General features: G+C 46.3%; 1 protein-coding gene across 5 annotated transcripts; it reads left to right on the top strand.

Annotated features, from left to right (window-relative positions):
- Positions 1–35,641: 35,641 nt before the first annotated feature.
- On the top strand, positions 35,642–131,892 carry tspan12 (tetraspanin 12). 5 transcript variants are annotated; one of them, XM_086009205.1, is made up of 9 exons: positions 35,643–35,795; positions 36,398–36,528; positions 42,585–42,667; positions 46,694–46,829; positions 51,066–51,140; positions 72,605–72,712; positions 77,112–77,255; positions 117,521–117,782; positions 131,437–131,556. In XM_086009205.1, exons 2-9 carry the CDS (start codon positions 36,463–36,465, stop codon positions 131,463–131,465), a joined length of 903 nt encoding a protein of 300 aa, XP_085865331.1. In that variant the 5' UTR covers positions 35,643–35,795; positions 36,398–36,462; the 3' UTR covers positions 131,466–131,556. The 5 variants fall into 5 exon arrangements, with proteins under 5 accessions (XP_085865329.1, XP_085865331.1, XP_085865327.1 ...); XM_086009201.1 differs by having other exon boundaries at positions 35,648–35,795; positions 117,521–117,778; positions 131,437–131,892; XM_086009203.1 differs by lacking the exon at positions 131,437–131,556 and having other exon boundaries at positions 35,642–35,795; positions 117,521–118,710.
- The last annotated feature ends 12,287 nt before the right edge of the window (positions 131,893–144,179 follow it).

Below are 144,179 nucleotides of genomic sequence, written 5' to 3'. Positions count from 1 at the left end.
TGCACTTCCTGCATAAGGACGGTACTCAGACTGGCATCTGTAGCTGCCACTTCCAAATAAAAGCTTTTCCCAGGGTCGACAGCTCCCAAAGCCGGAGCTATCTGTAGGTCTCATTTTAACTGAACAAAGGCTTCCTCACATTCCCTGTTCCCACTCCCATTCTACACCCTTCTTCAATAATCTCAGTAAGGGGCCCACTGTAGCTGCATAGTTCTCAATGAATTCCCTACAGTAACCTGTCAGACCCAAAAACGATCGGAGAGCAGTTACCGAGCCTGGTCGGGGTAACTCCTGCACCGCCTTACACTTAGCCTCATCTATCACACGTTCGCCTGGTCGAATAGTGAGTCCCAGGAACTGTACCTCCTCTTCCCCTATCTGTGCCTTCTTGGGATTAACCTTAAATCTGGCAGTTTTAAGCAATCCCAATAACTCCTCCAACAGTTTCTCATGTTCTCCTTCAGTTTCGGAAAACAACAATAAATCATTTACATACTGTATCAGTCGATCTGGGCAACTGAACTCCTTTATGCATGCTTGCATACACCGATGAAAAATAGAGGGGCTGTTATGGAATCCTTGTGGAAGACAAGTCCATGTATACTGTTGTCCTTTAAAGGTGAAGGCAAATTTGTACTGGTCCTCGGGGTGCAACGGGATGGACCAAAACCCATTGGATATGTCTAGGACCGTAAATACCATGGCGTGCCTAGGGATGTTACCAATCAGACCGACTACAGCTGCTACTGTAGGGGCACAAGCAGGGATGTTCTTGTTCAACACCCTATAAATCGATGGTCATTCGCCAGGAGCCATCCGGCTTCTTTACTGGCCATACAGGAGAGTTCACATGTGTAGCCAAGGGTCTCACGACTCCTTGTTCCACAAGGGATGTTACAGCCTTTTCCAAGTCCCCCTCTGCTTCTTTGGGGAAGGTATATTGTTTCTGTGGGCGGAGCATGGGCTCTCCTCCTACCCTGACTTCTACCCCTGTCACCCTCCCACAATCGAGCTTATGTGTAGCAAAAACCCCTGTTAGCTTTAACTACAGTTGTGTACCTTTCTGGCACTCTTGCTATTAAAGTTTGTAAATCGTAGGGGCCTGTCGGAGTCACTACCCAAGCCTTTCCATGTCTTGGAGGTATTACTACCACTTCGTCGATACTCTCCATTCCTCCCCACAGGCAGTCGTTGTGCATGTCTACTATCACATTGTGCTCTAACATCCAATCCGAGCCTAGGACCCCCAATCCCGGTTGGTCCCACTTCATTAATATGCATGTCCACTTAGTTTGGAGGGATCCTACTTTAAAATGTAGGTGTTTAGGCACCGTCCCAGCCATTGAACTGCCCGTGAAACCACCTAACACATATGGTTCCCTACTCGACCAAAGTGATGTCATCAGGGAGGGGGAATGTATCACCGTGCTAGATGCTCCAGTATCAACCAAATAATCTCCCTTCTTCCCCTCATCAATGATATCTACACAAGGTCTACCATATTCATCGTACCTGAGTGGACACAGGTACTCGATCTGGGCGCGGCCTCTTCATGCCAGTGTCTCTCCACAGTCTTTACCCTGGGCAGCATGAATTTTCTCCGGAGATTGCCTTTTCTCCCATCCTTCCAAGCATTCCTGCACACATTTAGAAATTAGTCTAGCTGTTTTCTTGTCATCCTCCTCAAGGTGGGGGTGGGGGGGTGGGGGGGAGGTGCGCTAGGACCGTTTCTTGATTCAATTTTGTTCTTACGGGGCTTCCAGCACTCAGATAAAATGACCCTTCCCTCCACAGTTATAACACATCTTATCCTTCTTTTCAGTGAAACCCTCGTGTTGCCATTTTTTAAGGGTTGTTTCCTTCATCTCACACACCTTGCCCTTTGGTTTGTTAATTGTCCCAGAGTTTCTTTTATCGAGCTGTCTTTTTTCAAACACCAAAGTTAGCTTCTCAGTGTTATTTTTGTCTGTGGGATCAAAGTCCAACATGACAGACTGTATATACGGCAGACTATGAGATATCAGAACCTGTAGCCAGTGATTTCTGGGTTGTCCCAGTAAATTGGCTCGCACTCCTACTCCCCCACCAGTTGCTTCCATATATGTGGGCCATAGTCTGTTGGCAAACACTGTGGGTGGTTCATTGGGCCCCTGTTCTATCTCTGCCATAGCATTGAAGGGATCCCCTGTTCCTATCCCCATCGCCTGAGCAACCCTTAATTTTAAATTCTCATACATCCCATTACCAATCTTCATGTCAGGTGGGAGGCTGCTAAATACTTCAGGACTATAAGTAAATAATAATGGCCCAGAAATTGGCGTTGGGGGCTTCCCGCGGTTGCAAGCCCCCGACCTACACTTACCTAGCGCGCCGACATTTGAAGCCTGGGCCTGCGTGGATTTCTCTCTGTGGCCCGGTTCAGCTCCCGGCACGCTGTACTTGCGTGACCCAGCGGCGTAGTTAGTTCAATGAGCCGGCTGGGATCACGTGAGCACTGGGCAACCAATCAGAGGTTGCAAAAGTTCATTCATGAGTTTGATAGTAAGAACTGTCAAACTCATGAAAACTCCGGGCACCCAAAACAGTACTTAAACTTCAAATAAAAGTTTTTAAAAATCCCACTAATTAAATGAACTATTAATAACTGTAAAAAACTATTTTAAACAATTATTCAAATTTCTGAAATTTTTTTTTTTTTTTTTTAAGAAATCGGGTCTAAAAATACACTTACCTTACTGTAAAGTCTTTAAAAATAATAAACCTGTGGAAATTTTTTCGAACTTTAATTATTAGACCACTTACCTTTGAAAACTAAGTCCTTACGTCTGCTTTTTTCATTCGTAAAAAGTTGAGGCCTTCACGCACGGGCAAACCTTTAAAAATAAAGGAATTTCAGCGCACACGCGCAGACTCCTGCACACACGCGTTCGACCTCTGAACCCCTTGGTTCAGAGGAAAGGAAATGCCGGTTTTCCGCGCATGCGCTGCACATGCTGAAAACCGGCAATTCCATCGGGCCCACGCATGAGTACCCCATCTGTACTCACGTGTTGGGACCTGAATTACTGGGCCAATAACTTCTTTTCATCCTTGTCCATTTCACATACAGCTGCTCTTTGTTCAACTGCAATGACATGTCCTTGGGGTTCACCTCCCATTTCTAACTTTTTAATTTCAGACGCCATGTCTTTCAAACTCCTATAATCATAATTAACAAAGAATTCCCTGTCCAAGTCACCCCTCTCTCCCGGTCGGGCGTCCACTCCCGGGGCGAGATATCTCCGTTGACGTATGGGGTTTGTTATAAATCTCATCAAGAAACTACTCATGAAATGACGCTGGACGGCCAGCGTGTGGCGCCGCCCAAGGAGTATAAATACTCAGGCGTGGGCCCAGCTTGCCCAGGGACATTTTGTAAGGCAGGAACTAGTGAAGTACAACTAGACCTCCATGTTCTGAAACAAGTTGATTAAAGCCTTGCTTTATGCGCAAACCAAGTGCGTAGGGAGTTTTATTACATCAGGGTTCATTGGGGAAGGCGCAGTAGGAGGTGGTTTAATCTTTTTCCAAGGTATAGGTCCTAACTCCCTTTCTTCTTCAACCTCCTCCCACTCACTGTCTGATGATAACCACCCAAATACAGGCTGTTCTCCCAGGGTTATAGCACACACAATTCCCCTTTGCACTCATAGTTTTTCTTCTAACACTTTAACCTTCCTTTTGCATTCTGCATGGTCCTGCTGCCCACCTTCTTTCACAACCTGTTTCTGTGCCACCCTAATGGCAGCTTTCAAATCCTTATTATCCTTCTCTGCTTTTTCTGCCCATTGTTGTTGGCTACTAGCTTCCTCTTTCCAAGCTTTACTCTCGTTCCCTTGATTCACACACTCACTTTCCAAATATTGTTCTTTATTCCATCATCTCACTTTCTCCTTCTCAAACACCTCTTTATCTTTGACGACCTTCTCCTTCTCGTTCTTCCTTAAGAAGCCGGTTTACCACCGCTTCTCTGTCACTGGCTTTCCCTGCCATATCCTCTATTTCCCTTTGTGACTTCATCTTTTCACGCTCATCGTTTGCAACCTTCCTTCGATAGGCTAACAACCAGACGGCTTTCATTATCTATTGCTGATGTGTGGACCCTTGTGTCCATTGTTCAGCCTCATAAACCGGATCATCACTGTCGTTAATAACCCGTACCTACCTCTCCTGGAGATGTAACTTCCCCACAACATACTTTACAACTAACTCATCCATTATCTTGGCGGTTTTTCCACCCATATTAATGGTCTGTAAATTTCTCGCTCAATGTCCCTCTGTTCGCCAAAATCTGTAAGACGTGTGGAATTACTCCTCACCCCGTCCAACAGGTTATAGAGTTCGGACCTGAGACTTATGAGAAATTACACCAGACACACGGGTTCTGTCTTTAACCTTTTATTGCTCCTAAGACAGATTAAAAACCCCAACCACTATTTGAGCAGTTCACCAATAATATTACAGGAAATCATACATACTACCACCCGTCGATGATCAGTCCAGCGTTGATTGTAGGTCCTCATAAGCGAAAAGACTGGCCAGGCCCCGCCTTCCTCTGACTGCAGCTTGATCCTTGTAGGCGAGATAACTGACCAAGCCACCTTCTTCTGACTGCCGTGCTGATTCTCTTTAGCCACCGTGTTTTACACAGCTTTCCTTGTCTTTTGTATTAAATCATTCATTCAGAGATAGTGAAATGTTCCTTTAATGTTGGTCTGAGCTGTCAAACATTTACACTCACACATCCTGTGTGGCTATTACGCAGTTTGTCCTTATCACAGCCCAAAATTGTTCATTCACTCCTAAAGTTTACAAAAGGTGGCAGAAAACCACTTGGTTTGGTTTATGAGTTACGTCATATTCTGCATTTCAAGATTTCAAAGGTTTGACTTCTCACCTCAGAAAGGTCACCGGAGACACCATTTAATTCGGGGTGGGCTGGAGTCGTGTAATCCGCATTTCGTGTTATCCACCCAAATCTAAATCGATATGGGAGATTGATGCGATTTTAACTTAATTGGCCAATTGAGTTCCAATGTGTGGGAACCCATGGCAAATTAGTTTTTCCAGTCTGAAAGTCGCCTCCGATGACGTCATCATTGCTGCTGCATTTAAGGTCTGCAACAAGCCTTGCTTCTTCTGCAGACTGCCAACCTTATGCCCTTTCATGCTACAGGGACCTGGAGGCAGAATGACCAGCGAGAGACCTAGGTCTGCTCCCAGGTTTGATGACGTTGCCTTGCAGGCTTTAGTTGAGGGAGCAAGAGCCAATAAAGAGGTGCTCTTCCCTTCTTCAGGGAGGAAGAAGCCTCCCCAGCGGACCAAGGCTGTGTGGATCCAGGTGGCAGAGGAGGTCAACTCATTATCAGTAACCTGCAGAACCTGGATTCAGTGCAGGAAGAGATTTCATGACCTTCTGCACACTGGAAAAGTGAGTATGAATTTCCCATCACCCTCAATCTGATCCCCATTGCCTCTCCTCACCAGCACTCAGCTTTAGCAATCTCTTCCTCCACATCCCACTTGACACTGACATCCATGCACCCTTACCCATTCCCTCTCTATGGTCACATTCACCTAACTATTTGACTATGCAGCCCTCACACTCCCTATCACTGTGATGCTATGAAAACAACTGACAACACACAGGGAGGGCCCTTGGTCTTGCCACCTCACTCCATCTTTATCTCCTTCTAAGTATCTATGCTATGGAATCTCTACACTCACTCCTTCATTCTCACTCAACCTCCACTTGTCTCCCTCATTGCAGGAAAAGAGAGCTCACAATAAGCGAGAAAGAGCGAGGACAGGAGGAGGGCCACCCTCAGTAGCCCACTTCACCCCCTGGGAGGAGGCGGTCCTGGAGATCGTAGGAGTGGAGGAAGATGCGCAAGTGGGGGGGGGGGGAAGGACAGACAGGTGCATCACAGCAAGCTGATGACAGAATAGTTTTCCATCTCTCTCATTGACATTGCAAGAGTCGCTGATAATGATTCTGAAGCTCTAACAGATGGACTTATGATCATCTGCAATGTGCAATGTGCATGTAACCTTGGCATCACATCTGACTCTTTCCTTTACTCCCCCACAGGACCATCGCAAGCACCCGTCCCCACTAGCCAGGAGGCAGAGCATGAGCCTCAAGACTGCTCAGAGGAAGCTGCAACCTCTGAGGGCGCAGCGTCAGCAGAATTCAGCGCACCCAGCACCAGTGCAGACACTCACACCTCGGTGAGACCTTCGGGACATAGAGTAGTGTTGTCACCTGGTGTATCACAGCTCACAAGTGAGCATCAGCAGATTGTGGAGACAGGGACAGCAGTGGAGAGTCCTAGTCGGAAGGCGCAGGACTCTGCCAGCTCGGCTCAGCTACATGTCGACCCTCTGCCTCTGGGTCCATCCATAAGATCAGCAGTGCTGGAACTCCAGGAACAGATGCAGGAGTCTCTGGCAGGCTTTGTCTCCAGGGTCGCTGCGAGTGTGGAGCGAATGGAGGAGTCCATAGTGAACATGAGCAGAGCCTTTGTGGAGTCATTGGCGCATGAACGCATCACCATGGAAAGGATGGCAACCTCCATGGAGGTGATAAGTTGCCAGAGTGCAGAAAACATGAAGCAGAATAGAATGACATCTCTGGAGGAGCGATGGTCATCTACTGAACAGAGAAACCAGACCTTCATGGAAGTCCTTCTGAGTAGGGCTGCCAGTGCAGACACAGGTCCCCATGGACCCCCTGATGTGCAGCAAGGTGCTCTCAAGCCACTTCCACTTGCAAGCGCTGAGGGGGACCTGACCCATGAGAGGGAAGTTGGTGGCAGACATCAAGGAAGTTGAGGCTCCTCTCCAAGCGCTCACACTTCCATGCCACTGCAGAGCCCTCGGTCAGAGCCCCACCAGAGTCCCCACCCAACTGAGATCAGCGTCTCAACCCCTGCACAGCCGCAGGAGCAGCAGACTGTTGCCGTGCCCTCACAGGTTCGCAACCCCAGAGGATGCCCGCCAAAGGTGTTGAGACAGGAGCAGCAGGAAAGTGAGCAAGGGGCCTCCACATCTGCTGAAGCCACAGGGGAAGCACCATGTAGGAGCATGCGTAAGAGAAAGATACTGCACAAATAGTCACAAGGGTAGTCACTCGGGTGAAATTTGATGTTTTCTGTGAAAAAGCCATCAGATGAATAATGTAAATGAAAAATCTGATGGCTACTGCTGTAGTTGTGGCAAGTGTCATTTCGCGAATGGAACTTTCACATTGAGGGCCTAGGATTACTTGCAATTGTCAGTATGGTGGTCAAATTGCTAGGAATCCGCTGGTCCTTGGCCATTGTCGATGCTCAGGTAAGAAGCTGCGAGGCAAAAGTGTTTGATTGGCTAGGCTAAGCAAATCTGGCCAAGATGAGTGTGTTCCTTGCATCCCGAGCAGCAATGTTCTCGAGTACTGCTGCCGCTGGTTGATGGGCCTCTGCAAGATGTTCATTTTCGCTCTCCTCCTCTGAGGAGGAGGAGGAGGAGGAGGAGGATGATGATATGTGACGAGCCACTTGGTCCTCAGGAATCTGCAAGCCACGACGCTGTGCCATGTTGTGAAGTGCACAGCAAACCATGATGATTCTGGAGACCCTGGCTGCTGAGTACTGCAAGGCTCCACCTGATCTATCCAGGCATCTGATGGTTTGCTCAATTATGGCTCTGGTGAATGTATGGCTGGAGTTGTAGCTCTCTTCAGCTTCATTGGATGGGCTCCTCAACGTCACTAGCCATGTCTTCAGGGGATAGCCCCTGTCTCCAAATAGCCATCCGTTAAGTTGGTCTGGTGGACTGAATAGCAGAGGCGCGCTAGACTGGCGCAGTATGATGGAGTCATGGCAACTGCCAGGGTACTTGGCACAAACATGCAAAATTTCCTTCTTGTGGTCACACACCAGCTGAATGTTAAGGAAGTGGAAGCATTTGCGGTTGACAAAAATACCTGGATTGTGATGGGGTGCCTTAAAGGCCATATGTGTGCAGTCAACAACGCCCTGCACCCTTGGAAAGCCTGCCAGATTAGCTAATCCAACCGCTCGCGCCATGACACTTGCTTGATCCTTGGTGAAATGGATGTGATTGTGTGCGATGGCAAAGAGGGCATCGGTTATCTGCGTGATGCAAGTGTGTGCGGCTGCCTGGGAGATGCCGCTGATGTCTGCTGCTGATCCCTGGAATGAGCCGGAGGCAAAAAAGTGGAGTACGGTGGTGACTTTGACAGTCACTGGTAAGGGTTCTCCACCTGGTCCTCTGGCCTGCAGGTCTTGTTGCAGCATTGCGCAGATGTCACCCACTACCTCTCGCGAAAGTCAGAGCCGCCTTTGGCACTGCTGCTCAGACATGTTGAGGTAGCTGACCCTGTGTCTGTAGACCCTGTTTGGGGGGTATCTCCTGTGCCGACAGGCTTCCAAGCTCTGGCCCCTTCTGGTCTGTGCAGCTTTAGGTGGGTGAGCAGCAGCTTGGTGCTCCTGTTGTTGCTGCTGCTGTTGGTGCTGCTGTTGTTCCTGGTTCTGCTGGTGCCGTGGCTGGTCTTTGTCCTCATCTAATGCCCAGAAGGGAAGGAAATAAATGGCTCCCATGCTTCTGGTATATGCCTCAGTTGAGGAAGCGCTCAGTGAAGGTGGCGAGATGGGTTTCCCAGGAGGTCACACTGGAGATGGGTGTCAGTCTCCAAACTGCCACAGCTGTGGTTACGCCTTCTAAACGTTCCCCCAGACCTGAGACTACAAAGTCCTGCCACCTGCAAATGATGGCTGATCAAATCTCCTCTTTAATGGTTGAGCTGCAGCTGATAGTCAGCAATCCAATTGTGCTACCACCAGGTTTCACCTTCATGTTTCAGAACAGGCGTGTTTCACGTGGGAAAAGGGTTAAAATCGCAAAGGCCTTTCAAAATGGCATTATAGAGGCAATTTAGTGCTTGTTAAGGGCCTTAATGGCCTATCCCGCCTCTTGGAGACGGGACCATTAGACACGAATTAATGAAAATTGCTTGGAGGTGGGATGGAGGTTGGGTTGGGCCCGCCCGTTTTTGCAATTTTAACCCCCCACACACCTCCAAACCCGCCTCCACGGCCCAAAGAAAATCCTACCCCATGTCTACAATACTCAGGGGGTTTGTTTATCTCTGTTGACTCTCACTACCCCCTGCAGTCACAACCATGCTTCCTGCCTTATCAGTGAAAGACAGCTTGTTACATTTACCAACTTTATTTCACTTTGTAAAACCTTTTTGCCTGGCAAAGCATTTCAAGAAATATTAAAATTAAGGGTCTGTATATACTTTCTACAAGGGCGACTGCAGCTGGAGCCACCAGGATTGCGAGCAAGTGGTGTACTCAGAGGCCTTCCTTGAAGAACCAAAGCTTGCAAGCGTCCAGCAGCACTCCCTGCACACTTTAACTTTTTAAATGTCTTACACCAAGCCACTACTCAAATAAAATGTAAAGAAACCAGTACAAAAGCAAAAATCTAAACTTCTCAAAGTTGCGCATGTTCCTTTAAGAAGTGCAGGTGTGGGGCTCGTCATACAGCTGAACGTGTGTGCTTTGGAGAGGGCGTTAAAAGGAGCGGCGACGTCCAAAATACCAGGTCATGCATCAATTCAGCGTTGTACACCATTTTTCCACTAAAAGTGGCCTTATCAGCCAGCGCTAAGGGGTCAAATTTCACGGCCAGCCTTTTTTATATTACTTTTAAATTTAGATACTGTTTTCTATGTACACATACAAATAAGAACAAGCTCAAATGATTATGGGTTACAATTTTATTGTTACCATTAGTTTTGTTTGTGCATTTGTACTAGGGTGTAGGTAACAAATTTAGAATGGTACAATCTGTCCAAATTCTCCTGCTTCCTCCAACCCCCTCCCTGCCCAATTCACAGAGGCATTCCTTTGCGGAACACCTCCGTTCAGTCCGTAAGGGTGACCCCGAGCTTCCGGTCGCCTGTCATTTTAATTCTCCGCCCCATTCCCACTCGGACCTCACCGTCCTTGGCCTCTTGCATTGTTCCATGGAAGCTCAACGTAAACTCGAGGAACAGCACCTCATCTTCCGATTAGGCACTTTACAGCCTTCTGGACTCAATATCGAGTTCAACAATTTCAGATCATAACCTCGGCCCCTATTACATTTTCACTTATTTTTTTTTATCCACACCTTTGTTTTGGTTTTTCCGCCCCCCCTTTCCTTTTTTCCTCTCTCCCACAACAGCTGTCTCCCATTCTGCCAGCACATTTCACACCTAATCTGAGCTGTCTTTTGTCTCCACTAGTCCGATCACCATCCCGTCTCGTTTTGAATACCTCTTAATGTCTCTTCACTTCTCTTTTGTTCTCTCCCAGCCTGGCCTCTTAATCTATTTCATTCCCTGTGCCTTTTTAGTCTTGATAAAGGGTTTTGACCCGAAACATTGACTCTAATTTCTCTCCACGGATGTTGCCTGGCCTGCTGAGTTTTTCCAGCATTTTCTGTTGTTACTCCTTTAACTCCTCCTGTTCAGAGAGGCACTCCACCTCTAAACACCCACCCCCTCCAATTCACAGAGCATTGTTCCTCTCCAATGCCTCCTACCAGTTCACTAGTACTGTTCCCTTCTAACCTTCAATTGTCTCCTCTTCCAATCATCACCCTTTTGTTTGCAGAAGCATTCTCCCTCCTTGATGACATTCTCACTGGTTATGGTTGCAGCTCCCAGACGCTGCTTCTTTTTTTCAGAAGCAGTCTGTGTGTTGTAGTAGGAATGGGCAATAAATGCTGGCCTTCAGGAGGCGCCCACAACCCGTGAATGAATAAATAAAAGTAGGAATTCCTAACTGACTGCAGGACCAAGTTTTGCCACCTGCAACCTGCAGCACAGGATCCATCCAGCAATGAAAAAGCAGCAGCTGGGACCAGCAATGAGGAGCACACCAAGGAGCAGAGCTAAAGCGAACTTCTGGCCAGATCCCTTGGGGCAGCTGCCCTGGCAACATAAAGGGCTCGATTTTAATGCAGCCGACAGGCGGGCTTTTAGGCGTGCGGGGGGTTTAAAAAAAAAAAAAAATTAAAAAAAAAAACGCTAAACCTGGGGGTCGGGACTACCCCCGCCTGGTTCCCACCTCCACACCATTTTAACCTAAGTGTGTCTGATTGACCCGAAATCAGTCCTGCCTGCAACAGGTGGGACTGGTCTTTATGGCCCTTAAACAGCACTGATTGGCCTGTATAGAAACATAGAAGATAGGAGCAGGAGTAGGCCATTCGGCCACTCGAGCCTGCTCCGCCATTCAATGAGATCATGGCTGATCATCCAAATTCAGTATCCTGTTCCTGCCTTCTCTCCATATCCCTTGATCCCTTTAGCCTTAAGAAATATATCCAACTCCTTCTTGAATATATTTAATGAATTGGCCTCTACTGCCTTCTTTGGCAGAGAATTCCACAGGTTCACCACTCTGGGTGAAGAAATTCCTCCTCATCTCTGTCCAAAATGGCTTACCCCTTATCCTTAGACTGTGACCCCTGGTTCTGGACTCCCCGACCATCGGGAACATCCTTCCAGCATCTAGTCTGTCTAGTCCTGTTAGAATTTTATAAGTTTCGATGAGATCCCCTCTCATTCTTCTAAACTACAGCGAGTACAAGCCCAATCGACCTAATCTCTCCTCATACGTCATTCCTGCCATCCCAGGTATCAGCCTGGTGAAGCTTCGCTGCACTCCTTCCATGGCAAGAACATCCCTCCTCAGATAAGGCGACCAAAACTGCACACAATACTCAAGATGTGTCCTCACCAAGGCCCTTTACAACTGCAGCAAGACATCCTTGTTCCTGTACTCAAACCCTCTCACTACGAAGGTCAACATACCATTTGCCTTCTTAACCGCCTGCTGCACCTGCAGGCTTACTTTCAGCAACTGGTGCACAAGGACGCCTAGGTCTCGTTGCACTTCCCCTTCTCCCAATCTATTGCCATTTAGATAATAATCTGCCTTCCTGTTTGACACCAAAGTGGATAACCTCGCATTTATCCACGTTATATTGCATCTGCCATGCTTCTGCCCAATCACCCAACCTGTCCGAATCATACTGGAGCTTCTTGCCATCCTCCTCACAGCACACACGCCCACCCAGCTTTGTGTCGTCTGCAAACTTGGAGATATTACATCTAGTTCCCTCGTCCAGATCATTAATATATATTGTGAATAGCTGGGGTCCAAGGACTGATCCCTGCGGTACCCCACTAGTCACTGCCTGCCACTCGGAAAAAGAGCCATTTATTCCAACTCTTTGCTTTCTGTCTGCCAACCAGTTTTCTATCCAAGTCAATACCTTGCCCCCAATCCCATGTGCCTTAATTTTACATGCTAATCTCTTATGCGGGACCTTATTGAAAGCCTTTTAAAATCCAAATACACCACATCCACTGGTTCGGTTCTCCCTTATCTATTTTACCAGTTACATCCTCAAAAAATTCCAGTAGATTAGTCAAGCACGATTTACCTTTTGTAAAGCCATGTTGACTTTGTCCAATCCGGTCACTTTTTTCCAAGTGCTCTGCTATTACATCCTTTATAATGGACTCTAGCATTTTTCCCACTACCGATGTAAGGCTTACCGGTCTGTAATTCCCCGTTTTCTCTCTACCACCCTTTTTGAACAGTGGGGTAACATTAGCTACCTGCCAATCCATGGGTACTGTTCCAGAGTCTATCGAATTTTGGAAGATGACCAGCAATGCATCTACTATTTCTAGGGCCACTTCCTTAAGTACCCTAGGATGTAGATTATCAGGCCCTGGGGATTTATCGGCCCTCAATCCCATCAATTTCCCGAACACCATTTCCCTACAAATGCTGATTTCTATCAGTTCCTCCCTTTCATTAGACCCTATGTTCCCCGACATCTTTGGGAGGTTATTTGTGTCCTCCTTTTTGAAGACAGAACCAAAGTATGTTTTTAATTGGTCCGCCATTTCTTTGTTCCCCATTATAAATTCCCCTGATTCTGACTGCAAGGGACCTACGCTTGACTTCACCAATCTTTTTCTCCATATATAATCCCATTTTAACAGGCCCTTGCCTGTAACACTTTTCCCACGTAAAACACACCTGGTGGGGATCACCCCTGTGAAACCTGGCGTGAACACTATTGACTTGCTGAGTATCAGCTGCAGGTCCAACATTAAAGAGGACATTTGATCAGTCATCATTTGCAGGTGGCAGGACTTTGTTGTCTCAGGTCTGAGGCAACTTCTACCAGGCCTAACCACACCTGTGGAAGGTTGGAGCCTCACACACTTCTCCAGTGTGACCTTCTGCAAGACCCCTCTTGCCACCCTCACTCAGCGTTTCCTCAACCTACCAGAAGCATGGGAGGCCTTTTTTTCCTTCCCTTCTTGGCATTAGAGGACCTCCAGCCGCATTCACAAAATGACACACGCCACAACTGCAGAAGTTGCCATCAGAATTTTTATGAAAAACAAACAACTGATGGTATTTTTACAAAATACACAGCATTTCACCCAAGTGACTACCCTTGTGACTATTTGTGCTTAATTTTCCTCTTACGTGTGCTCCTACGTAGTGGTTCCCCTGTGGCTTCAGCAGATGTGGGGGCCCCTTGCTCACTTTCCTGCTGCTCCTGTCTCGACACCTTTGGCGGGTGTCCTCTGGGGTGGCGAGCCTGTGAGGGCTCGCCAGCAGTTTGCTGCTCCTGCGGCTGTGCAGGGGTTGAGACCTCTAACTTCGTTGGGTGTGGACTCCGGCGGGGCTCTGACCGAGGGCTCTGCAGTGGCATGGATGTGTGAGTGCTTGGAGAGGAGCCCCCACTTCCTTGAGGTCTGCCACCAACCTCCCTCTCATGGATCAGGTCCCCTTCAGTGCCTGCAAGTGGCTTGAGAGCAGCTTGCTGCACATCAGGGGGGCCATGGGGACCCGTATCTACAATGGCAGTCCTACTCAGAAGGACTTCCATGAAGGTCTGGTTTCTCTGTTCAATAGATGCCCATCGCTCCTCAAGAGATGTCATTCTATTCGGAACACTCACCATGTTTTCCATACCCTGGCGACTAACCTCCTCCATGGCCGTAGCCCTCCTCTCCTCTACTGTTGCCCTCCTCTCCTCTACTGTAGCCATCCTCTCCTCTATGGTAGCCAGCCTTACCACAGAGGCAGCAATCATTTCCATGTAGGTAGCCATCCTTTCCGTGTTGATGCGTTCATGCGCCAATGACTCCACAAAGGCTCTGCTCATGTTCGCTATGGACTCCTCCATTCGCTCCACACTCGCAGCGACCCTAGAGACAAAACCTGCCAGAGGCTCCTGCATCTGTGCATGGAGTTCCATCACCTCTGATCTTACGGATGGACCCAGAGGCAGAGGGTCGACATGCAGCTGAGCCAAGCTGGCAGAGTGCTGCGTCCTCCGACGAGGACTCTCCACTGCTGTCCCTGTCTCCACAATCTGCTGATGCTCACTTGTGAGCTGTGATACACCAGGTGACAACTCTACTCTATGTCCCGAAGGTCCCACCGAGGTGTGAGTATCTGCGCTGGTGCTGGGTGCGCATATTTCTGCTGACGCTGCGCCCTCAGAGGTTGCACATTCCTCTGAGGAGTCTGGCTGCTCAGGCTCTTCCTCCTGCACACTGGGGACGGGGGCTCTCGATGGTCCTGTGGGGGAGTAAAGGAAAAAGTTAGAGATGTGATGCCAAGGTTACATGCACATTGCATTTTGCAGATGATCATAAGTCCATATGATGTAGCTTCAGAATCATTATCAGTGACTCATGCAATGCCAATGAGAGATGGAAAACTATTCTGTCACCAGCTTGTGGGGATGCTCCTGCCTGTCCTTCCCCAACGTCCACATCTCGGTCAGCCCCGGCAATCTCCAGGACGCCTTCCTCCCAGGGGTGAGCTGGGCTACTGAGGGCAAGCCTCCTCCTGTCCTGGCTCGCTCTCTTTTGTTGTGAGCTCTCTTTTCCTGCAATGAGGGAGGCAAGTGGAGGTTGAGTGAGAATGAAGGAGTGAGTGCAGAGATTGTATAGCATAGATACTTAGAAGGAGACAAAGATGGAGTGAGGTTGCAATACCAAGGGCCCTCCCTGTGTGTTGTCAGTTGTGTTCAAAGCATCAGAGTGAGAGGGAGTGTGAGGGCTGCATGGTGGCATAGTTCTGTGAATGTGAGCATAGAGAGCGAGGGAATGGGTAATGGTGCATGGATGTGAGTGTCTAGTGGGATGTGCAGGAAGAGTTGCTAAAGCTGAGTGCTGGTGAGGAAAGGCAATGGGGATCAGATTGAGGGTGATGGAAACATCATACAGTACTTACTTTTCCAGTGCGAAGGTGGTCATGGAATCTTTTCCTGCACTGCAACCACGTTCTTCGTGTGAGCCCCAAGCAGTTGACTTGACCTGCCACCTGTAGCCACACAGCCTTGGTCTGACTGGGAGGCCTCTTCCTCCCTGAAGAAGGGAACAGGACCTCCCTGTGGGCCCTAGCACCATCCAGTAATGCCTGCAGTGAAGCCTCATCAAATTTGGGGGCATCTCTTGCCCTCCCACTGGCCATTGCTCCTGTGCCATCTTAATGGTGAAGTTTGGGAGCCTGCAGAGGAAGCAAGGCTTGCTGTGGACCTTAAAAGCAGCAGCAATGATGATGTCATATTCTGCGACTTTCTGACTGGAAATACTCAATTGCCAAGGCTTCTCACAGGCTGGAAATCAATTGGCCAATTGAGTTAAAATTGCATCAGTCTCATAGACCCATTTAGAATTGTGTGGGAATCACTAAATTCGGGGAACCCGCCAATTCCCTGCACCTGAGATAAAATCGACCCCCAAAGTCTGCATGTTGGTATACATTGGGTAGGCCCCTGATTTTCACTTGCATTTATACAAGAGACAACCAGCAAATTATGAGCACATGATAAAAAAAATTACAGTGCACAGGAAAAGTGTGATCTACTGTAACATGCCCTGCAAAACTTGTAAAAGTAAAAAAAAGTCACATTTCACCAGTACTGATGGGGCGATGAAAATGCAAACCAAGAGGTCAAGGCTGAATAATAGAGTTTTAGGTTGATAGATATTCTGGCAATTTTCTGGACAACTGTTGGGAATCAAGGTGCATTCACTCAGACGCTGAGATGACTTGGTTGGAGTCCAGTGTGTGGCAGAACCGCCCAATCCCTGAGTGCAGGTAAAGCACCGCAATCAGCGGATGGCGGCAGTCGCTCTTCAGACCCAGCGACAGCCCTCGGGGGAGTGGAGTGAAGGACAAGGCGCCTGCGCACAGAGTCAGGGCAATCCTGCTGTCAAACTGCTCGGCAACTGAGGGGAGATTGTGTGCGAGACCTGGCCACCGCTCTGGCACGGGTATTTATTCAGAAAACAAAAAAGTGCAACCATCGAAAGATACAGTAGAGAAGAAAAGACCTGCTGGGAGTTTCCAGAGTAAATGTAACCCCGCACTGCAATCTTGCTGCTCAGAGACGCCGCTCGGTGCACTCACATCCCACATCCAGTAAGTTGGAATATTGAGCTTTTCGCAAAGTTTTTATTTTGTTTTACAACTTTGAAGCTGGGAAAATTTATCTTTAGTGCAAAATTATTTTTTTATTTTTGGTGTCTGTGGTATTGTGAGAGTGTATGGTATTGCGAGAGTGTGTCTGTGGTATTGTAAGTCTGTGGTATTGTAAGTCTGTGTCTGTGATATTGTGAGTCTGTGTCTGTGGTATTGTGAGAGTGAGTCTGTGGTATTGTGAGAGTGAGTCTGTGGGCAAAAGCATAGCAGATGCAATATAACGTGGATAAATGCAAGGTTATCCACTTTAGTGGCAAAAACAGGAAGGCAGATTATTATCCGAATGGCAATAGATTGGGAGAAGGGGAAGTGCAACGAGACCTGGGTGTCCTTGTGCACCAGTCGCTGAAGGTAAGCATGCAGGTGCAGCAGGCAGTTAAGAAGGCAAATGGCATGTTGGCCTTTGTAGCGAGAGGGTTTGAGTACAGGAACAAGGATGTCTTGCTGCAGTTGTACAGGGCCTTGGTGAGACCACATCTGGAGCATTGTGTGCAGTTTTGGTCGCCTTATCTGAGGAAGGATGTTCTTGCCATGGAAGGAGTTCAGCGAAGATTCACCAGGCTGATACCTGGGATGGCAGGAATGACGTATGAGGAGAGATTGGGTCGATTGGGCTTGTACTCGCTGGAGTTTAGAAGAATGAGAGGAGATCTCATTGAAACTAATAAAATTCTGATAGGACTGGACAGACTAGATGCAGGAAGGATGTTCCCGATCGTCGGGGAGTCCAGAACCAGGGGTCACAGTCTAAGGATAAGGGGATTTCACCCACTAAGAGGCACAATGGACATGATCTTCACCGCACGTCAATTACAAGAGAAATGCAGGGAACAGCACCAACCGCTGTACATGGCCTTCTTTGATCTCACAAAGACCTTCGACACTATCAACCGTGAGGGATTATGGAGTGTCCTCCTCAAATTCGGCTGCCCTCAAAAGTTTGTCACCATCCTCCGCCTGCTTCACAATGACATGCAAGCCGTGATCCTGACCAACGGTTCCACCACAGACCCAATTCACGTACGAACCAGGGTCAAGCAAGGCTGTGTCATCGCAGCAACGCTCTTCTCGATCTTCCTTGCTGTAATGCTCCATCTCACCCTCAGTAAGCTCCCTACTGGAGTGGAGCTAATTTACAGAACAAACGGGAAACTGTTCAACCTCCGTCGCCTCCAGTCCAGATCCAAGGTCATCCCATCCTCTGTCGTCGAATTACAGTATGCAGACGATGCTTGCGTCTGCACTCACTCGGATGTCGAACTCCAAACCATTGTCAACACCTTCACCGAAGCATACGACAGCATGGGCCTTACACTAAACATTCGTAAGACAAAGGTCCTCTACCAACCTGCCCCCGCCACACAGCACTGCCCCCCGATTATCAAAATCCACGACAAGGCCTTGAACAACATGGACCACTTTCCATACTTCGGGAGCCTACTGTCAACAAGGGCAGACGTCGACGACGAAGTCCAACACCACCTTCAGTGTGCCAGTGCAGCCTTCGGTCGCCTGAGGAAGAGAGTGTTTGAAGAACAGGACCTCAAACCCGGCACTAAGCTCATGGTCTACAGGGCAGCAGTGATACCCGCCCTGCTGTATGCCTCAGAGACATGTATCATGTACAGCAGGCACCTCAAAGCACTGGAGAGGTACCACCAACGCTGCCTCCACAAGATCCTGCAAATCCATTGGCAGGGTAGGCGCACCAACGTCCGTGTTCTTGCTCAGGCCAACATCCCCAGCATCGAAGCTTTGACCACGCTCGATCAGCTCCGATGGACGGGTCACATTGTCCGCATGCCCGATACGAGACTCCCAAAACAAGCGCTCTACTTGGAGCTCCGGCACGGCAAGAGAGCCCCAGGTGGGCAGAGGAAACGCTTCAAGGACACCCTCAAAGCCTCCTTGAAAAAGTGTAACATCCCCACCGACACCTGGGAATCCCTGGCACAAGACCGCACAAAGTGGTGGAGAAGCATCCGGGAAGGCGCTGAACTCCTCGAGTCTCTTCGCCGGGAGCAAGCGGAAGCCAAGCACAGGCAGCGCAAGGAGTGCACGTCAACCCAAGCACCCCACCCACCCACCCCTTCAACCACCGTCTGCCCCACCTGTGACAGAGACTGTAGGTCCCGCATTGGACTCATCAGTCACCTGCGAACTCATTTTTAATGTGGAAGCAAGTCATCCTCGGTTCCGAGGGACTGCCTAAGAGAGGTATTGTGAGTGTGTGTCTGTGGTATTGTGAGTGTGAGTCTGTGGTATTGTGTGTGTGTCTGTGGTATTTTGAGAGTGTGTCTGGTATTGTGAGTGTTATAAATCTCATCATTCATCAAGAAACTACTCATGAAATAACGCTGGGTGGCCAGCTGGTGGCGCTGTCCAAGGAGTATAAATACTCGGGCGTGGGCCCAGCTATCCAGGGACATTTTGTTAGACAAGGAACTAGTGAAGTACAACTAGATCTCCATGTTCTGAAACAAGTTGATTAAAGCCTTGCTTTATGCTCAAACCAAGTGCGTAGTGAATTTTATTACGTCAATTTAATCAACTTGATATTGACTCCACGCTTTGAGTGATTTCGGGAACAGCCAGCTATGACTTCAACTGCAGAAGGGAGCTCCAGTGTAGAAATCAATCCATCATGGACAAACTACTCAGACCCGCCTGTAGTGTATGTACCTTTAAGAGGAACTATGTTTTTGAAGCCCCTGTATACTGTAGTACCAGTAGTGACCACTTGGGTATATAAGCCTGTGTAGCGTCTTGTGTTGTTAGTTCACCTCCAGACTTTGTTCAGTAAACACTTGTTAAATCAACTCCTGCATTCCGTGTCTCCATTAACACACGGATCTAACAGTGGCGACGAGTTAGAAACGAACTTACCTGCAATTCAGCAGCACCTCAAGGGAATTGATTCCTCAGGTGAAGGTCGAGGCCAGAAGCAAGAAAAAAAAAAGAAATAACTCGAAGAAACTCGAGAACGAGGGCCAGGCTTGGTCTCCAGTCTGTGGTTTCCCCAGCTAAACGGGCTGGTGGCAGGTAGTGCACTGATCCTTCCTGGGCTGCGGCGGGCTGGAGCTCGATCGGGTGGCTCTGCAACGGGGCCGGGCAGCGAGTCGGGAAGCAGAAGCAAAGAGAGAGAGAGGGTGGTGCACTCAGGGCGCGGCCGGTGCTGCAAAGCAGGTCAGCGTTCGGACCGAGCAGAGGGAGGGGAAAGTCCCAGAGGGTCCGCTCCACGACGGGAACGGTTCTCCAAGTAACAGAGAAACTATTGAAGCGATATATAAAAAAAATAGAAATACCGCGAAAAGCTGCAGGTCGCAACGGGAACCGCGGAGAACAGCAGCGGCAGGAAAGCGCAGGAGGCGCCATCTTAACTCGGTGGGGAAGAAAGAAAAGCGCGGGAAGCGCCATTTTAGATTTTCAAGATGCTGAAGACTGGCAATATTACTGCTTTCGATAGTGATATAGAAGATTGGACCGCATATGTGGAAAGAGTGGAGGTATATTGCAAGGCTAATGAAGTAGCGGATGATAAAAAGGCATCAGTACTTCTAAATCTGATGGGCGCAAGGACATATGGGCTGTTACGAAACTTGATCACTCCAGCCAAACCGATGGACAAGAATTTTAAGGAGATTGTTGATACCTTACAGGAGCACTTAAAGCCAACACCGCTGCTGATAGCGGAATGATTCAAATTCTTCAGGAGGAATCAGCACAAGAATGAAAGTAACGCTGATTACCTCACCGAATTATGAAAGCTGTCAAAGCACTGCCAATTCGGGGCAGGACTAGCAGATTCTCTACGAGACAAATTCGTCTGCGGTCTCCTAAGCGAAGGAACACAGAAAAGACTACTTTCTGAGAAAGATTTGACACTGGACAAGGCTTTCAGTGTGGCTGTATCATACGAAGCAGCAGCAAGAGGAGCTGCAGAGATACAGCAAAAGCCACAGGACTTCGGCACCCATGAAATGACATGGGGTTTCGAGAGATGTTATCGCTGCGGCAGATCCACCCATGACCAGAAGGGCTGCTGGTTCAAGGACAAAGCATGCAGGCAATGCAGAAAGATGGGACACATTGCACGTGTATGCAGATCTGGAAAGAAATCTGCTGACAGTAAAAAGGTCAATAAGGAAAAGTACAGAAAGGTACAAATGATGACGGACATTTTGTTAGACAAGGAACTAGTGAAGTACAACTAGATCTCCATGTTCTGAAACAAGTTGATTAAAGCCTTGCTTTATGCTCAAACCAAGTGCGTAGTGAATTTTATTACGTCAATTTAATCAACTTGATATTGACTCCACGCTTTGAGTGATTTCGGGAACAGCCAGCTATGACTTCAACTGCAGAAGGGAGCTCCAGTGTAGAAATCAATCCATCATGGACAAACTACTCAGACCCGCCTGTAGTGTATGTACCTTTAAGAGGAACTATGTTTTTGAAGCCCCTGTATACTGTAGTACCAGTAGTGACCACTTGGGTATATAAGCCTGTGTAGCGTCTTGTGTTGTTAGTTCACCTCCAGACTTTGTTCAGTAAACACTTGTTAAATCAACTCCTGCATTCCGTGTCTCCATTAACACACGGATCTAACAGTGGCGACGAGTTAGAAACGAACTTACCTGCAATTCAGCAGCACCTCAAGGGAATTGATTCCTCAGGTGAAGGTCGAGGCCAGAAGCAAGAAAAAAAAAAGAAATAACTCGAAGAAACTCGAGAACGAGGGCCAGGCTTGGTCTCCAGTCTGTGGTTTCCCCAGCTAAACGGGCTGGTGGCAGGTAGTGCACTGATCCTTCCTGGGCTGCGGCGGGCTGGAGCTCGATCGGGTGGCTCTGCAACGGGGCCGGGCAGCGAGTCGGGAAGCAGAAGCAAAGAGAGAGAGAGGGTGGTGCACTCAGGGCGCGGCCGGTGCTGCAAAGCAGGTCAGCGTTCGGACCGAGCAGAGGGAGGGGAAAGTCCCAGAGGGTCCGCTCCACGACGGGAACGGTTCTCCAAGTAACAGAGAAACTATTGAAGCGATATATAAAAAAAATAGAAATACCGCGAAAAGCTGCAGGTCGCAACGGGAACCGCGGAGAACAGCAGCGGCAGGAAAGCGCAGGAGGCGCCATCTTAACTCGGCGGGGAAGAAAGAAAAGCGCGGGAAGCGCCATTTTAGATTTTCAAGATGCTGAAGACTGGCAATATTACTGCTTTCGATAGTGATATAGAAGATTGGACCGCATATGTGGAAAGAGTGGAGGTATATTGCAAGGCTAATGAAGTAGCGGATGATAAAAAGGCATCAGTACTTCTAAATCTGATGGGCGCAAGGACATATGGGCTGTTACGAAACTTGATCACTCCAGCCAAACCGATGGACAAGAATTTTAAGGAGATTGTTGATACCTTACAGGAGCACTTAAAGCCAACACCGCTGCTGATAGCGGAATGATTCAAATTCTTCAGGAGGAATCAGCACAAGAATGAAAGTAACGCTGATTACCTCACCGAATTATGAAAGCTGTCAAAGCACTGCCAATTCGGGGCAGGACTAGCAGATTCTCTACGAGACAAATTCGTCTGCGGTCTCCTAAGCGAAGGAACACAGAAAAGACTACTTTCTGAGAAAGATTTGACACTGGACAAGGCTTTCAGTGTGGCTGTATCATACGAAGCAGCAGCAAGAGGAGCTGCAGAGATACAGCAAAAGCCACAGGACTTCGGCACCCATGAAATGACATGGGGTTTCGAGAGATGTTATCGCTGCGGCAGATCCACCCATGACCAGAAGGGCTGCTGGTTCAAGGACAAAGCATGCAGGCAATGCAGAAAGATGGGACACATTGCACGTGTATGCAGATCTGGAAAGAAATCTGCTGACAGTAAAAAGGTCAATAAGGAAAAGTACAGAAAGGTACAAATGATGACGGACAGTAGCTCCGAAGATCAGAAGAGCGATAGCGACTCCGGAAACAAGAGACTAAGCTGTCTCAAATTACATAATGTAATTGCCAAAGAAGATTACCAGACCATTTGGGTTACCCTCACGATAGCGGGGTCCCCAGTCAAAATGGAGCTAGATACAGGATCAGCTCTGACCGTCATGAGTCGATGGGATTACGAGCGGCTATTTCCGCATATACCTTTGAAAGACACATCCATTGTCTTGAAGACATATACGGGGCAGAAAGTATACCCCAGAGGGAAAATAAGGGTGCCTGTTGTATACAACGGCAAGGAAATACAGAAGTTGTATTTATACGTTCTGCAAGATGGTGGTCCACCGTTGTTGGGATGTGAATGGATCAGAAAGATACGTTTAGACTGGCACTCCATTCAGGCACTGACGGTGACCAGTAAGAAAAAAAACGATGATGACGTCATACCTGGACGATTAAAAGAAATCTTGGCTAACGCCAAAGAAGTGTTTCAACAGGAACTAGGAACCCTGAAAGGCGCCACCGCCTCAATAAAAGTGGAAGATGCGGCAATTCTCAAGTTTTTTAAGGCAAGGCCGGTGCCATACACAATTCGTCCAGCCATCGAGGCAGAGCTGGAGAATTTGGAAAAAGCAGGCGTGTTATCCAAGGTAGATTGGAGCGAGTGGGCAACACCCATCGTCCCGGTCATGAAGAAAACGTTGAATAATGATAAATCTGAAGAACAGAGAAAAGTTCGCATCTGTGGGGACTTCAAGGTGACTGCAAACCCGGTTCTTCACACGGTACAGTATCCTCTTCCGAGGATAGAAGATATTTTCGCCTCACTATCCGGAGGGAAACATTTCACCAAAATTGACTCGGCACAGGCATATCTACAGATGGAGGTTGAGGAGGCCTCTAAAAAGTATCTCACGATAAACACACACAAAGGCCTGTACCAGTACAATCGGCTGGCTTTCGGAGTGGCATCAGCTCTGGCTATCTGGCAAAGAGCTATGGAGCAAGTCCTGCAAGGGGGACTCAGTGCTACCTAGACGACATCCTTGTAACAGGAGAAAACGACAACGAGCACCTTGCCAACTTGGAGCAGGTGCTCACGAGACTGAGAGAACGGGGCCTACGAGCAAACCGCCCCAAATGCGAATTTTTCCAGAAACAAATATCATATTGTGGCCATGTCATTAACGAAGAAGGGTTGCATAAGTCACCTGAAAAAATTGAAGCGGTCGTAAAGGCTCCAGCGCCTGAAAATGTCTCACAATTAAGGTCGTTCCTGGGATTAGTAAATTACTAAATTACTATCATAAATTTTTACCAAACTTGTCGACGGTTCTGCACCCGCTTAACGCACTACTACAAACGGGAGTAGTTTGGAAATGGAGCGAAGACTGTAAACGTGCCTTTCATAAATGCAAAGGCTTGATCACGTCCAGGGAAGTGTTGGCTCATTACAACCCATCACTGCCAATCAGACTGGCGTGCGATGCATCCCCTTACGGCGTGGGAGCGGTATTATCGCATAGATTCCCTGATGGCTCGGAGCGGCCGATAGCTTTTGCGTCACGCTCATTGAACTCAGCTGAGCGTAACTATGCCCAGATCGAAAGGGAGGCACTCAGCCTGGTGTGGGGGGTGAAGAAATTCAACCATTACCTACACGGACAAAAGTTTACCTTGTTGACTGACCATCAACCTCTCGTCTCCATATTCAATCCTAAAAAGGGCGTTCCCATTATGACAGCGCAAAGGCTACAGAGGTGGTCCCTTTTCCTAGGGGCACACCAATATGACATAGAGTACAAAGGAACAAAACAGCATGGGAATGTTGACGGGTTATCACGCCTACCGTTGCCAACGGTGGAAGAGGTGCCTACAGTGGACCCAGTGGAGATATTCCACTCGACCATAGTGGAATGTCTACCGGTGACAAATTCTACCATTGAAAAGGAAACGCAAAATGACCCGACTCTCTCACGAGCCTACGATTTAACGGTGAAGGGATGGCCAGCACATGGCGAATCACTGTTGCCAGCATTCTCGCAAAGAAGAGAACAGCTGTCAGTGTGCCGAGGAACCTTGATGTGTGGATCCAGAGTGGTGATTCCACCCAAACTCCAGGATAGAGTGCTAAAGGAGCTTCACGAGGGGCATCTGGGTGGAGTGAAAATGAAGAACTTAGCCAGAGCGTTTGTGTGGTGGCCAGGTATCGATGGAGACATCGAAGAAATGACCAAGAGCAGTCTAGGATGCCAGAAGGTCCAAAACGCCCCACCACAAGCCCCTCTACATCCATGGGAGTGGCCCTCATCTCCATGGCAAAGGGTACATATCGACTTTGCTGGTCCATTTATGGACTCAATGTTCTTAATCGCGGTGGATGCACACTCCAAGTGGCCGGAGGTAATAAAGATGTCCTCCACCACCACGGAAAAAACCATCACAGTATTAAGGACCATATTCGCCAGGAATGGGCTGCCTGAACAGATCTGTTCTGATAATGGACCGCAATTTGTATCCGAAGAATTCAGGAAGTTCTTAAAAAACAATGGGGTTAAGCACTACACGTCCGCCCCATACCATCCCGCCACCAATGGATTGGGTAAAAGGTTTGTCCAGACCTTCAAGAAGGCCATAAAGGCCATGGGTAATGAAGACACAAATCTACAACATAAGGTAGATAACTTCTTGTTTGCGTACAGGAATGCAACACATGTGGTTACAAACCAAACCCCCGCCATGATGTTTTTCAATAGAAGACTAAGATGCCGGCTGGATTTGGTCAAGCCAAATGTCAGAAGGGACGTAGAGAACCGGCAATTTCAAAGCATGAATGAAAGGCCAACTAGAACCTTCCAGACAGGTCAACCAGTTTTGGCCCGGGACTACCGTACCGAGAAATGGCAGCCTGGAACTATTTGCACACGACTAGGACCGCTGATGTATACCGTGGACATTAGAGAAAGCATAATAAGGCGCCATGCTGACCAGATCATAGAGTAATCCGAAAAAGGACAACCTACACCACAACTCTATACGCCTAGTGATGAAGCAGAGATACCCATAGTATCTACCTCCGATCCGGTGATACTGGAACCAGATGAACCCGACACTAGCATTGAAGCCGAATCGACCTTGCCAAAAGAACCTACTACACCACCGAGGCGTTATCCGGACCGAGTCAGGAAGCCTCCAGAGAGACTGAATTTGTAATTGATTAACTTCAGCAAATGTGTATATTATTGTTCTTGTAAAAATGTTATTTAATGATTACTTAAAATGTTATGTACTATTTATCTAAAAGGGGAGGAATTGTAGTGTATGTACCTTTTAAGAGGAACTATGTTTTTGAAGCCCCTGTATACTGTAGTACCAGTAGTGACCACTCAGGTATATAAGCCTGTGTAGCGTCTTGTGTTGTTAGTTCACCTCCAGACTTTGTTCAGTAAACACTTGTTAAATCAACTCCTGCATTCCATGTCTCCATTAACACATGGATCTAACACCGCCCGTCTTGACCTGGACCCAAATTCACCTACAACTTCTAAGGTATGGGAACACTGGTATCGTACCTTCAGCAACTTCCTCAGGGTTTGTGGTGAGAATGTTCCTGATAAATTAGAGATACTTGCCAATTATGTATCTCCTCATGTGTTTGACTATATCGAAGACTGTGTAGACTATGACTCCGCTATCCTAATATTACAGCGACTGTATGTTAAGGCCCAAACAAAATTTTTGCTTGTCATCTATTGGCCACAAACCGACAACAACCTGGGGAATCACTTGACGAATTCCTTCAAAAGCTTCACAGGCTCAGCAAGGATTGTAATCTTAAAGCTGTCACAGTTGAGCAGTACCAGAAGGAGCTAATTCGCGATTCTTTTATTAATGGAATTACGCCTCCCTTCATACGCCAGCATCTGTTGGAGAATAAAACCCTCAAGTTACAGGCTGCCTATGACCAGGCGTGTTCCCTGGACTTAGCAAAGAGGAATGCAGATACCTATCTTTTACCTCGTGCATGGGCTGCTGCTATCACGTTTAATGACTCCTTCGATAGGACTCGGGCGGAAGCCCTCACCGATGATGACTCTAACTTAGTGGATGACAACCCTACCCTAGAAGCCTTCACTGATGACGACCCCGCCCTAGCGGCATGTTGGCAATCTGGAAGGAAGTGTTTCTTCTGTGGAGGTGCGTTCCATTATAGGAAATTTTGTCCTGCTCATAACGCAACCTGCAATCATTGCAGCAAGAAAGGTCACTTTTCTAAGGTATGCCAGTCAAGAGCCGCTGTTAGTAAGAAAGGGCACTTTTCTAAGGTATACTGGTCGAAAGCTCCTGTTAGTTTTGCAGCTGCTATCTATAAAACTGCTCCTCCCCCAAGAGCCACTATTAAGGTTACAGCTGCAATCTATAAAACTGCTCCTCCCCCAAGAACCACTACTAAGGTTACAGCTGTCAAGGGTAAAACTGCCCCTCCTCCCATCACAGCTGTTTTTCCCCAAAGTCTGTCCCATGCAGCCACGAAGGTTTCGGTAAATGGACACATTTTGAGTGCACTAATCGACTCATGCAGCTCTGACAGCTTCATTAGTGAGCGGGCTGTCAGTAAGTTAAAACTGCGTATTTACCCCTCAGACAGGGAAATTGCAATGGCTCTGTTGACACTGACCACCAATTCTTCCGGCTTTTGTCTTGTCGACCTTATTCTCAATGGCCGCACTTATTTCTCCACCCGGCTCGGGGTGCTCAAGAACCTATGCAGTGATGTGCTCCTGGGACAGGATTTCCATAAACAACACAAAAGACTCACTTTCGAGTTTGGAAGGTCAAAGCCGGAGCTTACTATTTCCAAAGTACCGTTTTGTGCGCTTTCACTGGCTTCGCTCGACGAGCCCTCCTTGTTTGCCAATCTTTCCCCCCGATGTAAGCCCATAGTCACTAAATCATGACGTTTCAGCCAAGATGATCAATCCTTTATCGAGGCAGAAATCTCTCGCCTTCTAGCTGATGGTATCATTGAGCCATGTTCATCTTCCTGGCGGGCTCAAGCCGTCGTTATTAAACATCCTCTGAAGCAACACAAGAAACGTCTTTGCATTGATTACTCACAAACTATTAACCAGTATACTGACCTGGATGCCTACCCACTACCATGCATTGATGACATGGTCAATAGCCATGCCAACTACAAGGTATTTTCAACTTTTGATTTGAAGAGCGCATATCATCAAGTACTGGTAAAGGGCACTGACAAAAAGTATACGGCCTTTGAGGCCAATGGTCGGCTTTACCAGTTTTGTCGCCTTCCATTTGGGGTCACCAATGGGGTGGCCGTCTTTCAACGGGCAATGGATAGCCTAGCCAAACAGGAGAACTTAACGGACACTTTTCCATATCTGGATAATATCACCATTGCTGGTCATGAACAGAAGGAGCATGATGCCAACCTCCAGAAATATTTTACGTTCTCCGTCATCACAACTTAACCTTAAATGAGTCCTAATCTGTTAAATCAGTACCATCAGTCAACATCCTTGGCTACTGGGTGGGCAACGGTGTCATCAAACCGGATCCAGAGCGACTTTGTCCGCTTCAGGAGCTCCCTCCCCCTACGAATCTCGGCTCTCTTCGTCAGGAACTCGGCATGTTCGCCTATTATGCGAAATGGATACCCCACTTCTCCGACAAGATCCAGCCCCTGCTTCACGCAAAGTCATTTCCATTGGCGGCAACGGCTATTTCAGCTTTCAACCTCCTCAAGCGACAACTGGAAAAAGCCACGCTTCGTTCCATTGATGAAAATCTTCCTTTTGTGGTCAAGTGCAATGCATCGGATGTGGCGATCTCTGCTATCTTGAATCAAGGTGGTCGACCGTTGCATTTCTGTCCAGAATTTTGCAGGGTAGCGAGCTCCATTATCCTCCTGTCGAGAAGGAGGCTACGGCCATCATCGAAGCGGTACGTAAATGGAATCATTTTCTCGCTCATCGCCATTTCACACTTGTAACCGATCAGCGCTCCGTGGCCTTTATGCTGGATAACTGGAAATGCACTAAGATCAAGAATAACAAAATAGAACTCTGGAGGATGGAATTGGCCACCTTTGGATACACCATACATTATCGACCCGGCAAAGAGAATGTGGCGCCGGATACCCTCACGCGTGCATTCTGCTCTTCTATGTCAACTTCGACTCTGGCGTATCTTCATACTGATTTATGCCATCCTGGCGTTACCCGTATGTTGCACTTTGTGCGATCTAAAAATCTCCCATTTTCTACGGAAGATGTGAAAAGAACGTGCTCCTCCTGTAGAATTTGTGTGGAATTAAAACCACAATTCTTCCATCCATCGGATGGCTCGCTCATACACGCTATGCAGCCTATGCAGCGACTCAGCATTGACTTTAAAGGGCCATTGCCTTCCTCAACGCGAAACACCTACTTACGGACTATGGTGGACGAATATTCACGCTTTCCCTTTGCTTTCCCCTGTCCCAATATACTTACTTCCACAGTGATCAAATGCATTGATCAAGTCTTTTCCCTTTGCAATACGGCCAATTTCATCCACTCTGATCGGGGTCCCTCCTTCATGTCAAGCGAACTCAAAAGTTCTCTCTCCCAACGGGGAATCGCCACAAGTAAAACGACACTGTACCATCCCATCGGTAACGGACAGGTTGAGAGATACAACGCTATCATTTGGAACACTGTTCGTCTTGCGCTGAGGTCACGCAACCTACCAGACCAGCAGTGGGAAACTATGCTCCCTGACGTGTTGCATTCCATCAGGTCTCTCCTTTCTACGTCTACCAATGTCACACCTCACGAGCGATTCTGCAGCTTCCAGCGTCGCTCCACCCATGGGACGTCCCTACCATCATGGTTGGCAGCTCCCGGCCCCGTGCTGCTCTGAAGATTCGTCCGATCATCTAAAAACGATCCCCTCATCGACGAGGTAGAACTCACGGATGTTAACCCCACGTATGCGCACATGCGGTACCCTGATGGCCGGGAGTCCACCGTTTCGCTGCGGGACCTGGCTCCCTGTCCGGCCGGTTCCACGGACCCAACTGATAGAGAGTCCCACGGGGATGATGCCGACACTCTGTGCTCCCGCGAAAATGACGCCCTGCCTGGGACATCGAAAGATCTGCCAGCTGCCCCACCGGATCCACTCGGGGAGCTGAGCGCTCCCCGTGGGATGGCCACCCGAGGCCAGGACGCCGGTCAATCCCCGGCTATCCAACAGGATGAAGCCAGTTCTGCGCCTGTGGGGACCCGCACCTGGAGTCATGATCTCCCCAGCCTCCCTCGGGTCGATGAGAGCAACATGGGCCCTGTCGATCCACCGGTACGGATCAAGCAGCCCAGGGACCAAGACACGGTCCGGGGAGACGTGCCTTCTAGCCATAAACAAAAATCTAATAGACTGCGGCTGTTCGTGGTCCGCCTAATCCATTAAGAAGAAGTCGTCGGACTTCCAAATCTTGTAGGCAGGAAAAATGTTATAAATCTCATCATTCATCAAGAAACTACACCTGAAATAACACTGGACAGCCAGCTGCTGGCACCATCCAAGGAGTATAAATACTCGGGCGTGGGCCCAGCTATCCAGGAACATTTTGTAAGACAAGGAACTAGTGAAGTACAACTAGACCTCCATGTTCTGAAACAAGTTGTAGTGAATTTTATTACGTCAGTGAGTGTGTGCCTGGTATTGAGAGTGTGTCTGTGGTATTGTGTGAGTCTGTCTGTGGTATTGTGAGTGTGTGTCTGTGGTATTGTGTGAGTCTGTCTGTGGTATTGTGAGTGTGTGTCTGTGGTATTGTGAGAGTCCGTCTGTGGTATTGTGAGTATGTGTCTGGTATTGTGAGTGTGTGTCCGTGGTATTGTGAGAGTGTGTCTGTGGTATTGTGAGAGTGTGTCTGTGGTATAGTGAGAGTGTGTCTGTGGTATAGAAACATAGAAACATAGAAGATAGGAGCAGGAGTAGGCCATTTGGCCCCTCAAGCCTGCTCCGCCATTCAATGAGATCATGGCTGATCGTCCAAATTCAGTACCCTGTTCCTGCCTTCTCTCAAAATCCCTTGATCCCTTTAGCCTTAAGAAATACATCCAACTCCTTCTTGAATATATTTAATGAATTGGCCTCTACTGCCTTCTTTGGTAGAGAATTCCACAGATTCACCACTCTCTGGGTGAAGAAATTCCTCCTCATCTCTGTCCTAAATGGCTTACCCCTTATCCTTAGACTGTGACTTCTGGTTCTGGACTCCCCGACCATCGGGAACATCCTTCCAGCATCTAGTCTGTCTAGTCCTGTTAAGTTTCGATGAGATCCCCTCTCATTCTTCTAAACTCCAGCGAGTACAAGCCCAATTGACCCAATCTCTCCCCATACGTCATTCCTGTCATCCCAGGTATCAGTCTGGTGAATCTTCGCTGCACTCCTTCCATGGCAAGTACATCCTTCCTCAGATAAGGCAACCACAACTGCACACAATACTCCAGATGTGGTCTCACTAAGGCTCTGTACAACTGCAGCAAGACATCCTTGTTCCTGTACTCAAACCCTCTTGCTACGAAGGCCAACATACCATTTGCCTTCTTAACCATCTGCTGCACCTGCATGTTTACTTTCAGCGACTGGTGCACAAGGACGCCCAGGTCTCGTTGCACTTCCCCTTCTCCCAATCTATTGCCATTCAGATAATAATCTACCTTCCTGCTTTTGACACCAAAGTGGATAACCTTGCATTTATCCACGTTATATTGCATCTGCCATGCTTCTGCCCAATCATCCAACCTGTCCAAATCATACTGGAGTTTCTCGGTATCCTCCTCACTGCACACACGCCCACCCAGCTTTGTGTCATCTGCAAACTTAGAGATATTACATCTAGTTCCCTCATCCAGATCATGAATATATATTGTGAATAGTTGGGGTCCAAGGACTGACCCTGCGGTACCCCACTAGTCACTGCCTGCCACTCGGAAAAAGAGCCGTTTATTCCAACTCTTTGCTTTCTGTCTGCCAACCAGTTCTCTATCCAAGTCAATACCTTGCCCCCAATCCCATGTGCCTTAACTTTACACGCTAATCTCTTATGCGGGACCTTATCAAAAGCCTTTTGAAAATCCAAATACACCACATCCACTGGTTCTCCCTTATCTATTTTACCAGTTACATCCTCAAAAAATTCCAGTAGATTAGTCAAGCACAATTTACCTTTTGTAAATCCATGTTGACTTTGTCCGATCCGGTCACTTTTTTCCAAGTGCTCTGCTATTACATCCTTTATAATGGACTCTAGCATTTTCCCCACTACTGATGTCAGGCTTACCGATGTAAAGCCCCGTTTTCTCTCTACCACCCTTTTTCAACAGTGGGGTTATATTAGCTACCCTCCAATCCATGAGAACTGTTCCAGAGTCTGTAGAATTTTGGAAGATGACAAGCAATGCATCTACTATTTCTAGGGCCACTTCCTTAAGTACCCTAGAATGTAGATTATCAGGCTCTGGGGATTTATCGGCCTTCAATCCCGTCAATTTCCCTAACACCATTTCCCTACAAATACTGATTTCTATCAGTTCCTCCCTGTCATTAGATCCTATGTTCCCCGACATCTTTGGCAGGTTATTTGTATCCTCCTTTGTGAAGACAGAATCAAAGTATGTATTTAATTGGTCTGCCATTTCTTTGTTCCCCATTATAAATTCCGCTGATTCTGACTGCAAGGGACCTACGCTTGACTTCACCAATCTTTTTCTCTTCACATATCTATAAAAGCTTTTACATTCAGTTTTTATGTTCCCTGAAAGCTTACTCTCATACTCTATTTTCCCCCTCTTAATTACAGGAAACTTTGTGCTATCCGGCACCAACGGGACCGAGCTGCTGCCGTCCCATCAAAACTGCCGGACAAACCAGCGCTAATGTTGAAACATACGGAGATTTTGAGCTCCGTATCTGGCAACAAACCCTGTTGCAACAGCTTCTAAACAGTCGGCCGTACCTTGCAAGCGTCTCTGTCGCATCTCTGTAGCTTAGCAACAGCTTCAGCGAGACCTTGCAGAGCTTGACTGTTGAGAAAAAAGCAACAAAAAGAAAAAAAATCCTAACGAAACGGCTCCTGATTTTTGCCGGTGGCTCGAGCTTGCTGGACATTTAGCCTCCAGATAACACAGTTTCCTGTAATCCCTTTGTCCTCCTTTGTTGAATCCTAAACTGCTCCCAATCCTCAGGTTTACTGCTTTTTCTGGCTTCTTTATATGTCCTCTCCTTGGATCTTATGCTATCCCTAATTTCCCCTGTTAGCCACGGTTGAGTCACCTTTTTTGATTTATTTTTATACCAAATTGGGATGAACAAATTCTGTAGTTCATCCATGCGATCTTTGAATGTTTGCCATTGCCCATCCACCGTCAACCCTTTGAGTGTCATTCCCCAATCAATCCTACCCAACTCACACCTCATACCATCGTAGTCCCCTTTATTTAAATTCAGAACCCTAGTCTCTGAGTCAACTATTTCGCTCTCCAACTTAATGAAGAATTCTATCATATTATGATCGCTCTGACCCAAGGGGCCTCGCACAAGATTGCTAATTAATCCTTTCTCATTACATATTACCCAGTCTAAGATGGCCTGATCTCTAGTTGGTTCCTCGACATATTGGTCCAGGAAACCATCCCGTATACACTCCAGGAATTCCTCCTCCACAGTATTGTTACTAATTTGGTTAGCCCAATCTATATGTAGATTAAAGTCACCCATGATAACTGCTGTGCCCTTATTGCACGCTTCTCTAATTTCCCGTTTATTGTGAGTATGTGTCTGTGGTATTGTGAGTGTGTGTCTGTGGTATTGTGAGAGTGTGTCTGTGGTATTGTGCGTGTGTGTCTGGTATTGTGAGTGTGTGTCTGTGGTATTGTGAGTGTGTGTCTGTGGTATTGTGAATGTGTCTGTCGTATTGTGAGTGTGTGTCTGTGGTATTGTGAGTGTGTGTCTATGGTATTGTGAGTGTGTGTCTGTGGTGTTGTGAGTGTGTCTGTCGTATTGAGAGTGTGTCTGTGGAGGACACTAAAAATATCCCAACACTGGATAAACAATGGGGGGGGAGGAGCTAAAGACGATTAAAATCACTAAGGAGATCGTACTCAGTAAAATAATGGGACTTAAGGCGGATAAATCCACCCGGATCTGATGGCCTACATCTAGGGCCTTGAGAGAAGCGGCGGTAGGGATTGTGGATGCATTCGTGATTATTTTCCAGAACTCCCTGGACTCAGGAAAGGTCCCGGCAGATTGGAAAACTGCTAATGTAACACCCTTATTTAAGAAGGGAAGTAGACAAAAAGCTGGAAACTATAGACCAGTTAGCCTAACATCTGTGGTTGGCAAAATGTTGGAGTCCATTATTAAGGAAACAGTAACAGAGCATTTGGATAAACATAATTTAATAGGACAGAGTCAGCATGGTTTTATGAAGGGGAAGTCATGTTTGACAAATTTGCTTGAATTCTTTGAGGATGTAACATACAGGGTGGATAAAGGGGAACCAGTGGATGTAGTGTATTTGGACTTCCAAAAGGCATTTGACAAGGTTCCACACAAAAGATTACTGATCAAGATAAGAAATCACGGGATTGGGGGTAATATACTGGCATGGGTGGAAGATTGGCTATCTAACAGAAAACAAAGTGTTGGGATAAATGGTTCATTCTCGGCTGGCAATCAGTAACTAGTGGTGTTCCACAGGGGTCAGGGCTGGGAACCCAACTCTTTACAATCTATATTAACGATTTGGAGGAAGGGACCGAGTGCAACATATCCAAGTTTGCCAACGATACAAAGATGGGAGGGAAAGCAATGAGTGAGGATGACATAAAAAACCTGCAAAAGGACATAGACAGGCTAAGTGAGTGGGCAGAGATTTGGCAGATGCAATATAATGTTGGAAAGTGTGAGGTTATGCACTTTGGCAGAAAAAATCAAAGAGCAAGTTATTATCTAAATGGAGAGAAACTGCAAAGTGCTACAGTACAAAGGGATCTGGGGATCCTGGTGCATGAAACACAAAAAGTTAGTATGCAGGTGCAGCAGGTGATCAGGAAGGCCAATGGAATCTTGGCTTTTATTGCAAAGGGGATGGAGTATAAAAACAGGGAAGTCTTGCTGCAGTTATACAGGGTATTGGTGAGGCTACACCTGGAATACTGCGTGCAGTTTTGGTTTCCATATTTAAGAAAAGATATATTTGCTCTCGAGGCGGTTCAGAGAAGGTTCACTCGGTTGATTCCGGAGATGAGGGGGTTGACTTATGAGGAAAGGTTGAGTAGGTTGGGACTCTACTCATTGGAGTTCAGAAGAATGAGAGGCGATCTTATCGAAACATATAAGATTGTGAGGGGGCTTGATCGGGCGGATGTGGGGAGGATGTTTCCACTGATGGGTGAGACTAGAACTAGGGGGGATAATCTAAGAATAAGGGGCTGCCCTTTCAAAACTGAGATGAGGAGAAACTTCTTCACTCAGAGGGTAGTAAATCTATGGAATTTGCTACCCCAGAGAGCTGTGGAAGCTGCAACATTAAATAAATTTAAAATGGAGATAGACAGTTTCCTAGCAGATAAGGGAATTAGGGGTTACGGGGAGAGGGCAGGGAAGTGGACGTGAGTCTAGATTCGGATCAGCCATGATCCTATTGAATGGCGGAGCAGGCCCGAGGGGCCGTATGGCCTACTCCTGCTCCTACTTCTTATGTTCTTATTGTGAGAGTGTGTCTGTGATATTGTGAGAGTATGTCTGTGGTATTGTGAGAGTGTGTCTGTGGTATTGTGAGAGTGTGTCTGGTATTGTGAGTGTGTGTCTGTTGTGCATAACGGGTATTGATTAAATGCAATAGAGCAATCAGTTTGGTATTTTCTGATTTCTGCATCCCGATAGTAAGTTGGGAGCTGAGGCCTGGAGCTGGTGAATGAGTAACGGGCTGTTCGGGAGGGCGGTTGCTGAGATTATTCATTACCAGACATTCTGGGTTACGGGTTAATCAACCTGCCGAGATTTACAGAGCAACTGAACGACTCGACCAGCGACAACGTTTTTTTTATCCGGAAAGCTAGCAGAGGAGCTTAATGAAACATCTCGACAGAAATGCGGTGGATGTGTGAAACGGAAGAATACAGAACAATACTTGCGCAAAGTGGTCAGCTTCCAACTTTATTTTTCAATTTATCGATGTCCCGATTGACTGGGAAAAGCTCTTAGTGACTTTACATTGTATTGACAGTTGATTAATTTACATATAAAATAAAACTTTAAAGGCTGTTTAAAACTCCGATCGTTTGTTACTTGTTAACCCAGTGACACTATGTTAGAATCTTTGTGCCGTGGAAAGTTGTGTTGAGCAAATCTGACGAATTTGTTGCTGTCTCTATCTCAGCCCGTTGCTGCCAGACAGGCGAACGCTCGTTTTAACTCTAACCCTAACTTTGAAACAGGCCAGAGTTTCTTTTAACTGCAACTAAGCCTAAAATAAGAATTTTCCATCACTATAAAGCGGGATAACGTTTCTCAATCGTCAGGTAAAATTATTATGGAAGCAACCACAAATAGTAAATTCATTTATTTTTATAGTATACCCACTTGTATATTTAGAAAATCCGTGAATTGTATTAACTGAGCTTTCGGATCAAGAATAGAGTTTGACTTTTAATCTAAAATAGTCTGAAATCAACTGTCAGCGAATGTAATGTTGTGTAGTATCGTTTGATCATCTTGTGACATTTCACTTTGACTCTTTTTAAGGTGACTGTGGGGGGAATGGTCTGGTCGTGAAACAGAATGATGGGGTCAACCCTTGAGCTTTCAGAATGGCCAGAGAAGATTCCGTGAAATGTCTGCGCTGCTCACTTTATGCTTTGAATTTTCTTTTCTGGGTGAGTACGATTAAGAGAAAGCAGGTTCCTCTTCTTCTGCACACAGCACGCAGACAGCAGTGACCAAAGGGCTCTGCAAGCTGTGGGTCGCTAATAAATTAGATTGTCTCTCGAAAATTGAGTACATTTTGGTCAGGTTTACAACACCGCTACGACAATCTTTTCCGCCACTGTTGAACTAATCGATTTCCACCTGAACTTTGGATGCTGCTGAGGGAAAGGTTTGTTTCTGATAGATTTAGTTAGCTGTCCCACCAATGTGCTTAGATAGAATGCTCTTGTTATTTACTTTATGGTTAATTTTTTAGTATCCTGATACCATTGGTCAATAATTCGTAGAAACATAGGCCTAGAAATTCAGTAAGGTGCTGCCAGCTTTGCGGCCAGTTACCGCCCAAAGAGGGCTTCTGTGCCAATAGAGGAGTTTGCGCTGATATTCAGCGCAGCGGTAATGGCGGCGGTAGCCGTTAGCATTGCGCCGGCACCGATGATGTCATCGGTGTGCGCAGTGCCCCGGTTCCGCCCCGATACCGGCCCGACCCCCATATTTAGTTGCGGCCGCCTCTTCCGCAGCGGCCGCAAACAGCGATCAGAAAATGGGGCCGTACTGTAGCCTTAGTGGGGCGCTTTAAGGTGGAGGTGCTGCCGGCCGCTTTTTCGGCGGTCGCCTGCCCGCACCTCCTTCCCCGGCCTCCTCCACCACCCCCCGCAGCATTGCCGGCTGCTTTCCGCGAACCCGGCACTTCTCCGTGGTGCCGGGCTCATTTGCCGGCACTATCCAGCGGCGATCTCCCCGTTGCAGGCACCTCCCCCTTAAGAGAAGGAGGAGGCCTGCAGTACCGCAGCCTGCCGCTCCGCAGCGGGTGGTGCAGCGGCGCCTAGAGTGCTGAAATTCAGTTTCAGCGCCCCAAGCGGGGGCGGGCACACCCTGGAATAGCGCCCGGTTCCGACTTGGGGCGCAAAAACTGAATATCTGACGCGCGCAACTGGCTCCGTGCTCAGCGCTAACTTTTGGGCGCACGCCAGCTGGCAGGCCCAAAGTGAATTTCTAGGCCATAGAAACCTAGAAGATAGGAGCAGGAGTAGGCCATTCTGCCCCTCCAGCCTGTTCTGCCATTTAATGAGATCATGGCTGATCATCCAAATTCAGTACCCTGTCCCTGCTTTCTCCCCATACCCCTTGATCACTTTAGCCTTAAGAAATATATCTAACTCCTTCTTGAATATATTTAATGAATTGGCCTCAACTGCCTTCTGTGGTAGAGAATTCCACAGGTTCACCACTCTCTGGGTGAAGAAATTCCTCCTCATTTCAGTCCTAAATGGCTTACCCCTTATCCTTAGACTGTGACCCCTGGTTCTGGACTCCCCCGCCATCGGGAACATCCTTCCTGCATCTAGTGTGTCTAGTCCTGTTAGAATTTTATAAGTTTCAATGAGATCCCCTCTCATTCTTCTAAACTCTAGCGAATATAAGCCTAATCGACCCAATCTCTCTTCATACACCATTCCTGCCATCCCAGGTATCAGTCTGGTGAATCTTTGCTGCACTCCCTCCATGGCAAGAATATCCTTCCTCAGATAAGGTGACCAAAACTGCACACAATACCCAAGGTGTGGTCTCACCAAGGCCCTGTACAACTGCAGCAAGACATCCTTGCTCCTGTACTCGAATCCTCTCGCTATGAAGGCCAACATACCATTTGCCTTCTTAACCGCCTGCTGCACCTGCATGCTTACCTTCAGTGACTGGTGCACAAGGACACCCAGGTCTCGTTGCACTTCCCCTTTTCCCAATCTATTGCCATTCAGATAATAATCTGTCTTCCTGTTTTTGCCACCAAATTGGATAACCTCACATTTATCCGCATTATTCTGCATCTGCCATGCATCTGCCCAATCACCCAACCTGTCCAAATCATACTGGAGTTTCTCTGCATCCTCCTCACAGTACACACGCCCACCCAGCTTTGTGTCGTCTGCAAACTTGGAGATATTACATTTAGTTCCCTCATCTAGATCATTAATATATATTGTGAATAGCTGGGGTCCTAGCACCGATCCCTGCGGTACCCCACTAGTCACTGCCTGCCACTCAGAAAAAGACCCGTTTATTCCAATTCTTTGCTTCCTGTCTACCAACCAGCTCTCTATCCAAGTCAGTACCTTACCCCCAATCCCATGTGCTTTAACTTTGCACGCCAATCTCTTATGCAGGACCTTATCGAAAGCCTTCTGAAAGTCCAAATACACCACATCCACTGGTTCTCCCTTATCTATTCTACTAGTTACATCCTCAAAATATTCCAGTAGATTAGTCAAGCATGATTTACCTTTTGTAAATCCATGTTGACTTTGTCCGATCCTGTCACTGTTTTCCAAGTGCTCTGCTATTACATCTTTTATAATGGACTCTAGCAATTTCCCCACTACTAATGTCAGGCCTACCAGTCTATAATTCCCTGTTTTCTCTCTACCACCTTTTTTAAATAGTGGGGTTACATTAGCTACCCTCCAATCCATGGGAACTGTTACAGAGTCTATAGAATTTTGGAAGATGACCAGCAGTGCATCTACTATTTCGAGGGCCACTTCCTTAAATACCCTAGGATGTAGATTATCAGGCCCTGGGATTTATCGGCCTTCAATCCCGTCAATTTCCCTAACACCATTTCCCTACAAATACTGATTTCATTCAATTCCTCCCAATCTTTTTCTCTTCACATATCTATAGAAGCTTTTACAGTCAGTTTTTATGTTCCCTGCAAGCTTACTGGCATACTCCATTTTCCCCCTCTTAATTAATCCCTTTGTCCTCCTTTGCTGAATCCTAAACTGCTCCCAATCCTCAGGTTTGCTGCTTTTTCTGGCCAATTTATATGTCCTCTCCTTGGATCTGATGCTATCCATAATTTCCCTTGTTAGCCACGGTTGAGTCCCCTTTTTTGTTTTATTTTTTATGCCAAACAGGGATGAACAAATTCTGTAGTTCATGCGATCTTTAAATGTTTGCCATTGCCTATCCACCGTCAAACCTTTAAGTAATGCTCCCCAATCCATCCTAGCCAACTCGCGCCTCATACCATCGTAGTTTCCTTTATTTAAATTCAGGACCCTAGTCTCTGAATCAACTACAGGAAACTTTGTGATATCTGGCACCGACAGGACCGAGCTGTTGCCGTTAGATCAAAACTGCTGGACATATTGAAACATATGGAGATTTTCAGCTCCGTGTGAATCAACAAACCCTGTTGCTTAACAACAGCTTCAAAACAGTCGGCTGCAGCTTAAAAGCATCTCCAGCTGAAGCTGTTGCTTAGCTACAGACCTTGCAGAGCCTGACTGGGAAAAAAAAGCAACGAGAAGTAAAAATACTTATAGGAAACAGCTCCTGAATTTTGCCGGTAGATAGAGCTTTCTGGACTTTTAACCTCCGGATAAACCAAAGTTTCCTGTACTTCACTCTCCATCTTAATGAAGAACACTCTCCATCTTAATGAAGAATTCTCCATCTTAATGAAGAATTCTATCATATTATGATCGTTCCTCCCCAAGGGGCCTCGCACAACAAGATTGCTAATTAATTATTTCTCATTACATAATACCCAGTCTAAGATGGCCTGATCTCTAGTTGGTTCCTCGACATATTGGTCCAGGAAACCATCCCGTATACACTCTAGGAATTCCTCCTCCACAGTATTGTTACTAACTTGGTTAGCCCAATCTACATATAGATTGATAACTGCTGTGCCCTTATTGCACGCGTCTTTATTTTCCCGTTTAATGCTATCCCGAACCTCAGCATTACTGTTTGGGGGTCTGTATACAACTCCCACTAATGTTTTCTGCCCCTTGGTATTTCTCAGCTCTACCCATACAGATTCCACCTCATCAGAGCTAATATCTTTCCTTACTATTGTGTTAATCTCCTCTTTAACCAGCAATGCTACCCCGCCTCCGTTTCCTTTTTGCCTGTCCTTCCTGAATATTGAATACCCCTGGATGTTGAATTCTCAGCCTTGGTCACTCTGGAGCCATTTCTCTGTAATCCCAATTATATCATATCCATTTACATCCATTTGTGCAGCTAATTCATCCACCTTATTATGAATTCTCCTCGCATTAAGACACAAAGCATTCAGGCTTGTTTTTTTAACACTCTTAGTCCTTTTAGAATTCTTATTTACTGTGGCCCTTTTTGATTACTACCTTTGAGGTCCTATTTTTTAATTTACCTCCTAACTCCTTATATTCAGCTTTTAGGACCTCATCCTGTTTTTTACCTATATTGTTGGTACCTATATGCACCATGACAACTGGCTGTTCACCCTCCCTCCAGAATCCTAATAGGATTTCACATCATTTGGAACAAATAAGAAAAATGGTATGTGCAATTTGAAGTTAGATAGTTCTTATTAGAGCAACTTGTATCAGAGACACCAAAAAGTCGTATTTCAAAAATAAGGTTTTAATTCACTAAATTTGAGATGATTGGACCAGCTATGTTTCCTAAGGATATTGGGGCATCTTTATCAGGAAGATATTTTCATAATTTGATAGAGAATCGCAAGATTCTGAATCAAAAAGTACAGGAAACTTTTGTTTAACCGGAGGTTAAATATCCGGAATGCTCTATCCACCGGCAAAATTCAGGAGTCGGTTCAGATAAGTTTTTTAACTTTTCCTTGCTTTTTTTCTCCAGTCCTGGCTCTGCAAGCGTCTAGCTGAAGCTGTTGCTTAGCTACAGAGATGCTTGCAAGCTGCGCTGACTGTTTTGAAGCTGTTGCTAAGCAACAGGGTTTGTTGCTTCAGACGGAGCTCAGAAGCTCCGTATGTTTTAACATTAGCGCTCGTTTTTCCGGCAATGTTGATCGACCGGCACCAGCTCGGTCCCGTCAGTGCCGGATACCAGAAAGTTTCCTGTAATATAATTTTGGGGGATGGAATTTTACAATATATATCAACAATTACACAATCTGGATCACACTGTGGAAATGTTCTCATATGATTTATACTTTTTTATTGGGCATGAGTATATTTGTTCATCATCTGCAATCTGAGAATAGATGCCTTTAAGGGGAAGCTAGATAAACACACGAGGGAGAAAGGAATAGAAGTGTGTGCTGAAAGGGTTAGATGAAGAGGTGTGGGAGGAGGCTCGTGTGGAGCATAAACACCGGCACAGACCAGTTGGGTCGAATGGCCTGTTTCTGTGCTGTACATTCTATGTAATCCTATGTAGTTGAATACGGTTTTTTCTTGTGCCTTTTTATACATAGAAATCCATAAAATGAATTGAGAATGCAATTACATATTTTTTTAATATAATAGGAAAACTACTTTTAGAGACTTTCTTAAGTTTAGTTTCTTCACAGACAAACTTTTTTCTTAACACCTCATAATGTGGAATTCTGAGGTATTGTTGGTATTAGATTGATTGTGCATCTACAATGTCTATAATAATCTTTGTTACAAAACTTAACACATTTTCACGAGCGTTTCATTTCCTGCTTTTTTTCCCTCAGTTCTGAAGAAGGGTTTCGACCTGAAACGTTAACTCTGTTTCTCTCTCCACGGATGTTGCCTGGCCTGCTGAGTTTTTCCAGCTTTTTCTGTTGTTATTCTATTGCCTTTCTGATTTTGCTGACTGAGATCCTAAACAAAGCCGCATGATTGTGAGAAGAGGGAAGTTGAAATAGGTGTTCGTCATTCAGTCTCCTCATTTTCCCTTCCCCCAAAATCAACAGACATAACTTTCTCCACATCTGATCCTAACTGCAAAATAATATAACACAATTTTCTGCAGCTCAATTTGTTTAAGAAGATGAAAAAAATCTAGCTCTAGATGTTACAATGAAATACACTCATTTTTTAAAAAAAAGCACTAAACTGCAGTACTAGTACCTACATCTGCATTTTAGTAAAACGGAGACGTTTGTGGCTGAAAGCTGATAAGCAATAATAATGTGAAACCAGTTGAGCAAAAGGAAATTACTGCACAGTTTTAAATATTTGCCTACATAATATAGTAAATAAAAGACATGCATATTTTACAGCTGATGTCAGTCTGTGTTCTGGGTGTGTCTGCATGGATGAGAGATTACCTGAATAATGTACTTGTATTAACAACAGAAACCAGGTATGTATAAACTAAGTACTGGATAAATTCCATAAGTGCAGTTATTTATTTAGTCTGTCAAACATGAATTGTAAGTGCATATTTAGAATGTTGTAGATGCCATACAGAATCAACTCCTGATAAGAGCAGATTCTGCATCATATCTAATTCTTGTCAGTGCATGATTTCCTTTCACTATAGTGTTTTTATTATAAATATCATCTAATATTTAAAATCAAAACTCCCAAACTGTGATTTTATGGTAATTTGAGTAGATTTCCTGCCCTCATTAAAAGTTGACCATCAAATTGAATCCTTCCGTGCAACTAAATATCTTTCATACATCAGATTGTTTTTTGCTATTTAGGTTCTGAGACAACTTTCATTGCCAGTCTTCTTATATTTTTGAGGTGCTGTTTGAAAATGTAAAATGCTCATAATTATGATTGATGCCTTGACTCACAGCACTGATGATAATCCATTATAACTTGACTCTAACATGTTCTTTTTAAACTTAGTTCCAAACATGGTATTATTTGGTGCTAACAGAAAAAAAATGGTCTAAGTTGTTGCAGGCTTGGAGCCTATTTTGTTTAAAAAAAGAACCTACACAGTTTTGTGAACAAATTTTCAGAAAGTTTTGGGGGTTTTTGCAATGCAAATTATTTTTTGAAGTTAAAAAGCAAATTTTTCTGGTTTGTGCTGTAAGTTCAGCACCAAACTTTCATAAATGGTCTCCAATCGCACCAGAAGCAATACTATATATCCAGAAATTTGGGTCGGGGGCTTCCCGCGGGTGTAAGCCCCTGACCTGCACTTACCTTGCGCGCCGGCCGTTGAACTGTGGGCCCCCGTGGAATTCCGATCCGGGGCCTGGTCCAGCTGCTGGCGCGCAGTGCTTGCGTATCCCAGGGGCGCAGTTAGTTCGATGCGTCCCCTGGGATCACGTGGACAATAATTTAAATTTTTGATTAAAATAATTTTATTTTCTAACGGGGCTAAAAATAAACTTACCTTGCTTTAAAGTATTTAAAAATAATAAACCTGTGGAAAAAATGTTTTAATTTTAATTAATTCACCACTTACCTTGTAAAAAGCAGGCCTTACGCCTGCTTTTTAAATGTGTAACTTCTGCAGACTTACCCTCCCAGAAAAACCTGGATAAAAAACCGAAGTTCGATGCGCACGCGCAGCCTCTCCTGCGCACGCATTCGAACTCTGAACCCCTTCGTTCAGGGGAACGGAAGTGCCGGTTTCCCGCGCATGCGCAGTACATGCAGGAAACCGGCACTTCCATTGGGCTTACGGGTGAGTATCCCATGCGTACTCACCCGTGGAGACCCGAATTTCTGGGCCAATTTACATATTGCATCCAATATGTCGGGTGTGGTTAGATAACTTTAAGAAAATTCTTTGCAAATGGCTCTTTATGGAATTCACATTATAATTTATAGATGCTTACTCAGTACCTGGTCCTGCAGAGGCATAGCTTTTGGCAGCTAACAAAGTAGCTTTGGTGATAGTTTTGAAGAAGGGTCAAACCCGAAACGTCAACTCAAATTTCTCTCCACGGATGTTGCCTGACTTGCTGAGTTTTTCCAGCATTTTCTGTTGTTATTTTGGTGATAGCTGTTGGCTATTCTCCACTGGCTGGAACTAGCATCATAGTTGAAGCAGACATGAGTTTCAGACCTGAAGTGGAGAACCAAATTTGTTTTTTCTTCTTTTTTAAAATGTATTTTCTATCTCTCTTTAGATCTCCCTATTTCATTCACCAGCCTAGTGTAGCAGTTGTCCAGCTCCCTGGCCACTGTCATTACTATTCTTGAGCTGACACTGACGTGGCAGTCTGGAGTGACAAAGCTCCAGATTTCTGCCTCTTGCTGAGGGTTAGGTACTTAGCCTGTGCACAGTGATTTCAGACTGCACAGGTGAGATTGGAAACTTGGGGCATAGGGGAAATATATAGAACTTTTTTAAGGTATACAGCTGAGTCATTGGCACAATTACCCCCTTTATAATGAGATTAGTTTTTAAAGACGTTTGAAAAAAGACAGCCAGATATTTTTGTTCACTGTTGACATTGGCCACCAATGGTTATTATGACCGATATTTTTGTTGGCATACATTGAAAATAAAAATATTCATCTAATTAAATCAAGGAGTGAAGCCTCATTATCACAATACAGAATTGCGAAGTAAAGAACTATGATTAATATTAACATATTTCTGTTCTCCATTGAATCTCAATTAACATTTTTTTTGTTTAAAGAATGATTGCTGGTTGCATCATTGGGAGTACTAGACTAATTTCTCTCCTCTAACCCCTCTTCAATCAGGCAGGATAGCAACTGAAACGGGGAGGGGGGTAAATGGGACAGTGAGGCCTACTGCCATATCACCACCCCAACCTTAATTTCCTTCCTGTTGGGACCATTGCTAGTTTCCCTTTCCCACCCACCCCATGTAAATGCTGTAGGGGAGAAGGGCAGGTCCCACATTCCCAATGGATTTCCTTCCTGTCCGCCACTCCCCAGAAGAAAGGTGGATTTTGGCCCAGGGTAGTGGTGGGAAGGCCCCGGTTTCTGTTAATAGAGGGAGAGGGCCTAGTACAGGCCTCCTCTCCCTCCAGTTTAGCCCCAGCATTTATCTTTCTTGGTCTCTGCTTCGGCCTACAAAGCTGGGAGTTTCCTTGATTTTTGGGTCTTCTGCCCTTTTAAGGTCCTCATCTAGGATTTTCCAGTCTCTCAGCAGTAGGAATCCCACTGAGTGCGCATTTGTATTCTTAATGACCCTGACCCAGGAAAATAGGTTGGGATCAGGGCAGAGTTGGAAGGGTGTGCAGAAGCTCTAACCCATGCTGCTCCACTTCCAAAAGGAAAATCCAACCCATTGAGTCCAATAGTGAGGGAACTAAATGAACATTACTTAGATACAGACATAAGCTTAGGGATGATTTAGTGTCAAATGTGCATAAAATGAACTGATGGCGATAGTCCCTCTTTTAATGTGTTGTAGTTCAATTCTCAGGGGGGAAAATTCAGTGGCGCTAACTTCACCAGGGCGCTACTTTTAGCGTCCCGAAAAAGTTAGTGCCCCTGCACCATAAATTCAGTGGTAGCACCCCAAGCAGGAGGCGGGGCGCTACTTGAAAAGCTCACAAAGCAACCCAATTTTTCCACCTCCGTTTGTGCTGATCTCAACTAGAGCAGCCTGCAGTTGCTACAATTGGCTGCAAAATCTCTGAATCAGGGAGGGGAAAATTGTCCATGGTTCCCTCTCTTGGTTGCTTGCTGGAGGTGTGCCTGTGAACCATAGATGAGGACGGCTTTTGGCCCAACTGTGGTGCCCTTCATGGTGAATTGCCAGCTGACACTCACTATTTAGACTCGGAGATTAAAAATAGCCACTTACACAAGGTACTAAGGTGCACCAAGAGCCATCGGAACTGTAAACCAGCAAGAAGTCAATGCCCTCAGCAGAGGAGAAAGGGAGGGGAGAAAATTGGCAGAAAAACAAGGAAGAAAATAAATATATTATTGGAATGATAGAGGTAGTTGAGAGTAAACCTGAAAATAAAAGATTAATATAATGCTTTGATATTGACCATATCAGTGAAAGCCAGAGTCAGAACTATTGGGCCTAATACCAGTTCCACCCCCACTGCTAGTGCACTTCCACAATGCTAGATATCTATATTAAATTACATTAGTTTGCTAGCCCTTCTGAAGAGAGTCTTCAGTCCTCTCATCTGTAAAATCTTGCCTTCATTTCTCTAAACTTTATACCATTAGGTAGAATGCTATAGACTAGAGAATGTGTCAAAAATGGCATCACTTGTATAAATAAGATTGTCGTTACAGAATATTATATTGTGTAATAATCAGCCATTTCTCATGATTATTTTTGTCAGGCTTATTCCATGCAAAGCTCCAAAGCAGCCATGTGCAGATAATAGTACAACAACTTCTGTCTTCATTATTATTGATTTTTAATGAACATAATGTCTTTTGGATACCATTACACAGATTTAATGTTCTTTTGCAGGCTGGAAGAAGCATTCATTCTGACATATTTTCCAGTGATCCACCCCATAATGATTGCTGTGTGCTGTTTTTTAATAATAGTTGGAATGTTAGGCTGCTGCGGAGCAGTAAAGGGAAATCCACTGCTCCTTGCTTGGGTATGTATGCCTTCAGTAAAGAATAGTCTGCAATTTAGTTAAGTGAATGCTCAAATGCCACATGCCTGATACATTATCTTCACTTTTAATATTTGTTACCCAGTTTGTGTAGAATAAGTAATGGTCCAGATTTTGCTGGAGCAAGGTATCTCGCGGCATGCCTTGTTGCTTAGACATGTTGCTGCACGCTTAGGGTTTAAAATTATTTGCCCACAAATTTGCTGGAAGTGCGAGCTAATAACAGCGCAGCATGGGCAAGTGGGCAACAGGACATCTGGGACCTTGGTGAACAATGGGACAAACATTGTACCTCCTTTAAATTGAAATTAAAGGATTGAGAAATAAACAGAGGAAGGTCTGAGAAGGAGGATGAATTAGAGCCAAATCAGGTACAGAAAGAGAAATAAAGAGAGGGAAAGAAAGATTGGATTAAGAGAGAGAGAGAGAGAAAAGAGACAGAAATGAAAAGTAAGAAAACATTACAAAAAATTAAAATTTAACATTTATAAAATTTCTAACAACAATTCACAACCTGAAGGAATGAAACTCCACACTTATAAATGTTCAATTTCTGGGCAAGAAAGGTTGATTGGCAGTCATTAACAATTATCATATCGTTAAAAGGGTACACATGTTATTAATTACTAGACTTAACTTTCTGTGGCGAGTTTAATGGCAACGAATGTGCAAATGCAGCAACTTCATGAAACTCCCGGGGAGGTTAAGAGCACAATGCTGTTTTCGCTAAGCTAACGGCCGAGTGGCACAAATCATCCAGCAACTTGTGACAATTCACAATTCACGGGGTATCTCTTCTTCGCCATAAGTTGCTGGATGATTTGCACCTTAATAACGGCCTGCGTCGTTCAGATTTTAGGAAAATCTGGGCCAATGGCTTTTTAGTTTAATGGATCTAAATATATTTTGCTTTGTGAATGAACATTGGTTGGGATTTAAGAGTAACAAATGCTGATTTACATAGGAAGATAATACTGAGTCATAAGTGATACTGCAAGAGGTGAAAGACTCGCTGACTAATTGCTATGCAAATAGTTTGCAAAATCCTTTGGCACTAGGATCAGCTTCATGGCTCTTCTCTGCACCATCTCCATGGCTTGAATGTTTCCCTTATGTCTTGGTGACCAAAACTGAACACAATACTTTTTAAGTACTTGAGGTGGGGTCTGACCAGGGCACTACACAGATTTAGCACGATTTATATTCAGCTGGCCGAGCAATATAACTATGCATTCTGTTTGCTTTATTTATTACAGTAATTTGACATGTTAATACCAAATCCACCTTAGACCTTTTCCCACTTCCCACTTAGCTATTTCTGTATTATTCATGTTATACTTGTGGCATCCACTTCTCCACAAAACTGCTAGCTTCCTGAGTGTGGGGTTTGAAGAGTGCAGGCAATAGGATGTAGGCCCACTGGTCTCCCTGTTGGTTACACTTCTGTAATATAAAAGCACCTTCAGACTATTACTTGTTCAGTATCATAATATTAGAGAAAGAGGAATGATTGGATCTATCAGTTTAAAAAAAAATCATACTTAAGGGACAAAACTGACCTGATTGAAACTTTATCTGTAAGTTAAAATCATTTGCTTTACATGATATGAATATGAGAGGTAATGCTAATCAGTGACATGATTTTATGGATAATTGAACAGTACAAAAATGGTAAGATTAAGCAAAATAAACTACCCTTGTGCAAGAAAAGCTGCTGACACTTTATCTCAGTTGTCTCCACCAACCATTTCAGTACCCTTGTTTATACGGAGAAATGAAAGCTAATTTAAGCATTTTAGTTTTAAGTACTATTGCAAGCTCAGTATTTGTGTCAAGTCTACAGGTTGTTAGTTACAATATGTAACCAATGTGTAAGAAATACTTGTAAGTTGGGCCCTTCCATATAGTGAAATAACTTTAAGGTTTTGAGTTTAGATCCTGTTTATGTAAGGGGTGAGTTGAGATGTATAACAATATGGCTGCGATTTTGCCGGCGCTCAGAGGGCGGGTTCGGAGGCAGGTCCGCTGTTTAAATCGAAATGATTGATGACAGGTTGGGAACCCGCTGCGAACCTGCCTCCATGTAAGTTTCCAAAGTGTCGGGTCTGCGATTTCAGAACAGACCCGACACCAAGCGGCAGGGGAGGTATTTAAGATCGTTAACTGCTTGTTAAGTGCTTGTTAATTACTATTTTGCCAGCCTTTTTCTATTTCCCCACATTTTTAACGGGGCTCCCGTCATTTGGAGATCACTTCAGGTAAGTAGGTCGGGTTCTCTATGTCTCCCCATTGCTGTGAATAGGTGACAGCTGCAGAAGTGGTCTGAAAGCTACCATTTCACAGCTGGTCACTTTCCAATGTCAGAAGCTTGAGCCTTCAGGACTTGGATGACACTTTTGAGCTGTATGCAGTTTGGAAGTGTTTGGAGGAAACTCTCTATCCTCTGTCACCTCCTTAGAGCAAGTTCTCTCACCACAGATCGCTTCTGTCATCTCAACTTCAGCTGCCATCTATTCCAGCAACATCGGTGCCCTTGAAAAAATCTCACCTTGGTCCTCTGAATCCCACCATGATCAGCCCCAACACCAACATCACCAGGCATATCAACATCACCAACAACAACAGCAACCTTCTCTGCAACCACCTGATGCTGCACGGGACACAGGGCATCAGCACCCGACCACATTGTTGCCTGGGAGGCCAGCGATGGCATCACCATAGCCAGATTTACTTCACTTGACACTATACACCCTGGCTGCCACATGATGCGCCAGGTTAACACCTCCCCACACCAGCACCATAAGGCATTCTTACAAGGACCAAGCCATTCCTTTCACACTCATCACCATTGCGGGGATACCGTTATGTCTCACCATTCACTGCCACACACTAAGACACTTCCAAAGGTGAGCACAGATCTGTACAATAAGGCAAAGTGTTGAAAATAAAGATTTCACATAAATAAAGATTTGACAACACATTAACAGAAAATTTACATAAACATTGCATAAGAGACCCAAGTGCTTGTGTGTTGTTAGTTGGTATGCTTGCAGTAGGATAAGGGTGAGTGTGAGGGGTGGCTAGTGAGATGGGGACATGATAATATAGATAGAGAGGGGTGGGTGGAGGTGCAAGATAAGTTGGTGCGAGTAAGGATTTCCAGGAGTAGGGTAGGGAAGGCAGAGTGATGGGGATGTGATGAGTGGCACAGCAGGATGAGGTTGTGTGTGGCTTGGCAGTAACGCTTAGTGATCTACTGAGATCATTGAAAGGTTTGCGCCACTGCAGCCTGGTCCTCCTGACGACATCCCTGCTTTTGCCCTCCTGTGCAATGTACAGGAATCTTTCGATTTACCGGCACCTAAATAACCGGAAATCTCGGTTAACCGGCAAAATTCAGGAGTAGGTTCAGGTAAGTTTTACTTCATATTGTACTTGCCTTCCTCCATCTGTTGCTGTGCAAGGGTGTGGCTGCAGCTGTTGCTAAGCTACAGAGATGCTTGGAACTTGTGGCCATTGTTCTGCACTTGTTGCTAAGCAACAGGGTTTGTTGCTTTATACGGAGCTGTCAGCTCTCCGTATCTTTTACTATAGCTTTCGGTTTTCTGGAATTTTTGATGAACCGGCACCACGTCGGTCCTGTCAGTGCCGGATAAAAAAAAGTTTCCTGTACAACCAGGCTGCATTGGTCTCCTGGGGAGGTCTCTTCCGCCCATGGGAAGAGAAGAGAATCTCCCTGCATGCTGTGACTCCCTCCATAAGCATATGGAGGGAGTCATGCGAGAGCCTGGGTGCAGACGTGCACCTTTGTGCAGTGCTTGTCAGTGTTTGCAGCACCTCATTGGAGTGGACGGAAGTCCCGTCCTGCTGGAAATGGCCCCCAATTGGAAAGCTTACACCAGTATGTCTGTATTTAATCCTTATTGGTTTGTACTGTATGATTTTGATAGTTGTCTGCCCCTTTCTGGTACTTTGTTTTGTGTCATGTTTCAATTAATAACACCTGATTGGCAAATTGAGTGAAGAAACCTTGTAATAAACTGCAGGGATTGAAATATAAAATAGCTCTCAGGAAATTCTACTGATTAGTTCATACAATGTTTTAAGCTCATTCCATTTAATAGTTTGCAATAACAGATAGGTGACACAAAATATTTAGCAAATTCATTCAGCTACTGCATTTGCCACACAAAAAAGATCCATATTGTCCTTTTGCAGTATTTTGGTATCCTGCTGGTAATCTTCTGTGTGGAACTAGCCTGTGGAGTATGGAGCTACGATCAGGATTATTTGGTGAGTTCCAATTAGATGTTTTAAAATAAAATTTACATTAAATACTTACATTTTAATAGAGCAGTTATAATTTTCACCTAAAAAAAGATATAAAATAACTTTTCTTCATGCACCCCTGTGGTTTATACAATTTATAGTCTTATTAGTTTCATTATATGTTGCATTATCTGACTACTTTTGCATCTGTTGTCAATACTAAGGAGTATGTATAATTTTCCAATGAAACATTTCAGGAATGTGGTAGGAGATCTGCAACAAAATATAATGTACTTTTATTTGGCTGATACTGTAACTTTGACGATATTTTATCTTTTCCTTTACCTTGCTCTAATTCTATGACATTTTAGATTCAGCACTACAGCAGAATATTTTCAGGTATTTTCAATGCTAACAAGCTACAAGAACCAACAGCTAAGGAGCAGTTTCAGTCATTAAAATACACATTGAAATTATTAGCAGATGGAGTGAGCTGTAAAAGCTATTGTTGTTTCTGTCTTTTTACAAAAAAGTTGTTTCTCAAGAATTGAATTTAGTCTCTCTATTAACTTCTATTTTCTTTTTGTCTCTGTCCCTCATTTACAGCTTCTGATTATTTTTGTTTCTGTCTTTCCTCTTCTGGGGTTCTCTTGGTCTTTTTCTTTCTTTTCAGGTGGGAGGTGATGTTAGTGTGGTGGGTCAAGAAACGGGCTGCATTTTCTGGTGGTGGTCGGGATGAAAATGAGACGGCTCACTTCCCATCCTCTCCCTCCATCACTCATGCTTCTTCCCACCCTCTCAACTCCTATCGTTATCCATACCTGTTCTCCTTTACACTACCCACTCAACCCATAATCCTCCCATCCCCTTCATTCCACTGTCACTCATGACATGAATCTTGTCATTCATGTGGAAATGACTTATGAAATAATACTGGGAGGCCTGCTGGTGGCGCTGTCCAGGGAGAGTATAAATACTCGGGCATGGGCCCAGCTTGCTCAGGACATTCTTTAACAGGAACTAGTGAAGGACACAACTAGATCTCCATGTTGTAAAACAGTTGATTAAAGCTTTGTTTAACGCTTAGACCAAGTGCCTGGTAGTTTTCTTACATCAACTCACTTAACCCTTAACTCTCCATCCACTACTAACCCACTCCCACTTGCTTCACCCAAGGGTGAGAAGCCTGAGGCCCCCCTCATTCTCAGTCTCAATCTGCTTCCCTCCGGCTCTCCCCCTCCTCCCCTTCTCTCCAATCTAATTCCCTCAAGCAGGCTTTGTTTGCTTTCAAAATTTAACAATGTCAAAAGGAACTCAAATTAGGATGAAGAAACACACTGGGGATAATTTTCAACTTTGCTGTTTGGATGGTATCCTGGCAGAGCAAATCACCTGCCCATTGTAGAACCCACTCAATTTTCATTTCATTGAAATCACTGATACTAAAATTGGGTAGAATCTATAAAGGGCAGTAATGCTCTCCAGTGGATTATCGCCCAGGCAGTCAAGTTAAAAATTATTCCCACTATCTATTTGCCTTTCTCTATTTGAATCTTTCTCTATGTGTCTTTCTCAGTTTTTTTTGTCTCTTTCTGTGTCTCTATCTGTCTCCCAGTCTCACAGGTGTCAGGAATCAGAATGTTTACATTCAATAGCTTTAACAAAGCACGGGTGATAATAAGAGGCTTTCTGCTTTTTGCTTCAGAATTCAACTGGCATTTGAGAAAGAGAGAGAGAATGAAAGTTGCTCAAATTTCTGCACGGGCTCTTTCAATTTCCCACATTATCTGTGGTGGATGATCATCAATGGAATTTCCAGAGAAATGGCATAAACGACCATTTACACCGTTTCTCTGGAGTTCCATGATCCATTATTGTTGTGTCCGGGTATAATAAGACACAGACTGCGGAGAACGGTACAACAGGTGTTTACTCAACGTGGCTCACACTGCAACTAACTGTACAGATTACTACTCAGTGCTATATACAGGTGTGGTCACTGCCGGTACTACAGTATACATGAGCAGTAAAAAGTAGTTCCCCCCCTTAAAGGTATATACATTACAATTCCTCCCCTTTTAGATTAACAGTACCATAACACTCATTTAACAATTAAATATCAAACTAATTACAATTAACACTTTTAACATGCAACATTAGCTGAAAATAGTCTATTTATATATTCAGTCTTTGGGGAGGCTTCCTGATCCTTTCTGGATAGCGCCTTTCCTGAGTGTCTTGCTCTTGGTGCGGAGGCGATTCTGGCCCCCTGTCGTCGGTTGGTTCATCAGCTTCCAATGCTACTGTTTCTGGGGTAGATGCAACCTGTATGTCGGGTTCATCACCAGGTACGTATGGGCGAGGCATGGGGTTGACTTGTTCCTGTGACTCTAGGATCTGGTCAGCATGGCGTCTCACGATGCTCTCCCCAACATCCACTGTGTACATTAGTGGGCCCTGCCGTGTACATATCGTTCCTGGCTGCCATTTTTCTGTTCGGTAGTCGCGGGCGAAGACTGGTTGCCCTATATTGAAGCTCCTTGTTGGCTTCTCATGGGTGTGCTGGAATTGCTTACTCTCAACATCTCTTCGTACGTTTGGTCTGAGCAAATCCAGGCGAGATCTTAACCTTCGGTTAAAGAACATCATGGCTGGGGCCTGGTTGGTGACTGCATGTGTCGCATCCCGGTAGGCGAACAGGAAATTGTCCACCTTGTGCTGCAGTGGAATGTTGTCATTGTACATAGCCTTTATTGCCGCCTTAAAGGTTTGTACGAACCTCTCAACCAATCCATTTGTGGCTGGATGATACGGGCCGGATGTGTAATGCCTTACCCCATTCTTTTTCAAGAACCTCCGGAACTCTTCGGACACAAACTGTGGTCCGTTGTCGGAGCAAATCTTTTCTGGCAAGCCATTCCTGGCAAAAATGGTCCGTAGGACTGCAATAGTTTTCTCCGTGGTGGTGGAGGACATTTTGATGACTTCAGGCCATTTCGAGTGCGCATCCACGGCTATTAAAAACATTGAGTCCATGAATGGACCAGCGAAATCAATATGCACCCGTTGCCATGGAGATGAGGGCCACTCCCATGGGTGTAGAGGGGCCTGTGGTGGTGCATTTTGGACTTTCTGGCATCCTGCGCAGCTCTTGGTCAGGCCCTCGATTTGTTTATCGATTCCCGGCCACCGCACATAAGCCCTGGCTAGGCTTTTCATCTTTACCCCTCCCAGATGACCCTCTTGAAGCTCATTGAGCACTCTATCCCTTAACTTGGGTGGAATTACCACTCAGGATCCACACATCAAGGTCCCCCGGCACACTGACAGCTGTTCTCTCCTTGTCGAGAATGCTGGCAACAGTGAGTCGCCATGTGCTGGCCAACCCTTCACCATCAAATCATATACCCGAGACAGTGTCAGGTCATTTCGGGTTTCCTTTTCGATACAAGCGGTAGTTACCGGTAGGTATTCAACTATAGTCGAATGGAATATTTCGACAGGATCCACTGCTGGTGCTTCCTCCGCAGTAGGCAGTGGCAGGCGCGATAGCCCATCAGCATTTCCATGCTGTTTCGTGCCCGTTTATTCAATCTCATAGTGGTGCGCCCCTAGAAAAAGTGACCACTTTGTAGTCGTTGCGCAGTCATCACCGGAACGCCCTTCTTCGGATTAAAAATGGAGACAAGAGGCTGGTGATCAGTCAGCAAGGTGAATTTCTGCCCGTGCAGATAGAGATTGAACTTTTTCACTCCCCACACTAGGCTGAGGGCCTCCCTGTCAATCTGGGCGTAGTTACGCTTGGCTGAGGTTAGTGATCGTGACGCAAAGGCTATTGGCCTCTCTGAGCCGTCTGAGAATTTGTGCGACAGCACCACTCCAATGCCGTAGGGTGACGCATCACATGCCAACCGAATTGGTAATGCTGGGTTGTAATGGGCCAATACCTCTTTCGATGTGATTAGTGTTTTGCTCTTCTGGAAAGCTCGTCGACATTCGTCACTCCACTTCCATGGCACCCCAGTTTGCAGTAGGGTGTTCAGTGGGTGTAGTATTGTAGACAAATTTGGCAAGAACTTCTGGTAGTAGTTTACCAGCCCGAGGAACGACCTCAGTTGTGACACATTTTCCGGTGCTGGAGCCTTGACTACTGCCTCAATCTTCTCTGGGGACTTATGTAACCCCTCTTTATCGATAACGTGGCCACAATACGAGATCTGTTTTCTAAAAAACTCGCATTTGGGGCGGTTAGCTCGGAGTCCATATTCCTGCAATCTAGTGAGCACCTGCTCCAGGTTGGCAAGGTGATCACTGTCATTTTCGCCCATGACCAGGATGTCGTCCAAATAACACTGGGTCCCTGGGATCCCTCGCAGGACTTGTTCCATTGCCCTCTGCCAAATAGCCGGAGCTGATGCTACCCCGAATACCAGCCGGTTGTATTGGTAGAGACTTTTATGGGTGTTGATTGTGAAGTATTTTTTTGATGCTTCTTCTATACCTCCATTTGCAGATACGCCTGGGCCAGATCAATCTTAGTGAAGCGTTTCCCTCCAGATAGCGAAGTGAAAATATCTTCAATCCGCGGAAGTGGATATTGTACGGTTTGAAGGACCGGGTTCACTGTTACCTTAAAGTCCCCACAGATGCGAACCTTCCTTGGTTCCCCAGGCGTGCTGCTCAACGACTTTTTCATCACAGGGACGATGGGTGTAGCCCACTCGCTCCCGTCTACCTTGCACAGTACACCTGAACGTTCCAGACTCTCCAGCTCTGCTTCGACGGCTGGGCGGATTGCATAAGGAACCGGTCTGGCCTTAAAAAATGTTGGACTTGCATTTTCTTCAATTTTAATCGTCGCTGTCATGCCTTTTAGTATTCCGAGTCCTTGCTGGAACACTTCTTTCGCATCAGTTAGGATCTTTGACAGTCGCCCAGGTGTGACGTCGTCATCCTTTTTGTCAGCCACAGTCAGTGCCTGTATGGAATGCCAATCCAGTTGTATTTTCTGGATCCATTCACATCCCAGTAATGGTGGTCCTCCATCTTGCAATACATACAGGTCTAGTTTTGGTGTTTCCTTACCGTTATATATAACGGTCACCCTTATTTTTCCTTTGGGGTAGACTTTTTGCCCCGTGTACATCTTCAAAATAATTTTTGTGTCTCTCAAGGGTATGTGTGAGAATAGCCGCTCGTAGTCCCGTCGGTTTATGACTGTTAGGGCTGATCCTGTGTCCAATTCCATCTTTACCTGGACTCCTGCTATCTTGAGAGTGACCCAAATGGTTCGGTGATCCTCCATTGTGATCACATTATGTAGTTTCAGACAACTCAGTTCCCTGCTTTCGGAGTCGTTATCACTCTTTTGTTCGTCTGAACAATTCTCTGTCATCTTATGCACCTTCTTGTACTTTCCTTTGGTAGGTTTCTTATTGCTGGTTTTCTTTCCCGACCTGCAGACTCGTGCTATGTGTCCTACTTTTCCACACTGTCTGCACACTTTGTCTTTGAACCAGCAATCATTCTGGTCGTGTGTTGTTCTGCCGCAGCGATAGCACTTCTCTGTTCCATATGACATTTCGTTTGTGCCATATTCTTGCGGTCTCTGTTGTATCTCTGCAGCGCCCCGTGCTGCTGCTTCATATGCTACCGCAATGCTGAAAGCCTTTTCCAGCGTAAGGTCCTTTTCAGATAAAAGCCGTTTCTGGGTCCCTTCACTTTGAAGCCCACACACAAACTTGTCCCTTAAGGTATCTGCCAGTCCCGCTCCAAACTGGCAGTGTTTCGATAGTTTGCGCAGTTCTGTTAAATAATCAGCATTGCTTTCATCCTTATGCTGGTTCCGTTTGTGAAACTGGAATCTTTCTGCTATCAGCAGCGGTGTGGGGTTTAAATGTCCCTGTAGTACCGTTACTATGTCTTCAAAACTCTTTTCCATTGGCTTCGTTGGGGTTACTAGATTTCGTAATAAACCATACGTCTTTGCACCCATTAAATTTAACAATACCGATGCTTTCTTGTCATCTGACACCTCATTTGCCTTGCAGTACACCTCTATTCGTTCGACATATGTAGTCCAATCTTCGACTTCATTGTCAAATGCGGTGATACTGCCACTCTTCGGCATTTTGGGTGTGGTTTAAAATGGCGTCTCCCAATGGCTTAAAATGGCATCTCCCGCGCTTTCCTTCCTCCCCCGCTGCTGACAATGCCGCTCCCGGCGGTTCTCGTGGCAATGGCGGCGCCCTGTAGGTTTCTGCGCGTCTCTCTCTCCCTCTCTCCGACGCTGCTCGGCCCCTGAACACCGGCTGCGCCCTGTGCGCTCTGCCCTCTCTCTCTCTCTCTCTCCCCCGTCGACGCTGCTCGGCCCTTTGCTGTGCCGCTCGGTCGGGCTCTAGCCCGCCGGTGTCTGGGAAGGGTCTGCGCACTACCTGTTGCTAGCCCGTTTCGCTGGACCACCTTGACTGGAAAGCCAAGCCTGGCTCTCGACAGCCTCCCCTGCAATTCTCGAGTCTCTGTTGGATGACTGGGCAGTTGCCTGTGGTCGACGCCCGAGTCTCTGGCCTTGACCTCTAATCCACTGATCTCCAGGAACGAATCCCCGGGAGGTGATGCAGTGTTGCAGGTAGGTTCGAACTTGCCTTGTCGCCAATGTTGTGTCCGGGTATAATAAGACACAGACTGCGGAGAACGGTACAACAGGTGTTTACTCAACGTGGCTCACACTGCAACTGACTGTACAGATTACTACTCAGTGCTATATACAGGTGTGGTCACTGCCGGTACTACAGTATACATGAGCTGTAAAAAGTAGTTCCCCCCTTAAAGGTATATACATTACAATTATGGAGTAGTTTTAGCAATGGAGGAGATGTGGGAGTTCTACTTGAGGTCAGCAGAGATAATGAAAAGAAAGAAAGAAAGACTTGCATTTATCTAGCGCCTTTCACGACCTGAGGATGTCCCAAAGCGCTTTACAGCCAAAGAAGCACTTTTGAAATGTAGTCACTGTTGTAATGTAGTGAGGCCAAGAATGGCAGTAGATAAAGAAAGATTAAGGGTTAAGCTATTGAAAGCAAAAGGTAGTAGCTGTTGGTCAGGCGTATATGAAGAAACTGTGGACCCAAAATTCCCATAGGACCTCTGGCCATCTGGACGTAAAGACATGGATCCTGTCCCAAATTGCAGGGATTGGGTCATTGCTGTAAATAGAGTGGGCAGTCTGCACCTGTACAGGTGCAACAGAGTCACCAGTCCCATCTGTTAGCCAGAAAATTAGAACAGTACCATGCCACACAGATGGCATTATGTAAGACACAATTAGGGCCAAAGAGGAGGACCAGGTTCTTATAAACTTTCCTTGAAGGGAAACTTGACGATAACATTTAATGCAACTGATCCCTTCTGGGATCAATTATTTATATCAGAATATCCTCAGACAAACCCTCAAAGCAGTCTTTGGGTGTAAGGCGAAGGTAGGAGACACCTTTTCCCCCTTTCCCCCCCACCTCTTACAGGTAAATTGTATGCAATGGAAAGCTGGATCCAGGTCTGCCCCAAATCGCCGCCCTCCTGTGAGCTATCCTCTTGCTTTGTGCACTCCAATCCTACCGAAACTTTGAGCTCTGTGTCTAATAACAATTGAAAGGAATGAGAATTTAATTTCCACATTGAAGGGCATGAAACATATCAAAATATAGTGATTTAGCTATTACACCATGAGAGGACTAAAGGTTCTTTGTGCTGAGAGCATGTTCCCTACTATTAACACCCTCTCACCTTTTCCGACAGGAGGCAACCTGCCTCCTATCAGGAAAAAAATCTTACTGAGGGCTCCCGAGGTCCCGACTCTTCTGGTGTGCGCGCGCAGAGGCCCAGGTATCCCAGGGGCACAGGCAGTTCGCAAGCGTCCCTGGGATCACATGGGCCAGGCAAGCCAATGGGAGAAGGGAATCCCCCTTCATACTTTTGACAGGTAGACAGGGGATCACTGAAAAAAGACACTACAACATTAAATAATTCTTTTTTAAATCACGTTTTTAAAATGAGTTAAAATTACATTAAATTAAATATTTTAAACAAATTTAATTTTTTGAAAAAAATAATTAAAGTTTTTTAGGGGGCTAAAATAAACTTTTTAAAAAGTATTTTTACATTATAAATGAGTGAAAAAAAATTTTTTTAAACTTTTTTAAAACTCTTATGCTGGTAAAAGCAGGCCTTACACCTGCTTTTACCAGGCGTAAGATTTTTAAGGGATTTCAGCGGGCGGAGGTTCTGCAGAAAGCGGAACTCTCCGCCCGCAGCGGCCCTTCTCCAGGGCAGGCATCCAATCTGTCAAGAGGATTCTTGACAGATCGGAAGTGCCGGTTTTCAGCGCATGCGCTTCGCATGCCTGAAACTGGCAGTTGCAAGGTCCCTACGGGTGTGTACACAGCTCATACACACCCGTAGGCATTGGAAATTACGGGCAATGATTCAGGAAAAAAAAGTCACTTTTCTGATCTTGAAATAAATTAATGACATACAATATTAAATACATCTTGTGATGTGAACTCTCCCACCCAAAAAAAAATCAAAGGTTTATTTTCAAAGGACTTGTGACATTCGCAACAATTTGACTAAGTAATGAGAAAATCCATGTAAATACATAGAAATGCTTGAGTAAGCAACCCTAGGGTCGCACAAGGCCAAGTTATCAGAAGAACATGTCATTTTGACAGAACAGTTCCTCAAATAAACCATATAATGAAGTACAAGTGTCACATTCTGCAGAATATCTACTACAAACATTGTACAATTAGTGAGACTCAACAATTTGATTTCCTTGTGGCAGAAGTAAGGAAAATATAATAACAAACTAGTTCAATGTCTGGCAAATTAAAGGGAAAAAAAGTCAGATTTTTTTTGTATTTCAAAAGCATTTATTGCACTTGTTCTTAAAAAAAAATGTTGTTTATTAGAGTTTTTGGGATGCAAAGAGTCTGCAAAGGGATACAGACAGGTTAAGTGAATGGGCAAGAAGGTGGCAGATGGCGTATATTGTGGGGAAATGTGAAATTATCCACTTTGGTAGGCAGAATAGAAAAGCAGTATATTTTTTAAATGGTGTGAGACAAGTAAATGTTGGTATGCAGAGGGATTTGGGTGTCCTTGTACACGAATCACAGAAAGTTAACATGCAGGTACAACAAGCAATTAGGAAGGCAAATCGTATGTTAGCCTTTATTGCAAGAGGGTTGGATTATAAGAGTAAGGAAGTCTTGCTGCAATTATATAGGGCATTGGTCAGACCACACCTGGAGTATTGTGTACAGTTTTGGTCTCCTTATCTAAGGAAGGATATACTTGCCGTAGTGGGGTTGCAACGAAGGTTCACTAGATTGATCCCTGGGATGAGAGAGATTAGAATGAGCTTATATTGTCTGGAGTTTAGAAGAATACATAAGAATTAGGAGCAGGAGTAGGCCATATGGCCCTTCAAGCCTGCTCCACCATTCAATAGGATCATGGCTGATCTTCGACCTCAACTCCACTTTCCTGCCCAATCCCCATATCCCTTGATTTCCCTAGAGTCCAAAAATCTATCTATCTCAGCCTTGAATATTCTGAACGACTCAGCATCCACAGCCCTTTGGGGTAGAGAATTCCAAAGATTCACAATCCTCTGATTGAAGAAATTCCTCCTCATCTCAGTCTTAAATGGCTGACTCCTTATCTTGAGACTATCCCCCCTAGTTCTAGACTCTCCAGCCAGGGGAAACAATCTCTCAGCATCCACCCAGTCATCCCCCTCAGAATCTTCTATGTTTCAATGAGATCACCTCTCATTCTTCTAAACTCCAGAGAATTTAGGCCCAATCTACTCAATATCTCCTCATAGGACAACCCTCTCATCCCAGGAATCAATCTAGTGAACCTTTTTTGCATAGCCTCTATGGCATGTTATGTCCTTTCTCAGATAAGGAGACCAAAACTGTGCACAGTACTCCAGGTGTGGTCTCACCAAAGCCCTGTACAATTGTAGCAAGACTTCCTTACTCTTGTACTTCAAACCCATTGCAATAAAGGCCAACATGCTATTTGCCTTCCTAATTGCTGGCTGTACCTGCATGCTAACCTTCTGTGTTTTCTGTATGAGGTCACCTAAATCTCTCTGAACACCAACATTTTAATAGTTTCTCACCAGTTAAAAAATATTCTGTTTCTTCTATTATTCCTATCAAAGTGAATAACCTCACATTTCCCCACATTATACTCCATTTGCCGCCTTATTGCCCACTCACTTAACCTGTCTATATCCCTTTGCAGGCTCTTTGTGTTCTCCTCACAGCTTACTTTCCCACCTAGCTTTGCATCGTCAGCAAAATTGGATACATTGCTCTCGGTCCCTTCATCTAGGTCATTAATATAGATTGGAAATAGCTGAGGCCCAAGCACTGATCCTTGCGGCATCTGAATAGTTACAGCCTGCCAACCGGGAAATGACTCGTTTATCCCTACTTTGTTTTTTGTCCGTTAATCAATCCTCTATCCATGCTAATATATTAGCCCCAACCCCATGAGCCCTTATCTTGCACAGCAATCTTTTATGTGGCACCTTATCGAATGCCTTTTGGAAATCCAAATATATTACATCCAGTGGTTCCACTTTATCTACCCTGCTAGTTACATCCTCAAGAAACTCTAATAAATTTGTTAAACACGATTTCCCTTTCATCTTCCAAAATTCTATAGACTCTGAAACAGTTCCCATGGATTGGAGGGTAGCTAATGTTACCCCACTATTTAAAAAAGGTGGTAGAGAGAAAATGGGGAATTATAGACCGGTAAGTCTGACATCGGTAGTGGGGAAAATGCTAGAGTCCATTATAAAAGATGTAATAGCAGAGCATTTGGAAAACAGTGACAGGATCAGACAAAGTCAACATGGATTTACAAAAGGTAAATCATGCTTGACTAATCTACTGGAATTTTTTGAGGATGCAACTGGTAGAATAGATAAGGGAGAACCAGTGGATGTGGTGTATTTGGACTTTCAGAAGGCTTTCGATAAGGTCCCGCATAAGAGATTAGCGTGCAAAGTTAAAGCACATGGGATTGAGGGTAAGGTACCGTCTTGGATAGAGAACTGTTTGGCAGACAGGAAGGAAGAGTTGGAATAAATGGGTTTTTTTCCGAGTGGAAGGCAGTGACTAGTGGGGTACCGCAGGGATCGGTGCTAGGACCCCAGCTATTCACAATATATATAAATTATCTAGACGCGGGAACTAGATGTAATATCTCCAAGTTTGCAGACGACACAAAGCTGGGTGGGCGTGTGTGCTGTGAGGAGGATGCAGAGAAACTCCAGTATGATTTGGACAGGTTGGGTAATTGGGCAGATGCATGGCAAATGCAATATAATGTGGATACATGCGAGGTTATCCACTTTGGTGGCAAAAACAGGAAGACAGATTATTATCTGAATGGCAATAGATTGGGAAAAGAAGTGCAACGAGACCTGGGTGTCCTTGTGCACCAGTCGCTGAAGGCACGCATGCAGGTGCAGCAGGTGGTTAAGAAAGCAAATGGTATGCTGGCCTTCATAGCGAGAGGATTCGAGTACAGGAGCAAGGATGTCTTGCTGCAGTTGTACAGGGCCTTGGTGAGACCACACCTTGAGTATTGTGTGCAGTTTTGGTCACCTTATCTGAGGAAGGATGTTCTTGCCATGGAGAGAGTGCAGCGAAGATTCACCAGACTGATACCTGGGATGGCAGGAATGACGTATGAGGAGAGATTGGGTCGATTAGGATTATATTCGCTAGAGATTAGAAGAATGAGAGGGGATCTCATTGAAACTTATAAAATTCGAACAGGACTAGACAGACTAGATGCAGGAAGGATGTTCCCGATGGCAGGGGAGTCCAGAACCAGGGTTCACCATCTAAGGATAAGGGGTAAGCCATTTAGGACTGAGATGAGGAGGAATTTCTTCACCCAGAGAGTGGTGAACCTGTGGAATTCTCTACCACACAAGGCAGTTGAGGCCAATTCATTAAATATATTCAAGAAGGATTTTGATATATTTCTTAAGGCTAAAGGGATCAAGGGATATGGGGAGAAAGCAGGGACAGGGTACTGAATTTGGATGATCAGCCATGATCTCATTAAATGGTGGAACAGGCTCGAGGTGCCGAATGGCCTATTCCTGCTCCAAACTTCTATGTTTCTATAAAACCATGTTGACTCTGCCTCATCATATTATGATTTTCTAAATGCCCTGTTACCACTTCCTTAATAGCATTTTCCCAACGACTAATGTAAGGCTAACTGGCCTGTAGTTCCCTGTTTTCTCGCTCCCTCCTCTCTTGAATAGCGGTGTTACATTTGCTACCTTCCAATCCGCTAGGAGCATTCTCGAATCTAGGTAATTTTGGAAGATCACAACCAATGCATCCACTACCTCTGCAGCCACCTCTTTTAGAACCCTGGGATGTTGGCCATCAGAGCTGGGGTATTTGTCAGATTTTAGTCCCATTAGTTTCTCAAGTACTTTTTATCTACTGATATTAATTACTTTAAGTTCCTCACTCTTATTAGCCCCTTGAGAATGAGAGGTGATCTCATTGACAGGCATAAAATTCTTTGAGGGCTTGACAGGGTAGATGTTTTCCCTGGCTGGAGAGTCCAGAACTAGGGGTCATAGTCTCAAGATAAGGAGTCGGCCATTTAGGACTGAGATGAGGAGAAATTTCTTCACTCAGAGGGCGCTGAATCTTTGGAATTCTCTACCCCAGAGGGCTGTAGATGCTCAGTCGTTGAGTATATTCAAGACTAAGATCAATAGATTTTTGAATATTAAAGGAATCCGAGATTGGGCATGGAAGTAGAGCTGAGGTAGAGGGTCAGCCATGATCTTATTTAATGGTGGAGCAGGCTCGAAGGGCCGATTGGCCAATCCTGCTCCTAATTCTTATGTTCTTATTATATTTTGAAACAAAGCAGAAAGAGAAAAAATGTATCACAGAGGCTAAATTAATAATTTTGCTAATGTGCTGTACACAGAGCCATAGATTAAGTTCCTACAGAGCCATAGATTAAGTTCCTACTGGAGAAGTTACTTTGCTAGACAGCAATTCCTAATGATTTAATATTGAAAAGCCATGTCTACAGTACTTAAAGATTATTACCTGATCCTTCAATTGTAGGAGATTGCTTTTGCAAACATTAATGCTTTTACCGATTATTTATCAAGCGATCATCCAGGATATTCCTTTACTTCAATATTTCAATGATTCTACCACTATATCTCAATATCTTGGGAAATTTATGTACTGTATGCATTTATTTATAAAATTCCCATTAACACCAATGAATTTTAACTATAATCATGTGAGATTCCACTGAACATTAATAGAATTTTTAAAATGTTACTGAATTTTTCAGATTATGAAGTAAAACCTCTAGGGCTAGAAATTCGGCTCCTTTGCGCCTGCTGTTAGCATCTCCTGTGCAGGGCAGTAAGCTGAATTTAGCGGCTGGAGCGGTACTTCCGCGCCTGGCGCTAAATGTCAGGCCTTAACTCGGTTACCGCCCCCAAACGGGGCAGAACCGAATATTGAGCCCTCAGTTCCTAAACTGGTGCATTGCATTGCTAACTTCCATTATCATTGCTTCCTTATCAGATAGTTCCTTTACTTTTGATTAGTTGCCTCTTCACTTAGTTAGCACTATTGCTTCATACAGTTCTAACAAACAAAAATTAGTTGAATAACTTTACCATTTTTCTAAATTTTCTAAATAAGAGACAACTTTTTAAAATTCATTTTTCTATAAAACAGCCATCATTTCATACATGCAAGTTGATCATTTGTAGCATTTGAGGTCAAACACTTTGGGAGGAATTTTAAACCACCCACGATGGGCGGGCGAGGTTCAAATTGGTAAAAATGTGAAATCCGAACCCAACCTGCCGTGAATGCGCTTACTTGCGGTATAACCAGGGCGAGTTTGGGTCATCCAAGTAATCTGCTCTGGAGAGGCAGGTCCGTACTTATAATATGTTAATGATCTCCATTCCTCAGAATTTGGGAGCAGTTTGAATTTAACGACTGTGGGCCAGGTTTCCCAGGGCTCGGGAAAGCCAGCAGCTAAAAGGAGGCAGGAGCTGTCAGAGAGGAACAGGAGTGCTTCCCCCCTGGCCCCACAAGCAACTCTTCTGCCATAATCTCTGGGCCCCTGGAATCACTCCCTCCCTGCAATCTCTCAGCCCCAGCGATATCTCCCCCTGCTGTCTCTCTCACCCCGTGATCTCTCCCGTCCCGCGAGATCTCTTCCCCCGTCATACACCGATCCTCTCTGATTGTCGGGGACTGTCCGCAGTGGTCCCCGTCTGCGGTCTTCTATTGCTGGCTTTACCTCCCGACCGCCGGCCAGCCTCTCAAAAAAATACTAATGAGGTCCTGCCATTAAATTCAGCAGAATCACTATGTTCCCAGCATTTTGGGTTTCACCCCCGCGATCTCTCTCACCTCGTGATCTCTCCCTTCCCCGTCCCCGCTCCCTCCCCACCTCCCCGCAAATATTGAGGGCCGTTGAGATAAATTACAGTTGCGTGAAATATTGAAAGAGTATTACAACTTTTGTAATAGCAAAAGAACCTGGAGCAGCAATGTGTTCTTTCAGGTAAAGTAAGCCAGTTGTTTTTACATAATGGGGATAATTTTGCGAGTCTACACTACGGGTGAGTTCCTCACCCACCAGAAGTACAGATTGAAAACTCTCTGACTAAAGGGACAGTGCAAGCCAGAGGGCAAGGCTTCCCACCAGTGTGGACTTGTAAATTTAACCTCATTATCTAACTAGGGGGTCTGTGTGTATAATGACAACGCCAGAATTGGCAGTTTATGAAATTGATGAGAGCTCTAATTGGCCAGATTCTGAACTTTGACCTTCTAAACGTTTCCTACATTGCAACAGTGACGACACTTCAAAAAGTACTTCATTGGCTGTAAATCGCTTTGGGACGTTTGGTGGTCATGAAAGGTGTTACACTGTATATAAATGAAAGTCTTTCTTTGTTTCTTTAACCACTGTCCTATATTTTCTCTCAGAAAGTAGGGATTATATAATTGGAATAATTAAAAGTAAGTCATGACATATTCTATATGAAGTACAACCCCATGCAAGTAGGGAAAAATATTTAATCCTGGCCAATTTCCAACAGTGGTACAGTTAACACATAAAATGAGAAAATTGCCTGTTATCTCACCTGTGTCTGCAGTGGTTGTCTAGAATGATGTCCTAGCTCCACGCTTCCTTTAATGGAAATGTCAATGTTTGCTTTTGCCTCCTTGAAAGTGTTCATTCAAAACACTTTTACACTTCAAAGTTAATGCAGAAACCATATATAAATGCAGTGGTGACTGTGCATTAGACATTCATCTTTATTGCAAGCTTCTCGATTATGCCTTTCTATCTATACAAGATGTGGCCAAAACTATATGCAACACGGAATCCTCATAATTTTAATGTAACATTTCTAGAGGACTTGGTGGTGGAACAAGTTAGCATACTATTCTTTCAACTCTAGATCGGGGTTCAAATCCAACCCACATTGATGGGAGCCCCATCACAGAAGCCAGTCTTCAGCCAATTCAATTCACTCCACATGATATCAAGAAACGGCTGAGCACACTGGATACAGCAAAGGCAATGGGCCCTGACAACATCCCGGCTATCGGGCTGAAGACTTGTGCTCCAGAACTAGCTGCGCCTCGAGCCAAGCTACAACACTGGCATCTATCCGACAATGTGGAAAACTATCCAGGTATGTCCTGTCCACAAAGAGCAGGACAAATCTAATCCGGCCAATTACCGCCCCATCAGCCTACTCTCAATCATCAGCAAATTGATGGAAGGTGTCATCGACAGTGCTATCAAGCAGCACTTACTCACCAAAAAGCTGCTCACTGATGCCCAGTTTGGGTTCCGCCAAGACCACTCGGCTCCCAACCTCATTACAGCCTTGGTCCAAACATGGACAAAGGAGCTGAATTCCAGAGGTGAGGTGAGAGTGACTGCCCTAGACATCAAGACAGCATTTGACTGAGTGTGCCATCAAGGAGCCCTAGTAAAACTGAAGTTAATGGGAATCAGGGGGGAAAACTTTCCACTGGCTGGAGTCATACCTAGCACAAAGGGAGATGGTTGTGGTCGTTGGAGGTCAATCATCACAGCCCCTGGACATCGCTGCAGGAGTTCCTCAGGGCAGTGTCCTAGGCCCAACCATCTTCAGCTGCTTCATCAATAACCTTCCCTCCAACATAAGGTCAGAAATGGGGATGTTCGCTGATGACTGCACAGTGTTCAGCACCACTCAACTCCTCAGATAATGAAGCAGTCCATGCCCGCATGCAACAAGACCTGGACAACGTTCAAGCTTGGGCTGATAAGTGGCAGTTAACATTCGCGCCACAGAAGTGCCAGGCAATGATTATCTCCAACAAGTGAGAGCCTAACCACCGCCCCTTGACATTCAACGGCATTACCATCGCCGAATCCCCCACCATCAACATCCTGGGGATCACCATTGACCATAAACTTAACTGGACCAGCCACATAAATACTGTGGCAACAAGAGCAGGTCAGAGGCTAGGTATTCTGCGGCGAGTGTCTCACCACCTGACTCCCCAAAGCCAAGTCAGGAGTGTGATGGAATACTCTCCACTTGCCTGGATGAGTGCAGCTCCAACAACACTGAAGAAGTTCGACACCATCCAGGACAAAGCAGCCTGCTTGATTGGCATCCCATCCACCACCTTAAACATTCACTCCCTTCACCACCGGTATACCGTGGCTACAGTGTGTACCGTCTACAAGATGCACTGCAGCAACTCGCCAAGGCTTCTTCGGCAGCACATCCCAAAGCTGCAACCTCTTCCACCTAGAAGGACAAGGGCAGCAGGCGTATGGGAACACCACCACCTCCAAGTTCCCCTCCAAGTCACACACCATCCTGACTCAGAAGTATATCGCCGATCCTTCATCGTCGCTGGGTCAAAATCCTGGAACTCCCTACCTAACAGCACTGTGGGAGTACCTTCACCACACAGTTCAAGAAGGCGGCTCACCACCACCTTCTCAAGGCCAATTCGGGATGGGCAATAAATGCTGGCCTTGACAGTGACGCCCACATCGCATAAGCAAATTTAAAAAAATTGAAGTCTTTCACTGGTCTGGCTGTAAGCGATCTTCTCAAGGGTAACTAGGGAGGGACAATAATGCTGGCTTTGCTAGCAACGACCATATACCGAGAATGAATTAAAAAAAATTCGTTTGGACAGTCTCAAGCCTATTCCTAATGGGTGTGAGCCGACAGCACAAAAGAATAAAAACAGGCAATCTCACTTGCAGAGGGCAAACTCAGAAGGGTCTGTGTGGGAAGTAGAAGAATTCATACTGGAGCAGCAGGAGGCATTTTTCTCAGGTTGGGGTGATGGCATATTACAAGTGTCACCTTGACTTTGGTAGCTCTCATGCCTTTAAGGCAGAAGGTCATAGGTTTTAGCCCCATTACAAGTGCTAGAGCACAAAATCAGCCCCTCAAAATCAGCTTTTTGCCAATCTATTAACCTGGTTTATGTCATACTTATGTCCTTCTCAATTATCATCTTAAAGCATATTATATTATGGTCACTATTGCCTATATGTTCCCCTACCTTTACTTCTCTTATCTGCTCTGGTTTATTCCCCATTACTAGATCTAATAGCGAATCCTCCCTTTTTATGCTTTTTACATATTGGGTTAGAAAGGAGTCCTGTACACATTGTAGGAACTCCATTCCCTTATCCTCTTTACCTACCTCTTCTGGCCAATTAATATCGGGGTAGTTGAAATCCCCCATGATTATTATTTGATGTTTTTTGCTCATTTCCCTAATATGTCTGCATATTTCTTCCTCCACCTCCCTTCCACTATTAGGCGGTCTGTAGACTATGCCTATTATGTGATTGATCCTTTATTATCTTTTATCTTTATCCATATGGATTCTATTTTTGTCTTTCTGATATCTGCATCACTTTTTTCTACTGCCATTATGTTATCCCTAATAAGTACAGCTACTCCACCTCTTTTTCCTTCCCTGGATGAATAAAGCCATAACAGAACAATTGAGGGTAAGGAAAGAGGCAAACATTAAGTACATAAACAGCAGGGGAGTGCATGATGAGAGAGAATACAAAAAGATTAGGAAAGAAGTCAAAAAAACAATTAGGAAGGCAAAGAGGAACTATGAAATTAAATTATCAAGGAACATAAAACAAAATAGTTAAATCTTTTATAGGCACATCAATAAAAAAAGGAAGGTTGGGATGGGAATAGGGCCATTAAGGGATAGCCAGGATAATACCACAGGTAATGATAGAGAGATGGCAGAAATATTAAATAATTATTTTGCTTAGAGGCTCAGAGATGCCAGGCGTCAATATTCTATGAAATCGCAAAATTCTTTACCCAGAGAGTGGTGAGAATGTGGAACTCGCTACCGCAGGCTGTGGTTGAAGCGAATAGTATAGATGCATTTAAGAGGAGGCTGGACAAGCATATGAGGGAAAAGGGAATAGAGGGTTATGCTGATAGATTTAAATGAGGAAAGACGGGAGGAGGTTCGTGTGGATCATAAATGCTGGCAAGGACTGGTTGGGCTAAATGGCCTGTTTCTGTGCTATATATCCTATGTAATCCTATGTAAAATCTAGGCTGACACTTCAGTGCAGTACCGAGGGAGTGCTACATTGTCAGGGTTCAGATGAGATGATTAAACCGTCTGCCTGTTTCAGGTGGATGTAAAAGATCCCTTAGTAATATGTAAAGAAGAACAGAGGAGTTTCTCTTGGTGTTTTGGCCAACATTTATCCCTCCGCCAACACCAAAAAACAGGCCTGATTTTAGCCCCAGTCTGCCTAGGGGGAATGGTGCAGGCAGGGGGTTAAGGTGGCACAGTGTGTTGGGGGTGGGGGGGGGGGGGGTTGCTTTTGCCGCATTCCCAACACTTTTCTGCCCCCCAGCTTAACGTCCCTGAATTCAGGCACGGGAAGGCCGAATGCCCCGAAGGAGGTGGGCCTAATTTAAATGGCGAAGTCGCATCGCGATGCACACACCATTTTCACTGCAGGTTGAATATAGGCCACACAGTCTCGAGCCCACCAGTGAAAGCTGGTGGCAGGCAGCATACTGGCCACAGGAGCCTCAGGTAATTTCTGGATCAGCAGTTATAATCTCCCAGGCGTCATGCTGCAAAGGGCTGGACAGTTTTCGGTTGGCCTCGGCCCATGCCTGGGGAGTCAAAATTGACCCTTATGCTTTGTAATTGGAGCAGAGGTGGCTGAGGGGAGATTTAATGTATAAAATTATGAGGGGCCTAGATAGAGTGGATAGAAAGGACCTTTTTCCCTTAGCAGAGAGGTCAATAACCAGGGGGCATAGATTTAAAGTAATTAGTAGGAGGTTTAGAGGGGAGTTGAGGAGAAATGTTTTCACCCAGAGGGTGGTGGGGGTCTGGAACTCACTGCCTGAAAGGGTGGTAGAGGCAGAAACCCTCACCGCATTTAAAAAGTACTTGGATGTGCACTTGAAGTGTCGTAACCTACAAGGCTACGGACCAAAAGCTGGGAAGTGGGATTAGGGTGGATAGCTCTTTGTCGGCTGGCACGGACAAGATGGGCTGAATGGCCTCCTTCTGTGCCGTAAATTTCTATGATTCTATAGTAACTGCTGCGCTTTTATTTAAAAGGAATTTTGGGACGCAATAAACGCTACAATTATATTAAAAATCTTCTAGTAAATGTTGTTAAGTCTGTGGGTTGTATTATAAATAATCACAGACTCCACTGTTAACAAAATAAAACACGTCTTTACTATTCAGAGGCTCGGGCGATTCTGCCCTAGTTAACGTATCACAACCCTTATATACTGGTGTGGTCACTATCGGTATTACAGTATACATGAGCCAATAGATAGTGCCACCCTAAAGTAGTGCTCTTAAAGGCGAACGGTTACATTCTATAGTTCCCTTAAAGGTAAACGGTTACATACACAACAAATGTCACAACTCCTTTGCCAGAAAATGCCATGCTGGAATTGGCACAGAAATTTCTGTAAATTGCAGATAAAAATTTGCCAATTGGCAAATACTTTTCATCACAATCCGTTTAATCATTCATTCAATTGAACATAAAAAGAATATAAAATAATTCACAAAAACATTTCTTGTAAAAGGGATTAGATTTCTAAAATCTGCTTCTAGATGCCATGATTATGCAGTACATAGATACAGCAATATGCAGTTACACTGCAGGAGTTAGTAGCGTGATTTCTCACACAGTAACCTTCTGTTCTCATTTATGCCATCTGGTGGAGTAGTTGAGCAGATGCCAAGCCAAGGTGGCATCTCAAGCAAATCACCCCAGGCTCTGGATGAACAACTCAAAAGCAGCATTTATTTTTACTTTTCTGCGATATTCTCCCTATTACATGCACATTTTCATGGCCAGGGAAACAGGCAATCGGCCTTTTCTCAGGTCTCTGCCAGGACTGTATTTGAGTTGATCACAATGAGATTGAGACGTGCCAGAATAGCAGGGGTGACTCACCTGTCAATTAACTCTTCTTCGGCACCTCCCTCTGATATCACACAGGGATTGAATACTTCCTGTATGGAGAATCATGGACAAAAATACACATACTGCCAATTCAATCTTTGACATTGTTTTTACTCTCTGACCTGAAACATTTTATTGTACTGCTTGAATGCATCATTTGTTCATTGTCGATTTCAGAATGTAGCTCTAGATGGTGTTAACTCATGCTTTTGTTAAAAAAAATGTTGGGCACTTGCTCTTGATTTGTTTGACCTTATTGCTGGTAACACAAGTCATGCTGTACATGGTCATTTTAATGTCAATCAGGACCAGCAAACAAAAGGATGAAAGGAGTTGCTTTGAAAGAACTTGTTTACTATTTTAAAAATTATGTTTAAGTGAAATCCAACAATTGAGGTTTATATTTAACAACAATGAAAAACTAGATTGTAGGAAATGACATGTACAGTTGATCTACAGATCAGCGATTACAGAGTAACTGCAATAGCTGTAATAGGCAGGGCACTCTTTGATTCTTAACGATATTGGAAGGATAACATCGTGGCTGGATATTATTTTGGTGTAATAAGTTAATTTAGGTATGTGTAACTTTCTGTCATTTAGATCAATGAATGTTGTTAAGGATAAACTAATTGGTCTGTGCTCTTAAACCTTGTGCCTGTTTTGAACTTAGTGATTCTGGTTCATATACAGCATAATAATCTGTTGCAGACATCATTGAACTATTATAAAGATGTTGGTATGTGGTATGTGGTTGATATTTTGCACTTTGCCATACTGGTCCTAAAAGTCACAGTTTAATTATAATGATGTCACTAAGAGGTCGTTCTTTGTTTCAGGTCTCCATACAAAGATCTGATATGCTTGGGTTGAAAACCAGAATGTCTCATCATGGTATGGCCAGGTACCAGTGGTTAACCCATGCCTGGAATTTCTTTCAGAGAGAGGTAGATTTTACAGCTTGTCATTACTTCTATGAGTATTACTGCTAAGTTTGCTTCTGCTGTGTAGATGCAATACTTTTACCAATATATGTATTTATATGTTTTTTAAATTAAATTTCCTGCCTGGATAGTGCCGCTTGCTAATAGCAAATCCATTAGTATCAATTTAGAAGAGCATTGAGCAGACTCGGTGAGCAGAGCTTCGCTAAATGGGAATGCACGTCAGAGAATTGGGGGCTCTAATGTTACAACAATAAATTGCATTTACATAGCACCCTTAATTTACAAAAATGACCCAAAGAGCTTCACAAAGGAGAAAAGGGTGAGCACTGAACCTTTGCAGGAGGGTTGGAAGGAGTAACCAAAACCATGGTTGAAGAGATGTTTTTTAGGAAGTCTTTTAAAGGTTGTGAGGCACTTAGAGAGGCAGAGGCATTTGGGGAAGGAGTTCCAAATAACTGGATAAAAAGTAAAACACTGCAGATGCTGGAAATCTGAAATAAAAACAGAAAATGCTGGAAATATCAGACAAAGGGTCATAGACCTGAAACATTAACCCTACCTTCCTTTCTCCAAAGAGGTTGCTTGATCTGCTGAGTGTTTTTAGCATTATCTGTTTTTATTCCAAACATGGATCTAGGCAGCTCAAAGCTCTGCCACCAAAGGTGGAACAGAGGGAAGGGTGATGAAGGAGTTCAGGATATTCAGGCATCCCGGAGGCAGTTTAAGGACCCCTTAGAGAAATTGGGTAGTGTTGAGCGGACAGACATTGGGCCTGCTCTACTTGGGATTTCCATTGTGTGCTGCAGCCTACCCAATGGCGGTCAACAAACAGGCAAGTTTAAAAAAAAACTTACTTTAATCTGGAGCTGTAAGGAGCAATAGTGCTCCTCCTGGTTCCACAGCACTACTGTGAGCCACTGCCAGTCTTTACTAGCCACCTCCCCCCCCACCCCACCCCCTCAACAAGGACTTACCTAAGGGCCGCTGCAAGCAAGGCAAGCAGCCCAAATCGGATCTTGGTACTCCGGCGAGTCTGAAGGTGCGACAGGCACTGGCGGGTCAGCACTAGTATTACAATGAGGCCCAAGGCGCAATTTCTGTTGTGCCTCGGGCCCACCAATTCAGGTCCGCGCTGGAAGTGCAGCAACTGTTATGCGCCAGAAAACTGATTTTTTTACCCCGTTGCGCCTAGATGATGTAGGTAAGGGTTTCAGCAGCAGTGAGGGGTAAGGTAGAGTTGGAGGAGAGCAATGTTGCGAAGGTGGAAGTGAGCGTAATAGGATATAGGGTTTGAAGCTTAGCTTTGGATCAAACAGAGTGCTCAGGATCAGACAAAGTCAACATGGATTTACAAAAGGTAAATCGTGCTTGACTAAGCTACTGGAGTTTTTTGAGGATGTAACTGGTAGAATAGATAAGGGAGAACCAGTGGATGTGGTGTATTTGGACTTTCAGAAGGCTTTCGATAAGGTCCCGCATAAGAGACGAGGGTGCAAAGTTAAAGCACATGAGATTGGAGGTAAGGTACTGACTTGGATAGAAAACTGGTTGGCAGACAGGAAGCAAAGAGTTGGAATAAACTGGTCTTTTTCCCAGTGGAAGGCAGTGTCTAGTGGGGTACCGCAGGGATCGGTGCTAGGACCCCAGTTATTCACAATATATATTAATGATCTAGATGAGGGAACTAGATGTAATATCTCCAAGTTTGCAGACGACACAAAGCTGGGTCGGCATGTGTGCTGTGAGGAGGATGCAGAAAAACTCCAGTATGATTTGGACAGGTTGGGCGATTGGGCAGGTGCATGGCAGACGCAGCATAATGTGGATAAATGCGAGTTTATCCACTTTGGTGGCAAAAACAGGAAGGCAGATTATTATCTGAATGGCAATAGATTGGGAAAAGGGGAAGTGCAACGAGACCTGGGTGTCCTTGTGCACCAGTCGCTGAAGGTAAGCATGCAGGTGCAGCAGGCGGTTAAGAAGGCAAATGGTATGCTGGCCTTCATAGTGAGAGGATTCGAGTACTGGAGCAAGGATGGTTGTACAGGGCCTTGGTGAGACCATACCTTGAGTATTGTGTGCAGTTTTGGTCACCTTATCTGAGGATGTTTTTGCCATGGAGGGAGTGCAGCGAAGATTCACCAGACTGATACCTGGGATGGCAGGAATGACGTATGAAGAGAGACTGGGTCGATTAGGCTTATATTCGCTAGAGTTTAGAAGAATGAGAGAGGATCTCATTGAAACTTATAAAATTCTAACAGGACTAGACAGACTAGCTGCAGGAAGGCTGTTCCCGATGGCGGGGGAGTTCAGAACCAGGGGTCACAGTCTAAGGATAAGGGGTAAGCCATTTAGAATTGAGATGAGGAGTAATTTCTTCACCCAGAGTGGTGAACCTGTGAAATTCTCTACCACAGAAGACAGTTGAGGCCAATTCATTAAATATATTCAAGAAGGAGTTAGATATATTTCTTAAGGCTAAGGGGATCAAGGGATATGGGGAGAAAACAGGGATAGGGTATTGAATTTGGATGATCAGCCATGATCGCATTGAACGGCGGAGCACGCTCGAGGGGCCAAATGGCCTACTCCTGCTCCTATCTTCTATGTTTCTATGTGCCTGAGTGGTTAGTCAGGAAGAGGGACGGAGTCAATTGCAAAGCTGCAGAGATTTTGGTAGCAGCAAAAAACAATGGCTTTGCTTTTCCTGACGTTCAATTGGAATTCTATCTCGACTACAACTTAATATCAGACAGTAAGTGGTGGAGAGGTAGAGTGTTTTCAGTTGGCATGTGGAAGCTGACCTCATTATTACAGGTGATGTCACTGAGGGGCAGCATACAGATGAGACAGTGAAGGGAGTGAAGACTAGACCTTTTTGCAACTCTAGAGGTGGTCATGCAAGAGCTAAGGAGAAAGTATTGTTGAAGATGTGCCAGCTTCATTGGGACAGGTAGGACTGCAGGCAAGCAAGGGACAGACTCACAGAGTAGAGACAATATAAAAGGAAGGCATGATTGATTGTGTCAAATTCTGTACAGAAGTTAAGGAGGACAAGGATAAAAGGAAATTAATGGACTTTTGGGAAAGAAGAGTATGCAGCCATGAGCCAATGACATATTCAAGAACCATGGACAAGAAAGGGAGATTAAATGTTCGGGAACAGTTGAAGGGAACTAATGGCTTGCACATGGGCTTGTTGACGAGGTAGCGGGTGATGGTGATAATTATGAAAGGAAGGGGGACAGTGCCCAAACAAAGAAAACTATTAACAATGTTGATAAGGCTTTGGGCCTGGAAAGGGGGTGGAGAATCAGGAATGGGAACAGGATCAAGGGAGCAGGAACTAGGTCTCATAGAAGAGAGAGCTTGGAGGGGAAGATGGGAGAAAACAGCAATGGTCTGAGCACAGGCCAATATGGACATGCAGATGATCGAGAGGAAAATCTTAGATTACATAAATAAGAAAGAAATAACTTGCATTTATATAGAGCCTTTCACAATCTCAGGATGTCCCAAAGGGCTTTACAGCCAATGAACTACTTTTGAAGTGTAGTCATTGTTGTAATTTAGGGAACTGCGGCATGCAATTTTGCACATGGCAAGGTTCCACAAACACCAATGTGATAAATAACCAGATCATTTATTTTAGTGGTGTTGGTTCAGGGATAAAATTTTGGCAGGGACATCAGAAACTCCCTACTCTTCTTTGAATAGTGCCATGGACCTTTTACGTCCTCATGAGAGGGTCAAAGGGGCCTTGTTTTAATGTCTCATCTGAAAGACAACATCCCCAACAGTGCAGTACCCCTCAGTGCTGCACTGAAGTGTCAGCCTAGGTTATGTGCTCAAGTTTCTGGAGTGGGACTAGAACCCATGACCTTCTGACAGAGGCGAGAGTGCTACCACGGAGCCAAACCTGACACCTTAGTTAGACATAGTAAGGAAATCTGCAGAATAAGGGATGGTGACTGGAGGTAATCAGTCCAGTGATTAGCGAAGGCTCAGTTAGATAGGACAGAGAAGTCGAGAGTCTGTGAAGGAGGATGAAGAAAACTCACCTCCAGCTCACACTTCTGTCAAATGGGGCTGCACTTGGGGAGCACAGGTTTGCTGAATTTGCCCTTATGTGGTACACTTTAACTTATTCTGAAATACACTTCCTGCCTTTATGACTTACGAAAGCTATTTCCAGAATTACAATAACGGTGAGCCTATCTGTCTCTTGATATGAACTGCTATTCCGGAAAATGCAAACGGTTCAGCAATTGATCGGTTTATTTTAGGTGAAGTTAGATGTATAACATTTAATTTTATTTGTAAAAGATCATTGAGTATAGCTTTGGTTAGCAAAATCTCATGAAGCTTAGAATGCTGTCAATTTTATTTTTTCCAGTTCAAGTGTTGTGGAGTGGTATACTTTACCGATTGGTTAGAAATGGCAGAAATGGAGTGGCCTCCTGACTCCTGCTGCATTAGAGAATTTCCAGGCTGCTCTAAACAAGCCCACGATGGGGATCTTATTGATATTTATCAGGAGGTAAGTGGGCCTATTCTTTCCAACATTTAGTAAATAAATAGTAATACGTGGTTAACCAATGCGGTTTGCAAATGGTTGGAAACGGGTTTAAATTTAAAGTGAAGTGCACTCTTCCTACACAAATCTTTCATGGACAGCTCATTATCATAATTATGCGTAGCTCCAAATGCAGATTTGGATAGGTGCTGGGAGTGGAAAATTATCTGTAGGTGACATTTAAAAGGGATGTGGACAAGTAAAGGGAAGTGTCTGAATAGGGAGACAAAAATATTTACAGCTTAGGAAAAGATCTTCGGGCATTTCAACCCATTGGCAGCCTTTGCCAAGGCTGAAAAAGGAGAGGAGCAAGAAATGGTACACAAATATGAAGCCAAAGGAAACCCAATGTGTGCAGACAAGTGATGGAGCAGCCCAGCATCCGTCCCATTTGATGGCTGCTAAAATGATGGTGCTGCATGAGGTGGTTGCAAGGACCATGGCCCTGTTTGCCACTCTACTGCACCATCCCAATAGGTTAGCATTGCCGCATGACTGGAAGAAGGTGCAAGCACGTTTGAGGCCACAGCTGACTGGTGTGGTCACTGGCTGTTCCAGACATATGCTTCATGTTATCTCCGGGTGTACTTGCAACAGATGGCATAGCTCTGCATCTGACTATCTGCTGATACAAAACCTGTGAAGACAGTTCCCTTATGGTCTTTGCCAGGTAGGCGTGCCAATCAGGCAATGCTGGCTACTGATCATCCTGGCAAGCTCTCTTTCATACATACCCCTTAAAGTATGACTGCAATTGGATGCTTTTGAATAACCATCCAGCAATACGACTAGTCAAGCCTCTACATATCTTGAGGTCCTCCAAAACTCTGCCGCCCGATTGCTAACTCGCACCAAGTCCCGCTCACCCATCTCCCCTGTGCTTGCTGACCTACATTGGCTCCCAGTTAAGCAATGCCTCGATTAAAAAAATTCTCATCATTGTTTTCAAATCTTTCCATGGCGTCGCCCCTCCTTATCTGTGTAATCTCCTCCAGCCCTATAATCCCCCTAGACCTCTGTGCTCCGCCTATTCTGGTCTTTTGAACATCCCCCATTTTAAATGCTCCACCATTGGTGGTCGTGCCTTCAGCTGCCTAGGTCCTAAGCTCTGGAATTCCCTCCCTAAATCTCTCCACTTCTCTTTCTCCCTTTTAAGACGCTCCTTAAAACCTACTTCTTCAACCAAGCTTTTGGTCATCTGCCCTAATTTCTCCTTATGTGGCTCGGTGTCAAATTTTTTATTTTGTTGATTACACTCTTATGAAGCAGCTTGGGACGTCTTTAAAAAAATTTCTGTCGGTTTCCTGCCCACAGCCAGCCTGATTGACAGGCTAGAGGACTGTCGGGTGGGAAATCCTACGGCACACGGCTGCAGCCGAGCTGGCCTGAGAGCAGGTAGGTCTAGTGGGGAGATGGGAGAGATCGCGGGGGGGTTCCAATCGTGGGGGAGAGGGGCTTACGGTTGTGGGGGGGGGGTCCGATGGTGGTTGGGTGCGTCCGCCGATTGCGGGTGGGTGGGGAGGGCAGATGGTGATCGGGGTCGGTGGGGGAGCAGACAGATCGTGGGGAGGGGTTTACTGGGTAGCTTGTTGGGCCTGGAGGAAACACTCCTGCCCCTCCTGGCCCACAAGCAGTGCTGTAAAGGCACTTACCTCATGGATTCAGCTCTTCTCACCTCCTTTCACCTGCTGAGTATCCTGGGGCCTAGGCAAACCTGGCCAACGTGAGTTAAAAATAGAATGACTGTTAAAATGAAGGCACGCAGCCTTTATATATTTAAATGACCAACCCGCCTCCTGCGAGCGATTGTTTGTCCACCCCTCATCACGCCTCCGTTAAAACTGGAAGTGGGCGGGATCAACGCGGGTTGGTTTCCTGTTTCAGATTTTTGGAATTTTAATCTCTGGCCTGACCTCAACCCACCTGTTTTTAGAAGTTACCATTCAGCCCAATGTGTCAGCTATCAGGAAGATTAACATTTATATATATGATCTGGTGCTGATGGTCATAGATGAGCTGAGATAAGTCAGTGAAATTCTTTCCGATTCATGTAGGTAATGACATTGTGTAAATGGACCATATAGGGCCACGTGGAAGCAATTGATAGTATCTGCACCTTTGGGAATCCTGCCACTCTACAATTGCAGAGCCCTCTCATGAGGCTGTCAGTTGTTCAGATGAATTGTGATGCTTGAGCAAACAATGCATCCGTGACCTACGAAATTAATGGGCAGGAAAAGACCAGCTGGTCCATCAAGCCTGCCCCACATGCATAATGGCTGGAGCATTATGACTGGACACTTCCTCCCACCCCCACGACCATTTAATCTCCTGGGAGATGTAAAAAAACCAGGGCCAATAAGGGAAAATATACACTGGAAAATTCCTCTCCGACCCCCTCGGGCAATTAAAACCAGTCCAGGAGATCATGTGAACCATGTGTTATCTATAAAGCCACTTACTATCTATTTGATGCAGTCTCTGCCCCAGTCAGGAACCGGTCTATCTTCCTCTTGAAGGCAGGCAGAGAGTCAGCACCCACCACACCAGCTGGGAATGTATTCCAGAGGCTCACTACTCTCTGGGAAAAGAAGAACTGCCTATGCACAAATGATTGGCTAGTATATTTTTACTCCCAATGGGAGCTTGAAACACCCAATGCATAACAATTGAGTCTAGGTGTGAATTTCATAGCTAATGGCAATGTCATTCCCGTGGTGGAGTTAGGCCCAGGTCTGCTTGCAGCATGCAGCATAACTGTGTTGGCTTCCCTGGTGTATTAAAGTCTCTGAAGACGAGCAGATTTTGTGCACCTCTGCCTTTATATTCCAGTGTAGTGCTACTCGTGGGTGGGTGCAGAGCTCCCAGGGAGTAGCCCGGCCTGCTTGGCATCCTGCTGTTGTTGTTCTTCCAATAAACATAGATGAAGGTGAATTCTTAGTAGGAAACCCATTGTAACATTATGGCAGCAGGAGTAAAAAAAAAGGCGGCAACACAGCACTAGCCACAAAGGCTTTACAAACACCTCAGTGACAAAAACGCAAGAGAAAAACTTCAACAATGGACTGGTAATTTTCAAGTCTTAATATTGATCTTGTGGCGACACGCCACCACTGGACATAATCCGCTCACGGCAGCACCGACAGTTTAAGCAGACGCCCCCAGCCGGGGGCCCTCTCCTCCAGCAACTTGTTTCCCGCAGGGACAGGCTGCCGGGAGCACTTCCTGTCTGGGGAGTATTTAAGTGGTTGCGCGGGCTTTTCCAGTTCCTCTTTGCCATGAGGTTGATTAAAGCAGTTGTGTTTCACTAACTCTGGTCTCGACTCCCACGTTTGCCGTGGTATCTCAACACTGGTGACCCCGACGCTCAGGACGAATCCTAAGCTAGCATGGCGGATACAAACGCAGTCACGGTTAAACTACCGGACTTTTGGGAGAACCTGGCCGAAGCCTGGTTTGTTCAAGCCGAATCCAGATTCCGGCTGAAACACATTACAGTCGACGCCACGAAGTACGACTACCTCGTCGCCTCTCTCACCTACGCCACAGTCCCCAAGGTTTGGGCAGCGCTGCAGGAGCCACCAGCGGAAGGCAAGTACGAACATCTGAAGGCTGTGCTCCTTAAAAAATTTCAAATGTCCTCTTACCAGCGCAACTGCCAACTCCTCGACCTCCCCGGCCTTGGTGACGCTTCACCGTCGGATCTGCTTTCCCACATGCTGTCCCTCTCGGACGACAAAAACACCGGCACCCTCTTTCGCACGCTTTTCATTCGGCAGCTCCCCGCCAGCATCCGCCCGCTCATTGTGGAATCTGGCTCTACGGACCTGAATGAGATAGCCGAAAAGGCCGACCGGCTGCTCTCTGCGCAGTCCGCCCGCGACGTCGCGCCCGACCTCACGGCAACGACCACGCGGTCTTCCCGCCCACTAGGCCCGACTGCCCTACCACTCCGGGTCACTGCTACTACCACACCCGTTTTGGCACTAGGGCCCAACGCTGCACGCCACCGTGCACTTTCAAACCCCCCCCCGCACCGGCCCCCACGATGGCCACGGGGCAAAAGGGGCCTCTACTGTACATCACCGACGACAGCACCAACCGCCGATTTCTGTGCGACACAGGGGCCCAGCACAGCATCACCCCCGCCTCCGCCCTCGAAATCCAACGCGGCGCACGGGGTATCACGCTGGCCGCAGCCAATGGCTCTGACATACGCACATATGGCATCCGCATGGTCACGCTCGACCTCGCAGGCCGCTGCTACCGCTGGGAGTTCCTCACAGCCAGGGTCCTCTGCCCACTCATCGGCGCCAACTTCCTACGCATCCACGGCCTCCTTGTCGACATTCCGAGGCACCGCCTTGTCGACATCAACACGATGGCCCTCATCCCTGGCGCATTTACCCCGGCCCATTCGGCCAGCCTGACGACCTACTGCCTCGCCAGAGCCACGGACGACTACTCGGCACTTCTAGCCGAGTTTCCCGCCCTCACTAACCCGACCTTTTCGGCCAAAGCCGCCAAACACAGTGTGGAGCACTATATCCCCACCACCGGCCCCCCCGGTTTCTGCCCACGCCCGCAGACTCAACCCAGCCAAGCTGGAAATCGCGCGGGCCGAGTTCACCACCATGGAACAACTCGGCATCATCCGCCGCTCCAGCAGCCCTTGGGCCTCGCCCCTCCACATCGCCCCCAAGCCCGGCGGAGGCTGGCGCCCTTGGGGGGACTGCCGCCGCCTCAACGACGCCACCACCCCCGACCGATACCCGGTGCCGCACATCCAGGACTTCTCGGCCCGACTGGCCGGACGAACCGTCTTTTCCAAGGTCGACCTGGTGCGCGGTTACCACCAAGTCCCCGTACACCCCGCGGACATCCCCAAAACGGCCGTCATCACCCCATTCGGCCTGTTCGAGTTCCTGAGGATGCCCTTTGGCCTCAAGAATGCAGCCCAGGCTTTCCAGCGCCTTATGGACTCAGTCCTCCGGGACCTGAACTTCCTATTCGTCTATCTAGATGACATTCTCGTGGCCAGCTCCTCCCAACAGGGACACCTCGAACACATTCGCATCCTGTTCGGGCGCCTAGCCCAACACGAGCTCATCCTCAGCCCGGCGAAGTGCCAATTCGGCCTAACCGAGATCGATTTTCTCGGTCACCACATCACCCCTGCTGGGGCCGTCCCCCTGCCCAACAAGGTGCAGGCCGTCAAGCAATTCCCCCGCCCCAAAACCATCAAGGGCCTCCAGGAGTTCCTCGGGATGGTGAACTTCTACAACAGGTTCATCCCCAGCGCTGCAGCCCTCATGAAGCCCCTATATGACTCACTCCGAGGTAAATCCGGCAAGATGGCCGTAGCCTGGACCACTGACACGTCAGCCGCCTTCGACGGCACCAAAAACGCGCTCGCCGACGCCACCCTGCTCGCGCACCCGAGGCCGACGCCCGGGTCGCGCTCACCACTGACGCCTCTGACCACGCGGTCGGAGCCGTGTTCGAGCAGTGGGTCAATGGCGCGTGGCAGCCACTTGCCTTCTACAGCCGCCAACTGTGCCCCCCGGAGGTCAAATACTCTACTTTCGACCGCGAGCTTCTCGCGCTCCACCTGTCGGTCCGCCATTTCAGGTTCATCCTGGAGGGCCACCCCTTCACCGCGTACGTGGACCACAAGCCGCTCACATACGCGATGGCCAAGCACACCGAACCCTGGTCCGCTAGGCAGCAACGCCAGCTCGCGGCCGTGTCCGAGTTTACTACGGACATCCAGCACATCTCCGGTAGAGACAACGTTGTTGCCGACTGCCTTTCCCGTCCCGCCATTTGCGCGAATCACCTCGCGGTTGACTACGCGCAACTAGCAGCGGCCCAGCTCACGGACCCAGACCTCCTCTCGGCGGCTACCAGCCTGCCAGGGCTACGCCTAGCCAAGGTCGTGCACGGGCCCGAAGCCACGGCAGTCACTTGCAACGTCTCACTCGGCCAACCCAGGTCGGTCGTCCCTGCAACCTGGCGCCGCCGCATCTTCGACGCGCTACACGCGCTCTCCCATCCGGGTGCCCGCGCATCTGTCAAACTCCTCTCCCAGCGTTTCGTCTGGCGCGGCCTCAGCAAAGATGTTCGGACTTGGGCCACCTCCTGCCTCGCCTGCCAACGGGCTAAGGTACAGCTACACACAAAAGCACCCCTGGGAGACTTCGAGGTACCCAGCCGCCGCTTCGACCACGTACACGTCGACATCGTCGGTCCTCTGCCGCCATCGCAAGGCCAAACTTATCTCCTCACGATGGTCGACCGCTACACACGCTGGCCTGAGGCAGTGACGCTGCCCTCCACCACCACAGCCGACATCGCCAGGGCGTTCGTTAACACCTGGGTCGCAAGGTTCGGCGTACCAGCCGACATAACCTCCGACAGAGGCGCCCAGTTCACCTCCGAACTCTGGACGGCCACAGCACGCAACCTCGGGGTGACGCTCCACCGAACCACGGCGTACCGCCCGCAGGCCAATGGGCTGTGTGAACGCTTCCACAGGTCACTCAAGGCCTCACTCCGCGCCGGCCTGCAGGACAGTACCTGGACTGACCGCCTACCGTGGGTGGTACTAGGCCTACGCACCGCGGTCAAGGAAGACCTCCAGTCCTCAGCAGCGGAGTTAGTCTACGGACAACCGCTGCGCGTCCCAGGCGAATTCCTTCCGGAGGCTACCACGCCTTGGTCGGCCGAACAGCAGCGGCTCAACTCTTTCTCTTCCGCTCAACAGTTTGCCCCACTTCCGGTCAACCGACACGGCGAACTCGCACCTCACGTCCCGCCAAACTTACAGCAGGCACGCTTCGTCTTCGTGCGACACGACGCGCACCACGGACCCCTGCGACCCCCGTACGACGGACCGTACGAGGTACTACAAACTGGGGACAAGGTCTTCAAGGTGCGACTCGGCGACAGGGTCGATACAGTCTCCATCGACCGGCTCAAACCAGCACACACAGAACCAGGGGAACAGGACCCCATGGCCCGACCTCCAACTAGAGGCCGTCCCGCCAGCAAGCCAGCACAGCCGGCGGCGAACCGCCCGGTCCCACCAACTAGACCGGCGACCACTCAGAGCCGCTCGGCAGAACCATTAGACCACCGTCACGACTCGTCCACTCCTCCTAAGCGGATTCTGGGGGGACCTCTGTGGCGACACGCCACCACTGGACATAATCCGCTCACGGCGGCACGGACAGTTTAAGCAGACGCCCCCAGCCGGGGGCCCTCTCCTCCAGCAACTTGTTTCCCGCAGGGACAGGCTGCCGGGAGCACTTCCTGTCTGGGGAGTATTTAAGTGGTTGCGCGGGCTTTTCCAGTTCCTCTTTGCCATGAGGTTGATTAAAGCAGTTGTGTTTCACTAACTCTGGTCTCGACTCCCACGTTTGCTGCGGTATCTCAACAATCTCTTTAAATGATTTCACTACAGAGTAACACTGAATGCCCAGTTTATATGACTGAGTAAAGGAAACAGTGCAAAATGAACAGCAATGATGGAAAATAAGATATAAGAGGTCATTAATTCATTATGCGCTAACTTACATTTATCCACCACAAACTGGCAGGTACACCTGCACCAAGTGTAATCCTGATGGCAGAATTGCAGCAGAGGCAAAATGAACAGAGATCTGATGTGACAGATTTCCACCCAATTTTCTAATCGGGAATACCCACTTGATGCTCAAATAATGGGCATTCCCAATAGGAAGTGGTAGGCTACTCTTCTCTCCCTCCTTTTTGTCCTACTTAAGCACCTAACTTTCACTCAGTTCTGACAAAAGGACTTTGACCTGAAACAGTAACTCTGTTTCTCTCTCCACAGATGCTGCCTGACCTGCTGAGTATTTCCAGCATTTTCTGTTTTTATTTCAGATTTCCAGCATCCGCAGTATTTTGCTTTTGTAACTTTCACTCATCCTCTTTCAGTGGTGAGGGGAAGCCAGATGTTGGTGCCCATCAATGCCAATACCACTTCATTATAGCCAATAGCAGACTTGCTAGTTACTGAATGACATGGGACAGGATCAGTTTTTTCTTTTTGCTTTGTCTCAAATCTAATGCTGTGCTTTTGTGTGGTATCGCAACCAAGAACTTTAGCATGTGTATTCAAATATGAAGTAGCGCAGGATCTCAAATGTATGACTACAGGGAGGTGAAGCTATTATTTCATCAGCTACAGCAGCTCACATTGAAATAGCCCTTTTTGGAAGAAATAATTAAATGGTCTAGAAGTGGAAGGCCAAGCATAATTAATAGAACTGCACACCATAATTCTCCTAAGGGTTTCATTTGTTTCTTACATTAATGATGTGTCTTCCATGCAACTCAAGGCTAGAGTTGTGGGGGTAGATTGTCGGCCCAGAAATTCGGGTCTCCACGGGTGCGTACGCACGGGGTACTCACCCATAGGCTGAATGGAAGTGTCGGTTTCCTGCGTGCACTGCGCATGCGCGGGAAACCGGCACTTCCGATCCTCTGAACAAAGGGGTTCAGAGGTCGAACGCGCGCGCAGGGGAGGCTGCGCGTGCGCTTTGAACTTAGTTTTTTTTTGCAGGTTTTCACGCGAGGTTAAGCCTGCAGGATTTACACATTTAAAAAGCAGGCGTAAGGCCTGCTTTTTACAAGGTAAGTGGTCAATTAATTAAAATTAAAACATTTTTTCCACAGGTGTATTATTTTTAAATACTTTAAAGCAAGGTAAGTTTATTTTTAGCCCGTTAGAATATAAAATTATTTTTTTCAAAAATTTAAATTATTGTTTAAAATAGTTATTTAATGTAATTTATAGTTTATTTAAAAAGTGTGATTTAAAAAAAAAATTATTTGAGGGTTTACTGCTAGTTTGGGGCCCGTAGTATTTATAAGTTTTGACAGGTCTGCCTGTCAATCTTATGAATGGGCTTTTCCCTCCTCCGATTGGTTGCCCATGGCTCACGTGATCCCAGGGGACGCATCGCACTAACTACGCCCCTGGGACACGCAAGCACAGCGCGCCGGCAGCTGGGCCAGGCCCCGGAGCGGAATTCCACGGGGCCCTACAGCTCAACTGCCGGCGCGCAAGGTAAGTGCAGGTCGGGGGCTTGCACCCGCAGGAAGCCTCCGACCCGAATTTCTGGGCCAATGTCTTCAATGTCTGAGTGGTAATCTGGTGGAGCGGATCACCCATCCATTGTAAAACCTACCTGATTTGCATTCCACTGAAATTAATGGAATGAAAATCAGGCAAGTTCCATAATGTGCGGACGATCCACTCCTCCAGATTACCACCCAGGAAGCAAAGGCAAATATTTACCCCGCGGACTCTCCCTCCCTCCAGTATCCCACCATGCTGAATAATTTCATACTCTTCTATTCTCATTCTTTGCTTGTTTTCCTTAAGTCTTTCCATCCTTCTACAATTTCAGACTTTCAAAACCCAAGCTTAACATCACCTAGTCACTACTTCCCAATTTACTTTTTTCAGCATTGGTTCTGTCCTGGTGGTTTCGCAATAATAAAAAAAGCCTTCAGGTATTAGTGGCAGCAGCGTGAAGAGCTGAAACCTGGCTTAAGTAATTCACTTTGCAGTAATATGATCATGAATGGGGTGTACTTCAATGAAGCTTTTTGTTAACTGGAAAGAAGTAAATCATCCAGAACTTGTCAACAAATAAATGCCATTTGCCAAAGGAGGTCTCTTAGGCATTTCACAGTTGATGTAGAAGTGATTTCTGCCAGGAAATAATGAACTAAGCTTTTACATTTCCTTTTCCTTTTTCTCATCTTGTTTACATCAAGCATTGGTTAGTGTTCAGATTATACGTGTGAAATTTCCCACCGCAGCAGCATAAATACATAGTGGCAAATCAGAATTCACATCTTTGTAGTTCTTTTTCTTCTGCATATGACACATTAAAACTAATATGGAACATATACTTTTTCCAAAAAAGATTTTAGAAGACAATATTAAACTCCAAAAGCAACTTGAGGTCCGTTTAATGGTACCAGTTTAATTGTGTGTGGAGCAGTGTAAACAGAGATATATTTTATATCGTGCAATAAATGTACTTTTATTTTTACAGCTCTTCAAGCATTAGATTTCTAAAGCAGTAACTTAAAATAGACACATGGATGTGGGAGTAAATTCTAAATTTGTAGAGGTTTTAAAGCTTGCGTTATAAATGTTCACATTTCAAATTCTGTTCAAAATGTGATAACATTTTAAGTGAATATATAACACATATCTAATGTTTGACAATTTTGTTTGCACAAGCATTTCAATATGGAGAACACCAGCACCATTCTCCCTGGATGGGGCATTTTTTCAGATTTTGGCTCAGAGACTGATACTGAAAAATTCTTAATAATGCAGTAATACTGTTGGTGGCTATTTAGATGCCCACGGTAGCTTTATCTCTAGATTACTAAAATATTACTTTAGTTGTTTACTGGTATAAAGTCTGCTCTGGAAATCTTTTCCCCTTATTCCTGATACATAAGAACAGAAGAAATAAGAGCAAGAGTAGGCCATGCGGCCCCTCGAGTCTGCACCGCCATTCAATAAGATCATGGCTGATCATCGACCTCAACTCCACTTTCCCGCCCGATCCCCATATTCTTTGATTCCCCTAGAGTCCAAAAATCTATCTATCTCCGCCTTGAATATACTCAAAAGACTCAGCATTCCCAGCCCTCTGGGGCAGAGAATTCCAAAGATTCACAACCCTCTGAGTGAAGAAATTCCTCCTCATCTCGGTCTTAAATGGCCTACCCCTTATCCTGAGACTAGTTCCAGACACTCCAGCCAGGGGAAACAACCTCTCAGCATCCACCCTGTCAATCCCCTTCAGAATCTTGTATGTTTCAATGAGATCACCTCTCATTCTTCTAAACTCCAGAGAGTATAGGCCCATTCTACACAATCTCTCATCATAGGACAGCCCTCTCATCCCAGGAATCAATCTAGTGAACCTTCGTTGCACCGCCTCCGAGGCAAGTATATCCTTCCTTAGATAAGGAGACCAAAACTGTGCACAGTACTCCAAGGCCCTGTACAGTTCTAGCAAGGCTTCCTTACTCTTATAATCCAACCCCCTTACAATAAAGGCCAACATGCCATTTGCCTTCCTTATTGCTTGCTGTACCTGCATGGTAGCTTTCTGTGTTTCTTGCACGAGGACACCCAAATCTCTCTGAACAGCAACATTTGAAAGTTTCTCACCATTTAAAAAATATTGTTTTTCTATTCTTCCTACCAAAGTGAATAACCTCACATTTCCCTACATTATACTCCATCTGCCACTTTACTGCCCACTCACTTAGTCTATCTGTATACCTTTGCAGATGTGTTCTCCTCACAGCTTACTGTCCCACTCAGCTTTGTATCATCAGCAAACTTGGATACATTACACTTGGTCCCTTCATCTAGGTCATTAATATAGATTGTGAATAGCTGAGGCCCCAACACTGATCCTTGTGGCACCCCTCTACAGCCTGCCAACCGGAAAAAGATTCATTTAAACCCTACTCTCTGTTTTCTGTCTGTTAACCAATCCTCTATCCATGCTACTATACACCCCCAACCCCATGAGCCCTAATCTTGTGTCTCCGCAAGATCCTGCAAATCCATTGGCAGGATAGGCACACCAATGTCAGTGTTCTTGCTCAGGCCAACATCCCTAGCATCGAAGCTCTGACCACACTCAATCAGCTCCGATGGACAGGTGACATTGTCTGCATGTCCGATATGAGACTCCCAAAACAAGTGCTCTACTCGGAGCTCCGGCACGGCAAGAGAGTCCCAGGTGGGCAGAGGAAACGCTTCAAGGACACCTTGAAAAAGTGCGACATCCCCACCGACACCTGGGAATCCCTGGCCCAAGACCGCACAAAGTGGAGGAGAAGCATCCGGGAAGGTGCCGAACACCTTGAGTCTCTTCGCCGGGAGCAAGCGGAAGCCAAGCGCAAGGAGCGCACGTCAACCCAAGCACCCCACCCACCCGCCCCTTCAACCACCGTCTGCCCCACCTGTGACAGAGACTGTAGGTCCCGCATTGGACTAATCAGCCACCTGCGAGCTCATTTTTAATGTGGAAGCAAGTCATCCTCAGTTCCGAGGGACTGCCTAAGAAGAAGAAGAAGAATCTTGTGTAATAACCTTTTATGTGGCACCTTATTGAATGCCTTTTGGAAATCCAAATACAGGAAACTCTCGATTTACCGGCACCTAAATAACTGGAAATCTCTGTTAACCGGCAAAATTCAGGAGTAGGTTCAGGTAAATTTTACTTCATATTAGTGGCCGTTCCTGGATCTGTGGCCGTGTAACCGGGGTTCCTGCACCTGTTGCTGTGCAACAGGGACGCTTGGTCTGTGGCCGGGGTTCCGGCACCTGTTGCCATGCAACAGGGATGCCTGGATCTGTGGCCGTGTACAGGGCTCTCGTACCTTTTACTATACCTCTCTGTAATCCGGACTTTTTGATAAACCAGCACCACGCCGGTCCCATCGGTGCTGGATAAAAAAGAGTTTCCTGTATACTACATCCACTAGTTCCCCTTTTTCTACCCTGTTAGTTACATCCTCAAAAAACTCAAATAAATTTGTCAAACACGATTTCCCTTTCATAAAACCATGTTGACTCTGCCTAATCATGTTATGATTTTCTAAGTGACTTGATACCTTAACAATGGTTTCCAGCATTTTCCCGATGACTGATGTCAGGCTAACTGACCTGTAGTTCCCTGTTTTCTCTCTCCCTCCTTTCTTGAATAGCGGTATTACATTTGCGACCTTCCAATCCGCTGGGAGCGTTCTAGAATCTAGGGAATTTTGGAAGATCAAAACCAATGCATTTAGAACCCTAGGATGTAGGCTGTCAGGTCCAGGGGATTTGTCAGCTTTTAGTCCCATTAGTTCCTCTAGTACTTTTCTTTACTTATATTAATTACGTTAAGTTCCTCACCCTCATTAAACCCTTAGTTCCCCACCATTTTTAGTATGCTTTTTGTGTCTTCTGCGGTGAAGACAGATACAAAATATTTGTTTAATGTTTCTGCCATTTCCTTATTCCCCATAATAATTTCTCCTGTCTCAGCCTCTAAGGGGCCAACGTTTACTTTTGCGACTCTCTTCCTTTTTACATACTTGTAGACGCTCTTACAATCTGATTTTATATTTCTTGCTAGTTGTCTCTCATATTCTATATTTTGGCTTTTCATCAATTTTTTGGTCATTGCTGGTTTCTGAAACTCTCCCAATCCTCAGGCTTACTGCTATTTTTTCGCAACATTATAATCTAATGCTATCCTTAATTTCTTTAGTTAACCACGTAGCCACAGTTGGATAACTTTTCCCGTGGAGTTTTTGTTTCTCAGTGGAATGTATTTTTGTTGAGAATTATGAAATATTTCTAGCCACTGCTTATCTACCGCCAAACCTTTTAATCTATTTTTCCATTCTACCTTAGCCAACTCACCCCTCATACCTATGTAATTGGCTTTATTTAAGTTTAAGACTCTAATTTCGGACTTGGGCAAGTCACTCAAAATTAAAGTAAAATTCTATCATATTATGATCACTCTGCCCCAGAGGATCCTTTACTATGAGATTGCTAATTAACCCTGTCTCATTACACAATACAAGATCTAAAATAGCCTGCTCCCTGGTTGGTTCCATGACATATTGTTCTCGGAAACTGTCCTGAATGCATTCCATGAACTCGTCTTCCAGACTACATTTGCCAATTTGATTTGTCCAGTCTATATGAAGATTAAAGTCTCCCACGATTATTGCATTACCTTTGTTACAAGCTCCTACTATTTCTTGATTAATATTCTGTCCAACGGTATAGATACTGTTAGGGGGCCTATATATCTACCGCAGTTGCTCCCTGTTCAATTTTTCTACCTTTCTATTTCAACTTTATATTACTTTACATTATTTTCTATGCACTGTGGCGGTCCCAACGGTTGTCTTTTATATTGAGATATATACATAATTCCCTTTAACTTAACTTATTTATGTATGTATAACTAACCTAACTGTATGTACTTAATTTACTTAATTGTATAACTTACCAGTTAGGGCTGTTGCCTCTTTAACTTATCTGTTGGGCTGTTGCCCCTTTAAGAGGCGACCTAACGCGCTGACGTCACGTATCACGTGACGCATGCGCGTCGGCCGCCGACCTAACGCGCTGACGTCACACGACGCACGCGTACTGGCCGCCGGCCCGATTCGGGCTTCCAAGACGGCCGCCGGCATAGCCCGGCCTATCGAGACTTCGGCTGCATCAGCCGGCAAGCGGGAGCGAAGGGATTCTCCGCTCCCGCGGCAAGTACTGGCACAGCCCGGCCTAGTAACCTCGGCCTTAAAGGCCAGCCTCCGTAACGGGGAGATGTACTGACAACAGCGCAGGTCACGTGACCGCCTAAGCGCACGTGAACGTGCTGACGTCATGACGCGGTCACGTGACGTCGGGAATATAGAGCCGAGTGTGAGGAGGTCATGAGGCTCCCCACACGTTCCCCACGGGACTGGGAACGCAGTCCTTGTGGAGTCCCCGCTGGGACAAGGTCTACAACATGGTGCTCCTGCAGTCAGCCATCTTACCTGCTATCTTACTTACCGTAAGACCTACAACATGGAGTTCCTGCAGTCAGCCACCTTACCTGTTACCTTACCTGCTGTAATTATCCTGTGATCTACAATATGGTGCTCTTGCAGTCAGCCATCTTACCTGCTACCTTACCTGCTGTATTATCCTGTTCTGGTAAATAAACAACTTATTTATAGTTCGTCGAAGCTAAACTCTTTTATATAGTGGCGATTTACACGAACCACTACAGCACTATATTTTAACTTTTTTTTTTATCTTATTGAAGTTTAAGTAACAGTGTTCTGTGCTTCCCTTATCTTGCCATTCCAGTTTTACCTGAGATTCATATAAATAAAATTTGCTTCTTGACTTGCTAAAAACTACCATTGGACTGAACCTGTCAAACCTTGACTGAATTTTCAGACCGACATTCGATAACAAATGTATGTTAATGTGACAGTACCACAGGGAGCTGAGAGCCACAAAATCAAAATGATTTAGATGGTGGCTTTCAAGTAGTTAATTTACTGTGAATATATCTGAAGTAGTGACTTATGTACTATAGAATATTACTTTTTGTCAAACCCTAGTTACATCAATTGAAATCTGTCAAGCAAAAAATTATGCCCAAGATATTATGAAAGTGAATCCTTTGGGAAATAGATCCAGGTGTCTAAAAGGCTATTCAAGAGACAAGTATGTCAGCACCTCAGAAATCATCCCATCAGCGGTGAATCCAAATGCCCCCAGTGTATTTATTGTGTACTGAAGGGTATCACTAGCCTTGAAAATATTTACACAGTGAGTGCTACTAGCTAAAGTAAAAACATACGGTAATTTGTTAGAAAAACGTCCTTCCAACTGTGCCTTTGGGCAAGGTTTAGCCACATATTTATGATCCACATTGTTTCTTATAAGGAACTCAAATATGTAGACCTACGTTGTATTAAATTTATTTCACAGGAAAAGTGCATTTACGTTATATTTTGCAGTGCATATTTCAGATGATGATCTGTCACGTCGCATTTAACTTGCAGTATGGCACAGAGGAGGCAGTATTCATATGATATCTGAGTTGATGTCATTATTATCTTGTGTTGTTAAGTGAATAATGTATGATTGCAGCAGGCATATCTTATGCTCACTGGCAGTCACACATCAGAATAAAAGGAAGTGACCTCAGACAGCATCCATGAGCTGACTTTTCATGAGTCCCAAGAACTGTCATGGAAAGTAGAGAAAAATGAGGGCCTCGTTCCTATTTGACCTTCAGTAGGACCTATCAGGAGCAGCAACCTATTGCCAAAGAAAGGTCGGAATATTATCACTCGTGGTTTTCAGGTCTCTGTATAAGGACTGCTCTCCCAGCACCATATTGGCAATATTAAACCACCTTAGGTGGTACATTTATCTTTATAAGATAGTGTAGGAATGGAGGTTCCTATCTGAATAAGGTATTCGACTCGATGAATCAAATCAACAGGTTTTAATGAACAACGAAGTTAACAGGGAAACTACAGGAGAAACAGTACACAGGTCTAATCAGCTTGCTGGGCACTCGATGACTACTGGAAGATTCTGGAAGCTGACGTCATGACGTCATCGCGTTCTTCGCGCCACTGGCAGTCACGTGATCGGCGTCATGATGTCATCACGTGGAGTGCAGGAAAACACAATACAGTACAGTTAACAGGCAGTTTAAAGGTGCAGTCCGCGGCTGCACTACACTGTAGTTAAAGGGATTATTACTAATTGTTCAGAGACCCTTGGTGGCTCCGCCACAGGCGCCCCCCCAGAATCCACTTTAACGGACATTGTCAACTGAGTAGGAGGTTTAATGATTCTGGCCGAACGGCGACGAAACTCAGGCAGCAGAAACAGGGCGTTAGTAAACGAACCAGTGCCGGATTGCGGCAGAAGCGGCATCTCGGGCGAGGCAGAAACGGTAGTCAGAGGTGCAGGCGCGTCTGAGGCCGAATCAGGCTGTTCGACGGTGGGCTGGTGCACGGCTGGTCTGGCGGCCAACGGTCGGCCGCGGCGAGGCGGTTGGGCAGCCACGACAGGCTCACTCCGATCTAGGTGGGCTGGTTTGAGCCGGACGATAGAGATGGTATCGGACTTTCCACCGACTTCGACTGTGGAAAAACTTTTCCCCTGATGAGATGACACGAAAAGGTCCGGTATACGGCAGCTTGAGCGGGTCTCTGTGACCGTCCTGTCTAATAAAGACATAGTCCGAACTCATGAGCTCTGTCGGGACTTGAGGCCTCTGCAGGTCATGCTGTGAGGTTGGGATGGGCAGGAAATTCCTAGCCGCCTCCTGATGTAGCAGGAGCTGTTGAGCTGCAGACCATGGTTCGGTGTGTGGAGGGAGAAAGTCACTTGGCACTCTGAGTGTCTGGCCATAAACCAGCTCAGCCGATGAAGACTGAAGATCCTCCTTTGGGGCTGTCCGGAGGCCCAGCATCACCCATGGGAGCCTGTCCACCCAGTTGGGTCCCCTCAAGCTGGCACGGAGGGACGCTTTGAGAGACCGATGGAACCTTTCGCACAGACCATTCGCCTGCGGATGGTAGGCGGTGGTACGGTGCAGCTTGGTACCCAGGCCTTGTGCCACTGCGTTCCACAGCTCTGATGTGAATTGCGGACCGCGGTCCGAGGAGATGTCCGATGGCACCCCGAACCGAGCCACCCACGACAAAAGAAACGCCCTGGCAACGTCTGCTGCGGTGGTAGCGGCCAAGGGAATCGCCTCTGGCCACCTGGTGGTCCGGTCTACCACCGTCAGGAGGTGTGTGAATCCACGTGACCCGGGAAGGGGACCTACTAAATCCACGTGAACGTGGTCGAAACGGCGCTCAGGCACCGGGAAGTTGGCCACCGGAGCCTTGACGTGACGGTGGACTTTGGATTTTTGACAATCGACGCAATTGTTTGTCCAGTCCTGGACGTCTAAATGCATGCCTTCCCAAACAAATTTGCGGGACATTAGCCATTGAGAAGCCCGCATCCCTGGGTGAGATAACCCGTGGATTGCCTGGAATACTTTCTTGCGCCATTCGACCGGCACAATGGGCCGGGGCACTCCCATGGATGTGTCGCACAAGAGCGTGGTTCCTGCCGCTTGAAACGGCACGTCTGCAACCTGCCAACTGGAAGGCGTGGTCCTAAACGCTTGTACCTCTGGGTCTGCCAGTTGATCCTCTGCCAGTCCGACGAAATCGATGCCCAGGTGGACTGCCTGGACTGGAACCCGGGAAAGGCAATCCGCCACGAGATTATCCTTGCCTGACACGTGCCGCAAATCCATTGTGAATTCGGATATAAACGTGAGGTGGCGCTGCTGCCGAGTTGACCAAGGTTCCGCCGTTTTGGCCATGGCGAAGGTGAGCGGCTTGTGGTCCATGAATGCAGTGAACGGCCGGCCTTCTAGAAGGAAACGGAAATGCCGGATGGCCAAAAACAGGGCTAGCAACTCGCTGTCAAAAGTGCTATACTTTCGCTCGTTCTTGCGCAGTTGGCGGCTGAAAAAGGCTAACGGCTGCCAACCCCCGTCGACCCACTGCTCTTGAACTGCTCTGATGGCATAGTCGGAGGCATCCGTAGTGAGGGAAACAGTCGCGCCCGGGAGTGGGTGTGCTAGCATAGTTGCATCCACCAACGCTGCCTTGGTATCGCGGAATGCCTGGTCCATTTGCGGTGTCCAAGTGAGAACATCCTTGCCCGACTTTCCTTTTAGTGCTTCGTACAGAGGTTGCATTAACCGGGCCGCCTTGGGGACGAAACGATGATAAAAATTTACCATCCCCAAGAACTCTTGCAGGGGTTTGACTGTGTGAGGCCGCGGGAATGCGGTAACTGCCTCTACCTTGGTGGCTAGCGGGACGGCGCCTTCTGGGGTAATCCTGTGTCCCAGGAAATCAATACTGGATACTCCAAACGTGCATTTGGCCGGATTGACAATAAGGCCGTGTTGGCTGAGCCGGGCGAAAAGTGTACGTAAATGGGCCATGTGAGCTGTCGTATCCTTGCTGGCTATTAGGATGTCGTCCAAATATACAAAAATGAAGGGCAGGTCCCGTAAGACAGAGTCCATCAACCGCTGGAATGCTTGAGCTGCGTTTTTCAGACTGAATGGCATGCGGAGGAACTCAAAAAGGCCGAACGGAGTGATGACTGCTGTTTTGGGGGACGTCTGGAAGGTGCACCGGAACTTGGTGATATCCACGAACGAGATCCACTTTAGAAAATATGGAGTTGCCAGCCAGATGTGCCGAAAAATCTTGGATGTGGGGAATAGGATACCTGTCCGGTGTCGTGGCGTCGTTTAAGCGTCTGTAATCCCCGCAAGGTCGCCATCCGCCACCTGGTTTGGGTACTATATGCAGTGGGGAGGACCAAGGGCTGTCCGAACGCCGGATGATCCCGAGGCGCTCCATGGTCTGGAACTCAGCCTTTGCGGCTGCCAGCTTGCCGGCTTCTAATCGCCGCGCCCGAGCGTAAACGGGTGCTCCGGTCGTGGAGATATGGTGCTCCACCCCGTGCCGTGTGCCTGCAGCCGAAAAAGTAGGCCTGGTGAGCTCCGGGAATTCGCCGAGCAGGCGCGTAAACCCGCCTTGCGACGGAACCGCACAGGCCACCGACCAGGACATGGCGGTGCTGCGGTGGCAGGGCACTGCGTGGAAAGTGAACGCATTAATGAGTCGGCAGTGTTGGACGTCGACCAGCAGACCGTTGGCACAGAAAAAATCAGCCCCCTGGATGGCCTGTGAGACCTTAGCTGTAATAAAGTCGCAGACAAAACGCTGACTGGCGAAGGTTAAGTTTACCGAACGTACGCATGGCAGCGCCGTTTATTGCCACGAGGGAAGGCCCCTGGCCGCCAGATAGTAGGTCCAGCTTTGAAGCTGGCAGGATGCTGCACTGTGAACCAGTGTCGCACAGGAATCGTCAGCCCGTAACGGAATCCGTAACGTAAATGAGTTTGCCCGCTGAGCCCGCTGCCATAGCTAACTTGCCGTGCTTTTCAGACCTTGTCATCCGTCCGGGAGGACGCGGGCTTGTTGGAGTTTTTTTTTTCTTGAGGGAAACTGCAAGGAGGCCGGCAGCGTCGAGCTTTGGTGCCAAAACGGGCGTGGTACGCGCACCATCCTGCTAGGGGAGGGCTGGGCTTCGCTCGCGTGGGGGAAAGGCGCCTCGTGGCTGCACAACATTGCTGAGTAACAGTAAATATCTTGTCTGCCTCTGCAGCGAGTTCAGCACCGTCTGTGATGGCAGTGTTGGCCAAGGCCGCCTGAACCGGTTCGGGTAGCTGGCAGAGGAAAAGCTCACGGAATAAAAAACATTGGGGTTCCGCGCCCAACAGCGTGAGCATTTGACTCATCAGCTCTGACGGTTTTGAGTCCCCGAGGCCGGGCATGGAAATAAGCTTGCGTGCCCGCTCCGACTTATTAAGATCAAATACCTGTAGCAAACGGGCTTTAAGCGCTTTGTACTTGCCCTCCTCCGGTGGGCTGCCAAGGATGCTGACGACCCGCGAGGCCGTGGCATTGTCGAGAGCGGCAACCACATAATAATAACGAGTCGAATCCGCTGTGACCTCCCGGAGAGCGAACTGTGCTTCTGCCTGGAAAAACCATGCTGCTGGCTGCTGTTCCCAGAACTGCGGCAGTTTAAGGGCGACGGCGTTCGTGTTCATCCTCGACGAAAGTTGTCCGACGAGATCGGGGTCACCAATGTAGGAACGGAGGTTCCTATCTGAATAAGGTATTTGACTCGATGAATCAAATCAACAGGTTTTAATGAACAACGAAGTTAACAGGGAAACTACAGGAGAAACGGTACACAGGTCTAATCAGCTTGCTGGGCACTCGACGACTACTGGAAGATTCTGGAAGCTGACGTCATGACGTCATCGCGTTCTTCGCGCCACTGGCGGTCACGTGATCGGCGTCATGACGTCATCACGTGGAGTGCAGGAAAACACAATACAGTACAGTTAACAGGCAGTTTAAAGGTGCAGTCCGCGGCTGCACTACACTGTAGTTAAAGGAATTATTACTAATTGTTCTGAGACCCTTGGTGGCTCCGCCACAATAGTACAATTGCTGTGACCATGATGCTCTGTAAAGATTGGAGAATTCATGGAATATTCATGGCCTAGCCTCTGACCTGCTCTTGTTGCCACAGTATTTATGTGGCTGGTCCAGTTAAGTTTCTGGTCAATGGTGACCCCCCAGGATGTTGATGGTGGGGGATTTGGCGATGGTAATGCCGTTGAATGTCAAGGGGTGGGGGTTAGGCGCTCTCTTGTTGGAGATAGTCATTGCTTGGCACTTGTGTGGCACGAATGCTACTTGCCACTCGCCAGCCCAAGCCTGAATGTTGTCCAGGTTTTGCTGCATGCAGGCATAGACTGCTTCATTGTCAGAGGAGTTGTGAATGGAACTGAACACTCTGCAATCATCAGCGAACATCCCCACTTTTGACCTTATGATGGCGGGAAGGTCATTGATGAAGCAGCTGAAGTTGGGCCTAGGACACTGCCCTGAGGAACTCCTGCAGCAATGTCCTGGGGCTGAGATGATTGGCCTCCAACAACCACAACCACCTTCCTTTGTGCTAGGTATGACTCCAGCTAGTGGAGAGTTTTTCCCCTTATTCCCATTGACTTCAATTTTACTAGGGTTCCTTGATGCCATACTCTGTGAAATGCTGCGTTGATGTCAAGGGCACTCACTCTCACCTCACCTCACCTCTGGAATTCAGCTCTTTTGTCCATGTTTGGACGAAGGCTGTGATGAGGTCTGGAGCCGAGTGGTCCTGGCGGAACCCAAACTGAGCTTCGTTGAGCAGGTTATTGGTGAGTAAGTGCTGCTTGATCGCACTGTTGACAACACCTTCCATCATTTTGCTGATGATTGAGAGTAGGCTGATGGGGCGGTAATTTGCTGGATTGGGCAGGACATACCTGGGCAGTTTTCCACATTGTCGGACAGATGCCAGTGTTATAGCTGCACTGGAACAGCTTGGCTAGAGGCGCGGCTATTTCTGGAGCACAAGTCTTCGGCATGACAGCTGGGATATTGTTGGGGCCCATAGCCTTTGCTGTATCCAGTGCGCTTAGCTGTTTCTTGAATCAAATTGGCTGAAGTCTGGCTTCTGTGATGCTGGGGACCTCAAGAGAGGCCGAGATGGATTACCCACTCGGCACTTCTGGTTGAAGATGGTTGAAAATGCTTCAGCCTTGTCCTTTGCACTCGCGTGCTGGGCTCTGCCATCATTGAGGATGGGGATGTTCATGGAGCCTCCACCTCCTGTCAGTTGTTTAATGGCCCACGACCATTCACGACTGGATATGGCAGGACTGCAGAGCTTTGATCTGATCCATTGGTTGTGGGATCGCTTAGCTCTGTCTATAGCATGCTGCTTCTGCTGTTTAGTCCTGTGTTTCAGCTTCCCCAGGTTGGCACCTCATTTTTAGGTACGCCTGGTGCTGCTCCTGGCATGCTCTTCTGCAATCCTCATTGAACCAGGGTTGGTCGCCTGGCTTAATGTTAATGGTAGAGTGAGGGATATGCTGGGCCATGAGGTTACAGATTGTGATGGAGTACAATTCTGCTGCTGCTGATGGCCCATAGTGCCTCATGGATGCCCAATTTTGAGCTGCTAGATCTGTTCTGAATCTATCCCATTTAGCATGGTGGTAGTGCCACACAACACGATGGAGGGTGTCCTCAGTGTGGAGAAGGGACTTTGTCTCCACAAGGACTGTGCAGTGGTCACTGCTATCAATACCGTCATGGACAATTGCATCTGCGACAGGTAGATTGGCGAGGACGAGGTCAAGTAGGTTTTACCCTCGTGTTGGTTCTCTCACCACCTGTCGCAGGCCCAGACTGGCAGTTATGTCCTTCAGGACTCGGCCAGCTCGGTCAGTACTGGTGCTACCGAGCCACTCTTGGTGATGGACATTGAAGTCCCCCACTCAGAGTACATTCTGTGCCCTTGCTACTCTCAGTGCTTCTTCCAAGTTGTGTTCAACATGGAGGAGTACCGATTCATCAGCTGAGGGAGGGCGGTAGGTGGTAATCAGCAGGAGGTTGTGAGTCAATGTTAAGGACTCCCAAGGCCACACCCTCCTGACTGTATACCGCAGTGCGGCCACCCCTGGTGGGTCTGTCCTGCCGGTGAGACAGGACATACCCAGGGATGGTAATGGAGGAGTCTGGGACATTGGCTGAAAGGTATGATTCTGTGAATATGACTATGTCAGGCTGTTGCTTGACTCGTCTGTGGGACAGCTCTCCCAATTTTGGTACAGCTCTCCCAATTTTGGTACAAGTCCCCAGATGTTAGTGAGGAGGACTTTGCAGGGTTGACTGGGCTGAGTGTGTCATTGTCGTGTCCGAAGCCGGTGCTGAGGTCGATGCCGGGTGGTCCATCTAGTTTTATTTTTATTATTTTTTCTTGTAGCGGTTTGTTACAACTGAGTGGCTTGCTAGGCCATTTAAAAGGGCAGTTAAGAGTCAACCACATTGGGTCTGGAGTCACATATAGGCCAGACCAGGTAAGGACAGCAGATTTCCTTCCCTGAAGGACCTTGGTGAACCAGATGGGTTTTTATGACAATCCGGTAGTTTCATGGTCACTATTACTGATACGAGCTTTTTATTCCAGATTTATTTAGTTAACTGAATTTAAATTCCACAGCTGCCGTGGTGGGATTTGGATTTGGACGTCTCCAGATTTTTAGTCCAGGCCTCTGGATTACTAGGCCAGTAACACAAGCACTATGCTACAGTTTCCCTGTTCAACTTGCAAGTTCCAAGTATTGTGTTCCTCCACTCTCCCACGCATTCAAATGGAATGGCCTTGCCAATGGGTGTACTGCGGTTCTGCATGGAAGAAGAAAAGGAGCAAGAGAGGCAAAATGCTGAGAGTGAAGCACCATGGCAGCATACAGCAATACACTCGCTATTACCCCCATTGGTGGCGCTGCATTTGTGCTTGTTTTACACTGGCTTTTTATGTTCTTGTGATAAATCCATGTAGTGAGACAAGGAACTCGAAGAGGTGAGGTATGAGGATTAAGACGAGTACTTTATTGAACGACTGCGAGACAACCAGGCAGGCCTGCTTCCAGGCATTGCACCTTTGCTGACCTTAGTAGGAAGCTAACCCCTGACCTTAACAGGAAGCAACCCCTGACCTTAGCAGCAGCATTGGCTACAGCACCACCTGGTGGATAACCTTAATCATAACATCCCAGATTACTATATCCCTCCCCCCTTAAGATTTCAGTATTAATTTCTTAACAAACAACCATTCCTAAGGGTCACATAAGAAGTCTCCATTCACCATGTTCCATACTTGATGAATCTAACAGGTCAGTATCAATCTCTCTGGTGGCTTGTGAGCCCTTTGTGAACGTCTGACAGTAAAGTCCCTGCTTGTTTGTGGTGAAGCCACCAGCTGCTCCTGAGCAGTGCTCGGAGTATCTGACTCTGCAACGATGGTTTCCTCTTGATGAATGGGTTCCTGTGGAATTGTCTCTGTTCCTGGTGGTGGCACCACAGATGTACTTGGATAACTGGGGGCAACCCTGTCTTCAGTCATTGCATCTGGAACCTTCATTTCAATTTCCCCTTGTCTGGGAAGTATCTGATCTACATGTCTGCGTACTACCCTACCATCTCCCAACATGACCTTGTATGATACTGGACCTGTCATTGAGTCGATGAAGCCAGGAATCCACTTTGGTCCATAACTGAAATTCCTGGTAAGGACTGCATCTCCTTCTCCAAAACTTTGGCTCTTTGTTCTTTTGTCATGGTTCTCTTTTTGTTTGTTTTGTCTGTTTTCCATTTTCCTTTTTTAGGTCTGGGTGGACAAGGTCAAGAGTGGAGCGTAGCCTACGACCTAATAACATCTCAGCAGGAGAGAGTCCTGTGATGGATTGAGGTGTTATTCTGTAGCTGAACAGAACCCGTGACACTTTGGCTGCTAAACTCCCTTCTGCACTTTTTTTTATCATCTCCTTAAATGTTTGTACGGCTCTCTCCGCAAGTCCATTCGAGGACGGATGATATGGAGCCGAGGTCACCTGCACTATGCCATTTTTTTTCAAGAACTCTTTTGTCTCTGTACTCACAAAACAAGTGGCATTGTCACTCACCACGATCTCCGGTAGCCCTTGATTACTGAAGCTCCGACGGAGGCAGTCTATGGTAGTAGTGGCGGAAGCAGAATTTACAGGATAAACATCCATCCATTTGGAATGTGCATCAATGATTATGAGGAACATCTTCCCCATGAATGGACCCGCATAATCTAAGTGCAATCTTCTCCATGGTTTATCCGGCCACTCCCAGGGGTGGAGAGGAGCCGCTGCTGGTGCCTTCCAGTATTCCTGACAAGTGCTGCATGTCTTGACTAGATTTTCTATCTCCTCATCTAGCTTTGGCCACCACAAGTAACTCCTAGCCAAGGCTTTCATACGCGAGACCCCAGGATGACACTGGTGTAGTTGCTCTAGGATAGACTGTCATGCTGGCTGTGGAATAATCACTCGTGCTTCCCACAACACGCAACCATCCTGCACACTCAGCTCTGTTTTCCTGACACTGTAGGGTGTGAAGTCAGCCCCTTCCGGATGCTGTGGCCATTCCCTCACCACATATTCTCGAACTCTAGACAGTACTGGATCTTTACCTGTCCATGTTCTTACTTGCTCTGCAGTCACAAGTGCCATGTCAGTGTCCTCCAACATCAAAACTCTGTCCTCTGGAGCTGCACGGATAGGTGTGTCTGGCAGTGGAAGACGGCTCAAGGCATTTGTGTTCCCATGGTACTTGCCCGCCTTGTAGACAATGACATGCTCTCATGCCCTCAACGTCACTGCCCACCTCTGGATCCAGGGTGACACCATCTGTGGAACTGCTTTCATTTCATTGAAAAGAGAGAGAAGAGGTTTATGATCGGTGCATATGGTGAACTTCCTGCCATATATGTACTTGTGGAACCTCTGTAACCCAAACATTACTGCTAACCCCTCTTTGTCTAACTGGGAATAGTTTTTTTCCGCTGGTGTTAGAGTTCGGGACATAAACCCTATTGGTCTTTCAGTTCCATCTTCCATGCAGTGTGAAAGAACTGCCCCCACCCCGTAAGGTGAAGCGTCACAAGAGAGAATGATGTCTTTCTCTGCATTGTAGTGAACCAACACATCCGACGACAACATCAGTTTCTTGGACTGTTCAAATGAAACCCCCTGCTCCTCTCCCCACTGCCACTGTGTCTTCTTGTGCAGTAGTTTGTGAAGAGGTGCTAACACAGTTGACAAGTTTGGTAAAAACCTGTTATAATAGTTCAGCAGTCCCAGGTAAGCGTTTAACTCAGCCACATTTGTAGGAGCAGGGGCGTCCTGCAGTGCTTGTACCTTCTCCTTGAGTGGATGGAGCTCGGTGGCGTCCACTCTGTGTCCCAGGAACACTGCCTCATTCCCCAGGAAAGTGCACTTACTCCTCTTGAGCTGGAACCCTGCCCTCTCCAATCTCTGTAGTACCTCTCTCAGAGTGCTCAGATGCTCCTGGTCGGTTCTTCCCGTCACCAGAATGTCATCCAGATAGATGGAAACATGTGGAATCCCTTGCAGTACACCTTCGATTGTCCTCTGGAAGATAGCTGGACTAGATGAGACACCAAACAGTAAGCGGTTATATGTAAACAAGCCCTTGTGTGTATTTATGGTGACATACTTCTTTGATTCGTCATCCAGTGTAATCTGCAAGTAGGCATGACTCATATCCAACTTTGTGAATTTCTTTCCTCCAGCCAGGTTTGCAAAGAGATCCTCTGTTTTGGGAATCGGATACTGCTCTAGTTTGGACACCCGATTGACTGTCAATTTATAGTCTCCACAGCGTCTTACTGAATTGTCCGGTTTTAAAACATTTCACTGGCTCCAGTATGTTCTCTCTCAATAGACGGTCAAGCTCAGCCTCTACCTTTGGCTTCATGGTATACGGCACAGGTCGTTGTTTAAAAAACCTTGGCGGTGCCTCCTTGTCTACATAAATCTTAGCTGGGGGGCCATTAAATGTGCCAAGTTCCTCCTTGAACACATTCTCATGTTCACTCAACACTTCTTGCAAAGTCAACTGTTTGCCCGCATCTATTTGATGTACTGCTCCCTGTTGTATCCGTGTGTTAATGGAGACACGGAATGCAGGAGTTGGTTTAACAGGTGTTTACTGAACAAAGTCTGGAGGTGAACTAAAAGATACAAGACACTATACAGGCTTATATAGCCCGAGTGGCCACTACCGGCATTACAGTACACAGGGGCTCTTAAAGGCACATCCACCACAATTCCTCCCTTTCTAGACAACCAGTACATAACATTTTTAAGTAATCATTAATTAACATGTTTACAAGAACAATAATCGACACATTTGCTGCAGTTAATCAATTATAAGTTAGTCTCTCTGGAGGCTTCCTGACTCGGTCCGGATAACGCCTCGGTGGTGTAGTAGTTTTCGGTGGTGTAGTAGGTTCTTTTGGCAAGGTCGATTCGGCTTGAATGCCAGTGTCAGGTTCATCTGGTTCCAGTATCACCGGATCGGAGGTAGATACTATGGGTATCTCTGCTTCATCATTAGGCGTATAGAGTTGTGGTGTAGGTTGTCCCTTTTCGGATGACTCTATGATCTGGTCAGCATGGCGCCATATTATGCTTTCTCCAATGTCCACGGTATACATCAGCGGTCCTAGTCGTGTGCAAATAGTTCCAGGCTGCCATTTCTCGGTACGGTAGTCCCGGGCCAAAACTTGTTGACCTATCTGGAAGGTTCTAGTTGGCCTTTCATTCATGCCTTGAAATTGCCGGTTCTCTACGTCCCTTCTGATGTTTGGCTTGATCAAATCCAGCCGGCATCTTAGTCTTCTATTGAAAAACATCATGGCGGGAGTTTGGTTTGTAACCACGTGTTGCATTCCTGTATGCAAACAAGAAGTTATCTACCTTATGCTGTATTTTTATGTCTTCATTACCCATGGCCTTTATGGCCTTCTTGAAGGTCTGGACAAACGTTTCAGCCAATCCATTGGTGGCGGGATGGTATGGGGCGGACGTGTAGTGCTTAACCCCATTGTTTTTTAAGAACTTCCTGAATTCTTCGGACACAAATTGTGGTCCATTATCAGAACAGATCTGTTCAGGCAGCCCATTCCTGGCAAATATGGTCCTTAATACTGTGATGGTTTTTTCCGTGGTGGTGGAGGACATCTTTATTACCTCCGGCCACTTGGAGTGTGCATCAACCGCGATTAAGAACATTGAGTCCATAAATGGACCAGCAAAGTCGATGTGTACCCTTTGCCATAGAGATGAGGGCCACTCCCATGGATGTAGAGGGGCTTGTGGTGGAGCGTTTTGGACCTTCTGGCATCCTAGACAGCCCTTGGTCATTTCTTCGATGTCTCCATCGATACCTGGCCACCACACAAATGCTCTGGCTAGGTTCTTCATTTTCACTCCACCTAGATGCACCTCATGAAGCTCCTTTAGCACTTTATCCTGGAGTTTGGGTGGAATCACCACTCTGGATCCACACATCAAGGTTCCTCGGCACACTGACAGCTGTTCTCTTCTTTGCGAGAATGCTGGCAACAGTGGTTCGCCATGTGCTGGCCATCCCTTCACCGTTAAATCGTAGACTCGTGGGAGAGTCGGGTCATTTCTCGTTTCCTTTTCAATGGTAGAATTTGTTACTGGTAGACATTCCACTATGGTTGAGTGGAACATCTCCACTGGGTCCATGTAGGTGCCTCTTCTACCGTTGGCAATGGTAGACGCGATAAACCGTCAGCATTTCCATGCTGTTTTGATCCTTTGTATTCTATGTCATATTGGTGTTCCCCTAGGAAAAGGGACCACCTCTGTAGCCTTTGCGCTGTCATAATGGGAACGCCCTTTTTAGGATTGAATATGGAGACGAGGGGTTGATGGTCAGTCAACAAGGTAAATTTTTGTCCGTGTAGGTAATGGTTGAATTTCTTCACTCCCCATATCAGGCTGAGTGCTTCCCTGTCTATCTGGGCATAGTTACGCTCAGCTGAGTTCAATGAGCGTGACGCAAAAGCTATCGGCCGCTCCGAGCCATCAGGGATACTATGCGATAATACCGCTCCTACGCCATAAGGGGATGCATCGCACGCCAGTCTGATTGGCAGTGATAGGTTGTAATGAGCCAAAACTTCCTTGGACATGATCAAGCCTTTGCATTTATGGAAGACACGTTTACAGTCTTCGCTCCATTTCCAAATTACTCCCGTTTGTAGCAGTTCATTAAGAGGGTGCAGAACAGTTGACAAGTTCGGTAAAAATTTATGATAGTAATTTATCAATCCCAGGAACGACCTTAATTGTGAGACATTTTCAGGTGCTGGGGCTTTTATGACCGCTTCAATTTTTTCAGGTGACTTATGCAACCCTTCTTCGTTAATTATGTGGCCACAATATGATATTTGTTTCTGGAAAAATTCGCACTTGGGGCGATTTGCTCGTAGGCCCCGTTCTCTCAGCCTAGTGAGCACCTGCTCCAAATTGGCAAGGTGCTCGTTGTCGTTTTCTCCTGTTACAAGGATGTCGTCTAGGTAGCATTGAGTCCCCGGAATCCCTTGCAGGACTTGCTCCATAGCTCTTTGCCAGATAGCTGGAGCTGATGCTACTCCGAAAACCAGTCGATTGTACTGGTACAGGCCTTTGTGTGTGTGTTTATCGTGAGATACTTTTTAGAGGCCTCCTCAACCTCCATCTGTAGATATGCCTGTGCCAAGTCAATTTTGGTGAAACGTTTCCCTCCGGATAGTGAGGCGAAAATATCTTCTATCCTCGGAAGAGGATACTGTACCGTGTGAAGGACCGGGTTTACAGTCACCTTGAAGTCCCCACAGATGCGAATTTTTCTCTGTTCTTCAGATTTATCATTATTCAACGTTTTCTTCATGATCGGGACGATGGGTGTTGCCCACTCGCGCCAATCTATCTTGGATAACATGCCTGCCTTTTCCAAATTCTCCAGCTCTGCCTCGACTGCTGGACGAATTGCGTATGGCACCGGCCTTGCCTTAAAAAACTTGGGAATTGCCGCATCTTCCACTTTTATTGAGGCGGTGACGCCTTTCAAGGTTCCTAGTTCCTGTTGAAACACTTCTTTGGCGTTGGCCAAGATGTCTTTTAATCGTTCAGGTATGACGTCATCATCGTTTTTTTTCTTACTGGCCACCGTCAGTGCCTGAATGGAGTGCCAGTCTAAACGTATCTTCCTGATCCATTCACGTCCCAACAGCGGTGGACCACCATCTTGCAGAACGTATAAATACAACTTCTGTATTTCCTTGCTGTTGTATACAACAGGCACCCTTATTTTCCCTCTGGGGTATACTTTCTGCCCCGTATATGTTTTCAAGATAATGGATGTGTCTTTCAAAGGTATATGCGGAAATAGCCGCTCGTAATCCCGTCGACTTATGATGGTCAGAGCTGATCCTGTATCCAACTCCATTTTAACTGAGGACCCCGCTATCGTGAGGGTAACCCAAATGGTCTGGTAATCTTCTTTGGCAATTACATTATGTAATTTGAGACAGCTTAGTCTCTTGTTTCCGGAGTCGCTATCGCTCTTCTGGTCTTCAGAGCTACTGTCCGTCATCATTTGTACCTTTCTGTACTTTTCCTTATTGATTTTTTTTCTGTCAGTGGATTTTTTGTTTCCAGATCGGCATACACGTGCAATGTGTCCCATCTTTCCGCATTGCCTGCATGCTTTGTCCTTGAACCAGCAGTCCCTCTGGTCATGGGTGGATCTGCCGCAGCGATAACATCTCTCGAAACCCTGTGTCATTTCATGGGTGCCGAAGTCCTGTGGCTTTTGCTGTATCTCTGCAGCTCCTCTTGCTGCTGCTTCATATGATACAACTACACTGAAAGCCTTGTCCAGTGTTAAATCTTTCTCAGAAAGTAGCCTTTTCTGTGTTCCTTCACTTAGGAGACCGCAGACGAATTTGTCTCGAAGAGAATCTGCCAGTCCTGCCCCGAATTGGCAGTGCTTTGACAGCTTCCTTAATTCGGTGAGGTAATCAGCGTTACTTTCATTCTTGTGCTGATTCCTCCTGAAGAATTTGAATCATTCCGCTATCAGCAGCGGTGTTGGGTTTAAGTGCTCCTGTAGGGTATCAACAATCTCCTTAAAATTCTTGTCCATCGGTTTGGCTGGAGTGATTAAGTTTCATAACAGCCCGTATGTCCTTGCGCCCATTAGATTTAGAAGTACCGATGCCTTTTTATCATCCTCTATTTCATTCGCTGTGCAATATACCTCCACTCTTTCCACATATGTGGTCCAATCCTCTACATCATTATCGAAAGCAGTAATATTGCCAGTCTTAGGCATCCTGAAAAAAAATGGCGCCTCCCGCGCTTTCCTTTCTTCCCTGCCGAGAAAAAATGGCGCCTCCCGCGCTTTCCCGCTGCTGCTGACAACGCTGTTCTCCGCGGTTTTTATTTATACAGATATTTTTAATAGTTGGAGACTCGTTCCCGTCAGACTCTCTGGGACTTTTCCCTCCCTCTGCTTGGTCCGAACGCCGACCTGCTTTGCAGCGCTGGCCGTCTCCCGAGTGCTCCACCCTCCGTCTCTGTTTGCCTCCGCCTTCGCTGCTCGGCCCCGCTGCAGAGCCAGCCGATCGAGCCCCAGCCCGCCGCCCAGGAAGGATTATTGCAGTACCTGCCACCAGCCCGGCTAGCTGGTGAAACCAGAGTTTTTTCTTCGACTTTCGTCTGAGGAATCGATCTCCTTGAGGTGCTGCCGAATTGCAGGTAAGTCCGTTTCCAATTCGTCGCCACTGTTGTATCCGTGTGTTAATGGAGACACGGAATGCAGGAGTTGGTTTAACAGGTGTTTACTGAACAAAGTCTGGAGGTGAACTAAAAGATACAAGACACTATACAGGCTTATATAGCCCGAGTGGCCACTACTGGCATTACAGTACACAGGGGCTCTTAAAGGCACATACACCACACTCCCCAGTCTAATTTAAGTTCTTTTATCCAGCCCCGACCTAACAGGTTTGGTCCGGTACACGATACTATAACTACAGGTAGCTGTTCCAGTGTGTCCCTGTGTTGCACAGTTACATTAGCTGTACCTAATGTCGCTACTCGTTCACCTGTATATGTTTTAAGATGCAGGGAGCAAGGCTTTAACTCTGGAACTTTTGCACGGTTTCACAATTTTGAGTGCTCTGCCTTGTTCATTATGGTCACGCCGCACCCTGTATCCACTTCAAAGTTCACCTTAGAGTCATTTACTGTCAGTTGCAATGTGATAGGAGCCACTTTTGGAATGTTCTCTAACATGCCATACATTATGAACATATCCTCTTCTTCCTCAGCTTCCCCGCTGATGTGGTGTGCTCCATGTTTTTTCACATCTCTCCCTTGGTTTTGCTGTCCTCCCCCTTTTGGTTTGGATTCCCTCATTTTATGTGTCCTTGTTTCCCACACTTGTAGCACTTTTCCTCCAGAATCCGGCATTCACTCGCCAGGTGATCGCCCTTGCATCTATAACATACCTTCACATGCTCACGTTGTGGTTTCTGACGCATGTTCAACTTGTGCACAACAACCTGACCTGCAACTTGCGTAGCATTAGCCCTGACTGAACCCTGTATTTCTTTTACATCTCGGTTCGCTGTCTCTATGGCTTGAGCAAGTTCCAATGCTTTTTCATAAGTAAGCCCAGTCTCGGATAATAATCTGCGCTGCATTCGGTTGTCCATTATTCCGCAAACTAGCCTATCAGCATTTCCTTCAGGTTGTTCCCATAATTGCAATCTTGTGCCAATTTACGCAACACCGCTACATAGTCCATTACACTCTCTTCCTCTTTCCTGTTCCTTGAATTAAACTTGAACCGCTGTACAATCTCACTAGGCTTAGGGTTGAAATGTTCTTTTAGCACAGCCACTAATTCAACAAATGATTTGTCTCCAGGCTTTTCAGGACTGAGCAGGTTCTTCATCAAACTGTAGGTTTGGCTTCCCACCGAACTAAGCAGAATGGCTTTCCTTTTTCCGGCATCATTTATTTCATTTGCTTCGAAAAAATAACCCAACACTTCACAGTATTCCTCCCAAGTTTGTGCTTGAATATCAAAAGCGGAGACCGTTCCTACCGTGGCAGCCATGCTCTCTTCCAACTGGTAGCTAACTGCAGCTCGTGATTTTGTTGTTTAAACGTCCTGGCAGACTTCTCTTATTCAGGGTCCTGTTTTACCTCGTCGCCAAATGTGATAAATCCATGTAGTGAGACAAAGAACTCGAAGAGGCGAGGTATGAGGATTAAGACGAGTACTTTATTGAACGACTGCGAGACAACCAGGCATGCCTGCTTCCAGGCATTGCACCTTTGCTGACCTTAGCAGGAAGCTAACCCCTGACCTTAACAGGAAGCAACCCCTGACCTTAGCAGCAGCATTGGCTATAGCACCACCTGGTGGATAACCTTAATCATAACATCCCAGATTACTATAGTTCTGATATAGGCAAATGAGCTCTGCAGGAAGTTTAGGTGTAAGTTGCCGTCAGCAAGATTGGCACAGAAACCGCTGTAAGATTTGATCAAGAGTCACAGATTACCCAAAAAGGTCGAGGAGTCACAAGCGGTTTATTGACGAGCAACGGTTCAAATACAACACATAATCGGGATAGACACAGTAGACATACGACCCGTAACAGGTGAGAATGGTTTACCTGGCCCGGATCGGACAGACGGTGGGATGAGGCAGGACGACTTGATCTTGCAGCCTGTGGTAACGATCTCTTCATCGGTCATCTCTCAAGCTGGCTGAGGTGTTAAGCTGAAGCTAGCATGGATCCACCTCAGGGAGCTCTCCGCCATCTGTCCTTTTTTCCCTTCTCGACTGCCCGTTTTATATACCTTATTTTAGGGGCCGGTGGATACCTCACGTCAATCATTTGTTTAATTACATTTACCCATTCCATTGTTCAATTACAGGGGAATAGATACCCAAGGTGGACCCCTCCTAACTTAGGTTCCGGTCCCATGAGATCATTCCTTCACTTATCTTTTGTATGGACATCTTGTTACCTTCTCCCAGACAGTTTGTTTTAGATACGCGGATCATGAGGCTCCTTCCCCAACCTCTTATCAGGCCCAGTAATACCTACACAAAGGCCTGTTTCTACATAACAAGCCCTTGTGAAACCCCTTACCTAACATGATTAACATTGTTCTGTGTCAGCTCAGGCAGACTGCTGAAGAATTTCCCTGAACTAGAGAAGCCTATTTCTTATGATTCTATAGGACCACTATTTCTTACACTGCTGTAAATTTGGGCATAATTTTAGTGTGAATGGGATTGAGGAAATTCTGGGCCAAGGTGACTAAGATAGTTAAGATCCTGCTTAATGAAGGGAATGTGTGAGCCTGTAAAATGTGCATTCCCATGCACAAGGTTTATTTTTGTTCTCAGCTGTTTCTGATTTCTGTTGCGTTGATGGTCGCCTCAGCTGACACCTAATGTTAAGGTGGTTAGGTACCACTGTCTCAAATGATTCACTTCATGAGTGAAAGACTTTTCATCAACAAATAATATTGGCCTGTTATGAGTGAGCTAATCTGAACTTACTGACATAGTATTCCACATTTCTTGATAAAAATATTAAATTAAAAAGGACAGAAGTTGAATTATTGGTTTCCAAGTTGAAAAAAAAACCTTGGCCCAGAATGTAGTGTCCGTGTGTTGATAGAGACACTGAAGACAGGAGTTGGTTCATAGGTGTTTACTAAGCAAAGTCTTGGGGGGGTACTAACGGATATAACACAATATACAGGCTTATATAGCCCGAGTGGCCATTACCGGCATTACAGCACACATGGGGCTCTTAAAGGCACATACACTACAATTCCTCCCCTTTTAGCTAACCAGTACATCATATTTTAAGTAATTATTAATTACATGTTATAAGAAAAATAATATACACATTGCTGTAGTTAATTAATTATAAGTCAGTCTCTCAGGAGGCTTCCTGACTCGGTCCGGATAACGCCTCGGTGGTGTAGTAGTTTCTGGTGGTGTAGTAGGTTCTTTTGGCAAGGCTGATTCGGCTCGAATGCCAGTGTCGGGTTCATAGGGTTCCAGTATCACCGGATCGGAGGTAGATATGGGTATCTCTACTTCATCGTTAGGCATATAGAGTTGTGGTATAGGTTGTCCCTTTTCGGATGACTCTATGATTTGGTCAGCATGGCGCCTTATTATGCTTTCTCCGATGTCCACGGTATACATCAGTGGTCCGAGTCATGTGCAGATAGTTCCAGGCTGCCATTTCTCAGTACGGTAGTCCCGGGCCAAAACTTGTTGACCTATCTGGAAGGTTCTAGTTGGCCTTTCATTCATGCCTTGAAATTGCCGGTTCTCCACGTCCCTTCTGATGTTGGGCTTGACCAAATCCAGCAGGCATCTTAGGTTTCTATTGAAGAACATCATGGCGGGAGTTTGGTTGGTAACCATATGTGTTGCATTCCTGTATGCGAACAAGAAGTTATCCACCTTGTGCTGAAGTTTTATGTCTTCATTACCCATGGCCTTTATGGCCTTCTTGAAGGTCTGGACAAACCTTTCAGACAATCCATTGGTGGCGGGATGGTATGGGGCGGACGTGTAGTGCTTAACCCCATTGTTTTTTAAGAACTTCCTGAATTCTTCAGACACAAATTGCGGTCCATTATCAGAACAGATCTGTTCCAGCAGCCCATTCCTGGCAAATATGGTCCTTAATACTGTGATGGTTTTTTCCGTGGTGGTGGAGGACATCTTTATTACCTCCGGCCACTTGGAGTGTGCATCAACCGCGATTAAGAACATTGAGTCCATAAATGGACCAGCAAAGTCGATGTGTACCCTTTGCCAGGGAGATGAGGGCCACTCCCATGGATGTAGAGGGGCTTGTGGTGGAGCGTTTTGGACCTTCTGGCATCCTAGGCAGCTCTTGGTCATTTCTTCGATGTCTCCATCGATACCTGGCCACCATACAAACGCCCTGGCTAGGTTCTTCATTTTCACCCCACCCAGATGCCCCTCGTGAAGCTCCTTTAGCACTTTATCCTGGAGTTTGGGTGGAATCACCACTCTGGATCCACACATCAAGGTTCCTCGGCACACTGACAGCTGTTCTCTTCTTTGCGAGAATGCTGGCAACAGTGGTTCGCCATGTGCTGGCCATCCCTTCACTGTTAAATCGTAGACCCGTGAGAGAGTCGGGTCATTTCTTGTCTGCCTTTCAATGGCAGAATTTGTTACTGGTAGACATTCCACTATGGTAGAGTGGAACATCTCCACTGGGTCTACTGTAGGTGCCTCTTCTACCGTTGGCAACGGTAGGCACGATAAACCGTCAGCATTCCCATGCTGTTTTGATCCTTTGTATTCTATGTTGTATTGATGTGCCCCTAGAAAAAGGGACCACCTCTGTAGCCTTTGCGCTGTCATAATGGGAACACCCTTTTTAGGGTTGAATATGGAGATGAGGGGTTGATGGTCAGTCAACAAGGTAAATTTTTGTCCGTGTAGGTAATGGTTGAATTTCTTCACTCCCCACACCAGGCTGAGTGCTTCGCTGTCGATTTGGGCATAGTTACGCTCAGCTGAGTTCAATAAGTGTGACGCAAAAGCTATCGGCCGTTCCGAGCCATCAGGGAATTTATGCGATAATACTGCTCCTATGCCGTAAGGGGATGCATCGCATGCCAGTCTGATTGGCAGTGATGGGTTGTAATGAGCCAAAACTTCTTCGGATGTGATTAAGTCTTTGCATTTATGGAAGGCACGTTTACAGTCTTCATTCCATTTCCAAATTACTCCTGTTTGTAGCAGTTCATTAAGAGGGTGGAGAAGAGTTGATAAGTTCGGTAAAAATTTATGATAGTAATTTATTAATCCCAGGAACGACCTTAATTGTGAAACATTTTCAGGTGCTGGGGCTTTTATGACCGCTTCAATTTTTTCAGGTGACTTATGCAACCCTTCCTTATTTATTATGTGGCCACAATATGATATTTGATTTCGGAAAAATTCGCACTTGGGGCGATTTGCTCATAGGCCCCGTTCTCTCAGCCTAGTGAGCACCTGCTCCAAATTGGCAAGGTGCTCGTTGTCGTTTTCTCCTGTTACAAGGATGTCGTCCAGGTAGCATTGAGTACCCGGAATCCCTTGGAGGACTTGCTCCATAGCTCTTTGCCAGATAGCTGGAGCGGATGCTACTCCGAAAACTAGTCGATTGTACTGGTACAGACCTTTGTGTGTATTTATCGTGAGATATTTTTTTAGAGGCCTCTTCAACCTCCATCTGTAGATACGCCTGTGCCAATTCAATTTTGGTGAAACGTTTCCCTCCGGATAGTGAGGCGAAAATATCTTCTATCCTCGGAAGAGGATACTGTACCGTGTGAAGGACCGGGTTTACCGTCACCTTGAAGTCTCCACAGATGCGAATTTTTCTCTGTTCTTCAGATTTATTATTATTCAATGCTTTCTTCATGACTGGAACGATGGGTGTTGCCCACTCGCTCCAATCTATTTTGGATAATACGCCTGCATTTTCCAAATTCTCCAGCTCTGCCTCGACTGCTGGACGAATTGCGTATGGCACTGGTCTTGCTTTAAAAAACTTGGGAATTGCTGCATCTTCCACTTTTATTGAGGCGGTGATGCCTTTCAAGGTTCCTAGTTTCTCTTGAAACACTTCTTTGGCGTTGGCCAAGATGTCTTTTAATCATTCAGGTATGATGTCATCATCGTTTTTTTTCTTACTGGTCACCGTCAGTGCCTGAATGGAGTGCCAGTCTAAACGTATTTTCCTGATCCATTCACGTCCTAACAGCGGTGGGCCACCATCTTGTAGAATGTATAAATACAACTTTTGTATTTCCTTGCCGTTGTATACAACAGGCACCCTTATTTTTCCTTTGGGGTATACTTTCTGCCCCGTATATGTTTTTAAGATAATGGATGTGTCTTTTAAAGGTATATGCGGAAATAGCCTCTCGTAATCCCGTCGATTTATTACGGTCAGAGCTGATCCTGTATCTAGCTCCATTTTAACTGGAGACCCTGCTATCGTGAGGGTAACCCAAATGGTCTGGTAATTATCTTTGGCAAGTACATTATGTAATTTGAGACAGCTTAGTCTCTTGTTTTCGGAGTCGCTATTGCTCTTCTGGTCTTCGGAGCTACTGTCCGTCATCATTTGTACCTTTCTGTACTTTTCTTTATTGATTTTTTTTTTCCTGTCTGTGGATTTATTTTGTCCAGATCGGCATACCCGTGCAATGTGTCCAATCTTTCCGCATTGCCTGCATGCTTTGTCCTTGAACCAGCAGTCCCTCTGGTTATGGGTGGATCTGCCGCAGCGATAACATCTTTTGAAACCCTGTGTCATTTCATGGGTGCTGAAGTCCTGTGTCTTTTGTTGTATCTCTGCAGCTCCTCTTGCTGCTGCTTCGTATGATACAGCCATACTGAAAACCTTGTCCAGTGTTAAATCTTTTTCAGAAAGCAGCCTTTTTGTGTTCCTTCACTTAAGAGACTGCAGACGAATTTGTCTCGAAGATAATCTGCCAGTCCTGCCCCGAATTGGCAGTATTTTGATAGCTTTCTTAATTCGGTGAGGTAATCAGCGTTACTTTCATTCTTGTGTTGATTTCTCTTGAAGAATTTGAATCGTTCCGCTGTCAGCAGTGGTGTTGGGTTTAAGTGCTCCTGCAGGGTATCAACAATTTCTTTAAAATCCTTGTCCTTTGGTTTGGCTGGAGTGATTAAATTTCGTAACAGCCCTTATGCCTTTGCGCCCATTAGATTCAGCAGTACTGAAGCTTTTTTTTCATCTTCTATTCCATTTGCAGTGCAATATACCTCTACTCTTTCCACATATGTGGTGCAATCCTCTATTTCGCTATCAAAAGCATCAATATTGCCAGACTTAGGCATCTTAGAAAAGATATGGCGCTTCCCGCACTTTTCTTTCTTGTCTGCAGAAAAGATATGGCGCTTCCCGCGCTTTCCCGCCGCTGCTGCCGATGACAAAGCTGTTTCCCGCGGTTTCCGTTCTTTTTTAAAAAAAATTTAAAATTTATGTATTTACATTTGGAGACTCGTTCCCGCCGGACTTTCTCTCTAGGTCTGAACGCCGACCTGCTTGCAGCGCCGGCCATCTCCCGAGTGCTCCCTCCCCGTCTGTTATTGCTTGCCTCCGATTTCGCTGCTTGTCCCAGCTGTAGAGCCAGCCGCTGGAGCCCCAGCCTGACGCCCAGGAAGGATTAGCGCAGTACCTGCCACCAGCTTGGCCAGCTGGTGAAACCACAGCTTCTTTCACTTTCTTGAGTCTTCTGGACGCCCAAGGAATCGATGTCCTTGAGGTGCTGCCGAATTGCAGGTAAGTCCGTTTCCACTTCGTCGCCACTGTAGTGTCCATGTGTTGATAGAGACACTGAAGACAGGAGTTGCTTAATAGGTGTTTACTAAGCAAAGTCTGGGGGGGTACTAACGGATATAACACAATATACAGGCTTATACAGCCCGAGTGGCCATTACCAGCATTACAGCACACATGGGGCTCTTAAAGGCACATACACTACACAGAATTTGTTGGAGCGGGGCATCTTGCGGCACGTCCCATTAGTTAGAGTTTTTCCCTCAACCTTCAGCTCAAAATATTTTTGCACTGCAAATTGCTGGAAGTGCGAGCTGATAATGGAGTGGCGAGGGCAACGGGGCATCTGGGACCTTGGTGAATGACGGGACCAACAGTCTATCTCCTTAACCAATGAGATTTAAGGAAACAGAGGAACGACGGAGAAGGAAATAAGGTGAATTAGAGTCAAATCAGGTACAGAAAGAAAACTAAAGAGAGGGAAAGAAAGATTGGATTAAGAGAGAGAGAAAAAAGAGACAGAAAGGAAAAGTAAGAATTTTCTGGGCCGGAGAGGATGAGTGGCATTGCAGGAACATAACTCTCGTCATAAAAAGGATCCTAATGCTGTTAAGTATCAGTCCTAATTTTCTGCAGTGAGTTGAATTGGTAATTAATGCAAAAATGCAGCAATTTCTTCTTGTTTTTGCGAGGCTAACTGCAAAGCGGTGCAAATTGTCCAGCAACTTGTGGAGATTCACAAATCACGGGATATCTCTTCCTCGGCACAAATTGTTGGACAATTTACACACTAATAATGGCGGCGCATTAAACTCTCTGTTATTTTGCCAGCAAATTCTGGCCTCTTGTTTAGAATGTATAAAAACAGTAATTGGGTTTGATTTTCTGAGTCTCACCCATAGCAAGACACTTTGCATGTCAAGAATGTACATTGGAAAAATGAAGGTAGTGGGAAAGTATCCCACTGTGAGTAAGGACTCTGAAAATTTACCCTACATTGTCTGTGTTGTGTTGATGTAGAAAACTTTAGTGTTCTACAGTGAAAAAATATATATTTAATGCAGGATTTTTTATGGTTATTCTTTTGTTTTTGATACAGGGCTGTGGACAGAAAATGTACAATTTCTTACGTGGCACAAAACAATTACAAGTGTTGAGGTTTCTTGGGATTTCCATTGGAGTAACACAGCTACTGGCCATGATACTCACTATTACATTGCTTTGGGCCTTATACTATGACAAAAAGGAGCCAAGGACTAGTCAAATGACGGGCCAAAAAAAGACCACTTCTCAACACCTTGCCTGTCATTCAATAGAACTAATGAAGCATGTCCCGAGGAACTGTGAACTGAAGCAGGCAGGTACAACAAACAACTTTTGCACACACTTTGAAATAGAGGAATTGTAGCTGGAGTTGGTCAAATCAGCTGAATGCTGGAAATATTGCACAAGAATTCCTTTTACATTTGCACACAAATGTTATTATAGAATCTCAAAAGGACTTTTGAATTCTGTATTACAGCATCATCCCAAGCATAGAGTTAAGAGACTGGGGAAAAAACTTTTCAGCGAAGATAATTGGAAAAGGGTTTACTTCGATTAAGGCACTTTTACATTGCTGCTACTCTCTTGAGTGCCAGTCTCCCTTTTGGCCATCTTTACTTGTTGTCATTCCCTCATTGGAGGCCTCTTATCTTTGCCTCTGATTTTCATTCCACGGCCCCCAAAAAGTTGGTTTCCAGGCATTGGTGTTTACCCACTTTAATACTAAAGAGTACAAATGACAGCAGGAGTACTGTGCATCTATTGTCAATAGCACGCTGATCAATGTAAAAGTACCTTCATTAAACATATTTTTCGGGTCTTTTAACAGGATTGTAGAATACTGAAGCTACTGTAATGGATCAGGAGATTTGGCTTGGCAGTAATCCTTGCCAGAAAAGACTGATTACTGTGTTTTGAAAAAAATCAAATATAGATTCGATCAAAGCTGTTAGCTCAAATATGTTTACATTCTGTGTTAATAGATATTGGTGTCATTGATTTAATCAATGTACTGCTTTGTGTTATTTACTGGTTTGTACAGTAATTACCTTTTTGATTCTTGGTCTTTTGAAATAGCTCCTTTTTAATCTTTCTGACACCATGTCACAAATCTCCATCTCCTATTAAAATAATCGATATATGGCATGTTTATCTTCTGATTACAAAAATCCCATTCGTGATTACATTGATATTTATGGATTAGTATTTTTCAGTAATTGTATTAAAACATTGCAGACCAATTGATTCGAAATGCTACACTAACTACAGTTTTTGCGTTTCAAGGAGGTACTGAAATAGGCTGCAAACAAACAACAGAGGAGTTAGCGAGGAAAGCAATGTTCCTGCTCAGCTGCACAGCTTTTCTATGGGCGATTTTGTTTATGCGCAAAATTGTGAATGGGCCGCGCATCCTGTTAAAGGGACCGCGCACCCAAAAATATAATTAGGGGGAACATTGAAGCAAAGTATAATGGGAATACTACAATTCATACTATTTTATTTTGAGAGTTAATAAAAACAGGTATTTCTAATACATTTTTGATCTTGAGGTACAGAATTCCAAATTAGTTGATAGTTGCAAGAAAACAGTAATACATTTGCATAAGCTACTATCGGAAGGGTGGGTGGGGGAGATTGGAATGGTCGGGGGGGAGAGGGGAAGGGGGAGATGGGACGGGTCGGGGGTGGGGGGGAGATGGGAAGGGTCAGGGGTGGGAAGGGTCGGGGGGTGGGGGGGAGATGGGAAGGGTCGGGGGTGGGGGGGAGATCGGAAAGGTCGGAGGGGCAGATCGGAAGGGTCGAGGGGATCGGACGGGTCGGGGGGGTGATCGGAAGGGTCGAGGGGGGTGATCGGAAGGGTCGGGGGGGAGATGGGAAGGGTGGGGGGGCAGATCGGAAGGGTCGAGGGGGGCGATCGGAAGGGTCGAGGGGGGAGATCGGAAGGGTGGGGGGACAAATCGGAAGGGTCGGGGGGGCAGATCGGAAGGGTCGGGGGGGGGCAGATCGGAAGGGTCGGGGGGGCAGATCGGAAGGGTCGGGGGGGCAGATCGGAAGGGTCGGGGGGGCAGATCGGAAGGGTCGGGGGGGCAGATCGGAAGGGTCGGGGGGGCAGATCGGAAGGGTCGGGGGGGAGATCGGAAGGGTCGGGGGGGCAGATCGAAAGGGTCGGGGGGGAGATCGGAAGGGTGGGGGGACAGATCGGAAGGGTCGGGGGGGCAGATCGGAAGGGTCGGGGGGGCAGATCGGAAGGGTCGGGGGGGAGATCGGAAGGGTCGGGGGGGAGATCGGAAGGGTGGGGGGAGAGCGGAAGGGTGGGGGGACAGATCGGAAGGGTCGGGGGGGCAGATCGGAAGGGTCGGGGGGGCAGATCGGAAGGGTCGGGGGGGCAGATCGGAAGGGTCGGGGGGGAGATCGGAAGGGTCGGGGGGGAGATCGGAAGGGTCGGGGGGATCGGAAGGGTCGGTGGGGGGATCAGAAGGGTCAGGTGGGGGAAAAGGGAAGGGTCGGAGGGGGGAGATTGGAAAGGTCGGGGGGGGGGCGGTCCAATTGCGGGGGTGGGTGAAGCAGGTAAACTGGATCCAGCAGTCCTCGTCTCCCTTTAGCCGCTGGGTTTTCCGAGCTTCGGCTGGCCAGGGTTAAATTTTAAATAAAATAGCAAAATACTGCGGAAGCTGGAAATCTGAAATAACAACAGAAAATCCTGGAAACGCTCAAATTTTAAATGGTGGATCACCATGAGGCACGCCAGCCTCATTATAAAATTTAAATTGCCAACCCACCTCCTGGGAGCGGGTTGGTTGCCCGCCCCCTGTCCCGCCTCCGTTAAAAGCAGAATTGGGTGGGTTGAGGTTGGAATTCAGATTTTTAATATTTTAACATCTCACTGGACCCAAACCCGACTGTTTTTGGAGGTTAAAATTCCCCCCAATGTTCAGTTTGTTGACTTTTCAGCAGAACTGGCAAAGGTTTAGAGATGTAATAGGTTTTAAGCAAGTATAGAGGTAGGGAAATGGGGGGAGGAGAGGAAAGAACAAAAGGGAAGGTCTGTGATAGGATGGAAGGCAAGAATGCTTAAATGATAAAAAGGATGATGGTGCAAAAGGGGGTGGTAATGGGACAAGTAAAGAAATAAAAGATGGCTCTAGAGGAGCTGTAAATGGCAACAGCAGAACCATTACCAGCACCTACTGTCCGAAAAAATGAGAGCAGTGGTTATAATGTGAAATTGTTGAACTCAGTGTTGAGTCCGAAGGTTGTAAAGTGCCTATTTGAAAGAGGAGGTGCTGTTCCTCGAGCTTCCGTTGAGCTTCATTGGAACAGTGTAGGAAGTTGAGGACAGAGAGGTCGGAGTGGGAGGGAGAATTAAAATGACAGGCAACCAGAGGCTTGGGGTCTTGCTTGAGGACTGAACGAAGGTCCTCAGCAAAGCAATCACCCAATCTGCGTTTGGTCTCCCCAGTGTAGAGGAGACCATATCGTGAGCAGCGAATACAGTATACTAAATTGAAAGAAGTACAAGTAAAGCGCTGTTTCACCTGGAAGGAGTGTTTGGGGCCCTGGACAGTGGGAAGGAACGAGGTGAAAGGGTGGGTGTTGCATCTCCTGCGCTTGCATGAGAAGGGGAGTGGGTATTGGTGGGGTTCAGAATGCTGAGGGGGGAGGAGAGGGGAAGATGTGTTTGGTGGTGGCATTGCGCTGGAGCTGGCAGAAATGGCGTAGGATGATCCGTTAAATTTGGATACTGGTGGGGTGGAAGGTGAGGACAAGGGGAACCCTATCGTGGTTGTGGGAGGGAGGGGAAGGGGTGAGAGCACAAGTGCGGGAAATGGGATACAGTCGAGGGCCCGGTCAACCATGGTGGAGGGAAATCCTCGGTTGAGGTAAAAGGCAGTTGTATCGGAAGCACTGGTGTGGAAGGTGGCATCATCAGAACAGATGCGATGGAGACGGAAAAAACTGGGAGAATAAGAACATAAGACGTAAGAGCAGGAGTAGGCCATACGGCCCCTCTAGCCTGCTCCGCCATTCAATATCGTGGCTGATCATCGACCTCAACTCCACTTTCCCGCCCGATCTGCATATGCCTTCATTACCCTAGAGTCCAAGAATCTATCTATCTCAGCCTTGAATCTACTCAGATTCAGCATTCCCAGCCCTCTGGGGCAGAGAATTCCAAAGATTCACAACCCTCGGAGTGAAGAAATTCCTCCTCATCACGGTCTTAAATGGTCTACCCCTTATCCTGAGACTATGCCCCTAGTTCTGGACACTCCAGCCAAGGGAAACAACCTCTCGGCATCTACCCTGTCAATCTCTTTCAGAATCTTGTATGTTTCAATGAGATCACCTCTCATTCTTCTAAACTCCAGAGAGTATAGGCACACAATCTCTCATCATAGGACAGCCCTCTCATCCCAGGAATCAATCTAGTGAACCTTCGTTGCACCACCTCCACCACCTTAGATAAGGAGACCAAAACTCTGCACAGTACTCCAGGTGTGGTCTCACCAAGGCCCTGTACAATTGTAGCAAGACTTCCTTATTCTTATAATCCAACCCCCTTGCAATAAAGGCCAACATGCCATTTGCCTTCCTTATTGCTTGCTGTACCTGCATGCTAGCTTTCTGTGTTCCTTGCACAAGGACACCCAAATCTCTCTGAACAGCAACATTTGAAAGTTTCTCACCACTTAAAAAATATTCTGTTTTTCTATTCTTCCTACCAAAGTGAATAATCTCACATTTCCCTACATTATACTCCATCTGCCACCTTACTGCCCACTCACTTATTCTATCTATATCCCACGGCAGACTCTTTGGCTGGAATTTTGCCAGCGCTCAGGGGGCAGGTTTGGAGGCAGGACAGCCGGCAAAATCGCAAAGATTGACAGCGGGTCAGAAACCCGCTGTCAAACCACCTGCAAACAATCTTCCCAGGTGTCGGGTCCCCGATTTGCGCATGGACCCAACACCTAGCGGCGGGAAGAGGATTATAGGCACATAACTGCCTGTTAACAACCTGTTAACAAGCAGATAAGAGGCTTTTTGCAATTTTGACAGGTCTACTGCGGGCTTCCCGACGTCCAGACACCACGCCAGGTAAGTGTGGCGTGCTGTGGGTCTACTGTAGTGTTTCTGCATTGATAGCTGCAGAAGTGGTATGAAGGATCCAGTGGTACACTGGTGAGTTTTGGAGGTAAGATAATGTTGGGAAAATCATTTTTAATGCATTTACACTTCTCTGTAGGTGACAAGTTTTAGACTGTGTGTGTGTAGTCCCATCTCATTGGGAGAACCTCTCTCACCAGTGACAGATCGCTACTGCAACCTCACCTGCAGCTGCCATCTGTTCTAGCCTAAGGAGGGAGTCACTGGAGAGCCTGGGTGCAAGGGCTCAACTTTGTACAGTGATTGTCAGTGTTTGCAGCACCTCAATGCTGTCAAACACTGAAAAACCATCTGTCAAAAAAAATTGTGCATGGCCCCTTTAAGAAAACCTGCAGATGACGCGTCATCAACTGACGTCGTCTGACACCGGCTTCCACTTCATTGGCTGGCAAACCCGCAGGGCGGGTTTAACAAGGCCAACTGACGCAAAATCGCGTCTGTGCGTCTGATGTCATTGGGGGCGGGACTGGAACTCGGAAGGCAGCTGTCCCGCCCCCAAGCCACATTGATAGGAAAAATCGCAGCCTGTGTGTTCTCCTCACAGCTTACTGTCCCACCTAGCTTTGTATCGTCAGCAAACTTCGATACATTACACTCGGTCCCTTCATCTAGGTCATTAATATAGATTGTAAATAGCTGTGGCCCCAACACTGATCCTTGCGGCACCCCACTAGTTACAGCCTGCCAAGCTGAAAAAGATCAGTTTATCCCTACTCTCTGTTTTCTGTCCATTAACCAATCCTCTATCTATGCTACTATATTACCCCATACCCCATGAGCCCTAATCTTGTGTAATAACCTTTTATGTGGCACCTTATCGAATGCCTTTTGGAAATCCAAATATACTACATCCACTGGTTCCCCTTTATCTACTCTGCTAGTTACACCCTCAAAAAACTCTAATAAATTTGTCAAACACGATTTCCCTTTCATAAAACCATATTGACTCTGCCTAATCATGTTATGATTTTCTAAGTACCCTAATAACAATTCCTTAACACTGGATTCCAGCATTTTCCCGACGACTGGTGTCAGGCTAACTGGTCTGTAGTTCCCTGTTTTTTCTCTCCCTCCTTTCTTGAATAGCGATGTTACATTTGCGACCTTCCAATCCGCTGGGTCCATTCTAGAATTTAGGGAACTTTGGAAGATCAAAACCAATACATCCAGTATCTCTTCAGCCACCTCTTTTAGAACCCTAGGATGTAGGCCATCAGGTCCAGGGGATTTGTTGGCTTTTAGTCCCATTAGGTTCTCTAGTACTTTTTCTCTACTTACATTAATTACATTAAGTTCCTCACCCTCATTAGACCCTTGGTTCTCCACCATTTTTGGTAGGTTTTTTGTGTCTTCTACTGTGAAGACAGATACAAAATATTTGTTTAACGTTTCTGCCATTTCCTTATTCCCCGTAATAGAGTCATAACGGCACAGAAGGAGGCCATTTGGCCCATCGAGTCTGTGCCAGCTCTCTGTAGAGCAATCCAGTCAGTCCCATTCCCCCGCTCTATCCCTGTAGCCCTGCACTTTTATTTCGCACAAGTGCCTATCCAGTCTTCCCTTGAAAACATTGACTGTCCCCGCTTCCACCACTTCCATCGGCAGCGAATTCCAGGTCATCACCACTCGCTGTGTAATAAAGTATTTCCTCACGCCCCCCCTGTATCTCTTGCCCAAAACCTTAAATCTGTGTCCCCTAGTCCTTGTACCATGAACTAGTGGGAACAGCCTTTCCCCATCTATCCTATCCAAACCTGTCATAATTTTGTATACCTCTATCAAATCACCCCTCAACCTCCTTCACTCCAATGAAAACAAATCCAGCTTCTCCAACCTGTCCTTGTAGCTAAGATCCCCCATCCCCGGAATCATTCTGGTAAATCTCCTCTAAACCCTCTCAAGGGCCTTCACATCCTTCCTAAAGTGTGGTGACCAGAACTGGAAGCAATACTCCAGTTGTGGCCTAACCAGCCCTTTATAAAGGTTCAGCATAACTTCTCTACTTTTGTACTCAATACCTCTATTTATGAAGCCCAAGATCCCATATGCTTTGTTAACCACTCTCTCAATATGTCCTGCCACCTTCAGGGACCTATGCACATTAATTCCCAGGTCCCTCTGTCCCTGCACACTCTTAATGGCACAGTTTTAAAGTGTATATTGCCTCTCCCTGTTCCTTCTGCCAAAATGCATCACCTCACACTTCTCTGTATTAAATTCCATCTGCCACTTGTCTGCCCATTCTGTTAGCCTTTCTATGTCCTGTTGCGGTCGATTGGTATCATCATCACTGTTTGCCACACCCCTAAGTTTGGTGTCATTGGCAAATTTAGAAATTCTATTCTGTATTCCAATATCCAGGTCATTTATATATATCAAAAAAAGCAGTGGCCCCAGCACTGACCCTTGGGGAACACCACTGTCTACCATCCTCCAGTCTGAAAAACAGCCATTTACCACAACTCGCTGGTTTCTGTCCTTAAGCCAATTCCTTATCCAAGCTGCCACTGACCCACCTATTCCATGAGCCTCAATTTTGTTAACCAGCCTTCTATGTGGTACTTTGTCAAACGCCTTCCAAAAATCCATGTAGACAACATCCATTGCATTCCCTTCATCAATCCTCTCTGTTACTTCATCAAAACATTCAATTACATTAGTCAAACATGATCTGCCTTTTACAAATCCGTGTTGGCTCTCCTTAATTAGCTTAAACCTCTCCAAGTGCCCATTAATTTTTTCTCCTGTCTCAGCCTCAAAGGGACCAACGTTTACTTTTGCTACTCTCTTCCTTTTTACATACTTGTAGAAGCTCTTACAATCTGCTTTTATATTTCTTGCTAGTTTTCTCTCATTCTAATTTTTCCCTTTTTATCAATTTTTTTGGTCAACCTTTGCTGGTCTCTGAAACTCTCCCAATCCTCAGGCTTACTATTATTCTTTGCAACATTATAATCTTCTTTCAATCTAATGCTATCCTTAATTTCTTTAGTTAGCCACGGTTTGATCACTTTTCCCATGGAGTTTTTGTTTCTCAATGGAATGTATTTTTGTGGAGAATTATGAAATATTTCTTTAAATGCTAGCCACTGCTTATCTACCGCCATACCTTGTAATCTATTTTTCCAATCTACCTTCGCCAACTCACCCCTTATACCTATGTAATTGGCTTTATTTAAGTTTAAGACTCTAGTTTCAGACTTAGGCAAGTCACTCTCAAACTTAATGTGAAATTCTATCATATTCTGATCATTCTGTCGCAGAGGATCCTTTACTATGAGATTGCTAATTAACCCTGTCTCATTACACAATACAAGATCTAAAATAGCCTGCTCCCTGGTTGGTTCCATGACATATTGTTCGAGGAAACTGTCCCGAATGCATTCCATGAACTTGTCCTCCAGACTACCTTTGCCAATTTGATTTAAGAACATACGAAATAGGAGCAGGAGTAGGCCAATCGGCCCCTCGAGCCTGCTCCGCCATTCAATATGATCATGGCTGATCTGATCCTAACCTCAAATCTACTTCCACTCTCCATCCCACCCGAACGCATGTGATCTCCCGGGAGAGGCGAAAAACCAGATAAAAACCCAATGGCCAATTTGGGAGAAAAAATCTGGGAAATTCCTCTCCGACCCATCTAGGCGATCGAAACTCGTCCAGGAGATCACTCTGTCCCTGTATTTCCAGCAGTACTTACCTTCTGTAAAAGATGATCTCCACCCCAGCCAGGAACAGGCCCACTTTACTCTTGAAGGACTTCTAGCTGGCAGCCTGTTCCCGAGGTCTCCACTAATCCCTGTGAATAGAACCATCTCCTGAAATCTAACACAGAATTAGAACACAAGAAGTAGGAGCAAGACCAGGCTACACGACCCCTGGGCCCGCTCCGCCACCCACAGGGCCATGACCGATCCGAACCTAGACTCATGTCCAATTTCCTGCCCGCTCCCCGTAACCGCTAATTCCCTTTACTTCTAGGAAACTGTCTATTTCTGTTTTAAATTTATTTAATGATGTAGCTTCCACAGCTTTCTGGGGCAGCAAATTCCACAGACCTACTACCCTCTGAGTGAAGAAGTTTCTCCTCATCTCAGTTTTGAAGGAGCAGCCCCTTATTCTAAGATTATGCCCCCTAGTTCTAGTTTCACCCATCATTGGAAACATCCTCACCGCATCCACCCGATCAAGCCCCTTCACAATCTTATATGTTTCAATAAGATCGGCTCTCATTCTTCTGAACTCCAATGAGTAGAGTCCCAATCTACTCAACCTCTCCTCATATGTCCACCCCTCTCATCCCCGGGATTAACCGAGTGAACCTTCTTTGTACTGCCTCGAGAGCAAGTATGTCTTTTCTTAAGTATGGACACCAAAACTGTATGCAGTATTCCAGGTGCGGTCTCACCAATACCTTGTACAACTGCAGCAATACCTCCCTGTTTTTATATTCTACCCCCCTAGCAATAAAAGCCAACATTCCATTGGCCTTCTTGATCACCTGCTGCACCTGCATACTAACTCTTTGAGTTTCGTGAACCAAGACCCCCAGATCCCTTTGTACTGCAGTACTTTCCAGTTTCTTGCCATTAAGATAATAGCTTGCTCTATGATTTTTCCTGCCAAAGTGCATAACCTCACACTTTCCAGTATTGTATTCCATCTGCCAAATCTCTGCCCACTTACTTAGCCTGTCTATGTCACTTTGCAGGTTTTTTATGTCCTCCTCACTCACTACTTTCCCTCCCATCTTTGTATCATCTGCAAACTTTGATATGTTACACTTGGTCCCTTCCTCCAAATCGTTAATATAGATTGTAAAGAGTTGGGGTCCCAGCACTGACCCCTGCGGAACACCACTAGTTACTGATTGACAGTCTGAGAATGAACCATTTATCCCAACTCTCTGCTTTCTGTTAGATAACCAATCCTCCACCCATGCCAGAACATTACCCCCAATCCCGTGATTTTTTATCTTGAGCAATAATCTTTTGTGTGGCACCTTGTCAAATGCCTTTTGGAAGTCTAAATACACTACGTCCACTGGTTCCCCTTTATCCACCTCGTATGTTACGTCCTCAAAGAACTCAAGCAAATTTGTCAAACATGACTTCCCCTTCATAAAACCATGTTGACTTTGTCCTATTAAATTATGTTTATCCAAATGTCCCGTTACTGTCTCCTTAATAATGGACTCCAAAATTTTACCAACCACAGATGTTAGGCTAACAGGTCTATAGTTTCCAGCCTTCTGCCTACTACCCTTTTTAAATAAGGGTGTTACATTAGCAGTTTTCCAATCTGCCGGGACCTTTGCTGAGTCCAGGGAGTTTTGGAAAATTATTACCAATGCATCCACAATCCCTAACGCCACTTCCCTCAAGACCCTAGGATGTAAGCCATCAGGTCCAGGGGATTTATCCGCCTTGAGTCCCATTATTTTACCAAGTACCACTTCCTTAGTGATTTTAATCGTATTTAGCTCCACCCCCCTAGAGCCCCCTGTTTGTCCAGTGTTGGGATATTCTTAGTGTCCTCTACCGTAAAGACTGATACAAAATATTTGTTCAGCGTTTTTGCCATCTCCATGTTTCCCACCATTAATTTCCCGGTCTCATCCTCTAAGGGACCAACATTTACTTTAGTCACCCTTTTTCTTTTTATATAACTATAGAAACTTTTGCTATCTGTTTTTATATTTTTTGCTAATTTACTTTCATAATCTATCTTCCCTTTCTTAATCAATCTTTTAGTTATTTTTTGCTGTCTTTTAAAGACTTCCCAATCTTCTATCCTCCCACTAGATTTGGCTACCTTATATGCCCTTGTTTTTAGTCGGATACTATCCTTAATTACTTTACTTAGCCACGGATGGCTATCTTTTCTTTTACACACTTTTTTCCTCAGTGGAATATATATTTTTTGGAAGTTGTAAAATAACTCCTTAAATGTACACCACTGATCATGTACCGTCTTACCCTTTAATCTATTTTCCCAGTCCACTCTAATCAATTCCGCTCTCATACCTTCATAGTCTCCTTTATTCAAGCTCAGCACGCTTGTTTGAGATCCAACCTTCTCACCCTCTAATTGAAAATGGAATTCAACCATGTTATGGTCACTCATTCAAGGGGATCCTTTACTAGGACATTTTTAATTAATCCTGTCTCATTACACAGGACCAAATCTAAGGTTGCTTGCCCCTTGGTCGGTTCAGTTACATACTGCTCAAGAAACCCATCCCTAATACACTCAATGAACTCATCCTCAAGGCTGCTCTGCCCAATTTGATTTGTCCAGTTAATATGATAGTTAAAATCCCCCATAATTATAGCTGATCCCTTATTACAAGCCTCAACTATTTCCTGATTAATACTCCATCCAACAGAGTTGCAACTGTTCGGAGGCCTATAGACTACGCCCACAAGTGTTTTTTTCCCCTTATTATTCCTTATCTCCACCCAAACTGTTTCACTATCCTGCTCCTTTGACCCAATATCATTTCTCTGTATTATAGTGATTTCTTCCTTTATTAACATAGCCCCTCCACCTCCCCTCCCTTCCTGCCTGTCCTTCCTGATTGTTAAATAACCTGGTATGTTTAATTCCCAGTCATGGTCACCCTGCAGCCATGTTTCTGTAATGGCCACAAGATCATACCCATATGTAGTTATTTGTGCCGTTAACTCATTCATTTTGTTACGAATGCTATGTGCATTCAGATAAAGAACTTTCAAATATGTTTTGTGACACTTAGTTCCTGTTTTTTCCCCTTTTAGTACTTTACCTTTTACTCCATACCTTCTGTCCCTTCCTGACACGTTCTGTTTTTTAATTCCCCCACTGCTACCTAAGTCTATGACCTTCTCCGTTGTTATTTCTATTATTTTCTCTCTAGAAACCTCCCCCCCCACTAATTAGTTTAAAGCCCTCTCTACAACCCTAGTTATATGATTCGCCAGGACTCTAGTCCCAGCACTGGCCAAGTGGAGTCCGTCCCAACGGAACAGCTCCCTCCTGTCCCAGTACTGGTGCCAGTGTCCCAAGAAGCAAAACCCATTTCTCCCACACCAGCCTTTGAGCCACGCATTTAACTCTTTAATTTTATTTATCCTAGCCAAATTCGCTCATGGCTCAGGTAATAACCCAGAGATTATTACCCTTGAGGTTCTGTTTTTTAATTTGACCCCTAGCTGCTCATAATCCTTTAACAGAACCGTCTTCCTTGTCCTATCGACTTCGTTTGTACCAACATGGACCACGACAACTGGATCCTCCCCCTCCCACTCCAAGTTTCTTTCCAGCCCAGAAGAGATGTCCTTAACCCTGGCACCGGGCAGGCAACACAGCCTTCGGGACTCCCGCTCTTGACTGCAGAAAACCCTATCTATCCCCCTAATGATACTATCCCCTACCACTACAACATTTCTTTTTACTCCCTCCACTTGAATGGCCCCCTGTACCACGGTGCTGTGGCCAGGTTGCTCATCCTCCCTGCAGTCCCCGCTCCCACCCTCACAGGGAGTAAGAACCTCGATCCTACTTGACAAGAGCAAGAGCTGCGGCTCCTTCAACACTACCTCCTGGATCCCTGTACCTGCCTCACTCGTAGTCACACCGTCCTGTCCCTGACCACGGACTACATCTGCATTAATTAATTTCATAGGTGTGACCACCTCCTGAAACATAGAGTCCTGGAACTTCTCCCTCTCCCTGATATGGCGCAGTGTCTGAAGCTCGGTCTCAAGCTCTTTAACATGGAGCTTGAGTTCCTCTAGCAGCAAACACTTATCGCAAATGTAATTACCGTGAGCCTCAATGGGGTCCACCAGCTCCCACATTTCGCAACAGTGACACATCACCTGTTCACCCATATCTATGTAATTAATTAAATTTCTTATTATTAGTTATGAAGACCCTCTGCCCTGATATAGATGATAATATTACACCACTGTTCAATAGGACTTACCAACTTAAAGGTATAAAAGAGAAGGAAGAAAACCAACCTACCAGCTTATCACCAACCTCCTCCTTGAATACTGTCTGTGGGGCCTGTTTGGTTGACTCGTCTCGCTGCTCCGCTTCCACAGTGCTGTCTAAGCCTGGGAGTGGGGAAGAAAACAGAGCAAAAAACACACCCTCACCTCCCACTTGCCCGAACTCTCCCACTTACCAAACTCTAGCAGCATTCAATGGCACAGCACTCTGTGCAACAGCACTAGTCCCGCCCCTTTTATACCCAGATTCTACTTCTGGTTTAAACACCCCAGCAGTTTAATATACACTTAAAAAATTAAACTCACTTCAAATAATTAACTTTTTAACGCACTAAAATTCACAAAATACACTTAAATGACTTTTCTCCACCTTACCAAACTCTAGCAGCACTCAATGCCACAGACTTCCTACGTAAACTGATAAGCCAAGATGACAATACAGGTATTCACGCATTTCAGAAGGAATACAATCTTAAAGATGCCATCTTTAATGTTGCATGTTGCATGTACCTGGAACTTGGTGAAAGGTCACACTTTGAGACAAGCCTGGTGCAAATTGTGGCCTTCTATAATGTTTGCTGAAGGTTCTTCTTCAGAGGAGGAATTTCATGGGTTCAATCTTTGTCCGAGGAGGACTACAGTAATGGAAATGGCTGGCATGGTGAAAAATGTAGGCCCAGCAAACCCTCTACGTCACCTCAGTGAACGTGATATTGAGCAGTGGGTTGATGTAGATAGAGAAGTTGCTGTTGTGCATATGCTAAGTGATGATGAAATAATGGAGAATGTTTTGAATCCAAAGAAAGAAAAGGAAAGTGTGATGGAAACTGAAGAGGATGAGATTTCTGAAGAGAACAAGATTTCTTGGGCTAAAGCTGCAGAAGATTTTGTTTCATTACTTAAATTTGCTGAAAGCCATTCTTGCTATTCTGCCCAAGAAGTTATGCACCTCCATATTCTGCATTCCACCTTTCTACAAAGAAGGCAAGAGTCCACTAAGCAAGCAGACATCCGGGACATGTTTAAGAAAGCTTCCAAAAGAGTTGGAGCAGTGGAAGTGCCTGAAGAATCTGTTGATCCTGATGATCCAGCTGGCATGGATATTCCTGATGAACCAGTTGGCTTGGAATAAGTGTACAGTCAACCACCGTACTTTATACTGTACTGTACAGTCGTTTATAAGTTTTGTTTTACTGTTAAGTCATTTATAAGTTTTGTTTTACTGTTAAGTAATTAAAGAGTTATAGATTACCATCAACTGGCAGTACTGTACTTAATCAAGCATCTTTCACCATCCATTTAACACAACATTCTGTAGGTGAGTACCCAATTACTGTATACTGCACATTTCTTGATTTTTTAATATTTCTTTGTTAAAAATAGCCTGGGTAGATAACCCGCTCAGTCATCCGGAATTTTTGATAAAGCGGCAACACGCTGGTCCCGTCGGTGCCGGATACCAAAAAGTTTCCTGTAACAGGTTTTAAGCAAGTACAGAGGCAGGGAAAGATGGGGGTGGGGGTGGAGGGGAGCTGTTGCTTGCCACTAAAGATATGTATATTATGTGTCTGTTTGAAAACAAAATCTCACCAATTCTGAAGTCAGATTCATGCAAATGAAGTACATAACTGTTAGAATCTACTGACTTTCGCTTCTGAAATAAGTATTACAAAAATGTGACTTCATAGTTACACAGTGCTGCAGTCTGTTGGAGCAGTGAGGCACTGAGCCATAGAGCGATAGGCCATAGGTCTATGGCCACAATCCCCTAAAGAGCAAGTTGTTATGGTTCGCCTGGCTATCAGGGTTAGGTAAGCCAAGGGCTATGGCTGTGATTTTGCTTACCTCAACAGGCGAAGTCAATGGCGGGTCCCAACCACGCTGCTGTCTCCATCCCGGCCGCTGAAATAAATTTCCCTAGATTGGGCTTGTTAGGCCCGCCCAGCGTGTTTCCCAGCCAATTAGCGTTGGCGGGTCTTGTGACATCATGCGTCATCAGCCGGTTTCCTTAAAGGGACCATGGCCAACTTTATTTTGACATTTGTGCTGTCAGTGTTCTGCATTGAAATGCTGCAAACACTGACAAGCACTGCACAGAGATCCAGGGCTGCACCCAGGCTTTCCCATAAGCATAAGGAGGGAGTCACAGCACACAGGGAAGTCCTCGTCCCTTCCCATGGACGGAAGAGACCTCCCCAGGAGATCAACACAACCTGGTTGCACATTGCAGAGGAGGGCAAAAGCAGGGATGTGGTCAGGAGGACCTGGGTGCAGGGGCACAAACCTTTCCATGATCTCAGTAGATCACAAAACATTAGTACAAAGCCACACTCAACCTCATCCTGCTGTGCATCTCATCACATTCCCATCACTCTACCTTCCCTACCCTACTCCTGCACATCCTTACTCACACCAACTTACCTTGCACCTTCACCCATCCCTCTCTATCTAGATTATCACATCCCCATCTCGCTAGCCACCTCTCGCACTCATCCTAGTGCAACCATACCAACTAAAAACACACAAGGGTAGGCACTTGGGTGTTTAATGCAATGTTCACGTAAAGTTTCTGTTAATGTGGTGTCAAACATTGAAACTTTTATTTTCAACACTTTGGCCTAGAAATTCAGTTGGGCGCGCCAGCCGTTAGCGCCTTAGGAGGAGTAGATCTCGAGCGCTAGGCGCTTAGCGCCCGGGCGCAGCGCGATCTGCGCCTCGCCCCAACTTCAGTACACATTTAGCGCCGGCGCCCTGCTGCGCGCGCAGATCATGACGTCATTTACTAATGCAACGCCCTTTGTGCGCCCCGAACCGGAACTTCACTCGCGCCGGGCCATTGTGCGCCGGGCGGCCCTAACGACTGTGAAGTGGAACGGTACACAGCCGAGGCGGGCCGCGGGGAGCGCTAATTAAAGGGCACTTACACTGCACTATAAAGGCCAGCCATTTTGCAGCATTCACTCTTGTGCAACGGTTTTTTGGAGAGAGACCAAAGAGGAGAGCTTACTGGTTTGGACCAACACTAGGACAGGTATTTTTGGCTCAGGCCAGAGCTTAGCAATTATCTTTGCCTTCATTGAGAGCTCAGTGTTTGCCAGCATATAATGGGGGCTGCATTGGGTGCCAACGCTGACTTTCAGCCTTATGCCAGAAGGGCTTACACACGCCGTGAGAGAGTGGCAGCCCTGGCTAGACGCAGAGGGGGCAACAGGCGTCGCCAACTGAGGCCTTACCCACCCAGGGTATACCGCCAGCAGTCCTCCTATCTGACCATGTCTGCCGCGATGTGTGTAAGGAGGCTGCGATTCAGAAGGGAGGTGGTTGCAGACATCTGCCAGCTGCTTCAGAGAGATCTGCAGCCACAGCTGATGCGCAGGACGTCTCTGTCGGTGGCAGTGAAGGTGACGGTGGCTCTCAACTTCTATGCCACCGGCTCCTTCCAATCCGCTGCTGGGGACATCGCTAACATCTCCCAGTTCGCCGTGCATTGCAGCATCCGCCAGGTGACCGAAGCCCTTTTCAGAAGGAGACATCAATTCATCTCCTTCCCCATGATCCTGGACAAGCAGCAGCAGCGTGCAGTGGGATTTGCAAGAATAGCGGGCTTCCCCATGGTGCAGGGCGCCATTGACTGCACGCATGTGGCTCTGCGGGCACCTCTGGAGCATGCCGAGGATTACCGCAACCGGAAGGGCTACCATTCCCTCAACGTACAGCTGGTGTGTGACCACAGGCAGCGCATCCTAGCTGTCAATGCCCGTTTTCCAGGCAGCAGCCACGATGCCTTTATCCTGCGACAGACAACTGTGGCTGACATGTTCCAGGCACAGCCTCACCCAAGAGGATGGCTTATCGGAGACAAAGGCTATCCTTTGTGTACCTGGCTCATGACCCCGCTCCGCGCGCCCACGACCCCTGCTGAAGAGGCATACAACGAGAGCCATCAAGCGACTAGGAACATCATAGAACAAACAATCGGCGTCCTCAAGCAACGGTTCCACTGTCTCGATCGCTCCGGGGGAGCCCTCCAGTATTCACAGGAGCGAGTCTCCCAATTCGTCGTCGTTTGCTGCATGCTGCACAACCTGGCTATCTGCAGGACTCAGGCACTGCCACCTCACGTTGGACCACCACATCAGGAGGAGGAGCAGGAGGAGCATGAGGAGGAGGAGGACGAGGAGTACCAGCCCAGGAGGGAGGCACAAGGTCCAAGGGCCGCCCGTCGGCGGCTTATTGAACGTCACTTCCAGGCCCCCTGTCAGGGAATGGCTTGTGCCAATGAAAGAACATGATTGCAGCCGCTCCGCAAGCCCTCGGCCGGTTAAGGCAACAAACACTTCAAAGATCAAACATGGACAATGTTAATAAATAAAATGCTTTATTGTACAAACTCAGGGCCCTTCCCACATGAAAACAAAAAACAGACGAAACCCCCAAAAAACACTCAAACACATTACTCGCTCCCACAACCTGGAGAGGATTAACAAAACAGTGCAACTAAAATGGCCGTCATCCTCGGCCTTCGTAAAAAACAAACATCACATCCTCGGCCTTCAAAAAACAAACATCCAATTCTCGGCCTCAAAAAACAAACACAACTGGCCACACATTCGACTTTTTGGCCCACTAGGGCGATGCCTTGGCCATCTTTGTGTGGCCCCTGCCCGCCCTGCTGCTCCTCCTCAAAGTAAGGCCATTGGTTGCTGCAAGGCTGGGGGCAGGCTCCAGAGGGGCACATGTCGTGACGGCAGATGCCCTTGGGGGTCGGCCTAGTCGAGGTCTGGCCGTTGAGCGGGCGGCTGTTGAATGCTGCAGCTGTGGCTGGCCAGCATCAGTCGCTGCAGCAGCTCCTGGCAGCTCCACTGGGGGAGTGGCAGTGGCGGCTGGAGGAATGGGGGCAAGCTGGTGGATGGCAGGCGCTCGCTGGTCGCCTGAGACACTGGCACTCGCCCGGGCCAGCACTGCAGCATGCGCACCAATCTGCCGAGGGACAGACCGCTGTGCTGCTGCAGCGCGCCGGGTGCCCTGGCGATGCCTGGCTAACAGAGCGAGTGTGGCAGCAGTGAGTGCCCGTGTTGACCTGTTCAGTGACCTCATCAGAGCACCCAGTGACTGCACGGCACCACTGATCAGCTGCCCACTCGCTGCCTGAGCTGCCCCGAATGCCGCCCGACTCGCTGCCTGCTCTGCCCCGAATTCCGCCAAACTGATGGCCTGTGAGGCCCTGACGTCGGTGACACTCCGAGAGAGGGACTCGATGGCCTCAGCAACCGTGCCACTACCCCCATGAGCTCCGTGTGCCGGCGCTCCGAGTCCGCGGACAAGTCCTCGAGGCGTTCCATCTCCTCGGCGAAGACCATCTCCGGACTGGAGGCCGGACTCTCCCTCTGGGGAGAAGGCCGCCGAGCTGGCCGACCCTTCCTGCGTTGCTGGACGCCGCTGGGCCCAGCAATTGGACTCCCCTCCGACCCTTCCCCCCTCTGGGGAGAAGGCCGCCGAGCTGGCACCCCCCTCCCGCGTTTCTGCAGGCCGCAGGTCCCATGAGCTCCCCTCCCCTCCGACGCTCCCCTCCAGGGAAGACGTGTCCCCTACATTGGCATGGGTTGCCGCGGATGAGGGTTCCCCTGATGGGCCGCCTTCCTCTTGCTCCTCCTCCTCTTCTGAGGGGCTGTCACTGGCAAGTTCAGGGACCTCCTCCTCACCATCTGAAAGCAGGAAGGCACAAGAGTAGCTTTAGAGTGAGGAGAGGGCGTCAGCGAGGGATGCATGAGTGGTGGCATTCAGCGCATTGGTCGGACAGTGGCAAAGGATGTAGATCTGATGCGCAAGTGGGACGAGAGAGGTCCAAACGTTGATGTCCTTACCATTGGTGCCCAGAACAGGGTCGGCATCTCCACATGCAACGGGGCCAAACCCGGCCACCCATAATGCGCTCCACGCGATGTTGCAGCTCGGTGAGCGGCTGGATCTGGGGTCGGCCTCCCCCGGTCCTATTATTGGCCAGCTTGGCCTGCAAGAGAAAGGACGGCCTCTAAGTACAGTGTGTAGCCCTGATCTTGTGTGCACTGCCTCCCATGGTGGAATAGCCTGGCCAGTGTGTCGCCCTGATCTTGTGTGCACTGCCTCCCATGGTGGAATAGCCTGGCCAGTGTGTCGCCCTGATCTTGTGTGCACTGCCTCCCATGGTGGAATAGCCTGGCCAGTGTGTCGCCCTGATCTTGTGTGCACTGCCTCCCATGGTGGAATAGCTTGGCCAGTGTGTTAAGTGCAGAATGTGCAATTGATGTTCATGCCTGTCCCATAGCTGCTGGATGAGGGCTGGCCATTAGGGCTTTCAGGTCCCTTTGCCCATAATGTGAGGTGCACATGCAAGGATGAGGAGGTCACTGGAAAGGGTACTCACCCTGACAATCCGAGTGAGGTCATTAAACTTTTTGCGGCATTGGACACCGGTCCTGGGGACCTCGCTGTTGGCTGACACCTTGCTGGCGACATGCCTCCAGGCTCTCCGGTAGGCGCGGACCGGCGCCTTCCTGCCATTATCCGGGTACAAAATATGGTGCCTCTTCTCCACACCACCAACCAGCACACTCAGATCACGCTCTGAGAAGCGCTGCGCTCGTTCACGGGCCTTCTGCATGGCTTCAGGCGCTATTTGGGTCCAGCAGCAGTGTTCAGGCCTAGCTGGAGGGCTCCACTATCCAGGGCGTGGCAGCAGACCAAATCGACCCTTCCCCCTTAAGAGCTGGCCGGCGCCAGGGTGTCTGCTGTCAATCACGAGATGGCCGCACCTGCGCTGCGCCCGGCCTCGGCGCTCTCGCTCAGCACCTCCGGCTTAGCGCCTAAAGAGAGGCGTCCAGCACCAGTTTTAGCGCTCGAGCAAACTCTTAGGGCGAAGCTAATGAATATCGGAGAAGTGGCCTCGATTTGGCGGCGGGCGCAAACTTTAGCGGCCGCCCGACTTTACCGCCCCAAAAGTGGCTACAATGAATTTCTAGGCCTTTGTGTTCTTGGGCAGATTTGTGTGCACCTTTGGAAGTGGCTTAGTGAGTTGCAGTGAATGGTGAGACATAACTGTACCTCCTGCAATGGTGATGAGTGTAAAAGGAATGGCTTGGGCATTGTAAGGATGCCTTATGGTGTTGGTGTGGGGTGGTGCCAACCTGGCGCATCATGGGGCAGCCAGGGTGTACAGTGTCAAGTGAAATAAATCTGGCCATGGTGAGGCCATCCCTGGCCTCCCAGGCAACAATGTAGTTGGGTGCTGATGCCCTCTGTCCTGTGCAGCATCAGATGATTGCGGAGAAGGTTGGTGGTGTTGTTGTTGGTGCTGCTGGTGTTGGGGCTGATCGTGGTGGGATTCTGAGGACCAAGGTGAGAGAGCATAAAGGGCACCCATGCTGATGGAATGGATGGCAGGTGAAGTAGAGATGACAGAAACGATCTGTCAATGTTGAGAGAGGTAATGAGGTCAGACTGGATGGAGGCTTGTGTTAAAGACTTGCAGCATGGTGAATCTGTTGTGGAAATGCAATGAGGAAGAGTTTGTGGCTGAGGGACGATATCTCTGTAAGGTGGGAGCTTTTACTGTACATTTGAAGCTGTCAACTCAACAGCTGATTCAATTACCACTGAACTCCTGCCTCAGCTTGACAGAGGTGGTCCACAATCAGCGTGGACCCTGTGGGCGAGCTGTCAAATGCAAAATATTAGCTGAAATTTATTAAGTGGCTCTAAACAAGCCACTAATTACCTGAACCCGTCGCTGCCTGTCGGGTCTGCTCAGCGCTGACAGACTCGACATCGGGGAAAAGTACGTGGTGGCGGGTTCACAGCGGGGTCCCGACCGGCTGGGGAAAAGAACACTTAGCCACCTGACCCGCCATCAATCACGCCCGCTGACCCCGCGGAAAATTCAGCCTTATATTTCCCCAAATGAAAGAGGAAACCTTAGCGTGTCACATTATGATGATTTCATGCACCTCATCATGGCACAAGCAAATGATTTGTCATCAGAAGAAAATGCAGAGAATCACAGAGCAGTTGTGGGGAAGTCCAGAAATTAAAACTGGCAGGTACAGGTAGACTATCCTTTATCCGAAAACCTCGGGACCAGCCGTGTTTCGGTTTTAGGAAAATTTCGGTTTTCGGAAGGTGTGCGAAAACACTTCGGTTTTCAGAGGTAATTCGGTTTTCGGGAGTGCGGATAAAGGATACACTATCCCTTATCCGAAAATAACGACTATAAATACTGTAGTTACAGGGATAAATACTGTAGTACAGTTTATTTGTAAGGAAAACATTCAGTAAAACTTCAAACATGTACAGGTACAAACTAAGCTAAATACCTGTACATAAACATGCAATAAAGGTACATTACATCTGGCTTGAGGATCTTGGAGAAGATGGTACATCAGTGTTGTCATCATTGTCATCAGGTTGGAGTTGGACATCTGAAGATGGGCCAGGAACAGGATTCTCAAGTGATGAAGCAGCATTACATCTGGCTTGAGGATCTTGGAGAAGAGGGTACATCAGTGTTGTCATCATTGTCATCAGGTTGGAGTTGGACATCTGAAGATGGGCCAGGAACAGGATTCTCAAGTGATGAAGCATGACTACGACAGACGGCCTTTTTAAAGACTTCTTCCAGTGTCATCTGTCTCATTAACATTGGTTTCTGTCTAAGCAGTCTCTCTTTAATTGAGTAAACTTGCATAATCTCTTGCTCACTGATAAATGCGCGTTTTTCAAGGCCAGCAATTAACTAATCACACATTGTCACCATATCGTCTATGGGGATTTTGTCACCTGTGTTCACAATGTCATCATCATCATCACTACTGTCCTCATGCTTGTCTTTATTTAACACCATTTCAGCAATTTCCCCATCACTCAACGAATTCACAACAGGTGCATCATTGTCAATGTTCAGCACTTCTTCGATGTCAGCTTCCTCTAACGTATTTACACTTTCGGATGATAAACCTTTGGCGTAAGTGAGGAGGTTTGATATCATCATCTTCTCCTGACTGACAGGAAATCCTTCAAACTCGTCATCTGCAGGTCCATCTTCATGAAACATCGTTGAAGGCCAAAGTCTGTGCCAAGCATTTTTTAATGTTGGTTTGTCAACATCGTTCCAAGCATTAGCAACTGCATAAATGGCATCCTTAACATTGAATTCTTTCAGGAAGCTTTGGATTCCTTCGCCTCTGTTGATTGCATCAAGCATAGAGTTCAAAAAAACGTCTTTATACTTGCTCTTCATGGAGCGTAAAATTCCTTGGTCACAAGGCTGTATTAAAGATGTCACATTAGGGGGAAAGTTAATGCCGAAAACATAACTTTTCACAAGAAGTTCAGGAGGGGGATGTGCGGAGCAGTTGTCCAGGAACAATAAAATTTTGCAGTTTTCTTCCAGTCCAACTTGCCTGCAATGAGCTCGTGTCGCTGGTACGAAGTGGTTATTGAACCAGTGAGAAAATATTCCTCTGGTTACCCATGCTTTCCTGCTCGCATAATAATGCACAGGTAAATTGCATACACCTTTCAAACATCTCGGATGTTGGCTTTTTCCAATCACTACCAACTTTAACTTGTGTGTGCCTGCAGCATTGGCACACCCAAGAACAGTCAACCGGTCCTTAGCATCCTTAAAACCTGCTGGTGCACTCTCATCAGCGGTTGCTAATGTTTTTCTAGGAACGTAGCGCCAGAACAGAGCTGTTTCATCAGCATTGTAAATTTGTTCAGGACCGAGGTTTTCATCCGATATTATTTTTGCAAACTCATCTATGTAATTTTCAGCTGCTTCATGATCAGCAGAAGCTTTTTCACCACAGATTTTCAGATATCTTATACCATGACGCTTCTTAAATTTATGCAGCCAACCTTCTGAATATTCACACTCAACTTCAATGTTCAGTTCTTCATGGTATATTCTAGCTTGCTTCATGACCATCAAACCAGTCAGTGGCACACGTTCACCTCTGCGTTGTCGAATCCACTCAATCAGCACACGGTCAAGATCTTCATTTTTTGCCCTATGCAATGTTTTCCTAATTTTCATTAGTTTATGGTCATCACTGTCAGTGTAAAATTTCAACAACTTGTCTTTGTTTCTTTAAGTCATATACGGTGGTACTTCCCACACCATATTCTTCAGTAAGATGTCGCACAGACACACCACGATCAAGCTTCTGCAATAACTCCACTTTCTGCGATATCGATAATGAGCGACGCTTCCTTCTCTGCTTCTCACTGTTACCCATTGGGGTATCTGCAGCTCTTTTTAGCATTTTCACAAATTGTTAAAAGCCAGCAAATATCTAAGAGAGCAGCAAATATCTAAGAGAGCTGCAAATATCTAAGAGAGCAGCAAATATCTAAGAGAGCAGCAAATATCTAAGAGAGCAGCAAATAGCAGCAAATATCTAAGAGAGCAGCAAATATCACACAGAGCAGCATAACACCTGCGTGGGTCAAGCATCGGCAGCGTCGGGTCATGCTTTGCGCCACTTTCGGCTTTCAGAGGTTTTCTGGTTTCGGATGTGTGGATAAAGGATGGTACACTATCTCTTATCCGAAATTGGGTGGGGTTCGGCGGGGGTGGGGTACGGCGGGGGGGTCGGGGGTCGGTGGGGGTCGGGTTCGGCCGGGGGGGGGGGGTCGGCGGGGGTCGTGGTCGTGCACATTTCGGTTTTCAGAAGTCATGCTTTGCTCCACTTTCGGCTTTCAGAGGTTTTCTGGTTTCGGATGTGCGGATAAAGATTTCGGTTTTCAGAAGTGCGGAAAAATGCTACACTATCCCTTATCCGGCTAGGCCTGTAAGTCGTGCGCCACTCTGGTCATGTCGTGCGCACGACTTACGCTGACCGAAAAAACCTTCGGTTTTTAGAGGGTTTCGGTTTTCGGAAGTCCGGATAAAGGGTAGTCTACCTGTACTGTTACTACAGCAAATAATTGAAAACTCACCGATGTTGATTTCATGAAGCCCCAACTCAAAGATCACATCCCAGAAGATATGAATCGGGCTAATGACTCAGCTGCAAAAGACAAGGCAGAATTATTAAAATTTGTGGACTTCATTTCATTGGCCATCTTTCCAACATAGGTTCAGTGACATATAAATTTTTTTCAGACATAATGGAGTGGGTTAACACTCCTTAAGAGTGATAAGGAATGGAGCAAAAAAACTGAATTTTGAATGGTTTCAGGATTTTTTTTCACGATTACAGGATTTGTCATGAGACAATATGTTGTACTCATGGTTGAATCAAATAGTGAGGGTGGGAAGAAGAGTCAAAAAATCAGAGGATACAAACTGGGATATATGGCTGGAGAAGATTGTAAGCATAAATGGATATAAAGCCATGAAGGGATTTGAAGATGAGGCCGATGATTTTAAAGTTGATGCACTGGGGGAAACAGGGAACCAGTGAAACTTGGCCAGTACAGGGGTGTGCAGAACTTTGTGAAGGATTGGATAAGGGTCACAGAGTTCTGGATGAGTTGGAGTTTATGTAGGGTAGAGTTGGGGAAGCCGGCAAGGAGAGCATAGGAGAAATCAAGCCTTCTGGTGAATAAGAGTTTCAATAGTGCAGGGGCTAAGGTAGAGGAAGGGGAGTAGTCTTAGGGTTGGACCAAATGTATGATTAGAGAGCACTGATCAGTCGGAGTCAACAGGTGGAAAGGGTGATAGAATGGGCGCTGGAGATGAGGGTAATACCGCTCACCATTATTTATGCGCAAATGCTACAACAACTTCAAGTGAGGGCAGATATGCGATTAAACCCGGAAATCGAAAAGTAGTTGTCAGAGATTTACCACTCTGCCGTTAGCTTTGCGAAAACGGCATCTCGCTGCCTGGCTCTCCAATCAAATGCATTAAAGTTCCTGCACTTGCAAGGTAGATACAAAGTAAACTCGCCACAGAAAGCGAAGTCATCTCAAGTCTTAAGTAGCCTTTTAACAACGTGAGAAGTGTTAATTACTGCAAATCAACCTCTCTGGCACTGAAAATTAATTATTACAAGTCTCATTACTTCAGGTTTTAATTGATGTTGGAAATTTAAAAAAATTAAAGTTTTTTTTCCCTCTCCCTTAATCCAATCTTTCTTTCCCTCTTTATTTCTCTTTCTGCACCTGATTTGATATTAAATTCACCATTCTAACTTGTAGTTCCTTCTCACTCCTTGTGCTGTTAATTTCACAATGTTTCACTCTGATTGGTTAAGGAGATAACAAGTTACTTGCCCTGTGGGGGCGCTGCGCCGTTTCCATCTCGTACCTCCAGCAACTTGCAGCGCAAAATATCGTCAACATTAAATGGGCAAAGGCAAGTCTAACTAATAGCGGACACCGTTCGTTGCCCCGCTACAGGAAATTTTTGGTCATTATCTCAAACCAACATCCCTATTGGTAACCTGTTGAGATAAATTAATGAGAACACCATGCCTCCCTTTATTAATTAAATTCTTAATACTTGTTCAGCGGGGTGTTATGACTTACCATCCACGACCACTATTACACCTTATTACAGCATGGTATGACTTGATTGTAAGCTGATGTGCATTGATAATTACTCCTGTCTCTGAATGACAAATAATACCTCAATATTGAAACTCTAGACTGGCAAAAAAAGACATCACATGTGCTATTAAATTGTTATTACAAAAAATCACTGGAACCTATGGGTCTGACAAATAAATTGCAACTTAATTGAACACAGGTATTTAGCATTACATTGTTCATTTACACACCTATCAACCAATTGAGCAGTTCTGCCCTTACAATGTATTGCTGTCTGAAAGTGAAAGTAAATTCTAATCATTAAATTTGCTATCATATGTAACTTATTTTTCCTCTGTCAATTTGGCTGGGAACCCAATCAACAGCAGCTGGGGGCACTGATTTCAGTTTTGTGTCAGTGACCTAAATTAAAAATGTAACAAACCTTTTCAGAACTGATGTGTTTGCCAGAGGCTTCTGAGCATTCTGGGTGTGTTTTGTGTGGTATGAATTAATCATTGCTGGATACTGATAATTATTTAATTATTACCTCAAGTAAGTTATGGTTGAATTCTCGTCAAGGTGTAACAGCTGCACCTATGACTCAGGATTAAAGGAAGTACATTTTGGATGTAGTTATACTGAAGCCTCTTCATATGTTAAATTAATTGAGCCATTTGCCAGATTCAGCAAAGCTAAGTTGTTTGAAGCTTCATGAGATAAAGCACATCTTCTGATTATGCCCTTGATATGTATTGGGCTCCAGGTGGAACAGTAAAATGAGAACACCTTAATATATAGATGATCTGTCACCATTATGAGACACTTGGTGACGTCTCTGAGTGATAAAGCTGGCACAAGGATGATTGCATTGTCACTTAGAACTTACTATGGCATAGCCTGATGTACATTTGAGATCTGTACATTCTTCTAAAGCAGTGTTTGAAAAATAATGGACAGTGTTCTTTTGGTCTCTAAAGTTAAAAATAGATTGGAATACTCAAGGCATTTTGTGAGCCACAAGGTTGTAAC

The sequence above is a fragment of the Somniosus microcephalus genome, chromosome 16 (assembly GCF_052327205.1).
Source record: "Somniosus microcephalus isolate GS21.2 chromosome 16, FLI_Smic_1.0, whole genome shotgun sequence".
Lineage (NCBI taxonomy): Eukaryota > Metazoa > Chordata > Chondrichthyes > Squaliformes > Somniosidae > Somniosus > Somniosus microcephalus.
This window is presented reverse-complemented; position numbering and strand designations above follow the sequence as displayed.

What these genes read in the sequence shown, in the direction of transcription:
- tspan12 (XM_086009201.1), top strand. Translation starts at nt 36,463, where the DNA reads ATGGCCAGAGAAGATTCCGTGAAATGTCTGCGCTGCTCACTTTATGCT. An exon ending in GCTACGATCAGGATTATTTG is followed by an intron (nt 51,141 to 72,604) that starts GTGAGTTCCAAT and finishes TCTTTGTTTCAG; the next exon opens with GTCTCCATACAAAGATCTGA. An exon ending in GGAACTGTGAACTGAAGCAG is followed by an intron (nt 117,779 to 131,436) that starts GCAGGTACAACA and finishes TTGAATCCAAAG; the next exon opens with AAAGAAAAGGAAAGTGTGAT.